This window comes from Balaenoptera borealis (assembly GCF_965194805.1).
Source record: "Balaenoptera borealis genome assembly, chromosome: 16".
Classification (NCBI taxonomy): Eukaryota; Metazoa; Chordata; class Mammalia; order Artiodactyla; family Balaenopteridae; genus Balaenoptera; species Balaenoptera borealis.
The window spans coordinates 1,414,808-1,552,762 of NC_138872.1; the positions used below are offsets into that span (position 1 = coordinate 1,414,808).

At 60.9% G+C, this 137,955-nt stretch overlaps 3 protein-coding genes and 5 long non-coding RNA genes across 16 annotated transcripts; 3 read left to right on the plus strand and 5 right to left on the minus strand.

The window, feature by feature from the left end:
• Positions 1 to 10,389: 10,389 nt before the first annotated feature.
• On the minus strand, positions 10,390 to 34,894 carry SLCO4A1 (solute carrier organic anion transporter family member 4A1). 6 transcript variants are annotated; one of them, XR_014235491.1, is made up of 14 exons: positions 34,759 to 34,893; positions 22,485 to 23,314; positions 21,414 to 21,504; positions 20,268 to 20,389; positions 19,759 to 19,870; positions 16,638 to 16,792; positions 15,107 to 15,302; positions 13,989 to 14,154; positions 13,715 to 13,887; positions 13,404 to 13,468; positions 12,868 to 13,016; positions 11,875 to 11,953; positions 10,767 to 11,558; positions 10,390 to 10,678 (listed from the first exon to the last, which is right to left on the minus strand). XR_014235491.1 is itself a non-coding variant. In XM_082359442.1 (13 exons), exons 1-13 carry the CDS (start codon positions 34,827 to 34,829, stop codon positions 11,248 to 11,250), a joined length of 2,520 nt encoding a protein of 839 aa, XP_082215568.1. In that variant the 5' UTR covers positions 34,830 to 34,893; the 3' UTR covers positions 10,390 to 11,247. The 6 variants fall into 6 exon arrangements, 5 of the variants coding, with proteins under 5 accessions (XP_082215568.1, XP_082215569.1, XP_082215571.1 ...); XM_082359442.1 differs by having other exon boundaries at positions 10,390 to 11,558; XM_082359443.1 differs by lacking the exon at positions 34,759 to 34,893 and adding an exon at positions 33,780 to 34,383 and having other exon boundaries at positions 10,390 to 11,558.
• Positions 34,895 to 36,647: 1,753 nt separating this feature from the next.
• Positions 36,648 to 48,093, minus strand: LOC309614252 (uncharacterized protein; the record flags this gene model as incomplete). Its single annotated transcript, XM_082362335.1, has 6 exons — positions 36,648 to 38,998; positions 39,133 to 39,238; positions 40,468 to 40,602; positions 44,312 to 44,433; positions 44,840 to 46,394; positions 48,029 to 48,093. The coding sequence occupies 2 exons, from the start codon at positions 48,091 to 48,093 to the stop codon at positions 45,653 to 45,655; spliced, it is 807 nt and encodes a 268-aa protein (XP_082218461.1). The 3' UTR covers positions 36,648 to 38,998; positions 39,133 to 39,238; positions 40,468 to 40,602; positions 44,312 to 44,433; positions 44,840 to 45,652.
• Positions 48,094 to 48,871: 778 nt separating this feature from the next.
• On the plus strand, positions 48,872 to 58,387 carry LOC309613048. The gene is made up of 2 exons (XR_014235496.1): positions 48,872 to 50,647; positions 53,001 to 58,387. It is a non-coding gene; the product is annotated as an uncharacterized lncRNA (long non-coding RNA).
• LOC309613047 lies at positions 51,039 to 53,037 on the minus strand. The gene is made up of 2 exons (XR_014235495.1): positions 52,964 to 53,037; positions 51,039 to 52,287 (listed from the first exon to the last, which is right to left on the minus strand). It is a non-coding gene; the product is annotated as an uncharacterized lncRNA (long non-coding RNA).
• Positions 58,388 to 61,995: 3,608 nt separating the features above from the next.
• Positions 61,996 to 95,817, minus strand: LOC309613389 (uncharacterized protein; the record flags this gene model as incomplete). The annotated part of the gene is made up of 3 exons (XM_082360152.1): positions 61,996 to 64,627; positions 95,082 to 95,594; positions 95,748 to 95,817. 3 exons carry the CDS (start codon positions 95,815 to 95,817, stop codon positions 64,068 to 64,070), a joined length of 1,143 nt encoding a protein of 380 aa, XP_082216278.1. The 3' UTR covers positions 61,996 to 64,067.
• A 131-nt stretch (positions 95,818 to 95,948) lies between these two features.
• On the plus strand, positions 95,949 to 103,178 carry LOC309613046. Of its 3 annotated transcripts, none has more exons than XR_014235492.1 (4): positions 95,949 to 97,198; positions 100,138 to 100,204; positions 100,400 to 101,435; positions 102,373 to 103,178. It is a non-coding gene; the product is annotated as an uncharacterized lncRNA (long non-coding RNA). The 3 variants fall into 3 exon arrangements; XR_014235493.1 differs by lacking the exon at positions 100,400 to 101,435 and adding an exon at positions 101,808 to 101,990; XR_014235494.1 differs by lacking the exon at positions 100,400 to 101,435.
• A 1,363-nt stretch (positions 103,179 to 104,541) lies between these two features.
• Positions 104,542 to 113,044, plus strand: LOC309613390. 2 transcript variants are annotated; one of them, XR_014235698.1, is made up of 4 exons: positions 104,542 to 104,714; positions 110,105 to 110,325; positions 111,476 to 111,779; positions 112,905 to 113,044. It is a non-coding gene; the product is annotated as an uncharacterized lncRNA (long non-coding RNA). The 2 variants fall into 2 exon arrangements; XR_014235699.1 differs by lacking the exon at positions 112,905 to 113,044 and having other exon boundaries at positions 111,476 to 112,023.
• A 131-nt stretch (positions 113,045 to 113,175) lies between these two features.
• On the minus strand, positions 113,176 to 114,395 carry LOC309613391. Its single transcript, XR_014235700.1, has 2 exons — positions 113,977 to 114,395; positions 113,176 to 113,380 (listed from the first exon to the last, which is right to left on the minus strand). It is a non-coding gene; the product is annotated as an uncharacterized lncRNA (long non-coding RNA).
• Positions 114,396 to 137,955: the final 23,560 nt, after the last annotated feature.

A 137,955-nucleotide genomic window follows, 5' to 3' on the forward strand; every position in this document is an offset into this window, starting at 1 on the left:
TCAGCTCTCAAGGACCCAGGACGGGACAGGCCCACCCATAATCCAGGATGAGCTCTCTTCCATAACCACATCTGCAAAGGCCCCTTTGCCAGGTCTCATTACAAACTCACGGTTCGGGGACCAGGGTCAGAACTTTAGAATTTCGGCTGAGACCTTCAAAGTTCTGTCCCTGGAGGTGCCCCAAGCCCAGAGCACCAGCCGGAAATGTCTCGGGTTTTCACTCCCGGGGGCAGATTTCATCCCGTGACCCACTGGTGCCGTGGCCCTTCAGACAGGATACGCTCTGAGTTGTAAGAGACACTCCGGGCTCCCTGTGGGACCGGGGTGCCCCGCTTACACGGGCTCTGCTTCTGGAGCTCAGGCAGCAGCCCTGCAGAGACCACTAGGCAGCCTTCCTCAGGGCGGGCGGGGCGCACCCTGGACGTTGGGGTGACAGTAGGGTGGTGAGGGTGATGCTGTTCTGTTGAAATGAATCAAACCTCTGAAGAGGTGGAAGACTTGAAGGGCCCCTGGGCTGAGACAGACCGAAATGCAGACACTTCCCAGATACACCCACCAGCGGAGGGGTGTGGAGGGCAGAGCTGGCCAGCACCCGGCCCAGGGGGCTCAGAGGGGCTTCCTCCGGACCTGCTGATCGTGGGTGGCTGAGGAGTCCCTCTTTGGGCCCCGTCAGGGTCCAGGGCTGCCGTAACCGAGAACCACAGCCTGGGGGGCTGCAATCTCTCAGTGGGTGAACACAGGGTGTGCACGAACCCCCCTTCTCCAGGGGCAGCAGCGATACACCGTCACTCTGCTCACGGGCGTCCCTGTGGGCACTCGGAGCACGACCCAGCCAGCGAGGGCGAGGGCGGACCTCCTCTGGGGCCCAGTCCTGGGAGAGCCCTTTCCTGGGGCAGGGCTGAAGGCTCTGCAGACACACAGTCTGTCCCCCACGTGTGTAATTCTGGGGGAGCGCAATGCCCGCGCACGGAGGGCTGCTTGTTCTCCCCTCGGAAATCTCTTTCAGTGGGGCAGTACCGCGCTGCAATCTGGTTTTTAAAAATATCATCATTGGGGGAAAAAAGAGCATTAACATGTTTGAGGGAAATGTGTTCTAGTGTAAATGAGCAATTAAAATATAATCAGATTATGCATGCAGAACCAACGCAACCTGCTGAAATCACACCCTCTGTCGGGTCCATAAATACACGCGTGCTCGCCTGTGCACATACGCTGCCTCGTGGCCGTCATCGGAGCTGGGATCTGCTGCCTGCATTGTTCTTTCCATGCACCGTCTCCTTGAATCTGCTCCCTCCCTCCCCTCCCCCTACACACACACACACACACACACACACACACACACACACAGCCGTAGATCGTATATTAAACACACACCCGTATATCATGGTTTTGATGGCTAAGAGAGATGACATGTTATTCTATTTTTCCTTTAAAAAGGGCCGAGGCTGCTGGAAGCCGCCGAGTGAATAATCTTGCAGTCGGCAACCATCCCAGCCCTTGAATCTCAGAGTCTGGTTTCTATAATCTTTTTTTCAAATGCCATTTTGGTTGAAGAGGCTCGTCCTCTGAACGGGAAATCTGTTGCTCCTTTGTTAGTCTCCCAACAGGCCAAACAGCACTGCTTTGCTGGTGACAGCTGGCGCTGACTCAGGAGGGGACATCTGTTGGTTTTGCTTGTCCAGACCCACAGTGCCCCCCGCCCCAGGCCGGCCCCCCTGCTGGGCCCCAGGGGTCTCTGTTCCTGAGAGCCCACCCTGCATGGCCTTATGTGCGGGCTGGTCCTCTCCTCCCCACGCCTGGGAATCAGAGTCGCCATTCCCACTGCCCCAGGGACACTAGGTGGACGCCCAGAATCCTTCCTGCTTGTTGGGAAGGGCAGGCCCCTGTCACTGGTTGCTAGGCTGGTTCCAGCAGAGCTGGGGATGGAAAGAGGCCCAGAGCCCTGATGACATTGCTCTAACCCTTGATCCTGCCGTACCTGAAGCTTGCCCTGCCCACCCCCGCTTTTTCTCAAGCTGGTTTGACTTGCGTTTCCATCTCCTGCACTCGAGCGTCATGACTGTGGGTGCTTGAGCAAAAATGGACACGCCGAGCCCTCCACGGGCCCTTCAGACATCACTCGCTGGTTCCAGATCCACTTGACTGCCGAATCCTTCATGTGTGAGGATGGAGAAAGGGCAGCAAAGCATTGAGAGAAAGCCCAAGCTCTCATTTTTCTGTAATCAGTTGGAGAATGATGACGGTGCCACGCATGAATAGATTCCCGTCTTCTCTGTAAATTTCAAGGCTGGGTAATGAAGACATTAGTTCCTGGGATGCTTCGGTCTGATGGGAGCCGAGTGAAGATAATTTGCTCCTTCCCGTGACAGCTAATGATTAGCTTTGTGACAGCATGTCGCTGTCTCAGACTGATTGGCCTACACAGTCAGCTACTTACAAAAAACAAGTTTTTGAGAAAACATAGTTCTAGGGCCCTAGCGATGCTTCTTTCAAAATATTCCAGAAGCTCCACCTGGCATCTTCCTAGTCTGAACATTCCCAAGCAGCTGGAGTCCGCTTCCTTCCCGCATTGTCGGCAGTGGGTTCCCAGCTTTATCATCCAGGTTTAGGGGGGCCGCGAGGGGGCCGTCGGCTTCTCTGCAGATCTCCTTTGCCTTTTTTAAAAAAAATTTATTTATTTATATTTGGCTGCGTTGGGTCTTCTTGCTGCATGCGGGCTTTCTCTAGTTGCGGCAGGCGGAGGCTACTCTTCATTGCGGTGGCTTCTCTCGTTGTGGAGCACGGGCTCTAGGCGCGCGGGCTTCAGTAGTTGTGGCGTGTAGGCTCAGTAGTTGTGGCACACGGGCTTAGTTGCTCTGCGGCATATGGGATCTTCCCGGACCAGGGCTTGACCTGTGTCCCCTGCATTGGCAGGCGGATTCTTAACCACTGCGTCATCAGGGAAGTCCCTCCTTTGCCTTTAAAATAAGAGCCATCAGGGAAATTACCCTGATGCCAACATTTCACTCCATCCTTCACCCTCCGATGGATGGATGAGGGGTCTTTGACTTTGTCAAATCATGTTAAAATAATAATAATTTAGTGGAGACGCCAGGTTGACAGTGGACGAAACCGGATTGTCTGTGAGCCCGGATGGTGGAAGCGGGGGATGACCACACCATTCTCTCTCCATTTCTGTACGTTTGGCAGTTTCACAACAAAGTTAACAAAACCAAGTCTGGATTAAATAAAAATGTGTGTATTGAGTCGCAAGTCTCTGCTTGCAAAGTCTCTGAGCTGGAAATCAGTAGGCTGAGAATAAATCTCAGAGTTAGTCCATTGAGGTATCTTGCCGCCCTTCCCGTTCCTCTCGCTGGGAAACGAGTGGAAGCGTTTATATTACAGACGCGGAGCCAAGTGCGCTAAGGCACACTGTCCTGTGTGGCTGTCTGGCCTTTAGCTGTCTCTATAACCTCTGGAGCATCGTGAGGCTGAGCCACGCCCGGCCCAGATTAGGACGTGAAATGAAGACATTTTTCTTCAGAGGTCCCGAGGTCCTGTTTGGGGGACGTTTCTTGCAGGTGGCACCCTCTCCATCTGCCTTTTCTCTGGGGCTCTGTGTGCCCTGCCTCCCTCTCGCCTCCTCCTGCATCACCCAAATCTGCCCTTGGGGAAGTAGCTGATGCTAATTCAGACTAAAGGGCAAATGACTGCTAAGGCTTCATGTACCCTCTTTTCCTTTATATCATATCACAGTAGATTTTATTTTTTACAGAGAAAACAACAAAGATCTGACTGCGGTGTGACGGCAGCTGAGGGGGCGTGTGCGGGGTCTGAGCTGCGGGGCTCAGGAGTGGGGCTTGGCTTTCAGGCCGCGCTCTGTCCCCTCCCCGAGGCTGGTGGGTCAGGCGCCACGCCCCCACCTCCGCCCGCAGAGACGGCAGTTTTCTTCATTCTGCAGCTTCACGACATTCAGTCACAACCTGGTTGTTAGACGAGCCCACGGTGGTCCTCGGTAACCAGAGGGCGGTGTCCGCTGCAGGGGGAGAAGGCTCGTTAAGCCAGTGCTTGGAGATGACGTGTCCTGGTGAAGAGCTGTTTGGATGTCACCTGTCACCTGAGCCTGGGAGGGCTCCTCGCGGGGCCAGATTCCTACTGAGACACTGAGGGCCTTTCCCAAGAAACAGCTCGGAGGGGAAGGCCGCTCCGGGGAACATGACCCCTGGGGCAGCCCACCCCCACGCAGCTCTGATCTGAATTCAGTAGCTCTCGCTCTGGGCAGGTTCTGTCATCAGAGATCAAAGGTGGCCGGAAAGAGAAGGCCCAGCTGCTGCATTGACTGGTCCCACCACCGTGGCGTGGAGGAGGGAGGGGGAAGAGGGGGAGGGGGAGGGGGGGCGGGGCTTTCTTGGAGGAAGCTTGAGCTCTGTTACTTCCGTAGAACGCGGCAGGCTTATCCGCAAGTTCGTTGTAAAGCCTTCAGCGTAAGCGATCGCACCTGGGGTTTCCCGGGACGAGAACCCCAGTTTCCTCCACAGAAGGAATTGTCTGCATCTTACTCCTCTGTCTCTGGGCATCAGAAACCAGTGCATTTCCTTCCCAAGGGGAAGGCAAGCAGGCAGTTCACCCTCCAGAGAAAAGCCGGGCGTCGGCGTGTGGATGGGACCTTCCCCGTGGCCTTGGTGAAGCCCCCGCTGGAGGCGAGCGACGCCTAAGGCCCACGATGGGTCTGGCAGCTTCCCGAGTTCACTCCTCCTCAAGACAAAGCAAGACTTCCTGCCCTGCCACGCAGACAGAGAGCAGAAAGGGCTGCGTACAAAGTGGCCCCCGTGGACCATCCCTGGGGAACCAGGCTGGGGAGGCCCCCACCCACCTGCACGGCACCCCTGTTCCCACCCCTCCCCCAGCCCCCACGCCCCCTTCCCCTCCCTCCTCATCCCTCAGCAGCTCCTCCCTCCTCCAACCATCCCATCCTTGCTAACACAGGAGGATGGTCACCCGAAACCCGACCTCGTGTTCCGTGCTCTGACCTCCTGCTAGCCCTGTCCTGGCTGGTGCTGCGGGGCTGCAGGTGGCTTAGGCATGCTGCCCTCAGAGCTTTCCCGGCGAAGCTGGGAGATAAATACTCGAGGAAATTGCCGTTCTTGTGGTGCCTGCCGTGAGGACGCGGTCATGAGGTGCAAACCAGACCCACGATGGGGCCTTTGGGGCGAGAAACGGAGGCCGTGGGACTAATGAGGCTCCTAAGCAGGGACTCCAGGCATGGTGATGGCCTGGGTAGCCGTGACGAATGGCGGAGGGCTCGGCACTGCTCTCGGGGAGGCGAGTGACTCCCGAGGGTGCCGACAATATGGCCTCGGGCTTGCCTGCGTGCTCGGGGGTTGTGTGGGCGGGGCTGGGGGGTGGACAGAGCAAACACCGGTGGCCTGAACTTGATGACGGCCCCCCCCCGCCTGCGGTGCTCTTTAAATGCTGGGGGCAAAGACCCTCCCCAGCGATTCTAAACCAGCGCGTGTGCGGGCAGTGCTTTCTGCCTTTAAAAGCAGGTTCCTACACGGTTCTGGTGGAGGTGGGCTCCCAAAGCCCGAGAAAGGCCGGCACAGTGGACAGACGTCCTGGGGATACCTGAGTTCCTGGAATAGGCAGCGAGTCCTGGCAGGTGTGTGTGTGATGATTTATGTCCTGTGTCAACCCGACTGGCCACGGGGCGCCCACGTCGTGTGACTGGGGCTCACACCGTCAGCTCCCCTGGTCCTCAGGCCTTCGACTCAGACTGAACTCGACCACCGGCTCTGGCCTCCAGCCTGCAGACGGCGGACATGGGACTTCGCGGCCTCTGTGGCCGAGAGCCAGCTCCTCGGAACGCCTTCGTATTCGTGCGTTTATACGCACCCTCTGGGCTCCGTTTCTCGGGGGAACCCGGGCTGGTCGGCTCTCCCTGCCTCAGTGTCCCTGCCTGAGCAGCAAGGACGATGATTACTGTAATTATTTAAAAAACACTTTTACTGCATTTACTATAATCTGGGAACTCGAGTCCTCGTGGGCCCCGGTGAAATTGATACCGTGGTCTCATCCCCGTTTCGGAAGTGGGGAAACCGAGGCACGGAAAGGTCAAGTCAAACTCCCAGGACCAACAGAACTGAACCCACAGGTCCGCCCAGGCCCGTTAAACTCATGCTGAGCGGCCAGCCCCGCCTCGCGGGGGTGGAGGGCGGGGTGAGGTGTGCACACGTCACATGCAGCTACTCAGTTAAGTAGGAAATTGTTGGCTTCATCATCACCACTCTCCGCCGGCCCCCGTCCTGGCCCAGAGTCAAGCCGCCCACTGGGAGCCTCCGTGGGAACCAGGGGGACATTGGAGGCCTCGCCTCTTCCCTGCATGGCCAGGGTGGAGGCCGGGCTCCTCCAGCGGCACCTCCCTCGAGCCTATGGCCCAACCCAACGTGACTTGGAATAAATGATCGAGTTCTGAATTAAACACCGCAGAATGTAATTACCGTGGCAGCCAGCTGAGAATAAAATGGATTATACATATAACAGTCATCAAACAGTTATTGCCTGTGCCCGGCTAATGTGCTGCCGATTAAAATAAGTCTAAGTGCAAACTATCATTCAGAGCAATTGCTCTCCAGCTCATCTTTGTGCCCCCAGGAGCTGGCATGGGGAGAAAGTGCCTCAAAGTGCCCCCCAGCACGACTGGTCCTTCCAGGACCACCGGCCCCCAGCCTCAGTCCACAAGGGACACAAAGGGTCCTGGACCGACCAGGATGATGGCAGTCGAGTACATTGTGTCCAGGAACGTCCTCGGGGCTCTGCACAGAATTGATCCATCCTCACCTCGCCTTATGAGGTGGGTCCCCGTATGGGCCCCACTTACAGCTGAGAACACTGAGGCAGGGGTTCGCCATAACTCTCCCAAGGTCAAACCACTTGTACGTGCCAGAGCCCGGGTGCGAACCCAACTCCAGGACCAGGTTTGGAACTCACTTCATGGGACAGCACTTTAGAAGTGAGCGAGTGTCTGTGTGTACATGGTCACGCTTGCACACGCCCACGTGTGTGCCTGCACACTGGCATTCGATGGGGTGAGGCCCCAGATTTCAGCAGATGCCCCAGAGCCCTGCAAACCCATGTAGCATCCCACCAGCCCCCTGAGGGGGGATCCTCCCCAAACTGGAGGTGGGGAATTATGGGAAGGATGGGCTGGGACCTGGGTCTCAGAAGACCCCACCCCACCCCCAGGGGAGGTGTCCTGTGAAAGGTCTCCTTGCCCGGGGGCTCCGGCAACATGGCCACAACCTGCGAGAACATGGCCCCCCAGGCGCCCCCAGGCCTAACCTGGCTGCTCAGCTGGAGGAATCTCGGGGGGAGGGGGACGGGGCTGCTCCAGCCCCTGGATCCGGGTGTTTCTGGTTCTCCTGGGGCTCGACCCCAGGATGAGACCGCACCCCAACCTGCAATTTGCTCACTTGTATCTGGGCTAATTTCTGGGTCAATTCACACCTGTACCTTGTAGGTTCAACTGTTGTAGCGATGACTCCCCCACGGTTCCCTGTGGAAGGACACTGGGTGATTTCCACCTTTTCAATGAGTCTTGCTTCTTCCTCTGGTGGCATTTCAGGAACTGGCATCTGATATCTGTGCCGTATCCCTCCTGGGGAGCTGCCACATCTACCTCCTGCACGGGCGGGACTCAGGCCACCTGGCCGGCCGGTGGGGTGTGCGGTGCCGCCGCCCCATTGGGAGAGCCACCAATGCCGGCCTGTCCCCCTGCAGCTGCTTCTCCAGAGTCCTGGCCATCGGGCAGCGATAGCCACTGCCTCCTGGGTCCCACTCTTTGTCCTACAGACACTGCTGAGCACCGGCTGTATGCAGGCACAGCTGCAGGGGAGCAAACGAGATCCCAGCCTTTAGGGCACTCACATCCTGGCAACAGACGGCACAGCTACTGATGACACCGTGGTTGGAAGGTGTCGGGCACCTTGGAAACTGTTATGGTCGGGGAGCAGGGGTGCCAGAGCGGGGTGTGGGCTGCCATTTCCCCGAGGCCATCAGGTTGGGCCTCATGGCGAAGGAGATGTTTGATCCAAGACTGAGGGGGAGCCGTGGGGATGGCTGGGAAGGTGGAGCTGCCCGTGCGAAGGTGCTGGGGCAGCAATGGGCCTGGCGCGTGTGGAGCTGCAAGGAGCCTGTCTGACAAGGACCAGGAGTCGGGTGTGGCCGGAGGGTGGGGCCTGGACCTCAGCGCCCCCGTCTTGGAGGGAGTGTGTGACCTGACCTGCCTTTGTCGTAAAAGGATCCTCTGGCTACTGGTTTTCGCTCCAGATGGAGGCGCTGGAGACGTGGATCCTCCTTCCCCCCTGAAAATCCGCCTGTCCCTCCTCGGTGTTCACTTCCTCCTCCCGGCCCTGGCCCACAGGAGGAGGTGGGCTTGGAAAGCCTCCCAGCTGGGCTTCTGTCTCGGGCAGTGGTCTCCCCTTCAGAGAGGTCCCCGCGGAGAGCCGAATCTTTGTTCCCAGAGGCTCTGCGGCTCCGAGGGCCTGGCTCCCTGTCTGCCTGTGCCCCTCCCCCCATCCCCCAGGCTGCATCTCCCCCCCCCGCCCATCCCCCAGGCTGCATCTCCCCCCCCCCGCCCATCCCCCAGGCTGCATCTCCCCTCCCCTGCCCATCCCCCAGGCTGCATCTCACTCCCCCCGCCCATCCCCCAGGCTGCATCTTCCCCTCCCCACCCATCCCCCAGGCTGCATCTTCCCCCCCACCCCACCCATCCCCCAGGCTGCATCTCCCCCCCCTGCCCATCCCCCAGGCTGCATCTCCCCCCCCACCCCGCCCATCCCCCAGGCTGCATCTCCCCCCTCATCCCTGCTCCCCAGCCCACCAGCCTGACATGTGATGCTTAATTACTGCAGGACTCAGTGAGAGCCCAGAGCTCCCTGGGTGTGTTTGATGTTCTGATGCTTTAATATCTGATTCCGGTTCTTCGGGGTTTCTCTGCCTTTCATTTCAAATTCTGCTTGTTTGTGTCACTTAAACATTGATGCATGCTGTCAACAAGGAGGGGCTGTTTTGTATGCTCTTTGAAACATCCCAACCTGCCCACTAAGCTGTTCACCTCAAATGGGTGAATTACACGCATGTCATTTATATTTCACTAAAGCTGTTTTTTCTTAAATGTCATTTTTAATAAGTTCCCACCCAGCTCAGTGGATGTACACACCACAGGCACACCCCTTCCAGGGCAAAGACAGGAGTAAAGGAATCCAGAAGCCTTGGCTCTGCCAGGTGTCCGGGGTCCCGCCCCCCGAGGGGGTGCACCCCAGGCCTGGCTGGTGGGGCTCTCGGGCCTGGTGCAGGGTAGGTGCGTGGGGCAGATGCTCAGTTAATGCTCGGGTGTCATCTGTAAGGCCGCGAGCCTGTCTGTTCCTTGCTTCCTTGCAAATAGAGGGTCAGGATTTGAGGAAGGATTGGTGTCCAGATCACGTCTCAGAAACGTCTCCCAGAGGAGTGGAAGGGAGAGACCCCCATTTTGTTTCGGCCTGCATTTGCGGGGCAGGGGACGCTGGCTGGGGAAGGGACTGGGGTCCACGTGGGCAGGTGGGCCGGTGGGCCTGGATTCCTGTGCCCAGGACGCGTCTGTGCTGCCCCCGGTGCCTGCGGCCACAACTGCGGATCCTCTAGGCTCCCTGGTACCCATCTGGGCGGCGCGGGGCTGGGGGCTGGCTCGGAGCTCACAGCCAGAGCTGGTGCTGGGGGACCCCCACCCAGATCCAATTAAGCAGCCCATTCCGTCCACACCCCTGGACTCCGGGGACTTCACAGACCCTCCCAGAGTGGGAGGCAGAGGTGCCTGACGCGCCCTGTGCCATGAGGCCCCAGAACGGGGGAGCCACCTTCTGATATCAGACACGAGCCAGATCCCTTCTCTTCTGCTTCTTCCAAGAACCGCAGTCGCTATCCTCCGGCCCTCAGGAGATGAAGCAGACAGGGTCACGGCCCAGCCGGGTCACGGCTCTGTCACATTTGGACATTTAGGGAAAGAGTAACCCTGTGCCGGGTCTCACCTGCGTGCATACACGTGTTCACACACATGCATGCTGACCGCAGCGCCGGCCACCCTGACCGAATCCCAGCGCTCCATGACGGTGGCAGGAAGTGGGACACTGGCTGAGGACCCAGCCCCCCACCCCCACCAACCTGGGCGCTGGGCCCTGAAGGGAGGAGACTCTTGGGTCACAACTGCGGAGGGGTCATTTCGAGGGGTGGGGGGTCGCCCACCGGGGGAACCCAGCCAAGTGAGTGCTCACCCCGGGCAGCCCACGGAGAAACAAACTCACAAAAGCCCACTTGGAGGATTTGCAAAACTGCCGAACTTTGCAGATTTGTAGAAATAAAACACGCGGGGCAGGAACATATGCTTTAAATATTAAAATATATTTACATACCCACAGTTTTAACTGAGGACACCAACAATAAACGTTCCACGCCAGTCCCGACGCCCTCCGGGTAGAATTCACAAGTGCTTAGCACACCATCAGGTAAAAAACAAATTCTATAAATAAGTGTTTCCTTATGCAAGTTGCTGCCGTCCTGCTGCAGGGCTGTGCGACCCCAAGGAAAGGAGGTGACAGCAGGTTTAGAACACACGCAGGAGAGGGGTCCACGCGGATGTGCCCCGGGGACGGCAGCCCACTGGCCTCCTCTGCATCAGGAGAAACACAGGAAGTCAGGGCCAGGCCGCGCGCAGGATGGGGTGGACCCGCGCAGAAGCACCGCCAGCGCCAGCTCACCCGCGGGGGCGGGTGCTTTGTCCCTTCTGTGGAGCAGCTCCAACAGCGCCAGCATCACCGGCCTTAACGTCTCCAGAGAGAAGAGAGTAAACCGCCGGGCGGCCACCGCTCCAAACATCCGCCGTTCAAAGGAGAGATGAAGGGATGCCGGAAGTGTCTCCCCGAAGTCCACAGGTGGTTTCGCGCTTTTCGTAACTACTGACGGAGTTACGTAGGAATCGCGCAGGTTGCTTTAGAAGCACCGCTGTTCGTGTTTCCGAGGGATCCTGAGGCCCCAGGGGATGCTATTTGGCTAAGTCCGTGGGAGAGGGCCAGAGTGTGAGCGGACCAGAGGGAGGCAGCCCTGCATCCGGCCGGGAAATGGGCCACTCCTTCCGAGCCAAGAGCTGGTCACCCCACTCCCTCTGGCGAGGTCTGGGGGGCTGGGGCAGGGGTGTCCATTCGGACGTCTTGCATTCTTTCTCCTCGGTGCCTTTGAGGCTCAGTCCCCCCAGACCCAGTGGCAGATTTTTGCAGGGTCCTCAGTGCTGGGTATCAATTGGGGAGGGGTCACCCCTTCCGGGGAGAAATTAGTGTTCCTGGGACGTGCCGTGGCAGGCCCGTGCCCCTGGGCAGGCAGGTGGGCTGTCAGATGTCGCTCTGGATCTGGAGGGCTGAGGGGGCTTCCTGAAGGTCCGTGGGGTTGTCGGAGGCTGAGGACTGGCTGGGCAGAGAAGCCTCCAGGCCGTCTGAAGACCCCGACAGGGGCTTGTACAGGAAGCAGGCAGTGGTGAAGAAGACGAAGGCCAGGACCTGGGGAGAAGGGAGCCGCTGGACCTCTCCTGAGCCCCCCGCCCAGAGGCCCTGGGCGAGCCCCTGGGAATCACGCACAGCCTGGAAGATGACAGTGTGGGCACGCGTGCTGGCCTCTGTACACGGGTGCATGCGTTCAGCGTGTGAACCCTGGGTTTCCTGGAGCACCGCCCAGGCCGATGGGCCTGAAGCCACAGGAACGAGAGGCTGTTTCCACTCTGTGGCCCCGTGAGCGAGTGGGACAGCACTTAAGGGGGTGCACCCGGCTGCCCCCACCCCCGCTAACATTAGCACTGGCTCTGGGAGCCGATCCTACCCCTGTGCCGAGGCCGCGGGGGGACTATCTGGGCAGACAGCCGTCCCGGGGTCCAGCCTGGTGCTCTGGCCGAGGGACCCTACAACACAGGGAGAAAGAAAAGCAAGGGCCGGCTCTCTGCGCGGGGCACGTCTATTTGAACTGACCCGTTTGTCCAGAGCCGCGCAAATCCCTTCTCACACTTGGCTATTTTTAAGCTCATCTTCGGGGAGATAAACGCAAGGGTCGCTGAGAATCCTCTGTCTCTGAGGCCCCTCCCGAAAAGGCTCTGCCAGTGGGACATTCCTCCTGGAGGACTGGAGTCCACCCTCCACCCAAAGAAGAAATCCGAGACATTCTTATATACCAGCCCTAGGATTTCATTTTATTTGGGAAGTTGTGTGCCTTTTTCTCCAATGGGGGGAAACTCAAAATATAAATACTATGCTTCTCCCCACGTAGCATACGCCAAGAGATACAGCAGGAAGTTTCCATTAACAGCTTGAAAGCAGAGGGTCAGGCTAAGAAGCAGGACGTAACTCAAGACCCACTAAGGATGGAGAAGGAGAAGCGCTGCTTGTGGACCCAGCCAGGCGACCCGGCCCAGAGCAAGCAGGCCTGCCCGGGCTCTTGCAGGGGGAGCAGTTTTGATTTCTCCAAAGCCTTAGCTGACCAGAGCCCAGGGGCAAACCACCAAGCCGGGACGGTGAGGGCCCTGGAGGGCAGGGGGCCTGGAGAGTGAGCCCCTGTGACCTGGGCCTGCTGTCCCACTGTTCCCGCCACTGGCATCACATCATCACGGTCCCCAACAACAACAGCTCGAAATGGGGAAGGATCCCACTTCTGGAAACCGGGCTGTAGGATGACGCCCAGTGGGGGGTTTAAGCTGTTGGAAGATCCCAGTGGCACGCCCGGACGCCCGAGCTAGTTGGAAAAGACCCTTGGTCCTTTGGAGTAGACTCTGGGACTCCCTCCCCCCGCCAGCGCACCTGGGGGCGAGGCCACCCTGCTCACCTTGTACGCCAGCCCTGCGATAAGCAGGTACTGGCTCATGGCCGAGTTCTGGTACACGAAGCAGGAGCCCTGCTGGCCGCACTGGTTCTGCCAGAGCAGGCATGCCTTGTCGATCACCCAGCCGAAGGCGATGGGGCCCGGGATGCCCCCTGTGGAGAGAGGCACACTCAGTACCCGGACACCCCTGGGGGGCCGTCCAGAGACCCAGAGCAGGCGGGCTCTAAGGAACGTGACTTCGGCCACTGGTGTTCACAGCGGGTGCAAAGGGGACTTAATGTTCCTTTCTCTGGGGGCTCGCCTCCATGCCGGGAGAGTCCCCACGGTCTTCGACTCTGGTGGAGCCTGCGTGTTAATGAAGAAATGGGGGCCTCTGGGCAAAAACATGGCCATGGGTCCCTCTAGCGGACTGTTAGGGAATGGAGCCCTTCCCCGAGGTGGGCACAGCCTCGTGCTGGGAGGCACAGCAGCCTGGCGCGTGCCCTTGTGCGGTGAACGCACACCACAGCTTTGCATGGCTTCCTCACACAGCACAGTACCTAGAGTTCTAACCACGATCCACTGGATCCCTAGTGCGAAGGATCGCTGCCGGTCACAGACACACCTGCAATGGAAAACCGGCCCATCAACGCCCGGGAAGCGTGGCCAAGTCACACCCCACGCCAGCGGCCGAGTCCTGGCCGAGCCCCGGGCCGCATCCCCAGGTGGCAAGCACCTCACAGAGGCAGTTAGCTCTCTCCTGCCACAGCTTTCCGGGGGCCCGGCACGTACCCCGCAGGGGTCTGCAGAGCTCCGCCTTGGCTGCAAAGGGAAAGGTTCTGGGCCAGAGTGAACCCAGGCCGGGGCTTACCGTAAAGTTGCCGTTAGTGCAGGAATGCTGCTGAGGAAGGTAAAGATAATTACAACGAATATGAAAACCAGAAGGAGGGGCTTTCTCTGACAAGTTGAAGTGCATTTCCCTGCGGTAGCATGGCCAAAACCAGAGGAAAAATTCTGAGGGACACAGCTACAGTCTCGGTACACCTGGGGAGCGCAACAAGAGCGCTGATTACAGGAGGAAGGGCCGGGGGCCCCCCAGCGTCCGGGCGCCACCGACCGCCTGGGCGGCAGCCCCCCACACTCACCTTCTGGCCACCGGGGCCAGGCGAGGCCGCCTCCGGGCACCCCGCGTGGCAGGGCGAGTAGTACGTGAGGCCGTCGGGGCCACACACGGGGCTGTAGTGCTCCGGCTGGCAGCCGCAGGCGGCGTTGCAGGCAGCTGTCAGCCCCAGGTGGCCTTCGGGCAGGAGGCTGCAGGGGGGAGAGAGCGACGGTGGGGTGCAGGCCAGCGTGGGGTCTGGTCCCTGAGGGCCCACGTCTGCAGGTCTCCAAACTCGCTGGGTTTGCTGCACCGAGGACCGGGGCTTCCCGCGTCGCCTTGGCTCCTAGCATCGCTGGATGTGCTCAGAGCGAAGCAAAGCAACCCTGCGCAGCGCACTGCCTGCCTGGCTTGGTTTCGGGTCGGCAGTGCGTCCACAGGGCTCGAAACGCAAACACCGCTTGAGTGCCAGGTACGAGGCGCCCCGCGGCACCGGTCCCTGCTCTGCAGCGCAGGCGGGCGGACGTTCCACACATCGTTTGTCCGCGCCCGCACAGACACACACTCTCCCGCTCTGCGCTCAAGCGGAGCACGCTGTGCACGCCGTTGTGCTCCCTCCTTTTCCCGCTCGACACTACCTTGGAGGCGCCCAAGGACTAGACTCCTCCCCCCTCCACGGTACTAAGCCCTCCGCTCGGCACCAACTCTTGGCTAGTTTGGCTGTTTCCGACCCGGCTGTCCCGACAGTGGTACGATGGCATCCTTGCCCTCGGCGCTCACACTGTCATCTCTGCGGGGAATTCCCGGCCAGCAGTCGCTAGCCTGCGTCTACTTCAGTTATTCCCAAATCACCCCCAGCGGGCTGTTCCCCTCACGTCCCCAACGCAGTGACGCACGGGAGCCGAGGCTGGGCCACTTGCCAAGACAACACGCAGAGAGGAGATGGGGCCGGGACTGTCCCGTTTTACAGACAGGACTGGGGCTCAGGTGCCGCGTGTGAGTGACTGGCCATTGGTCCCCGCTGAGGACACCATCCTTACTGTTATGACCATCTCCGATGACCTCACCCCAAGCGCCCGACCCCCTCCTCCTCCCCAGGGACCACTGGTGCCCCCAACAGGTGTGCAGAGGTCTCCCCTCGCCCAGGTGCCACCTGGCCCTTACCTCCCGTTGTAGCTGGCGGTCACGCCCGCCATGGGCACGTTGGGGCAGGGCATGAAGAAGACGAAGAAGGCCAGCAGGCTGACCAGTGTGCAGAGCAGGCAGAACTTGATGACGTCTGAGCCTCGGAGCTTGCACTTGTTCACAAAGAAGCCGCCCAGGAACGTGCCTCCGCCACCTGCCAGCACCACCAGGTACCCTGTGGAGAGAGAGGGGCTCGGTGCCGTCCCCGGAGCCACGGGGGTGGGGCCAGCAACCCCCTGGGCCTCGTCTCCGCTTTAGAGATGGGAGACAGAGGCCCACAGCCATCGGCCCCAATCTGCGTGGCAGCACCGGGCTCTGCACTCAATGTGAGGACCCTGACCGGTGCTCACAGGGGGCCTCGGAGCCTGGGGACGCCACCCGGCCGGCTGCTCAGAGGCCCAGGGGTGCAGGGGCAGAGCAGGAGAGGGAAGAGGAGAGGCCCCTGGGCCCTGCCCCTCCCACTGGGGAGACCCAAGGACAATCGCGCGCCCCTGGCCCACACGGCCTCTGCGGAGTCCGACCACAAGGGGGTGTTTGGAGAAGCTGGTGGCCGCCGTTCGGTAGGAAGTTGGGCTTCATCGGCACGTGGCTTCCAGGCCCGCCCTGGGATGGGGTGCCGATGGGAGGGGGGCTCTCCAAGGGTGGAGGAGACCTCAAAGACCCTGGGTGCGGTGAGCCCGTCTCCCCAGATGGAGACCGGCTCTGGGGGCAGAGGAGGGGACCCAGAGGACACGGCTGTCCCAGGAGGGGTGTCGGCCGCTGTGGGGCAGGGAAGCAGCTGGCGGGGGTGGGGCTCTGGCAGGTGGGGTCACAGCCAAGAGGCCGGCAAGGAGGGGAGCCTGGGGCACTAGTCACTGGGGACCCCCAGTCTGACACCGTCCTCCCTCGGGGGAGGCGCCCGGCCAGGATCGACCCACGCACACCTCCTGCCCGGCAGGTTCTCGGTGAGGCTGTGGCTGTCCCCCCAGCCCAGCGCTACCCGTGGACAGGGCCAGAAGGAGGTGTCTGAGGAGGACCTTCACTCTGGCCACAGACGCCTCCGGTCGGGCAGGCCCAGGGCTCCAGCCTCAGGGAGACCCCAGGACACCCACCGCCTGGCTCACGGGGACTGCCAGGCCCGAGGGAGCGCGGTGGGATCTGCCACCCAAACCCTCTCCGCCACAAGCCAGGGACAACGCAAAGGCCCAGGCTCTGGGTGGCAAGGGGGGCGGCAGGGAGAACGGGTCAGCAGGCTGTGTTCAGCACTTCCCAAACTGCCCTCAGGAAGGACCATCCTGCCCAGCGCGGCGGCAGCCTGTGTAAGTGTGATTAGAGCTGTTGTGTAAAAGCCCAGACACCTGCTCCAGGGTCCCTGCCTGGGGGGACCACATGCCCAGGACGTGCGCCCCGTGTGGGGAGCACTTGCTGCCTGGGGTTTTCTAGAAGAGACTCTCAAAGGCCCCTCAGTCTCTGAGAACCAGTGAAAAAATGGAGGACCCCCACCACCACAAGATTCAGGGAGCGTTCTCACCAAACAAGGTGGCAGCTTCTGAGGCACTGAGGCTGAACTGGGACTCGAGGAACTTGGGGCCAAACGTGGACATGCCAGCGATGAGCGTGGCCTCTGTGGCCCCGGCCAGGCAGAGCAGGATGAACGTGGGGTTCTTCAGGAGGAACCAGATGGAACTGGATGGGGGAGGGGAATGGAGACCAGAGAGAAGAGACAGAGGGTCAGAGTGGGCCAGAGCCCTGGCCCTTCCCAACCGAGCACAAAAAGCCTGGTTCTGAGAGGGGGGTGGAGTGGGGTGTGGGAGGGCCGGGGCACCCCAATTTACTCCAGAGAAACCGAGAGTGGGTGTGGGGCTGGGCTGGGGCAGGGGAAGAGCTGGCGCCAGGATCCGGAGCCTGTGGCTTGTTGTGAAAGCCGCTGTCACAGAGGTCGGCTGCAGTGGGGAAAGAGACCCTGAGTGACCGTGACACTGTTGAATCTGCCCCAGGGGCAGCCGGGGGGACCAGCAGAGGGGCCTGAGCCAGGAGCGGGAGGCTGGGGGGGAGGCGGCTGTCACCAAGTCCAGGACTGGGTGGCCCCCAGGAGAGGGGAACGGGGCCTGAGGGGTGGGACCACTTCTCAATCGCCAGCTGGTGAAAAGGAGGGACAGAAATCCCTGAGGGTTTGGACCGAGAGGCCCCTCCAAGGAGACCCTGCGTGGGCTTGGCTGGCTCTCCGACTTCTCTTGGTGTGCACCTGGGGGGCAGTGGCCGGTGTAGTGATGCCAGGGGCCTGAGAAATGGCCCTTGGACCTGGCCTGAGAGTTCCCCCTCGAACCCAGTGCACACGGCTCTACACCCCGCCTGCCTTTCCCGGGCCTGGCCCCTCTCAGCCACTGGATGGCAGGTCCAGGACTCGTGAGTGATGTGGGCTGGGGACAGTTTCCCCTGGAGCCCTGGGTCCATCTCGGGCACCCAAGAGCAGGCAAAGACTGGTGACAAACGACTGTGGTCCGACCCCTATCACAGCGGCTCCGACAACGGCTGCCTTTGCTCACATTCTCTGTGTCTGCAGCTAAGGCCTCCCACCCAGAGAACCGGCTCCCACCGACCCTACGGGTCATCTTCCACCAGGAGGGAGACGCCCACCCGGCCCAGCCGTCAATGCCGACGCCTCCCTGCGCGTGTCAAAGAAGCACAGACACCTTGACGCTCCAGTGTTCTTCGCTTTGAGAACACAGGCCAACAATAAATTGGATTTTGCCAAGTAGGAGCATGCAGGGTGGCTCCAGTTAGCCTTTGCGCCCTGGGAGGGAACTGATGCTAATGGAGTCGCCCCCCACCCCCCGCCCCTGCGGCTTCTCAGGGTAACCGCAGAGCGGCCTCCTTCCCCATCCTGCTTCAGACAGGGACTCAATTCCTTCGAAACTGACTTTCAAACTCAAGGACTGAAAAGGTTTCTTTCTGGTCAACAGCCCAAGTCCCACATCCATGAAGGAAACAAGATGCGGAGGAAATGCCATCCTGGTGGGGCTCTCCGGGACCAGAGTGTGTGTGTGTGTGTGTGTGTGTGTGTGTGTGTGTGTGTGTGTGTGTGTGTGTGTGTGTGTGTGTGTGCGCGCGTGCATGTGTGTGAGCGTGCGTGTGCGCGTGCGTCTGCGTGCGTGTGTGTGTGTGTGTGTTGGGGGGGAGCCCAGGGTGTGGCCAGTCCCTTCCTGGTCCTGCCCAGATGTGCCAGGCTTTGGAGATGCTCGCCTGGGCTCAGGGGCAGGTGACTCTCCCCAGAAGTATGTGAACTTCCTTATTTCTTAATCTCAGCCTGCAGGTTTCTTGGCTGAAACTCCCATGTTGAATTTGCTCAGAGAGCTAGTCATGACCTTGACAGAGGGCCCATGTTCCGGTATTTATTTTACTATCAGCAACCGGTTTGGGGAACCGAGCCTGGGCATAAACCTCCTTATCTCGGGCTTTGTCCCCGGGTCCACTGGGGACCAAGCTGTTGACGCCCTCGGTGCCAGTGCGGCTCAGAGGGCGCAGGTGGCCCTGCCCCGGCTGGATGGGGCGAGCCCGCCCTTGCCTGGATGATCCCGCCTCCCCGGCCAGCGTGGCCCTGGGCCCGCTCTGCCGGCCTTGGTGGCAGCCTCCTGGGTGGGCGGCTCTTCTGGGGGGTCTAAGCAGGCAACAGGTAGCCGGGGGGGGGGTTCCCTGACCCCACGTCACCCTCCCCGTGTTGAAGACAGACGGCGGGGGCTCATTCCCGCCACTAACAGCCTCCACCTGCCACGTGGACATTCGTGGGCTCAGGAAGCTGCGGGGCAGGCGGGCGCTCAGTGAGGCCGAGGACTCGGGTGGGTGACCATCCGAGGGCCGCCTCCCCCTGCCCAGGAGAGCCCCCCGTGGAATGCCTTGATGAGGGGCGCTGGCCGGCCAGGAGCCCCAGCCCCACGCTGTCCCTCTGAGGCCCCGGCAGCCCAGGCTCTGTTTGTCCCAACAGTGTGTGAAGACAGCAAAGTAAGACCAGGTCAAGTACAAGATAAACAAGCAGTCGCTGCCCGAGAGGAGTGGCGGCCGCAGGGCAGAGGACGGGGAGCTGGATGGTCCCCTCCTTGGAGCCCTGTGGGCACGTGCAGGTGACTCCCCATGAAATGGTCAGAGAACGGGGTGGAGGGGTGACTCCTGGGGAATGATCTTGTGGGAGGCGGTCAGTTGCTTCCCTGGGGACCGTGGACAAGCTCGCTGTGGGGCAACTCGCCGAGCGTCAGGGATTCACTCCGTGACCATGAGGCGTCAGGCACAGCCCCCAGAGCCTGCCGTGTGGGAGCGCAGACGGGTCCCTGCGTGCATGTCCCTGGGTCCCCACAGGCCCGGGAATTGGGGGGTGGGCACCATGAGGCTGAGGCCCCGGCCCTTCCGTCGGAACCGGCCCTTGGTGCCTCCAAGACAGCAGGCTCTGTCCGCTGCTCCTTCATCTCTTAGCCCAAGTTTTGGAGCTAAGCCCCGAAGATTGTTGGGTCAGAAGGAGGTTTAGGGGCTGTGGGCTCCCCATGTGGCCCTGGAGGGGTCACAGGACTCTCCTAGCTTAGGGTCAAGACCCAGCATGTGTAGGACCCTAAAGGGTCTTCAGGACACACAGACACAGACGAGAGGCCCCCCAAGGTCCTTACAGAGGCAGGTCTCTGATGGTTTTCCCGAAGTCAGGGTTGCTGGTCACCCTGTGGCTGCTGTCCTTTAACTGGTGTGTTTCAGATGCTCTCATGACCACGTAGCGCTGGGAGCCTGGAAGGATGTGAACATCTGTGAGGGGCAGAGACCAAAGGCCCCTATGCCCCTGCTCCTGGGTGTGGGACCAGCCGGTGGATGAGGGCGCCCAGACAGACATCTCGTACGGATGCACCATGGTGACGGGTGGCAGGGATGGGGAGGTGGGAGAGAGCCCACGGGCCCAATCTGGGACCAGAGGGAGACGGAAGGTATTGAAAGGAGTGCCCATCCCCCGTTGAAACAAGCCTCTTCCGTGGTCCCCCAGCGGGCAGAGGCCGCAGGGGTGGAGGCAGCACACAGGCCGGGCCGCCCTGCCGGATGGCAGCACCCACCCAGAGGATGACGATCCGGCCCCACCGCTCCTGGCGAGGAGGAGCAGGGCATGGGGTATCCTTCTGCAGGAAGCACCCACCTGGCAGCTGCCGCGGGTAGCCGAGGATGGGCACGGCGATGAGGAAGGCGGCAGCTCCAGTGCCCAGGAAGCCCACCCACCAGGCGCCGACCCACAGCGGGCTCTCGGTGGTCAGCTCCGTCCTGCGGGAAGAGACACGTGGGGTCAGCGTTGTGCTCACAGCGTCTAGGGCACACACGCTGGGCGATCTCCTGCTTGCTGGTCAGTGAGAGGCGGAGACCAAAGGCTCTGCTTGAGGCCCCCGCCCTGATGCCTCACCACCCCCGGTCTGGGACCAGCAGTGGACGGAGGGCATCGGGATGGACAGGAGGTGGGCATGCACCAGGGGACCCTGCCCAGGTCCACCCCTTCCTCTGGGGCCTGCGAGCCTGCCTCCCGACGAGGCCACAGGGGCTGGGGGCCCAGGAGGGGCAGGGCAGAGGGTGGGTGGCTGGTGCCCTGGCCTCGTGAAGCTCAGGGGGCTTGCCTGCGACCCCCATCTGCACACAAGTGCACCTTTAAATTCAAAGGTACATGGGAAAGAACCCTGGGCTGGGCAGCCAGGTGGACAGGAGACAAGGGGCTGGCAGAGGCCAGCCGGCTGCCCCCGAGTTGTATTCTGGGGAATAAACTGGTGACTGAGCCAGTGCTGTGCTTTCCTGAGTTCTGTGAGCCATTCTAGCAAATTACTAGAAGGAGGGGTCCTGGGACCCTCCGATTTGCAGCCAAGTTGGACAGAAGCGTGGGTAACCGGGAGCCACCACCGCGGCTGGCGTCTGAAGCGTGGGTGCTCTCGCTCACCTGTGGGGTCTGAACTGACTCCGGGAAGTCAGTGTCAGATTGAGGTGAACTGGGGACACCCAGCTGGTGTCCGGAGAGCACTGGAGAATTGTTTGGTGTAGACCACCCCCCACAAAAAAAGAACCTCCCAGTGGCGGCAGGAAATCCCCTCTTGGTTCCGCAAAGGGCATTGGAGCAATTGCGGCCTGGTCCCTTCCAGCTTCGGGAGGCCGTCCATCCATGCTGTCCCCTCCCTCAGGCCACACTCTCCAAGCTGCCCAGACTCCCAGGTCCACCAGAGCAAGGTCGGCCTGGACCTCCCCCACCTGGGCCACCATCCTCCTGCACCAAGAGTGGGCGTCTTCTCTGTGGGCCCAGGTCACTCACCGGTGGCCTATTTCGGTGTAAATATTCAGCAGGGCACCTCCGACCAGGTAGCCGGCTGCGGGGCCGAGGATGGCCGCGGTGTAGAAGATGGCTGGAAGGGAAGCAGAGGCGTCAGGGACCTGCTGCACCCTCTGTGCCACCCCTCCGGCCCACCTAAGACAAGCCCCCTTGCATTTCTGCACCTCCACCCCTACCCCCAGGCATGAACTCCTTTAAACTGGGGGTTTCGTTGCACAGTCTCCACTGTGTCTGGTATCGGCTGGTGTCAACCTTTCAAGGTGTTTTTAAAATATTTCCCTCAAAGCCCCTATAGACACCATTTGGACTCTTTCCCCCTCGAAAAAGCAAAGATCCTAAGACTCATTTTGCAGAATGACGGCGGCACCCATGCAGCGCTGCAGGCTCACCCGGGTCCCAAATGCCCCCCGTCCCCGGAATGGCAACCGCTACGTGACTCGGATGAGCAGAGCCCAAGGTGGACGTAATGAAGCAGAGCAGCGAGCAAATCTGGCTGGGCCGGGGCGTCGGCCGCGGGCTCTCCACTGACCCCGACCCCTTCCCTGGGAGAGCTGACCTCGCGGGAGGGACTCGGAGAGGCGGCTGGCCTGAGGCTGGGAACACGGAAATCTCACCCCAGATGAACGAGAGGGTCTCGGGGGCAGCTCGAGGCTCGGGCCCAGTCCCCGGGGGCGGCGTGGCAGCACACAGCTCTGCAGCCCAGCCACCATCCGAGCCCGGCTCGCGGGATCTGAGTTCCCCGACCAGGGATCAAACCTGGGCCCCCTGCAGCGGAAGCGCAGAGTCCTAACCACGGGACCACGAGGGTCCGCGCGCTCCAGACCCTGTGGGACGTGCCAGGGATCGGGCTGAGGCCGGCGAGCACCACCTCCATCACCTGTGGTGTCAGGTGAGACGCAGGCCTGTGCCGACCTGCCACCTCACCTAGGAGCACCTGGGGCCATTTGGAGCCACGTGTGGCCAACAGGGACATGCATGTAGGGGGCTTGGACGGGGCAGGGCTCTGAGCAGACGGCCGGCTGGCGTCACCACCATCACACCCGCCCCACTCACCGATGTAGACAGGCGAGTAGCTGGACTTGACATTCTCGTCCAGGTAGGTGACGCCCAGCGTGTAGAGCGGGGTGGCGCCCATGCCGTGCAGGAACTGGCCCAGCATGAAGACCAGCTGGTAGCTGGACAGGCCAGAGGTGCGGCCCCCGCAGGTCACGCTGCGGTTGGCCCGGCATGTTCCGACGGCCTCGTCCACCTGCGCCTCGTAGGGGCCGGTGGTGAAGTGGGGCAGTGAGAAGACCAGCGAGCCGGCGCCCATGACCAGCACGCCCCAGCCCAGCCAGCGAGGCTTGTGGCCGTGGCCTCCGAAGTAGCTAACGAAGGTGAGGCAGAGGCAGGCGGCCACGTCGTAGGAGCTGGCGATGAGGCCGCTCTGGTAGCTGTGCAGGTCGTAGCGCCGCTCGATGGATGTGATGACAGTGTTGATGAAGCCGTTCACCGTCATGCCCTGCAGGAAGGAGGCCGCGCACAGGAACAGCAGGAAGCCCCGGGGCGTGTTGAAGGCCTGCAGGCACGTGGGCGCGAAGGCCCGCCAGCCGCAGGCCTGGTCTGGCCGCCCCGTGGCCACGTAGCGCACCTCCCGGGCCGCCCGGGGCCCGCGCTTCTCGGGCAGCGGCTGGCACAGCGGCTGGCTCAGGGGCGAGCCCAGGGACGCCCGCCTGCTGGGGGGCGTGCAGTCACACTCGCTGTTGGTGGCCAACGGGGGGCCGGGGAAGACCAGCTGCGGCATCGAGACGAAGTGCTTGTCCCCCATCGAGTGCTGCGGCATCTCCGAGGGCGTGACAGCGACGGCAGTGGGAGTGGGTGCGGAATTCCAGCGGCGGTCCAATCTGCGGGAAGAATCCATCTCCAGGAGAACCCTCCCCCCGCCTGTCCCCGGGGGCACCGACGGCTCTGCCTGTTCGCTACCCAGCCTGGTGAGGGCAGCCTTTCTGACCAGCCCCCTCCCCGAATCCAGACCCGCACCCTCAGGGCAGCCCCCGGCCTGAATGAGGCCACAGAGCTGAGAGTGGAGCTGAGACACAGCAGGACTGAGTCAGACGCCATGTGAGCCCCTGGACCATCCCGACCCGCACCTGCCCCACGGCCTTGGCTCGCCGGCCTGAGCTGTGCGCTCCGCCAGGGGCAGCTGACCGCTCCCGCCCTCAACTCCAAGCCCAGCCTCCATTCTTCCCTGAGCTCACACCCGGCTGGCCTTGTGCTCTTTAGCATGAAAGGGAAATCCAACTTCGTCCAGCGTGTGGAGAGTGTGGGAAATGAGGAAGGGGGTACAGGCAGGCCCACCCGGGTCCCCGGGATGGCACCGGGCGGGAGGGTCGGCTGGTGCTGGGCCTCGCCCGTGGCTGGTCTCTCGAGATGCTGAAACCGCTGCAGGTCGCAGCCCCGCAGACAGGTTCAAGGGCCACTGTGCCAGCACTCCACCTTTCTGCAAACTCCCAGCCTGGCCTGTTCCCGTTGCCCTCTCTGGGCCCTCACTTTGACTCCCAGCCCACGGACCAAACGGAGCTCAGTCGGGCCTGAGAAATGGCTGCATCTCGAGGTTCCCGGGGCTCCCACACACCCCCAACACCCCCAAGCTTTGAGAAAAGGCGGGACCTATTGCCAGGTAAACAGATCCTTCTGGACCCCCCAGGCGGCGACAACCACTCTGCATCTTAAGAGGAAAAATGCTGATTTTCCCAACAGAAGTAAACCGGCCAGCACAGGTACAGTCGCTGTGATAGGAAACACCTGATCTTGGTTGTACCCACAGCCCCTGGGCCCCTGTGCGAGGGTCTTCTGCCGAACTCAACACACTTCCATCGGGTTACCTCTCGCTATGGGCTGAACCGTGTCCCCAAAAGAAGATACGCTGGAACCCTAAGCTCTAGTTCCCTGAAATGTGAGTGATTTGGAGGGGGGGGCCTCTAAGGAGGTGACAGGTAAAATGAGATCACGGCGGCGGGGGGACCTGGTCCACTACGACTACTGTCCTTTAAAGGAAGGACTCTGGACCCAGACAGGCACACAGGGAGAACCCGCTGTCGGCCACTCAGGGCCCCGAGGCGGCCTCAGACCCCCCGCTGCGCACGGTGTCAGTGATGTCGGGAGAGGCCGCTGCCCAGAGGGCTGACGCTTCCCCCAGACGTGTCTCAGATTAGACTTGGTGGACCGAGTCCTTCAGGCAGCTAGTCACAGAGCCCCACTCTGCTGGGCCCCGAGCTGGGGACGCGGAGGGGCAGGATGGTGGTTCCCCACCCCCGGCCCGAAAAGATACATCCTCCCGACCCTGAGCATGACCTTATTTGGAAAAAGTGTCTTTGCAGATGTGATCGGTGATTTGAGATGAGGTCCTCCTGGCTTGGGGAGGCCCCAAATCCAGCGACAGTGTCCTTATTAGAGAAGCCACGCGATGGCGGAAGCAGAAACTGCAGTGATGAGACCACAAGCCAAGGACGCCTGGGGGAAGCTGGAAGGGGCGGGAAGGACCCTCCCCCGGAGCCTCCAGAGGAAGGGCAGCCCTGCCCCCACCCTGCCTTCAGACTCTTGGCCTCCAGAACTGGGCGGGGAATAGAGTTCTGTTCTTTTAAGCCCCCGGTTTGTGGTTCTTCATTACAGGACACTCACGCAGCCCCCGAGGAGGCCCGGTTTTCAGGAGACCGCAGGCCTGGAGGGAGGTGGAGTCTCACAGACACTCAGAACAGGACGTGAGCCCAGCGGTGAGCGCAGAGGGCGGTACCACCGAGTCTCCTGGGCGGCGGGGCGGGGCAGGAACATCGGGAGTGCCTCTGGGGGAGATGCGCCTGGCATGGGCCCTGCTGGCAGAGAGCAAAGAGGACTTTCCAGCCATCCTGGCCACAGACAGAGCCTTCAGCCCTTGCGACGGCAGGTTTTTGGCTTCTGAGGGCTGGTTTTCGTTTGTTTGCTTGTTTTGTTTTGTCTTGTTTTTTGTTTTTCGGCCGCGCCACGCGGCATGCGGGATCTTAGTTCCCGACCAAGGATCGAATCTGTGCCCCCTGCAAGGGAGCTCAGAGTCCTAACCACTGGACCGCCAGGTTAGGCCTGTTTTTAAACAAAAGATTGGCTTTATCTTGTGTTAACCTTGCAAACTGGGAAGCAGTCCAGGGTGAGGGGAGTGGGCCGTGGTGGGACCACACCCGGGTCTGGGAGGCAGTTTTGCGTTGGGGGGTCTGGGAGCACCGCCTCTCCCGGTCCCCTCGCACCCAGTGCGTTGAGGCTGGGGCGCCAGGTCTTTCTGCCAGACCTCTGCCTGCTCCTCAGCCGCGCCGTCTTAGCTAATTGTAGCCTCACCCCCGCCTCCTCTCCGGCCTTCCCTGGGGCCAGGCCGTGGGCGCAAATGCCGTAAGACACTGCAGCATCCCACTTCCCGGCGGAGTCTGAGCTCCACGCACAGCCCATCTTACAGGAAAGGGAAGTGGGCCCAGAGGAGTCAGCAGTTTCCCCAAGGCCACACAGCCATCCAGGGCCGGTTAGGACGAGACCACGTGGCCCGGCTTCAGAGCCCACGAGCGCGTTGGCTGTCCTCGCCAACGTCTTATTCAAAGAACCACGACCAACTGTGCGGCATTGACACACGGGGCCAGCTCTTTGCTCTGGAAACTGGCACTGCCAGGTGATCAGCAGCCAGATCTCGAGGCCGAGTGTGGGCAGGAGTCACTCCCCAGGGCCCGCGACCACGTCCAGGGCTGTACCTACAGAGCCACCGCCTCCTCCGTGCACCCTGGCACGCCAGGCTCGCTCACGCGGGCTAGGAGGGTGCTCACGCAGGCTAGGAGGGTGCCCACGGAAGGAGCAAAGTTCCCGCCGCGTGAAGGATCGCCAAGCCTCCTGGAGGGACAGAAAGCCACGCACCTGCTCCCAGAGCAGGTACTGTAGGCACTTGGGCCGCCGTGGAACAGCGTAGACGGTGACAAGCGTGAGCCCCGAGACGGCACAGCGCTGCTTCCCACCAGCCCCGCGGCTCAGACGGGCTCCCGAAACAGAAACGCGGAAAAAGCTCGGCCTTGCCCAGAGGCGGCTGCGTGTTTGTGCTGTGGGGGTGCATTCCTCCACAATGTGCACACACACACACACCCATCTGTGCACACACCTTCCACACGGAAACACATGAACGCACGCACATAACCAGCAGGGCCCTGGACCCCTTCCCAGCTGGGATGGACCCGAAGGGAAGGCGTCCAAGCGGGCCGAGGGGCAGCGGCTGCTCTGAGAGGTTGGTCCGGCGGCCTGTGGGGGTGGACGGTCAGCACTGGGCTGGGGAATTATTATTGGTGGGTGGGCCTTCCTAGGAGGGACCTGCAGAACCGCCTCCCCCCAGCTCTGAGCTTGTTCAACCGTCCCGCCGATCCCCCGCAAAGAGGAATGCAGGGGCCGGAACGGGAAGGATCGGGCCCCCAGCAGGGCTCAGGAGGCGGCCAGATCGCGGAGCTATCGCGACTAGGAACGGTCATGAAGAAACAGAGTCCTTTCTATTTGAAAATAAAGCCCTTAACAAGACTCCAATGCCAGTGGTGTGTGGCCCAGACAGCTCCACGTCAGCGTAAAGTTTCCCTGAGCTAAGAGCTCTGATCTCTGACATAAACACGTAAAGTCAACCTGCAATCATGCACATCGCTTGCTTGTTGAGTCACAGACTGAAAATCCCATTTTAGACATCAGCCAGGCGACCGGTGGTGGTCACCACCCGCACGGGATGGGAAGTAAACGGCGCCACTCGGGTGGGCAGCCCCGGGGTCTCCTCCCCGGGTCCGTCAAGAGCGGCTGTGGTGGCCAGGACACAGCAGGCTGAGTGCAGACCGCGCGCCCCCGCCCCCCTTCGAGGCAGCGCGATGACGGCGTCTATCCAATCTCTGACTAAGCCCAGACTCTGCTCCCCCTGCTGTGTTCCCGTCGGAAGGCGTTCACCCTTATCAGCAGCGTCTTGATCAGAAAGGAGGCCGGGCCCTCCCATGACGCAGGCGCTAAGGTGTGAGGTGCGGGGGCGGAGAGGGCAGACAGAAACACCTGCGACGTGGAGCCAGCGTGTCTGGAATGTCCCCTCCGTCGGCAGGCAGCGCCGGATCCTGGGTCCGGGGCTGTGTGACACCTGGAATCTCACAGCCACGAGGACGGTCCCACGTTCTCGGGTCTTCAGGGGGAGATTCCTGAGTTCGTACCCAGATCTCACGCGGCTGTGTCCGGGCGACACATGCTGGGCGTGCACGGTGTCAGGAGACAGCTCCAGAAATGGACACAGACGGTCATGTTGACGCCTGCCCCGGACTTAAAGGACACTTTGCTGTATGTGCAGCTCGAGGGCTGAATCTCACGGCAAAGGTCTGCTGCATAAACAGGCCTGCAGGAGCCGCCAGCTCCAGCACGAGGGCGTCTCAGCCAGCGTGGTTGAGCCCAGGACGCAGACTCAGCTGTGGGCTGTGTGGGCACGGCCAGCTGCTCCGTCTCGGTCTCCCGCTCATCAGCGCCCTCACGACAGCGCTGCTGTGGCCTGGGGGTGCGACCCAGGCCACTCAGGGTGATTTCTTTCCTGGACATGCTTGTGAGATGGCCAGAGTTGACCCCCCGCGGGGCTCAGCCAGGAGACGGTGACTTCACGGCTGGTGACTCCCTGCAGGTGGCCAACCCCCATTAAGGCCAGGCTGGTGGCCCCGAGGCCGTTGCCTTTTGTTTCTCTGTCTCAGGTCCCTGTGGTCAAGCTGGTGGGAGGGTGACAGGGGCTGCAGAGTCCAGTGGCAGCACCACTTAGAGGCCAGCTGGCTCCCCCAAGGAGTGGACACCACAGCTGGGCTTGGGGAGGAAGTCAGGCCTCCCCACCGATTCCTCTTCTGGGCACTGTGAGTGTGTGCACGTGGCCTACGGTTTCTCTCCGCTTGGAAACTGTTTTAGCAAAAAAGTGTATCTGCTTCCCACCTGCTGCTGAGGCCTGATCCAAGGTGTGGCGCCTCTTCCGGGACCTGAATTCTCAGGCTTGGCTGATGGTTGAGCGGGGCCCTGGTGACTGCAGCCAAGCTGGGTGGAGACTGCACCACAGGAAGGACGGGCCAGCTCCCACCAGCATCCCAGGTCCAGTGCACAGGTATCCTCACCTGAGAGACCCCGACGCCACCTAAATGCCAGCCTCTCCTCCCTCCCCTCCGCGGAGCCCGTGCCTCAGCGTCTGGAGCCCGGTCCATGATCTCAGAGCCAAGAACAGAATGATTGTAGATTCTACCTGTCAGTTTGGTGGGTCCCAGGGTGCCCAGACATTGGGTAAACATTCCAGGTGCAGCTGTGAGGGCATTTCTGGAATCAATTAGCATTTTTTTAAAAAATTAATTTTATTTATTTTTGTCTGCGTTGCATCTTCGTTGCTGCGCGCGGGATTTTCTCTAGTTGTGAGCGGGGGCTACTCTTGGTTACGGTGCGCAGGCTTCTCATTGCCGTGGCTTCTCTCGTTGCGGAGCACGGGCTCTAGGCGCACAGGCTTCAGTAGTTGTGGCACGTGGGCTCAGTAGTTGTGGCACGTGGGTTCAGTAGTTGTGGTGCACGTGGGTTCAGTAGTTGTGGTGCACGGGCTTAGTTGCTCCGCGGCATGTGGGATCTTCCCGGACCAGGGCTCGAACCCGTGTCCCCTGCATTGGCAGGCGGATTCTCAACCACTGCGCCACCGGGGAAGCCCTCAATTAGCATTTGAATCGGTATATGTAGAGCCCGTGGGCCTCATCCAATCAGTTGAAGGACTGAATAGAACGGAAAGGCTGATCCTTCCCTGAATTGCCCTGCAGGGCTGCCTTTGAACTGGGACACGGCTTTTCCCTGCCTTCACTCACACGGAAACATCATGGCTCTTTCTGGGTCTTGAGGCTGCCGACTTTCAGACGCCAAACACGACTTCACCTCTGCTGGGTCTGCAGCTTGCCGACCACGTATCTTACCAAGTCACGTGGGCTGAGTGCCTATAATTAGTCTCTTTTTATAGCGACCTGTCTGCTATTGGCTGGGTTTCTCCGGAGACCCCTGACTCATGCAGCAGGTAGTCCTGTGCCGACACCTGCTTGTGCGAGGCCTGTGCTGGGCGGCGGGTTTGGGGACCGCGGGACACCGTCCTGTCCACAGGAGCTCACAGCCACCACACCCAAGGCTGTCCCGAGCCAGCAGCAAACTGTCCCAGCGGCAAATCCAAACAGCACAAGCTGCCGAGAGCCGGTGGCAGCAAGACACACACAGCTTGGAGCCGACAACGGCCCAGGAGCCGGTCTGCAGGGCAGGGCACCTGACGGGGCGCTGCCACCATCACGTCGACACGCGTCCCACGGGCCTGGCTCAGCGGAGCCCCCTCCTGCGCACGGCACACCCGTGAAATCCCCCACCACGGGCGCACCCACGTTAGGGATGTAACTTTCACCCCCGAGCCGGGCCCCTCCCCCCGGCCCTGTGCTGGACCGCTGCCCTAGGACAAAGTCTCCGGGGTGCTCCGGCCACGTGACCCCCAAACTGGGGCAGCAGGGGGCTGGCGGCCCTGGAGCACCCGCTCAACCCTCAGGCAGGCCCTCCCTGCTGTTCTGCTGCCTTCACTCTCATGGAAAGACGTCTGAGGCCGGGAACAGCTCTGATGAAGCCTTTGACAGCTCTCCTGGCCTTGGAGAATCCCCTCCTTGTACAGGGAAGAGGCTGTCCTCCTCGGCTACGCAGGGGGCGCGCAGCTCTCCCCAGGGAGCCCCCTCTCAAGGGGGAATCTTGTCCCACCCTCCCGGCCTGTCCCTGGCCAGGCGGCAGCAGGCCAGATGCAGATGGAGGGGACCGTGGGAGTATGCCCCACTGCCAGAGGCCTTCCTTCCCTGTCCCCTGGGGCGAGTCAGAGCCTGCGGGACTAGGCAGGCTGATCGGCAGGGAGAATAATGTGTACCCGGGGGCCTCAGGCCAGCAGCTCTGCACCTGGGGCTTCAGCTGGGCGAGTGAGGGTGTGTACGTGTGTGCACACATGTGAGCGTACTTTTGTGTGTGTGCACGGCGATCTTAGCAGGAAACCACAGGTTTCTTCTGACTCCCAAGCTGGCCTGGCCCATCAGCTGAGCCCAGAGGTGTCTGTGCCGAGGAACTCCAGGCCCCCTCCCCCACTTTGCCTCCCCCTCCTCCTCGCAGCCTCACGAGCTCCCCCCGACAGCTGTACTGTAGGAGGTCAGTGGCGCCCACTTGGGTGGCTCGCCGTAGCTCCATCTGTGAGAACTGAGATCCTGGTGTCAGTCAAGGACTGAGATGGTTTTCATATTCACATGCTTGGCTCTGCCTGCTTCTTTCCTCGGGTCTGATGCAGCCATTTACTTCTCTCCTAGTTGAAGGCTGTCCACAAAGCGTAGCGGGTGGGAAGGGCGCAGGACTACCCAGAGTAACATGTTAAGCCTCAGGTGGCGGCCCCTGGGCCCCTGGGCCTCCTCGGCCTGGGTTCTCGCGGGACAGTCTGGCTACAGCTGGAGCAAATGCCCCAGGGGGGCCTGAGGCTGAGGGTGAGCCAGGTGGGGCCCGTCCCCACGCCAGGGGTGCTCCCGGGCTCTGTCCTGGCCACGCTGGGAGCTTGGCAGCCAGGGAAGAGCCACAGGTTTCATTTCTCCTCTGCCTCACGCTCCAGCCAGCAGATGCCTCGACCTGATCGCCCCGAGGCCGCCAGCCACAGTCACACGGCCCCCTCGGCCGTGCTCCTGCCTCCCCGCCTCCCATCCCTGCACCTTCAGTACCCCACGACCCCTGGGACCCTGCAGGCAGCTGTCTCCCTCGCCTCCCAAACTCAACCTGCTCTCTCGTCCTCCGAGTGGGTGAGTGGAGGGGGTCTTCAATTCCTGAAGATGAGACTCAAAGCTATTTATGGAGCAAGCACCGGATGGCAGGACCTGGGCGGCCACTGCAGGGCTGGCGCACCCTAATTTGCATACCTGATGGCCACACACAGTTGAGTGGGCAGGAAGCTGGCTGCTTTGCATGGAGGCCACAATGCAGGACTGTCTGAGGGAGACCAGGAAAGACCCGTCCCTCAGGGAGTGTCCTGCTGTCTCAGCGTGGGTGTCCCTACTTCCACCCTGCCTCCACGGCCCGAGCCCGGCGTGTGGGAGCGTGGGGTGAGCAGACCTGCAGAGGCCCTCACGGGTTTGGGGGTGCCGGGGAAGGTTCCGTCCACATGAGGGGCCTGCCCTGGCGCAGGCTGGACTCTGCCACTCCCAGGTGGCCTCTTAGGCCCTTGGGTCCAAGTACCAGGCCCACGGCATCTGCCGAGAGGCAGGGCCCCGAGCAAGCTGGGGTGGGAAGGGGGCGTTGCCCTCAGCCCAGCGATCCTGAGCCTTCTGTGTTTTGGGTGGAGGGGCAATGCCTCCGGTACTCCCAAGGCTTGCTGGATAAAAAAGCCACAGAGGAAAGGCGGCCCCCGTGGTGAGGGTGCTTGTGTGGTGCCCGGCAGCGTGGGCGGAGAGGGCCTGCTGCAAACCCCCAGCCTGGGAGCCCGCGACTCTGAACCCAGATAAGCGGACCCAGCCGGCCTGGTGCTTGGACCTCAGTGGCCGCACCGGCCGCACCGTGAGTGAGCAGCTCTCGTAAGGGACACGTGGTTTGTGAATGCACCTCCCCACCCCTGGAAATGTGGTCCAAGAGGCTAATTCTGGGTAATGCTGCGGGAAGGGGGCTGCGCCGTGGCCAAGGGCAACAGGGATGTCTGAGGGCAGCGGGCTGAAGGCTGAGCCGGGGCAGCGGCAGGAAGAGTCCCCATAAGCAGCCGCAGGAGACACAGCCCGGGCCCCGCGGGCGGCACTCAGGCTGGTCCCCGTCCCCCGCGGCAGGGCCTGGCTAGCCCTGAGGCCTGAGCTGGGGCCCCCCCTCCCGCTGCTGGGGCAGGATCCCGGCAGGCCTGTCCGATTACCTGCCGTGGTGAAGACGGGGGTCCTGCCCTGATGTGGACGCCCATGCCCACCACGACCACACCGAGGCCACACAGCAGCTGAATGTCCAGGAACAAAAGCGGCCAAGAGTCCTGAGGATTATTGCATATGTCCCCCCATAAGCGGGCAGTGGGCTCTTTGCCACGCCCGAGGATGGGAGGCTCGGGAGGGAATATCGGCGTGGTCTCTGTCCACTCCCCAGTTGGAGGAGACAACGGAGGAAGCGGGAGTGTGGCCAGGGTGAGTCCTCCGGGTCCCCTGCCGGGCCCTCTGCACTGGCACAGCTCCATCCAGACCGAGAGTACCAGGCTCTGTCCCACTACCTGCTGGCTCTCCAAGTCGAGGTGCTCGGAATCGGGCACTCAAACAGGACCAGATGCCAGCCCCAAGACCTCATTCACGCGGCCCTCATCCTCGTTCACACGGCCCTCATCCTCGTTCACACGGCCCTCATCCTGACCTCCAGGCTCCCAGCCACCTCACCACGGCTGCGGGGAAGGGCGTGGTTGGGATCTGCCCAGCACCTGCTGCAGGGACTACACCCAAGGAACCAGGATTAGGTCATAGCCACCCGGGAGGGAAGCAGCCCTGCGAAGAATTTCCAGGCAATATCTGCCAGCCCTGCCCAGCAGGACGGGTCCTGATTCAGGGCAGTCAGGGGTGCGGGGGTCCAACCAAGAGGCCTCTCCCTTCCCTCCCTCCAGCAGCACGTGGGAAAGCTGGGCTGTGGAGGCCCAGAGGCATCCTCCCTGCATCCCACAGGCCTGGACTATCCTGGCCAAATGCTCTTGTCCCCTTAGGTGCCGTTCATCTTTTGGTGGGCAGCAAAAGACACCCTGCTCTGTGTCAGGACCGGCCCTCCTGGGCTTCCTTCTCCCCCAGGAACAGAGCTGTAAAACGTCTGGAATCACACAAATGTGATTCAAACCTCTCCACCACGTTCTGCCTGTGTGACTTTGGACAAGTGCCTCAGTTTACTCATCTGTGGAATGGGAGCGATAGTAGCTCCCTCGTGGGTGGTGGTAAGGATTCAATGAGCTGATGCTCAAAGCACGCAGCACAGGGCCTGCACATTCTAAGTGACCAACAAAGACGCCTGAGGTCATTGTGATTACTGCCGGTGTTAGATTCACCCTCCAACCCGGCTAAAACCAAGTGCTTTCTCTCCTCTGAAGTCCATCTGCCCCAGGCTGCACAGAGAAAACCTCACAGCACCACCATGCTCACGGTTCACCGCCCCACCAGCTCCCTGGAGCCAGTTTCTGATTAGACAGAGGAAACCCAAGTTCCCCAAAGCACCGCGAAAAGCGGCCACTAGGAAGCTGGTTCCTTCACTGTGGAAAACTACTGCAGCTCCTAGCGGCTCCAGACAGAAACAGGCCCCATCACCAAGTCTGACCTTGGCAGCAGGAGCCTCCAGGCACCCACATGGGGGATGGGGCCTGGACCCCACTGCCTGATGGGCTTCTCCCCACCGGATTCCACACCACCCAGGCTTGCTCCTCCGGTTTGGAAATCTCAGCACCTGCCTAGGTTTTCCCGTCCGGAGCCAAGCGTGCCCACTGGGTGCGGAGGGTGGGCCCCTCGTTTCCATCCTCCCTCAGCCTCGGCCTGCACCCAGGGGCGCCCGGTCTTCCAGTGCCGGCTCTGCGCCGGACGCGGGGACCTCGCGTAGCGGGGCGGGGACAGGGGCGTGGCCCGTATCGCCCAGGCTGGGACCAGTCCCTCGCGCCCACCCAGTAGCTCGGCCCGCGGGGCCGGCTCCGCCCGCGCTCCCCTCCCCGAGGTGTCTGGAGCGCGGCTGGCGCGAACAAAGCCCTGCCGCCCGCGAGAAACTTCTGTTCAAGACGATTTCCTCCTTGACTCAGCGGCAGCGGCACCCGCCGCAGGTGGGGGCCCCGCCGCAAGCCTGCAGCTCCGGGAGGCTCATCTGTCCCTGGTGCGACTCTCGTGGCCTGCGCCCGCGTGCGCGCCCGGCCACCTGCCCCGGCCACTAGCCCTGGCCGCTCCCTCCATCCCCGCCTAACCCCAACCACCATCCATCCCCTCCCCCTCGGCCCGCCTCCTCGGAAGCTCCCCGCCTGGGGAGCCGGCAGCTAGAGGGGGCGCATTGTGCAGCCGATTCCCTGGAGGCAGGCGGGCTGTGGGGTGCGGGTCCGCGCTCGGTCCCGCCCTCCCGGCCGCGGAGGGGCTTGGGGCGCACTGCCGGCGCCCCGAGTCCCGCCCCGCGCGGCCTCCCCGATCCCCTGGTCCCCACCCAACGTCTGAGGGCACCTGCCGCGCTCCTGACATCAGCAGGTCTGGGCCCGGCGCACCTGGGCGGCGCGCCCACGAAGGTGCCCTGACCCTCCGCGGCCCACGCTGCCGCAAGCACTCACCGTCCAGAGGGCCCAGCCGCCGCGCTGCGAACCAAGCTCTGGCTGCCGCTCAGCGCCCACTCCGGCTTCATTCATCCCCTCCCGGGCCCGCCCCGCCGAGGGGAGGAGGCTGCCCGGCCTCACCTACTCCGGCCAATGGCTGTGCCGAGCGGGCTGGGGCCGCCCCCACCCCCCCACCGCGCCCCCGGGCCCGCCCACCGAGAGGTGACAGAGGCCTGAGTGCGCGGCTGGGGAGGGAGCTGGCGAGGGGCGGGGCCCGGCCCGGGGCTGGAGCAGGGAGGAGGGGGCGCGAGACCGGACGGGGCGAAGGGAGGAGGGGCGGGGGCTGGGACGCCCCTCCATCCCCCAGGACGCCGCCGCACGGGCGCCGGCGCGCGCCTTCGCTGAGTAATCCCTCCCAACCCCAAGAGACCCCGATCTCCGAGCTACAGGCTGGGAAACCGAGAGCCGAGCGGTGAAGTGTGCTCCCCAGGCCGCGCGACTACTCAGTTTCGAAATGACTCGGAATTGAAGCAGGGCGTGTAGGGCCGAGACCTTGGGAGAGGACGTGGGAGGGAGAGAGTTTCCCGCACTACCCCTTCGGCAAGGCCACCTGTGGCCAGGTGGGGGCCGGGGCAGAGGCGCAGGAGTGGTCTGGACCCAGGTCCGGGCTGGGACGCCCACCTGGGAGCAGCCCCTCTGGTGGGCCCCGGCGCCCGTGGGGGTTGGGAATGCGGGTTTGGGGACGTGCCCTGGGCGCATGGTGAGGCCAGCACCTTTCCCTGGGGAATCCACTGTTTTCCGTCTGTTGCCTTTTCAGTAAAACGATCCTCTTTTGACGTCAGCGCTGATGTCAGGAGAGGGGGAGGCACCAGACACACTGCCCTCAACAGGGGGGCCTGTTTGAATCCTCCCAATATTCCTGCTGTGTGACCTTGAACACAGTGCTTAATTCCTCTGAGCCTCAGTTTCCTCATCTGTGAAAGAGGAGTGATGATGGAGCTTCCTTAAAGGGCTGTTGAAAACATTGAATGAAATAAAACAGGGCCAGAGGTTGGCCCATGTAAGGGCTCATAAGAGCTGCCAAGAAGTGAAATATTAATAGCTGACCACAATAACACTCCACAATTTTTCCTTTTTACTTTCCTTAAAATCAATTTATTTTAAAAAGCCTACAAAAGTCAACCGTGTGTGTGTGTGTGTTTGTGTATTTGAATCCTGAGATAAGTTGGGTAAGGGAGTAATGACCAGTGTGACCTTAGCCTGGTAAAGCCCATGGAACCACAAAGGAGATACAAGAGGCTGGCCTCTTCCTGTGCGGGGGTGGGGAGCCAGAGCCAGAGAAGGAGGTGCTGGGGCTTATGGGAGAATGTCCCGTTCACACAGTTATTTGTGAAATGCTCTTCCTTCGGTGCTGGGCTTTTGCCCACTCACATCTGGTCCTGGGAGTCCCTGGTGATGTCTGCAGGGCTCCCGGCCGCCTCCATGCCTCCACTCCTGGAAGCTGGGGCGAGGTCCAGTTACTCCTAGAAGACTGGTCCCCGCTCCTGGCACTACCCTTTAAGAGTAGAAAACCAGCAACTGTTGTTCCTGGTTGGAGAAGTTCCCTCCAAGGGGATGAAGAACTTCTGGGGAGTCGGCCGTTCTGCCTGGCAGAGGAGGCTGCTGGGAGTGGACGGGTGCCCGCTCCATGAAGATTTCCCATGAGGACAGGGAATTGAGCTGCCCTGCAGACCTGGGCTCAGTGTGGAAACTGCTGGGAGCAGCATTTCCCAGGAGAGCCGAATGGAGATGCCTTTTGTAGGTAGTGAGCTCCCCGTCACGGGAGGTGTGTGAGCAGAACTAGCCGATCTTCTGGTGGTGATGCTGTGAAAGCATTTCACATGTCAGAAGCAGGATCAGACTTGGTGTTTCCAAACTTCATTTTGGATTTTATTCCTTGAAATCATTATTTACACATTTTGTTCCTCTGAACAATTTATGTATTTTACTAAAAGAGTGAGTTTAGTTTTTAAAAGGTAAATCTGTGTCATTACCATAGAGAGGTTACCATAAAAAATAGGTAAAAGAGAAAGTGGTATTTGATTTTAGCCAAATACTGCTGCCTGCGAAGGGCCCCTGAGCCTTAGACCTGCTCTTTCCTTGTTTGTAAAGGGACACTGGCGAGTGTCAGACAGGTGCTGGAGATGGGCTGTCACTAAGAAGACGTTTTCTTGGATGTGACTGGCACAGAGGAACGAGAGGGTGGAAGGAGCCAGCTCCCTTTGGGGCATTGCCTCCATTGCCCACAGGCCACAGAGGCCCTCATCCGCAGTGCGGGGAAACACCGGCCCCGAGGCCCCCAAGGAATCTTGTCTTGTTGGACCGTGTCTGCACCAGGGATCCTCCCACAGGACTCTGCTACAGGCACAATCTGAAAGGTAAATCGGGAACAAACATTTCAGGTGTATTAATGCAAAACGCAGATCTCTGGTGCTCAAGGCTAACCCTGAGCTCAGGCACCTTGAGGGGCGCCGGGAACACCTGTGCGCCCTGGGACCACATGCTGTGTAGCCTGCCACGGGGGCAGCCCCGGATGTCAAGGGGTCCAAGATCTAGCTCAGACCCTGGCCACCAGCACTGTGGGGTCGGGAGACTCTCTCCTCGCCTTGGAGGAGCTAGGAGGCGTGGGAGGAGGCCCAAGAGGTCACCCGCAGAGCGCAGCAGCCTTTGAGAACCAGGGCAGCCTGATAAAGTGTCCTGGAACATTCTGAACTCGGTAAGTTCTATCCCGGTGGGGTTTTGTCTGCAGAGGAAGTCATTAAAAGGGAAGGAAAGCACGAACCCAGGTCCCTCTGGCTCCCCTCTGCTGCCTGTCCCGGCAGCTCGAGGGGGCTCAGAACAGGTGCTTCACGTTTTTATGGTCAATCGTTGTCGCCTGGCATAGTGTTTGGCGCCCCTCCCGCCAAGAACTGAAATGGAGGAGCTGGTGCAGACACACCCCCGCTCTCCATGGACTTCAGCAGGCTCTGTGGACATCTCACTTTGGGGAAAGTGTGTCTCCTACTGAGATCAGAAGAGAAGTGAAGAGAGAGAGACAGAATCTTTCTCCATGTCGTTGGAAACAGGAAGCTCCCCCGCTGCCACACGAGACTTGACACCCCAGTCTGGTGGTCTGGCCTGGAAAAGGGACCATCAGACATGGTATCCGAAAACAACATAGCTTAGCTAGCGTGCTTTATTTGAAGAACACTTAAAATCCTATGTTCACTTCTATTTTGGTGAATTTTGCATATGTATCAGTTGTATCATTTGAAACTGCCAATGTTCTTCCTTTTTTGACTTCCCAAGATGTCCATTTCCACCTAATGACAATAGACACCACATCTCAGAAATGATGAAAACATGTTGCAACAAAGTAGGCTGATTTCACTGTTTCGCATGAGAAAGAGGATTTTGCTGAAGGTTAAGGAGGTCAGGCTTGGTTACAGACAGTGGCTGTGTGAGCTGTTGTGACCTGTTAGACGCTATGGCCAGGTGAGGATGATTACTCAGTGCGGTCCAGGTGTGGGCTGACAGCTGGCTTACCAAAGAAGAGAATCTTGAGGTCAGAGTGGTCCCAGGAAGAGACTCAGCCCAGAGATGTCCAAACTTCCTGGAAGGCAGGGCTTCATGGGGGATTAAGCTTGTCAAGTGAGAGGAGGGCATGGGCCACTGGGAGGGTCTCTGGTAACAAGAATCTACGGACGGTCAAACCGTTTTCTGTCCTCAAGGTTGTAATTCCACCCTAGGCGGGGAGAGCCCCTTTGGAGCAGAGCTGATGGCTCTGGACTCTGCATGGCTGCCTGCTGACCTTTCCCTGGGTCACTTTGTCAGCCTCCCTCCCCTCTCACAGTGCTCAGTGCCGCGTTGGGGGCGCGCAGGCCCTCCACTCAAGCTGCCACCGTCATGGCAGGATCTCCGTGTTCCAACCGCACTGCTTTGCTAACCTCTGATGTGAACTGAGATGTCGGCCTCGCTGGGCCGGGACACCGTCCAGCTCGGTGCAAACGCCTGCTGGCTGGTCCAGGCAAACGGTGAAGGGCTGACTCGGGGCCACGAACCTCCCCACTGTTCCTCACTCTTTGTGTCTCCCCAGCAAGGTGACTCTCGGGAGTTTCAGTTCCATCTTTGTCTTTTTTAGAGTGTCTGCGGCCTTTGAAGGCAGCTGCTGGGGAATCTGATTCCCCTGCACAGGTCTCGGGCATTCTCCCAAAACGCTGGTGGACGGGGAAGGCTCTCCCTGGGGTTACAGATTCACAGATAAATCACATGGAGTAACACGCGTTTACCGTCCCAGCCCAGGCTGCCCTTCTGGCGGAGGTGATGGGAGCTTTGGGCCCAGGAGAACAGAGACCCTCGTTCACAAGCACTTACTTGGATGTGGCTTATTCCGCCGGTGATAACTCAGCGTCTGGGCAGGCAGATGCGGGTGGTGTCATGTTCTCTTTAGAAGCCACCAGCTGGAAATTGCTCAGAGAGCCTGGAGTTAGGCATTAGGTTTTGAGTAGAAAAAGATGGAGTCTGGACTTCCCTGCCCTCCCTTAGAGCCCTGAGCCCTAAGGACACCATCTGAGGACACCCGGGGCACCCTAAGTTCCAGGAAAGGCAGACAGCAGAGTGGGGAGAAGCCCCCCTCCGTGCTGGGGGCACCACGGCACACGCGTTGCCGAAACTGCGGGAAGGGATGTGCCAGGCCCCCCGGCGCCCGCAGAGCCCGACACTGTCCAGACCCAGGGCCTTGGCTGTCTAGCATTTCCCTATAAAACTCATTTGAATTTCACTGTGGACCCACTTGTGCGGTCGTCCTGCACCCGCTTCCATAAAGAGGCAAGTGTCTTTGCCAGGCGGAGGGCATGGGAACTGCCCAGGCCTTCCCAGCGCCCGCCCTGCCAGTATGAGGGTGGAGGTGGGGTCAGCAGGTCCACCTGGTGGAGACTTCACATTCCGGAAGGACCCCACTTCAGGTGAGTTGCTACATTAGCTTCAAACACAGCTATATATGCATCGCGGGGTCCATCATGGCAGAGAGACGCCCACCAAGCCTCCCACCTGTAATGCACAGTGTTATTCATCAATCCTATAATTGCCTTGTGACTAGGAAGATTATATTGCATCGAGGGTGTTTTTGTGTTAGAGACAATAAACGCAGACCTTCAAATTATCAACAACTATTTGCAGTGCTGCTTGGGCCTTTCTTCATGTTTTATCTGGGTGGGAATCTCAGCAACCGTGCTACTGAGACCCCGCCCTTGGCATCTTCACCCCCAAGCTGCTACCTCCCCAGGAGCAAATGCCCTGCGACTCATGACAACCAGCAGAAAAGAACGTCAGACCGTGGAAGGGAGGGACAGACCCAGGCCGCCGAGAGGCAGGGGCCTCTGCTTCTCCAGTGGAGCCGGGGTGGACCGTCCTGCTCTCGGCCTCCGGATTCCCCTGCGCCCCTCCTGCCCCGTCCTTCCCTCGTTCAGTGGCCTTGTCCCGTGTCCCCCACTGGCCTGGTGCTGGAGCTCACACCGCCCTGCCTGGCTCCTGGCTCCCAGCCCGGCCTGCCCCACCGCCCCCCCTAACCCTGACCCTAACCCTGACCCTAACCCTGACCCTAACCCTCACCCTCCCAGTGCTCCGCTTGCCGTGTCCACTCCAGCTAGGACCTTCCTCTCGCCACGGCACCCTGCAGGTCGTCCCCCACCCCCGTGCCTTGGCACTTACAGTGTTCTTGAAAGTTTCCTCCTTTGTTGACTATGCAAATCTCTACCCCGCCTCCTCCAGGAAGTCCTCCAGAACCACTTGTCCTCTCTTCCCTCTTCACTCCTGGAAACCAATGTATTGCTGGGCTCTGTAGTTCTGTAAAGAGGCCCCCAGTGTCCCCTCTGCTCAGGATGGCTTTATCAGGGTCCCAGAACTGTGACCTGGGATGGCCCCTTCCTGCCGACCACACTCACTGAGTCACCAGGACTGGCCGAGCCAGGGCGGAGTGGCCTGAGCCCTTGACCCACCTTCCTCCCCCACCCAGGACCTTTCTGACCTCCAGAGGGGCAGCCACGGCCAGATATCCTGGTCGGCCCTGCCCCATCCGGCTGACAGGTGCCCAGGCCTGAGAGCCCCTCCCTGGAAAATGAGAGACAAATTCCCATCTGAGAAGCCGAGCTCCAGGGGCTGCAACGACGAGGCTGTAGCTGCTGCTGCCCTGGGGCAGTTCCCGATGTGAGGTGGGGGGCTGGGAGTTTGCTGGGACGGAGATGCCACCTCTGGGGGCGCTGCCACCCAGGTCCTGACAAGTGCGTGTGTTGTGGCCTTGATGCTGGTGTTGACATGGCTCTGGGGCAGCTGGAAAGGAGGGCCAAGTGTGGCTCCAGGCTGGCAGGGGTGGCAAGGCTGCAGGCGGAGCCGGGAGAGCCAGGCGGGCGCTGTGGACACAGGCAGGGGCCCTGCCAGCCCCGGGCGGGCGGGGTCTGACTCCTCAGAGGGCCCGGGGTGTGCGAGGAGACAGAGCCGCTGCGTCTGGACGAGAGATGGGGCTGGTCAGGCCTGCGGCCGGGAGAAGATCCTCGGGCTGGGCTGACCCTCCTGGGGACCAGCTGAGGCTCTGGGGCTTTGCCTGAGGGTGTGTGGGTCCCCGACTGGCCCTCTCCAAGCCCCTGGGGCCTGGCCAAGGCCACTGGAAGGGCTACCGGGGGCGTCAGGAGAGAGCGCCCAGGGGCATAAAAGACGGGTGGCTCCTGGTCCCCGAGATTCCTTCCGGGGAGGTGTCTGCTGTCTTTGGGGCCCCGGAAGCCTGGCGGCCACCCGGACCCCATCCAGCTTGTACCAGCTTGCTCTGACCTGAACAGGCCAGTCAGTGGGCGAGGCGGGTTCAAGTGAGTTCTCAGCGAGGGTGAACGACATCTAAACCCACTTAGTGGTGAGGAAATCTTTCCAAAACTCTCCATGATTGTGTGGCCCGTGGCCAGCGCCCTGCAGAGGAACTGGGCCCTTTCCCACTTGGGTGAATTCTCATTTTCTCATTCCAGGGTAGAAATGCGATTTTCTGGCTCACTGAGAGGCCTGAATGTTCTATTAAACCCCAGGAACACGCAGACCCAGAGGGGATTTGAAGAGCCGGCTCAATTTCCGGATCCCAGATGACTTGATCACCGCAGGAAGTGGGGTGGCTCGTGGCTCTGCAGGGCCCGAGGGTGCCCGTGTGTGCAGGCCCCGCCGGGTGCCCGTGTGTGCAGGCCCCGCCAGGCGCCTCTGGGGCTCTGCGAGGCCTGCACAGGCACCCCTGCGTCCCGCCGGCTTCCCCGCCCTGTGGCTCCTCCCTCGCCCGGGCTGGGGCCGGGCCTGTCGGATGCCCTCTGCAGCCACACCTCTCATTCCCCCGGAAATGCTTCCCACAGACCCTTCCAGACGCCCCTGGCTGGGCCAGCAGCCCCCCCTGAGGTCACCTCTGAACCTGGGCACCTTGGTGACCATGGCCGGGTCCCCACGTCCTCCTCCTGTGCAGACCCCACCCCCATGCTGCCCCTGCTGCCCTCGGCTCCATCCAGCCCCGAAGCCCCCGACAGGCCCCGCCCATCAGCCGCCATCCCCCAAACCACTCAGGTAGTTTCCCCTGGAGGCCCCCCTCCAGCGGCACCTCCTGGGAACTCATTCCCCCAACCCCCAAGGCCTCACAAGCCTGGTGTCCTTTGTCACTGCCTCTCTGTGCCCTTGGCCTCAGAGCTGGCGCTGCTGTGGCTCAGGCCAGCGTTTTTCCTCTGTCCATGTGCCCCAAACCCGTGTCCCCACCAGGTGTCCTCCCACTTCTCCTTGCGGAGGCCTGTGGTCCTGGGAGGTGTCCACATGGGTCTCTTCAGTGGCCCCCCAGACATGGTCATGGCCCAGGACCCCCTCCTCGGACCCCGACTGGCTCAGTGAATCTGCTCAAGAGAGAGCCCTAGTCCCCTCTTCCCACACCCAGGCTTTGTTCGCTTTTCTTGTTCCCCATTCTGTACCTGGCCCATCACCTCTGCCGCTGTCCCCATGGGTCCCCTGGCCAGATCTGTGTGCCTTTGTGCGGCGCTTGCATCCGGGATTCCAGCTCAGGGGCTGTGCTGGCCACCAGTGCAGACAGGCCTCTGCATTTCATCAAGAATATCGACCAGCCTCTCTTCTGCCCGCTGTCTGCACCCCGTGCATTGTCCCAGCCCTGCCCTCCCCAGTGTCCAACTGCCAAGGCTCCCCAGAGACCCCAGACCCCTGGGCCAGGACGTCCCACACCCCTCATCAGGCCAGTTCCATTTGCTCCCGCCCCGGCCCTGCTGATCTTCCGCCCCCACCAGGCTTTATTCTCCCCTTGGCTCTCTGTGTGTCTCTCTGTCTCTATCCCTCTTATTTGTCTCGCTCTCTGCCTCCTGTTTGTCCCAGGCATCTTATTTATTGCAAGATCGACATTATAACAACGCTAAAGGATATTTTTAAAGGAGAACAATTCGCTCATGGTTCCGCACGCACACAGCGGCTGCGTTCCTGTGTCCACGTTCTCTCCAGTCCTGGCTGGTGACGGCCACTTTCGCATCACACAGCTTGAGAGACACCCTCTCCTAACACTGTGTCCACATTTCCCCACTGCTCCATCCCTGTCACCAGTGTGGTCCCGTCCTTGTGCTGATGGCCACGCCCTGGCGTGGACACGGGGCTGGGGCCCTTCTCCCTGCTTGGCCGCCATGGGGGCCACTTGTGCTCTGTGTGTTGCTTTGTTCCTCGTCTCGGGGACGTCTCTGAGGTCCCTGAGGAGCTGGCACAGGTGACTCCAGAGAGGACTGGTGGTTGTGGTTACCTGACTCCACTTTGCGGGGAATGACCCGGCAGAGCTGCTAAAACACAGACTGCACGTAACCCCGCCAAGCTCGTGCAGACAGCCCAGTGCCCGTCGGCAGGGGAGCACAGGGTACGTGATGGGAGAGCAAGGTCCTTGCTACTGCAGGACATCTGTGCTGCGCTGATGCCTCAGAGCGAGGTACCCGGGAGCTGCACCCCTGCGGCCTGGCACCTGTTTTAGCAAAAGGTGGGGGAGGGCAGCCACTCTCCACCCTGGGGGTGTGGGCGGGGGTGCTGACTTCCTAGACACCCCTAACCTGGTCCACTGGGGGTGCAGGGCTGGGTCCTCAGTGGGCTCCAGGCACCCCCAGCCCAGCGCACGGGAAGCAGCGAGAGAAGGGACCTTGGTGGAGAGCCGGGCCCAGGACACCACATTCTCGAGGCCAGGGCTATTTCCCCAACGCAGCACCGGCTTCCTGGGTGGCCTCCTGCACCCAGCAGTTACCACTCAGCACCTCCCACTCACGCACCTCCCACTGAGCCGGTCCAGCAGCAGGCGGCTGGGCATCTCCCAGCGGGTCCCCCGTCCACACACCACCCACCGAGGGAGGGGGCTGGGCTCCCACCTTCGAGCCCTTGGTCCTCAAACCTGCAGCTCCTCTCCCCCTCCTCCCTCCTCCCTCCCTTGCCCAGCGGTGTCACCGTCCAGCACATCACTAGGCTCTGCCCAGGTGTGATCTTGCCCCTCTGCTTCCCCCTTTCCCACCCCTACCTTGTTCCTGTTCCGGCCGCTGCATCTCCTACAGCCAATACGCGTTCTGCCGTCTCTCCGGCTGCGATCCAGGCTCCACTGGTGCCCCTTTAAATCCCCTTCCAGAATCCCAGGCCTGGAATCTGCAGAGAAGGTGCCCCCAGCCCACTCTACCCCCTGTGGGGGACCCTTACTGCTTTTGGGTGGGTGGCGGTGCAACTCCCAGGAGAGGGGGCTGTCCCAGCAGCCTGGCAGCCCAGACCAAGTAACCCAGAGAATGGTTTTGGGGAGAAGATCAAGCTGATGGGCTGGGAGCTGCAGCTTTCAGGGTCAAAGACCAGAAAGGCTGGCCGCCTGCCCCCAGGTGTGCTGGGCCCGGGCTGGACACCCTCCTGGGCTCAGCCGTTCATGGGGAAGGTCCCTCCTCCTGGCTGCTCCCCATGTGCCTGGCCCCACTGAGGACCCAGCCCTGAGGAGGACCCGCCCCTCCCTGGCCAAGCCATTCTCTTCCCCTGGAAGCCCCCTCTGCCGCCCGCACCAGCCTTGCACCTCCTCAGAGTTGTAGCTGCTCTGATTCAGTCTTTGTTTCCTGCTCTCATCCCTTCCGTGTTTGCAAGTGACACGGGAGCCCGGCTCCTGCGTGGGCTGGGGCCACTGGGGGAGGCCAGGGGTAGCTAGGACCTCAATTTCCAGGGAATTTATGTCAGCATTTCTCAAGAGCACACCCACCCCATCCTCTACCCACTGGGGGCTTTTCAAAAAGTCCGCCTGCATGCGTTGCTGGTGGGAATGTAAAATGGTGCAGCCACTGTGGAAAACAGTCTGGCAATTCTGCAAAAAAACCCCCTAAAAACAGAATTACCGTATGATCCTGCAATTCTACGTCTGGGTATATTATCCCCAAGAGAACTGAAAGCAGGGACTTGAAAAGATGTTTGCACACCCATGTTCAAAGCAGCATTATTCACAACTGCCAAGAGATGGAAGCGAACTAAGTGCATTGATGGGTGAAGGATAAACAAAATGTGCCTATCCGCACAATGGAATAGAATTCAGGCTTCAGGAGCCCGTGTGGGGCAGTGGTGCTGGGTGGGGTTCCAGATGGCATGCTCCACACTTGGCTGAGCAAGGTGGGGGCTGCCCAGCCTGCTTAACTCAGCTGCAAGTGACAAGTGACTCATAGCCGGTTGCCTCAGGTCAGGGAAGTGGAAAAATCCCGAGTGTTTAATAAATATTTTCCTCATCACCTTCATTAATTATGTCTCTACATGGCCTGGGAGGTGTTAATTTCCTTCTGTCCAGGCCTCACTCACAGTGACAGAAGCACTGTCTGGGGGTGTCCTTGCCTCCTGGGTTCCACTTCTAGGGAGATTCTCCCTTGCTTTGTAGGCAAACTATGGTGATGACAATGGTGGTGATGATGATGATGATGATGGTGTTGATGGTGGTGATGATGATGATGGCGATGATGAAGACGGTGATGATGGTGATGGTGATGGTGATGATAGTGGTGATGGTGATTATGATGGTGATGATGGTGATGGTGATGATGATGATGATGGTGATGGTTATGATGGTGATGGTGATGGTGATGATAGTGGTGATGGTGATGATGATGGTGATAGTGGTGATGGTGATGATGGTGATGATGGTGATGATGAAGATGGTAGTGATGGTGATGATGGTGATGATGGTGATGATGGTGATGATGAAGATGGTGATGATGGTGATGGTGATAGTGGTGATGGTGATGATGATGGTGATGGTGATGATGGTGATGGTGATGAAGATGGTGATGATGGTGATGATGCTGATGGTGATGATGATGGTAATGATGGTGATGGTGATGATGAAGATGGTGATGATGGTGATGGTGATGATAGTGGTGATGGTGATGATGATGGTGATGGTGATGATGGTGATGATGGTGATGATGGTGGTGATGGTGATGATAGTGGTGATGGTGATGGTGATGGTGATGATGATGGTGATGATGGTGATGATGAAGATGGTGATGATGGTGGTGATGGTGGTGGTGAGGACAGTGATGTATGGAGGTCCTCCTATGCCAGCCCTCCCCCCAGCACATGGTAAAGAGCTTGGACTTTATCTGGAGAATGATGGTGAGCCATTGAGATGTTTTCACTGCTTTGTGACATGATTCTAAGTGTGTTCTTGGGGGATGTCACGGTATGGAGTCAGACTAGTGGGTGCAGGGGACCAGAAGGAACACAAGGAGGTCAGGCAAGAGGTGAGGGGGCAGGAGGGGCGACGAGAAGGCAGCAGATTCGAGAGATGTATTGGAGGTAGAGCCCAGGACTAGCTCTTGGAGCAGATGTGACGGGTAAGGGAGAGAGTCAACCATGAGATGTGGAGGTGGGGAGAGCAGATCTGGACCAAAGTTTCTGAATTCAGCCGCTCAGAGATGCCTGTTGGACACCCAGGGTCAGCAGCTGGACACACTGCTCTGGGTTTCAGGGACAGCCAGGCCTGGATGCAAGAAATGGGATTTCATCTGCGGAAATTAGGTGGTACTTATGTGGGGCTTGGGGCCCCCGGGGTGGAGGTTGGCAGGGAGGAGCCTGGGAAGGAGCCGCCAACAGAGGAGAGGGGCCTGGAGAGGAGGAGGGGGCATCAGCGCCTCCCCCGTGACCCTGACAGCTGCCAGCAGCGCCCAAGAAGCCCAAGTGAAGGCTGCTGACCTCTCCCCAGGTGTCCTTCTACCCGGAGATCCCTGCTCCCCGGTCTGAGGTCTCGGTGAGCCCGAGTTATCTGGAGCAAGGAGGGGAGGGCACACAGCAAAGGCCAGGCTGCAGGGAGGAGGGCGGCCTCCTGCTCACAGAGTCACCGTCACCCCATCCTCCCCTGGGCTCCTCTCCCTGGGCCCCTTGCCCTGGACTCAGGTCTGAGCAGCCCCCCCACCCCGGCACATCCCAAACTGGGCTCAGCTGTTTCATTGTGCAAAGCCCTGGGGGCATGGGGCATGGGGACCAGGCCTGGGGGCAGCAAGGGTCCTGTCCACAAAGCTCCGCCCACCTCCCGCAGGTGAGTTCGTGCTGGGGCCTGTGGTCGCTCCCATTTCATGGAGACCCACCTGTCTGCCTTCTGATTTCTGGGGTCTCCTGCCTGGATCGCCCACGGCTGCGCCCTTCCCGTCCTTGGCACTGCTTTCCCGGGCCGACCACACCCTTGGCAGGATAGGCCCAACAAGGAAATTGATCCTGGCAGCTGTCGTCCTGGCGCCGCGGGGGCAGGAAGGCGGCCACAGGGAGGGCTTTTCCGTGTGCTGCTTTGTTCTGTCTTATTCGGAGCAACATTAAGTTACAAACCAAAGGGTGGAAAATAGTGGGAATTTCACTGTGCTTGGCAGCGGAGCGGACTTCTTATGAGGGTGACGGTCAAGGAAAGTGCTCTCGGGGCCCAGTTGCTGCCACAGACGAGGCTCTCAGTGGCCACCCTGATGATGCCCCACTCTGCCTGCTGCATGGGGCTGCGGGTTCCAACACTTACAGCACTTTCTCGGCTTCTGTTCTACTTCACAGGCAGTTGCCTGGAAGTGGGGAGACGGTTTATAATGAAAACCAAACTCATAAAACGGGGATTTGCATTTAAGTTTTCTTTGCCCTCATTTCTGGGGAGGAAAGCAAAGGCGGGGGTTCTCCACACAGGTGATTCCAGAAGCACGTGCCAGGGCTCCAGCAACCTGTGTGGACTCCATGGGATTCTATTCAGACCAACCTGTAACTTTCAGTGGCCAACAGGGACTCGGGGACGTGGGGACGTGGGGACACAGTCTGTGCCATCCCCACTTGTCCCTGGCAGACACTCGAGGGTGGAGACAGTGTGGCCCCTCTGGAAGCAAGAGGATGTGATGCCCGCTTCCTCTGTCTGGATGAAGGCCTCGCTCTGTCCCTTCATGCAAGTTCCGGCTTTATCTGGTCTTTCTGGTGAAACTGGCAGAAGTGTGGTTTGGACAGGCATTTCTCTTTTTTTTTTCTCCCCCCCTTTTTTGATAGTGACATATTTAGATAATAATAAATAACTTCCCTTAAAGATATCCAAGTACAGAATTGCAGAAGTTGCTTAGTAGAGGGGGCTCGGTTAGCGGCACTTCTGGGGCTGAGCCCGGTTCAGAGGTGCATCAGTCAACAGACCCTGTTCTGCCGCCGCAATGAGCAGGCCCAAGGTCCAGGGGCTCTGTCCCAGGTGGCCCCAGAGGGGCCAGTGCAGGGACCCAGGTTGTCAGGGGAGGAGGGGCAGGTGAGCCTCACACCTGCTGAGTCCTGAGGGCTCCCACCTGAACCTCACTTTCCACGGGCGCCTCCACCCCCGGTGCGGGGAGGTGACCTGCCACGTGCCCTGAGGCCAGAGAAGGACTTCTGGACAGAGGCGCGGCCTGACACTTGACTTCTTTTCTGTTTGGGTCTGATCCAGGGGTCATCTCGGGGGAGCTGGCAGAGCTCAGGCACACGGGCCCACCATCTGCACGGTGAGGGGGAGGAACCTGAGTCCGCGGACCCTCCCTTCTCCCCCAGGTGCTCCCACCAAACGGGAACAGGAGCCAGGTACTTCTGTGGCCTCTCTCCCACCTTCGGCCCAGTCCTGAAGCTCCTCCCCCGGACCGATCTGTACCCGTCAAGGCTGCTCACGTGAGGCCAGAGATGCACGTGATTTGAAAAGCGGGGGGTGGCCAGACCATCCCGCCCGCACCCCACACGGCAGTCCCCAGGCTGCCTCCGCCACCCACCCTGCCCCGCCCCTTTCCCTGCTGAGTCACGTCCCGCTCCCGCTCAGGGCGGTTGTGACTTCTGGTCGGTCAGAAATGTTTCTGGTTGAGCTGTCAGTGGCTGAATGTCCTTCCTGTCCCTTGAGAGGAAAGTTTCAGCTCTGGAAAATTACCAGGCCAGGAAGCTAGGGAGGTTTCTGCCCTGGGGCAGTTTGAGAGAGAAATTTCCCGACCGGTCTCAGACTGCGAGAAGAGACACTGGCTCCTGGCAACCTTTATTAGAACCACTTTCCTGATCCTCTGGCAGCAGGAAAGCTGTGTCCCAGACTGTCCTCGTGGACACAAGCCAGTTTGTGTCAGAGAAGCGGCTCAGCCGTTTGGAACAGGTGCAAACCCTAAGTTGTGAGTTCAGACACATGGACTCCTTCTGGAAAGCATGGCAAACCACAGCGACTGCCTGAAATGATTCCTATGTGCACAGGAGTCCGGGCCCTCCCCCACCCTCCCTGGGCAAACTCCTTTTCAAAGCACCTAGAGGTCAGGTAAATATGGAAAGTGGGTTAAGTACCAGCTAAATCATTAGAGCAGAAAACATAATTGCCAACCAGCCTACTTAAGGCTGGAAGTCCTGGGGTGGGGGGCAGGTCTAGAGCCCACAGAGCTCCCCAACCTGCACAGGTGATGCCGTTCAGGTCTGTAGATGCCACTGATCTGAATATTTGTGTCACCCCTCTCCCTCCTCTCTGATCGAGGTGGGAACGTGACCCCCTCTGATCTCCCTCTGTCCCTGGTTGGGGCACCTGTCCCCCCTGCGTGGGTGTCACACCAGCACACACAGGTAAACCCCGTCAGTCCCAGGGAAGGTTCCTAAACGCTCCAGGGGAGAAGCCACTGGGAAGTTACACACAGCTCCGCTCGGGTCCATCCGGGGCCACATAAAACTTGACGGATGGAAACAAGGGCAAACCTGAGCAGCCGACCCTAACCCTAGGCACATGATATGCCCGCAAGACGACATCAACCCTTCCGGGTTCCTCCGCGATCCTGTGCCCACGAGGCCGGCGCACAGGCGGCATTGCAGGCCTCAGTCTGTCCGTCTGTGCAGTGGGGGAGCCAGCAGGGCTGTAGGAGCTCCGGAGACAAGGCCACAAGCTGCCCAGAGCGGTGTGAGCATCGATCGGGCTGGCCCTGGGGTGGCCAACCCATCACGAGCCCATATTTCAGAAGCACAGATTAGACTGTCCCTTTCCTGCCTAAAGCGTCCACGGCTCCCGGCACCCAGCTCCTCCCCGGGAGGTGGTGAGTCTCGGCTGCTGTGACAGATCACCGAGCCGGACTGGAGCAGCACGCAGACAGCACCTTGCAGCTCTGGGGCCAGAGTCCCGGGTCCCCCGGGTGCGGTGTCCGCGGGATGGAGCTCCTGGAGGCTTTCTCTCCCGTTCCAGCCCTCAGAGGCGCCATGCCCTGTGGCTCGTGGCCCTTTCCTCGCATCACCCCAACCTCTGCTTCTATCGCTGCGTCTCCTCTGGCTCTGACCCTCCGGCCTCCCTCCTCTTGGGACGCTGGAGACCAGTGGGCCACCCAGACCACCAGGCTCATCTTCCATCTCACGGTTCATACCCCTTTGCCAGGTAAGGTAACATATTCGCAGATTCGGGGGTTAGGACGCGGGTGCTGTTGGGGCCAAGAGGCACCCTCCCTCCACTGGTCACCTTGCTGTCCTTCCTCCCTCTTTGTGCCTGCTCCCAGGGGCTTTCAAGACCTCAGCCTGGCTGTCCTTCTCACTCTGGGGTCTCGGCTGGTGTCCCTTCTGCCAGGGTGGGGCTGGCCCCCCAGGGTCACCCTGCTAGTGCCTGGTCCCTGTGGTTTTTCTGCTGTCGGTGCTGTGCTGGCAGGGGACGCGTCTGCTACAATGCCACCTTGTTCGTCCCTCAGAACACCGATAACATCATCTCATGGCTGCTAACCCCGCTGGGCTGCCTGAAGGTGGGGGCTGGAGACACGGTCTCTGAAACACACGCAGCAGCCACGGAGCACTTTATTCTGATTTTAAGTTAAATTTAAAAATTTAAACTGATACCCATGCAGTTTCTGAAAACTTTTATGTTTGAAACAACTTAAGTAAATGAGTGTCCTTTTCTGACCATAAATTTTATGAAATTTAAGTATAAGCAACGATTTCTGATAAAGATTTAGGTTCTGAATTTAGATGTACTGTAAACATAAAACGTACACGGGATTTTGAAGACTCACCAGAAAAAAGGGAAAGTAAAATATCTCATTAATAATTCCTTATGTTGATCATATGTTGAAATGATAATTTGGGGGCTATTTAGGGTTAAATTAAAAGATATTATTAAAATTAATTTTACCTGTTTCCTGGAAAATTACATATATGGCTCTATTATATTTTTATTGAACTGTGATGGTCTAGATGCACAAAAGTTTAAAAAACAAAACCTGAAAGTTTAAGGCACCACCTAGTGGCAACTTTGAAAGGGCAGCTGGGGGCTGTGAGCATCTCTGCAGGGTGGCGGGAACGTGTGTGTGTGTGTGTGTGTGTGTGCGCCTCCGTGTGTGCCTGTGTCTCTGTGTGTCTGTGTGGTGTAGGGCACAGTGCCGGCCACACAGGGATGTGAAGCCTGTGGTCTCTGCCTCCAGAGGGCCAGTCTGGGCCACAGTCCCCAGCACAGTGGGCAGAGTGGACGCCCCACTGACCCCTCCTTTGCGGAGCGTGGCCCAGCTCACCGGCTGGGGCCCAGGCGAGCGGTTGGTCTCCCTCCAGAAACAGGGCTCAGCACTGGACTCCCGGGAGGGTGGTCCAGGCTGGAAGCTTCCTCTTCTGAGAGCCGCACAGCTGGATCACACAGAGGCTCCTGGGACCCGAGGGGCGTCCCAGCCCCCAGCCCCTGCGTGTCAGGGGAGGCAGGTCCCTGGGGGGGGTTGTCAGGAGGACAAATCTGGGTGACAGGTGGTTCCCCTGCAAGGTGGCAGACCTCGCATGGGGCGTTTCCGGGGAGGGGCTGGGCTTTGCTGGTTGCTGGCTGCTCCAGGGCTGCGGTCTTGTCACCCTCCCATCAAGGCCACTTCCTGGGGCTCTGCGGTCCCAGAATTGCTCAGCGCCTGCTCCCCTGCACCCCCACCCCCATGCTCAGGAAGTGGAGGTCACTTGCAATCGGCAGCCGCAGTGGAGACGTTGACAAGTCGGAACTCTTTCTGTGGGAAACTCTCCAGTCTCCCGCACGCAGGACCACGAGTTCCCCGGGCGGGCCTGGGGGAGGTGTCAGTGGGGAGCTGACCTGAGCCCGGACCGGGAAGGGGGCCACCAACCCCTCGGGCTCCAGGGTGGCTCCAGGCTGGACCCCAGGTCGGGGGAGGGGCCTGGCAGCCCTGGCCGTGAAAGGGATGGGGGTCGGATGGGGAGGGGGGCACGGTGGCCTGACCCATCGGGCTCCAGCAGGGAGTCTGCCTAGCCCAGGCCCTGTTTTCTCAGTGTCCCCGCCAGGGCTGGTGGCAAAGCCAGGCTGAGGCAAGAAGCAGAGGAGCTCGGTGGCGAGCGGGCTGGGGCCGTGGGACCCCCCCTAGAGCCGGGCCGTGGTGAGGGCGGGGCCACACCCACTGCGGGACGTCCATCCTCCTGGCCTGGGTCTGCCGGGGTGGCCGTGGCCTTTTCCCTGGGATGCTCAGCCCGCTGTCCTGTGTCCCCCTCGAGGTCACCTGCCTTGCAAAAGCCGGGAGGTGCCTGTCGGCCTTTCCCACGGCCACTGAGGGTGAGTGGCGGTGCCAGGAGGCAGATAAGAAGGAAAGCTCTCTGACACCCGCTTCTCCTGGTGCCTCCCTGGGGTGGCAGGCACGATGACAGCCCGGTGGGCCTGGACGGTAGCTGCTTACGAGGCCGCAGAGAGCTGGACGCCGCCCAGCTGGCCCCCCGCACCTGTGTTTCCTACCTGTGTCCTTCCTTCGTGTTTCGATCTTGTCCGTCAGGCAGCGCCTCCCTGGGACACGGGTCTGAGAAGGCCGATGGTGCAGGAAGGTGATAAGTCAGCCGGCTGCCGTCGGGGGACCCTGGAGCCACCGAGAACACAGGCAGGCCAGCCGGGCATGTCTTGTCACCACCCCCTCCTCCCCTCCTTCCTGGCCCTGAGAGGGGTACAGCCACGAGGAAGCCTGCCCTTGGAGGAAGGGGCTCTGTGAGGAAGGAACAGGTGAACGTGAGGGATGGCAGCCGGCTTCTCCGCACTCACGGCTCAGAGCACACCGGCCGCCCCGGGCCTCGGAGCCAGGTGAGAAAGACCGCCCAGGCCCCCCAGTCCCGCCCCGGCCTCCCTGGCTGTGGCAGCCACAGGACAGGGGGTGTCTTTGCTGGTGTCTGTGGGCTGGAGGGGAGGGGCGGCCGCTGGTCCTGCTGAGTGAGAACCTGGGGCTGCCGTCCCAGGAGGGGAGTGAATCAGCATCACCTGGGAAGGTGACCTTGCTGGGTGACCTTGGGAGCACCGGCGCCTGAGCCGGATTCCCGCCCGTGGCCGTGTGTCCAGCAGGCATGGCTCTTCCGTGCCCAACGGTCCCTGCCTTTGCTGCAGCAGGAAAGGAAGCTACAAAATCCCCCAGGAGGCTTCGTTCTCCCGTTCCCACGTCTGCCCGGCACCCGCAGGGCCTCCGGTGTCCACTCGGATCCCCTCAGGAGGGGGCATCCTTGACCGAGTCCTCTGGACTCAGATACTGAGTGAACTGATCTGAGCCTCGTCTTGAATCATCAAGGCCACGGCTCCTCCAGGGCAGGCCTGGGCTCGACGTTCCCCCAAACAGGAGAAGCAGGGTGACAGGAAGGTGGGTGTGGGGGGCCTAGGGGACTCCACCTCTTCCAGAGCCCTCCCTGGTGCTCACACCTGGCTGCCATCGGACGCTACGCGCAGGGGGCTGTCTGGAGGTGGGGTCTGTCGAGGAAGGCCCTGTGCACGGGTGAGGGGAGGGCGCACCGTGCACAGGTGGGGATTCACCTGCAGGAAGTGCTTGTGTCTGGTCCTCAGCTGGGCGATGGGGGGCAGGGTGTCTGCTGGTCCTTTGGCCTCTGCCTCTTTGTTCTGTCTGCCCAGGTGATGAGAGCCCAGTGGGCTCTGCTTGAATGGAGTCCACTTTCAACTCTTCTTTTGCGAGCGGCTTCTCCTTGGCGTTTTCCCTGAGGTTTGAATCCACAGAGAGTAGATTCAGGAAAACAAAACCTCCACACTCTTACCAGCTGGCCAGGAGGGAGGCCGCCCCACCCAGAGCCCTGCCTGTCTAGGGGTTGGGCAGGACCATGGAAAATAACAGTAACAGCCATATGTGGGAGCCACGGGCCAGGCACTGAGCATGGCCTTTCACATCAAGCCTATGGAACACAGACTGTCTTATCCCCACTTTATAGATGGGATAACTGAGTCTCCCAGGTAAGAAATTTGGTCCAGAGCCCACCACCAGCTAGTGGCAGAGAGAGCTGGCTTTGAATCAGGCCCTGTAGGCTCCAGGGCTCAGGTCCTGAGTCCCTTCCAGCCTGGGGGAAGGCATCCTCAGGATACACTCTGCCCTTGGGTCCACGACCAGGGGCTGGACTATCCTCACCTCCAACTCCGTGTGTCCTGCAGGTCCCTCTAACTCTTGGGCCCAGCTCTGGGGTTCTGCTTCTCGACCTTGACCTGCGGCTGTGGTGTCCTTCACATCCCCAGACTGGTCTCCCCTTTGTCTGTAACCCGTGCAATCCCATTTTCTGATTCTTCCAGGTGAGACAGCCCTGGTAGGAGCCTCCCTTTTCCCTCCAGCGGGCTTCCCTGCTGTCTGGGTCTGCATCACAAAGCATCCCACTGAGGGAGCCGCCCAGCCAGCACGGGAGCTGCATGCCTTGGTGTCAGCCCTGGGCCTGGCATCCCTGGGGGCTCTGCCATCCCTTCCTCAGCTCCGCCCTCCCTCCCTCCTCTCCGCCTCTCCATGGCTGCTTCCCAGAGTTTTCTTCACCTTTGGTTTTTGGCAGTTTGATTATGATGTGTCTGGGCTTGGTGTTGTTTGAATTAATCCTGGTTGGGGTCCACTGAACTTCTTGAATCTGCAAAGTTATGTCTTTCACCAAATTGGGGGAGTTTTCAGCCACTACTTCTTTAAATGTTTTTTCCTCTCGACACTCTTTCTCCTCTCCTCTGGGGTCTCCAAGGATGCGACTGTCAGGACTGTTCCTCCCTCCCCCCACTTCTCTGCCTCCCTCCCTGAAGGATTCCTGAATGTTCTCTCCTCTGCGCTGGTCTCCCGGCCACACAGCAGAGATGGAGGCGGAGCTTGGCTTTCTGCACTTGGGGGCTGCTCTTTGGGGAGGGCAGAGGCCGGTCTCCCAAATCCCTGTGCTGGATCAGACGTCAGGGTGCTGGGTGCAAAGCAGAGATTCCTTTCCTTCCTTCCGGCCTGGAGAAAAGGAGAAATGCCCTCTGGTGCTGTGGAGACAGCCAGCCTGGCCTCTGCGTTGCTGGGACGGAGACTGACTACACGCTAAACACCAACCCCTCCCTCCCCCCTGCCCCAGCCCCTGGCACCCATCACTGTACTTTCTGTCTATGGATTCGACTCCTCTGGGGACCTCCTATAAGTGGCTTATTTCACTTAGCATCATGCCCTCAAGGTTCATCCGTGTTGAAGCTGGTGTCAGAATTCCCTTCCTTTTTAAGGCTGAATAATATTCCATTGCATGGACCACATTTTGTTTGTCCATTCATCCATCAATGGACATCCAGGTTGTTTCGTCTTTTGGTGATTGTGAATAATGCTGTTACGAAGATGGGTGTGCAAATATCTTTTCAAGACCCTGCTTTCATTCCTTCAGGTAAATACCCAGAAGCAGAGTTGCTGGATAAGATGGTAATTCTTTTTTGTTTATTTATTTGTTTGTTCGGTTGGTTGGTTGGTTGCGCCAGCTCCTTAGTTACAGCTCGCCGGCTCCCCAGTTGTGGAATGTGAACTCTTAGCATGCATGTGGGATCTAGTTCCCTGACCAGGGATCGAACCCGGGCCCCCTGCGCTGGGAGCTCGGAGTCCTAACCACTGCGCCACCAGGGAAGTCCCATCAGACAGTAATTCTATGCTTACTTTTTTGAGGAACTACCATCCTGTTTTCCAGCTTTCCTGTCTTTTACCTTAAGTGGCATCGTTCAGTACGTGTGTGTGTATAGCTTCTTTCATGTGACATTATATTCATAAGATTCATCCTGGTTGTCACATACAGTGGCAGACTGTTTCTTTGCACTGCTTTATTGTGTGCCATTGTACAAACACACAACAATTTATCCATTAAATGGCTCATGGGCACTAGGCTGTCTCCAGTTTGGGGCTGTTATGAATGGCACCACCTGCACATCATAGCCCGTGCCTGGGGAGACCTGTGCAGAGCTGATGGGTCCAGGGTATGCATGTGCCTTAACTGGATTTTTTTAAAATAAATTTATTTATTTTATTTATTTATTTTTGGCTGCGTTGGGTCTTTGCTGCTGCGCGTGGGCTTTCTCTAGTTGCGGCAAGAGGGGGCTACTCTTCGTCGCAGTGCGTGGGCTTCTCATTGCGGTGGCTTCTCTTGTCGGGGAGCACGGGCTGTAGGCATGTGGGCTTCAGTAGTTGCAGCATGTGGGCTCAGTAGTTGCAGTACTTGGGCCCTAAAGCGTGCGGGCTTCTGTAGTTGCAGTGCGTGGGCTCAATAGTTGCGGCGCACGGGCTTCAGTAGTTGTGGCATGGGGGCTCAGCAGTTGTGGCGCACGGGCTCAGCTGCTCCGCGGCACGTGGGATCTTCCCGGGCCGGGGCTCGAACCCGTGTCCCCTGCATTGGCAGGCGGATTCTCAACCCCTGAGCCACCAGGGAAGCCCTTAACTGGCTTTTCACAAGCCTTATCCATGCAAAATTCCCTGGGAAGGAGTTGTGTCGTGCTTAAATACAGTAACATACCAAGGTTGACAGTCGCCACACGTAATTCTCAAATACTTCCGAAGAGGATTCTAATCCTGTGACAGCCCCTCTGTGGGGCAGACGCGATCGTTCCCCAGCGTCTCGGGTCAGGATAAACCCTGAGGTGAGGTGGCTTGTCCAGATCCCCCTGCGGGTGAGCGGGCAGCTGGAATGCAGATCTGGCGGCACCGGTCCCCACGGCTCACACGGCCTTTATTCACCTCTGAAAGGCAGGCGCTCCTTTTCCTCTCCACCACTCACGTTACCTTTTAGAAATTCAGTTTTAATTGCAAGGAAAATATTATGACAGTGGGCCTGCCCCGGCCGCCTGCTGCTTCCCCCGCTGTTATTACAGTAATTGACTTGCTGGATCCGGCTGACCGGAAGGTGCCCGTCTTCCTTGTCTGTGTTTGCCGGTCTCGGGCAAGTGCGTGCCTCTTGGCATTATGATTCCAAATAACTCAATTGGAAGTGATTTCTAGAACAAAATCACTGGGAACAGAAAGATGATTAGTCAGCAGGGTAGCTAGGAAACTAATCCACTTGTCTTGTAATTTCTTCTGATTTGTAGCAAGAAAGTTTATGAAGGTCCCGTGGTCACGTGAGAGCAATGACCAGTATCCACATGCCCTTGACCATCTATTTATTTACTCACTCCTTTCTTATAAAATAGCACACACGTGATGCCTGCCGTTTTTTGTAACCCTCTTTACTCCACTTAGCAGTATATAATGGATAACATTCTGTGCCCATAAATATTCTTCTACAGCTTTCTCGGGGACTACATCCTGTTCTACCGTAATTTATCTAATTTATGTAGATTGTTTCCAGCTTTGGGGATTATGTGTAATGACTATTCTTGCCTGCGAATCTTCAGGCAGGAACTTATTTCCTTAGGACATAGTTCCACGAATTTTACTGGGATTTTAGTCCATCTCTGCACCCTCCAAAAACGACATGCCAGTTTATACTTCTACTGGCAGGGCATGAGGATGTCCTTCCTCTGTTCTTTGGCCAGTGTCAGCTTTAAAATTTAAACCATTATTTGCCAGTTTGACAGAAGGCAAATAGACTATCATCAGTGCTTTCATTGCATTTCTTTGATTCAGGCGAAGTCAAGTATTCGCCATGAGCTGATCAGAGCAGTTTGTGAGATGCCTGTTCAGGTCTTTTGCCCATTTTCTGTGCATGTGCTTGTCCTTCAGAAACGTACTGCTTTTTCAGAACATTATTAACCATTTGTCTGTAACATGGATTGAAATGCTTACTCCTGGTTTGCCATTTGCTTTTAATTTTGGTTTATGGTATCTTTAACCATACAGACATTTTAAATTTTCACGTAGTCAAATATATCACTCTTTTCCTTTGTGGTGCTTGGGAGGGCCTCACCATCCCAGAATAATAAAATGATTCATCTATATGCCCACTCTTTTATCTGTCTGGTGGGCTGGGGTATGTGGTGACGTAAAGCTTCTAAACTATGCTTCAGATGCTTTACTTAAAAATTAGCTGAGGATCTTGCATTAGTGACCGGAGATTGCAGATGGAATATGATTATATAGTTTTTAAATGGGTAGAAGCTGATATTGCCTATAGATCTTCATCAACCCCTCTGAATACAAAGTTTTCCCAGGTCAGTGGACTTGGAGAGAATTGTTTTCCCTTAATCGGTCATCTTCCATCTTCCATCTACTGGACCCTGAAGTCAGGGTCAGTTTCAGAGCCACTGCTGACCCCAGCGAGCACACACAAGGTCTCAGAGAGGAGAGCCCATGAACGCCACAAAAGCACAGAAACAGGGTCCCCCAGATACGGCCAGCGTGGGTGTGGCCGGGTTCCCGCGGGAGACGTGAACGCTTGGGTTGCTTCCGCTGTGTTTGGAGTCAGCGTGCAAGGCACTGGGCCCGGTGGGAGCCCGGGAGGGCCATGGATGTGCCTGTCTGAGCCCCCCCCCCCAACCCCTGCGCCCGATGGGGCCGCCTGGGAGGGCGTCCCTGCTTCTAACGCCGGGCGATGCAGAAAAGAACCAACTTGTGGAACTTCATAAATCAGGACTAGTTTTGTTCCAAGGATTGAAAATTGATTACGGGTCGTGTGGATCCGGGGGGCCTGACGGCCTCAAGCTCTCTCTTTGCCAGAGTCCTGCGCGTCAGCAGTTTTCCCGGAAAGCAATCCTTTTATGTTTAGCATCCTTGCAACCGATGACTGTACCGCTGCTGTCTGGCCAGACGGGGGATGCAGAAGGGGGGCGCGCTGCTCCCAAAACTCCTGGTCCTTTGCTGACCCCTCGGGGGGAGAGCTGAGGCCTCTGGGCTGGACGCCACTCAGCCTTCCTGCTCCTCCACGTGAACAGCCTGGGAGGGTGGCCCCCCCCCTCCGCATTTCTTTGTTCATTTGACCCAGGTTTGCATCGGACATACCCCGGGGGAGTGGCCTTTCAAAACAGTTTACGCGCCTAGTGAACATTGCCCCGTAAAATGACTTGATGCCAGTACCTCCCCCTTTGTGGAGCTTTTCCTCTGACCTGCGATGAAGGTTGCTGGTCACTGCCCCTTGAGTCCTCTGAGATGACCAGGGACGGGAGCGCTGTCCGGGCCAGAGGCCCTTGTTCCCAGGGGCAGTCCTGGGACCCCACACCCCGTAGGGACCCTGTGTACGACCAGCAAAGGCTTGCTCTGCGCGTCGGTGGGTGGGCTGTGCTCTGCTTCGGTGTCTCCGTGGGAAGGACTGGCCCTGGCAGCCTGCTGCTTCCAGAAGAACAAGAAACACAGTGGGTAGAGCTTGTGGTTCCACAGCCGCGACCCAGCTGGGTCAGCCCACCCCCAACCAACCCACAGACCCGGGAGTGAGGGGGACATGCCTGGCGCACCTGCCAAGGGATGCTGGTTACACGGTGACAGCTGACCGATGCGGGAAGGGCCTTGGCTGAGCGTGGCTGGGACTCATCCCTCTGACTTCGCCCCTGAGTGTCCTTGGTGTCTGTGGGCGTCTCTCCTCCCCCCGCCCCCCGCCCCGTACAAACCGTCGTCTTCTGTCACCTGACACATAACACATCCCCCCGCCACCCCGTCATCCCTCACCCTGCCCCCTCCAATCCAGTCACAAGAGCAGTGATCTTTGAAAGACACAAGCTGCTGAATCATATCACGCCCCCCCCCCCGTCGCCCCAGTTTAAAAGCCCATTAGTGGTTCTCTATTGCGTTAGAAACAGACCAAACCCCTCCCAGTGGCCTGGCCCAGCTTCCCTTCAGCCTCTGACCACACCGACTCCCTGGACTGGGCCGTGCTCCTCCCTCCCAGTTAATCACCACCCATCCTGCCATTCGCAACTAAAAGGCTCCCAGGCCCGCCGGCTCGGGCCCCTCGCCCACGTGGACCTGTCCTTGGGGGCTCGGGGACACGCCCACCTGGGGTGTGTGCGCTGGCCCAGCTCCCGCATGCCTGCAGGGGGCTCCCAGTGTCACCTGGCCCAGGCGGTGGGGGGCAGGGCCCTCCCCCCGGTGTTCCAGGGGCCCCCTGGGCGTTTCCAGTGACCTCTTCCCTCTCCTCCCCACTCCACACGCTCCTCTGGGTCCCCTGACAGGGCGGCCACCAGCCGGGACATGGCTTTGGGGGGTGGGGGTCACCCGCCACTGCGGGGAGCCCCTCGGCCCTCGGTGTCTTCTCCCACCCTCCCTGTCCCTGCCGCCCCAGTCTGGCCAACGGTGGGGGGAACCCGACTTCACCCTTTTCCTCCCAGGCTGTTCTCTGCACAACACCTGATTCATTTAAACATTTCACCTTTATCATGGCCAACAGGGCCTTAAATCAGTGATTCTCGGGGCCCCCCTGCACATTCATGAACACGAGATCCACCGTGCCCACACTGCTCTGCCCTTGCAGGCCCATCTTGCCAAAATGGAAGCAGCCCCCAGAAAAGACAGAGGCTGCTCCCCTCATCACTCCTCGTAGAACTGAGTCTCCTTGACATCACCAAGGTCACGGGCCAGCCCTGGACCATGGCCAGCCAGCCAGACCTGGGACACGTGGGCTGGGATGGGGCAGGGATGGGTCCCCCAGGAGAAACCAGGTCCCCCCACCTCAAGAATGGGGTCCTCCTGCAAATGTCCTCTGCAGCGGGGAAGGAAGTCCCAACCGGCCCCATCTCCCTGTGGCCTCGGAGCTGCAGAACTCCGCTGTAAGTGGCCACAGAGCAGGGGGTCAGGGGAGCGTTGTTTTTAGGTTTACGAGACATTTTATTGGCCCATCTCAGATCATCACAGAGCGTGAGATGCAGTGTTTGCACCCCTGCAATAATTTCCAGGCAACAGACAATAAAGCAGAGTGGATTTTAAAATGTGGGCATTGTCGCCTTGGTTTGAAGGTAGGCCCTATATATATATATAAAATTATATATATATATATATATATATATATAATTATATATATATATAAAATTATATATATATAATATTTTTAATTGAAGTGTAGTTGATTTACAATGTTATATTAATTACTGCTGTACAGCAAAATGATTCAATTATACATATATATAGCTTCTCATTTATTTAAATACTCTTTTCCCTTATGGTTTATCACAGGATATTGAATACAGTTCCCTGTGCTCTACAGTAGGACCTTGTTGTTTATCCACTCTCTATATAAAAGCTCACAGCTGCTGGCGCCAACCTTCCACTCCATCCCTCCCCCACCCCCCTCCCCCTGGCAACCACCAGTCTGTTCTCTATGTCCATGATTCTGTCTCTGTTTCACAGATATGTTCATTTGTGCCGTATTTTAGATTCCACATATGAGTGATATCATATGATGTTTGTCTTTCTCTGTCTGACGTACTTCACTTAGTATGATCATCTCTAGTCACATCCACGTTGCTGCAAACGGCATTATGTCGTTCTTTTTTAGACCTGAGTCGTGTTGAGCACAGGAAGGGTTTAACTGCAGTCCGGGCGAGCACCGTTTGGGAGCATGCCGCATACGAGGCCCTTTAATCCGTCGGGAACTTGGTTGGGGGGTGAGTTTGCTAGTCCCCTTGAATGCTATTTAAAGAGGAAACCAAATTACCTAAAATGAGTGCGCCCACAGCGGACACATAGCGGGCCCTCGTACTCCTCAGCGGGTGAATATTGAGCTGAAATGAGCTGGAATTCTGGCTGGGCCACAGCTCGGAGAATCCGCTCGTGACAGGCATGCAGTCGAGGGGTTCCCCAGGCCAGGGCCTCAGTCACCCACAGAAAGTGAGAGCTGGCAGCCAGCTTCCTTGGGCAGGGCCTGGGGACGGGTGGTGAGCTCTGGGGGTACAGGTCTTCGGGGACACGCCCCCAGAGCATCAGGAGGAGGGTGCTGTGGTTGGGGGGTGCACCCTGCCTGGCCCCGGGGGACGTTCGCCCGGAGTCCCGCATCCCTCCAGCCATGGAGGCAGCTGGGGCCGTGCTGGGGCCCTGCCAGCCAGCTGAGTAAAACAGCTAATGAATAACACCAGTTAAAACTGGGCCGCTCTCAGCGCTGAGTGCTTCACTGGCCCCCAGCCCAGCACTTCCCAGCTCAGGGTCAACCTGCGGGTCTTCGGAGAGCTGGGGGCCGGAAGAGCCGGCATCGCTCGCCAGGAGTGTGGTCCATTTAGCTGGGCTGCTATTTTTACCCTTTGTTCTCCAGCAAGGGATTTTTCTTGAAGGCAGGGACTTCATCAGCCCCTGGCCCTCCCCGCTTTCCCCCCTCTCTGACCAGCAGTGTCTTTCTCTCCTTTTGGAATTTCAGATGATGCCACCCACTTGCATGAAAGCCAAGTAGGTTAGTCGTTGCATTTAGAGGAAGGTGTCGTCCATAAGTGCTCTATTCGTTATTAATGAGATGGTGGCCAAAAGGCGGGAGTGGCAATTTGGATTTTATAAAGTTGTCCGGACAGGTGTGAGGGAGAACATTCTGGAGATGCGTGCTCCCCTGCAATTCCCGAGTGGGAAAAAGTTTAAACACTCTGGGGCCGCCCAGCTCAACTATTCATCAGGTCATAGAGTGACATCAGAGAAGAGTTAATGACAGGACTTCCCTGGTGGCGCAGTGGTTAAGAACCTGCCTGCCAGTGCAGGGGACACGGGTTCGAGCCCTGGTCTGGGAAGATCCCACATGCTGTGGAGCAACTAAGCCCATGCGCCACAACTACCGAGGCTGCGAGCCACAACTACTGAAGCCCGTGTGCCCAGAGCCCGTGCTCTGCAACAAGAGAAGCCACTGCAATGAGAAGCCCATGCACCGCAAGGAAGAGCAGCCCCCTCTCGCCGCAACTAGAGAAAACCCGCGCGCAGCAAGGAAGACCCAATGCAGCCAAAAAAAAAAAAAAAACTATAAAAAAAAAGAGTTAATGACAAATAACAGTTCACATGATTCCCAACAGCCAGACTGTCTCCACCAGGGGCTCATTCACCTGGAAGAGTGGACACCAACGAGGGGCCACCTGCAGGCCTGCTGGGTCCTGAAGCTCCTGTGAGCTGTCCCTCGGCCCCACGAGGATGGGCCTGCAGGGCACCCCTCCTCCCACTGTCCCTGCGCGTGGGCCGGCCCTGGCGGAGAACGGCCGGCCATTGCTGAGGGCCGCAGGGGTGCTGCAGGGTCAGGGGAAGGTGGCATCGGGCCCCAAAGGGGCCCCAGGTGGGGCTCGACCGTAGCTGCCAGAGGTCTGGGGCTTAGGGCTGGTCCAGGTGGCCCCATCTTCCCACTTGGGGCCCCGCCCGCTCAGCCTCTCCCCCTCCCACCCGGCCGCTCCCCTGCTGCCCCGCACAGCTCGAGGGGAGTGGGCACAGTCTCCTTGGAGGGGGTGTAGGGACCACGTCCTCAGACCCCAGCCAGGCTGAGACCCCCACCTGTCATCACACCCCCCACCCCCCGTCACTGATGCAACAGAAAAGCAGACATCCCAAGGGAGGCCAGTGGATCACTGGGCCGGGCTGGGACGAGACGTCTGTGACCGGTGGAGCCCAGCTGGGTGGTGAAGGGCAGGGGAGGGGACCCACGCTCACAGAGGGTTGAGCACAGCAGGCTGGTGGGCGCCAGGCCACCAGTGTGGTTCCAGTGGCTCCAGACAGGCAAGGAGGCTGGGGCTGGGCCTCTCACCTGGGAGTACGGCTGGGAGGGCAGCCGGGAGTGGGTGTGCTTTCTCCCCCAGGTGCTGAGCAGGGAGGCCCTGACCTGAGTCCTGTCCTGGGCGAGCCCTGGGAGTGTTTAGGTGTGTGGGGGGTGCACCCCTCCCCCCAGGGGTCGCAGTAATCAGAGAAGCAACTCCCGCTGTACCCAGGGCTCCAAGGAAGGAGGGCTGTCTGGCGGAGCAGGACAGTCTGCGGGGTCTGGCAGCGGGGCCTGTGGGTGGCCGCACGTAGCTCTGGGCCTCGCCGGCAGCCACTCAAGAGGCGGATGGACTTTTCCAAAGACGGGTCTCTCCCAGCCCCAGGCTCTCCTCCAGCGTTACTCTGACACCCTTCCGTGGAGGGGTGGGGGTCTCTGTCCCCTCTTCTGGAATCCGGTGGCCTTGTAACCATGGTGGAAATGGCGCCATTCCACTCCAGAGTCTTGGCCATAGAAGGTGACCCAGCCTGCACTGGTCTCTGCTGGCCGCCAGGTGCAGAAGCTGGCGCCATGTTCAGGGCCCCGGGAGGCGTCCCAGCCAAGGTTCCTGCTGACAGAGGCCACGACTGCAGGAGACGCCCCCAGGTGACTGGACCCCCGGGCTCAAGTCTTCCCAGACCTTGAGGAACAAAATCAGGCCATCCCACGGGGCCTGTCCGAATCCTGCCACACAGACTCCGAAAGCAATGGACGGGGTCATCTTACAGCCCAAGTCTGGGCGCCCGTGATGCAGCAGTGACAGGAACCCATGCAGTCAGGCCCTCACTACCCCGGCCTCCCAGCCTCTGCTGGCGGGTCCCGGGAGGGCCCCCAGGGGAGGCAGGCGTCACGGTGAACAGGCAGGGTGGGCCCGGGTCCGGCCCAGATGCGTCCCCATCTAGGTGTGGCCGGGTGGTGCGGGTCCCCAAGATGCAGCCTCTTCCCCAGCCTCCCGCCGCCCCCCCGAGGTCAGCAGGAGGTGCCACCACCCCCTCCCAGCCTGGCCAATGGAGTGGTCTCAGCTCGGAGCCTCCCCAAGCTAGCACATTCAGGGGCTGCTCTAGCCAAAGGCCATTAAGCTGTCACGGCCCATATGTCTCACGTCCCCCTTCCTGCCCGTTACCGCTGGGCCAGTGTGTGTGAGATGCATTTCTTCCCGTCTCCTCCTCCTTACTGAGTCACCGCAGTCCAGCCAGACCACCCCCCCAACACACACACCAGCTCTGAGCTCATCGGCTCTGCCTTCAATTATTCACCCCCAGAGCTGGGGTGTGGGGTGAGAAACTTGGGTCTGACAAGGGCTTTGGGTCCCAGGCAGCTTGAGTGGCTCGGAGAACGGTGGGCAGGGGCCAGTGTGGGCTCCAGCCCCTCTGCTCCTAACCCCACGTGTGGCCGGGTGGCTCCCAGGTCCCAGCTCAGACTCGGAGTCCGGCCCTGCCCCCCTTTCCCCACGGCCGAGGCGGGAGGAGGGGCAGCTGCTGCCCAAGTCCAAGAATGTTGGTCGACTTTGACGCAGAAAAAGAAGATATTGCATCAACGTGCTGACACCACACCCCACCCGACCGGCTGCTGGCCACTCAGCCTCCCCTGCCAGATGCAGGACAGCTGGGCTGGCTGCCCGTGGAGTCCTCACTACCTCCCTGAGCTAACGGCACCGCCCAGGTGTTGTGACTGGAATATCGAGTGTTGAGCCAGCCATGCATCCAGAGATGACTCCGTTTAGTTACGACAGACTCGTTATTTTTGCTGGATTCCATTTCCTAGTATCTGTTGAGGATTTTTGCACATTATGGACTGAACTTTTGGGTGCCCCTAAAACTCCCCTGAAACCCATGTGTTGAAGCCTTATCTCCAATGTGATGGTATTTGGAGAGGGGGCTCTGGGAGGTAATTAGGGTTAGGTTAGGTCATGAGGATGTGGCCCTCATGGTAGGATTAGTGGCCCCATGAGCAGAGCCACTCTATCTGCGTGCACACCGAGGATAGGCCCCGTGAGGACGTAGCAAGAAGGCTGCTGACTGCTGGCACAAAGGAGAGCCCTCACCAAAACCAGATTGTGCCGGCACACTGATCTCAGACTTGCAGCCTCCAGACCTGTGAGAAAATGAGTTTCTGGTGTTCAAACAACCCAGGCTGTGGTATTTTGTTGAGGCAACCTAGCTGGCTAAGGCAGTATTGATGTTCATGTGGCCCGGCCTGCCCTCAGGCTGTCCAGGTGAGGTCCAGCACACACTCCAGCACCCAGGCCTGACCTTCACCAAGGCCTGAGCAGCACCCAGGCCTGACCTTCACCAAGGCCTGACCTGCCCCCAGGCCTGACCAGCACCCAGGCCTGACCAGCACATGGGCCTGACCATCACCCGGGCCTGACCTGCACCCGGACCGACATGGCCAGAGGCCCCAGAGGCTCCGAGCTGACCTGGGCTGAGCACCCCCGCAGCCAGCCCTTCCCCCCGCAGGCCACACGGGGGCTCATGGGGAGCGGTGCTCCCGGGCAGATGCAGCCGGCCTCTCTCCCAGGCTGACCACCTGGCCTGGCGCCGTCTCCCCTCCCGGCTGCTGGAGGGTCACTGTCATTGCCCTATGGAGGTGACTCCATGGGGCTCATCACCACCGATTCAGGTGTTAGGAGCCCGCGGGGCGGGGGTTTTGTCCTACTATGCGCTGGGCCTCCACCTGGCTGGTGCCCTCCTGCCTGTGGGAGCCTCAGTCACCTCACCTGGATGATGGGCTTGAACACCTGCCCTGCAGTCACAGTGAGCGTGGCCCGGGGCGGAGGTCCACGGGAGGCCCTTCCCCCGGCCTCGATGGGAGAGCACACGGGAGGTGCGCGACGACCCGTGTGGGTCCTGGTGCAGCCCTCACACTCGCAGCTTGTGTGACCCCGAGCCTCGGTTTCCCTCCGTGGGAACCACATGGGCGCCCTGCCACGGCGACGGCACCACCGCCAACACCCAACACTGTCCATCTGGACTCAGACAGCTAAGTCCCACTGTCTCTTGACCAGGGAACTTCGTGCCAATAACTTGCTGACTTTGCATTTATTGAGCACTTACTGTGTGCCCGCCCTGACCACACACACTGTCCTCCAACTTCCCCTCCCACTCCCCCCATCCAGGCTCCTCCTCTTCTCTCTGCCTCCCAGGGCCGCAGGGCTCAGGCCTCCTCTCCCCGCTGTCCACACCCCTCATGACCTCAGCCAGTCCCAGGGCTTCGTACGTTTCCCCTGAGCTGTCTTAGCCCTCGAAGGCCTGCCTGTCCACGTGGAGTCCAGTGGGAGCCTCAGGCCCGGCGTGCAGGCAGCACCATCCTGCTGCCCCGTCAGGCCCAGGCCGTCCCAAGGCCCCGCCACCAGTTCCGCCCCCTCGTCCCATCCCTTCTGTGCTTTGTGGCTCCTCCTTCACCATAAGCTCAAGTTTCCCTCTGCCCGCAGGCTTCACCCCTCCATCTCTCTCCCCACAGCAGCCAAAGGGACCTTGTGAAAATACAGATTAGATCCCGCCGTCTCTGCCCCCACCTCATTCAGAACAAAACCTGCTCCCTACTGGGGTCCACAACGCCCCCCAAGACCTGCCGCAGGCCCTCTCTGCCTGGGCTCCAGCCACGTGGGTCTCCCCTCTGGGCGCGGACCGCCCCCCGGCCCGTCTGCCTCAGGGCCGTTGCACCTGCTGTCTGCAATGCTCTCCCACAAGGCTGCGCGGCGGCTCAGGCCTGAATCCGACTCTTCTTCCGGGAGGGGTCCTTCTTGGCCTTCCACGCCCCCATCTGCCTATCTCCCATAAAAACCTGACGCTGTCTCAGCTGCTCTTTTCCAGGCACTGCCCCCTGATACCTCCCGCTAGAATGTGAGCCCCTGGGGGCAGCGACCTCCTCTGTCTGGGTCAGAGGTTTCCTGGATCAGTGCTGCCCATCGTGTGGATGAAGAAATGGAGACACACAGCAGTGAGCAGAGGAGTGGGGCTTGAACCCACCTCGGGGGAACCTCGGCCTCGTCCTGTCTTGGGACGTGCTCACGTGGGCGCTCTTCCATGCTCCATCCGCACCACAGGCAGGTCCTGGAGGGAGGCTGCGGCCGTGGGGTCCGTGCGCCCAGCCCAGAGAGGTTCCAGGCAGCTGCCAGGCTGGGCAGGGCCTCCCCGGGAAAGGGGGCTGGAGCAGGGGAGGCGATGTCCCCACCTGGGACGCCTGAGGAACCCCAGGGCAGACCCCAGGAGGCAGCCCTCCCAGCCCCGCCGATCCGTCTGCGGGGCCACAGCAGAAATCGCTGCTTGCCCGGTCCCGGCGAGTGGCTGGGTGGTCTCCAGATCTCGGGGGCTCAGGACGCCCTCGCTAAGCCAGGGGCCGGTCAGAGGAGCTGGGGCCAGGGCAGAAGGAAGCAGCCGTTGTCTCCTGGCCGGGAAGCCCTGCTGCTCCTCCCGGGAGGTGCGTTCTGCTCCTGGAGGCCCTGGGGCCCTGATGTCACCTCTGCAGCGGAGGCTTCGCTCGGCTTGGCGGGAGCGGGCCTGCTGTGCCGGGGAGCGAGCCCTCCAGGCCTCAGCTTCCCCAGCCCTGAAACAGTCAGCGCTCGCTCTCTCCAGGGGCGTGGGGACGACACGGAACCCACGGAGCACATGCGCCCCCCAACCCTCGTCCTGCCTGCCCTTCACTGGCTGCCAGGAGCCGCCCTGCCCGCCTGTCTCAGCCAGCCTGCTGAATCATTCACTCGGCACAGGGCTGGCCCTGGCAGGACGAGGCCGGTGAGGGGGGCCGGGGGCGCTCTCCTGGACCACGTCCCTTCCCTCTGGCGCTCTCTTAAGTCATCTCTGGCTGCAGCTTGGAGCCTCCGCCCACGCTGTTAATGGACCCGCAGCGGAGGCTGCCGCAGCCAGGCCGGCCCCACGCTGGCCCAAGCTCTCCCTCCGCTGCCTGCGGGGGCCACATTCACTGTGCCAGGCCCAGCGCTGCCAACGGGCTCCAGCCAGTGACCGAGCTGACCTCCACCCTCCACCGCCAGCCAGGCAAGGACTCGGGATGGAAATGGGCTCCAAGACTCCCCAGGCTGGGACTGCGCGTGGTTTGCCTTGTTTTCTCAAAAAGTGCTTCCCAGGGCCATGGAAAGGGCACGCTTTGGGCTGTGCCTGTGTGTGCACATATGCGTGTGCGTGTGCATGTGTATGAAAAGGTTCCTGCATGTCACATGTGCTACACTTTGCACTCAGCACAGCTTCCATTGCCCTCTGACTCCCCTGTGTACACGTGTGGGCACTTGCACACATGCACACACGTGCGAAAGTCCTGGCCGAGCAGGATGTGGAGTTCGGGCCCTGCGTGCCACGGGCCTGGTCAGCCTTAGCTTCCCCAGATTTGGTTTCGGGGCTTATCACTGCCATTTCCTGCTGGTTTATCCAGAACCCCCCCCGAACATGTGGGCCCCTGTAAACCTTTCGCCCCAGCTCTGCTGAGAGAAGGGCCCCATGAATCTCCAGGCCTGTGCCAGCCCTGTCCTGCCCCCAATAAGCAAGGAGATATATGGATGGATGGATGGATGGATGGATAGATAAAGAAATCCCAAGACATGGAAACAATCTAAGGGTCCATCAGTGGATGAATGGATAAAGAAGATGTGGTGTATACACCATGGAATACTACTCAGCCATAAAAAAAGAATGAAATCCTGCCATTTGTGACAACATGGATGGACCTTGAAGGTATTATGCTAAGTGAAATAAGGCAGAGAAAGACAAATGTCATATGATTTCACTCACATATGGTAACTAAAAATACAAAACAAACAACAAACAAAATGAAACAAAAACAAACTCATAGATACAGAGAACGGATTAGTAGTTACCAGAGGGGAGGGGTTTGGGGGTGGGCTACAGCTGGACTTGTGGTGGTGACCACTTTGTAGTGTATGCAGATGTCGAATTATAGTGCTATACAACTGAAACTCATGTAATATTGATAATAAAAGTGCTGGCAGATTAGTAGGAAGTTGGTTATTCATGCCCCAAATGAAAGAGTAATCTCGCCCCCATGTGAATCACTGCTTGCGAAGATGTTACCCTCAGCAGCTGAAGCGCTTTCTGCCTCAGCAGGCGGGGACATAAAGCCCAGGCCCGGAGGCCACTCTCCTCGGTGCTGAAAGCGAGCCTCACAGTGGGAGGTGGGGGGCCATGGACATTCTCGAGGCCACCTTGGACAGTTCCGGCCTCTCCCACCCACCCTGGAACATCTCTGGCCTGAGTGGACGGTGTGCGGGGCAGGTGGAGAGCCTCCAGGAGAGAGACCCCAACCAAAAGGGGCGGGAGTTGGTGGTAGACACTCAGCATCCCCCACTTGGGGGTCCCCCACTCGGGACCGCATCAGAGAGTCCTCGGCGTTCGCGTCTCACCAGCTCCCGCTCACTGCCTTTCCTCCCCTCCTGGTCTCTCCTCCCAGCTCCTCGCGGCATTTGCTGGCATCCCCTCCGTACAAACTGTGTGCCCCAAACCTTCGTCCAGGGCCTGCGTCAGGGACCCAGACGAAGACACCAGCGCTCCCCACTTGTGGCAACCCTGGGGAATGTGTCACACCGAGTTTTTCTTGACAGAGGGTCCCCACGTCTGCCCTCCAGCTTCAACAGTGCCAGCGGGGGCCCAGCCTCACAGTCCCGGGGTGAAGTCGGCTGGAAGCAGCTCTTCCCACAGTGGGTACCCAGGACCCTTGGTCGCATGGACGCTCCACGAGCTGTGGGGCCAGAGCCTCAGCACACGGCTTCCCAGAGGTGGCCCACAGGCCAGCAGGGGGGGCTCTGTGACCTTGGTGCCAGGGGCTCCCCCAGTGAACTCGTCCAGGAAACCCTTCTTTCTGCTGACGGCTGTCAACCCCTGTCCCAGAACCCGTGCTTCCTGGTGGCTCGCAGCTCATGGAGGGACTGATCAGACATGCTCTCAGAGTGGCTTTCCTTAGCGCGTTTAAATAGCGTGAAGCCACCAAATTAGATTTGCACACTCGGCCTCAGGCACACGTAGTTCACGCGTCTGTGAGATCCCGGAGCGGCAGTGACGCATCATCCCTGTTTGTGTTTCCAGAGCCACAGGGCAGAGCCCCAGGCAACGCAGTAAGTGTTGGTGGCAAGGATGAGCCACGTGTAACGCCAGGTCCTGCTTGGGTGGCAGCCTCAGGGGGGGGGGGGGACCTGAGGCACCTCCAGCCTCGGGCATCTCTCCACCCGGGTCTGGACCTGAGTGCCGCCCCCTCCAATGTGCTGCTTCTCTGTCATCGTACTTTACAGATGAGGAAACCGAGGCCCAGACAGAGGCAGCAGCTTGCCCAGGTCACACAGGCCCCAGCCTCCCGACCCACTCTGCCTCGGAGAGACCAGTTGAGCTGCACTGAGGGGCGTGGCCAGCGGGAGACACAGCTCCGTGCAGAGCCATCTGCTGCCACCTTGGGCTGGCAACATTCCAGATCCCCGCCGGCCGTGGTTACGTGTGCACTGCACTAGACGCCAGCCGCCACCTTGTCTGTGCGGCGACCCGTCACCTACAGGGGACATGTGTGAACGGCATGTGTGTTTCAGCGTGTGTGGTGTGTGTTTGTGCGGCCATGTCACACCTGACCCGTGGCGCAGGTGGGCCTCACAGTGCAAGTTGGGTCTGAGGGGGGTTCCGCCCACACATCGTGTGTTCAGCTCTGCTGTGAGTGTCCACGTGAGGCCAGGGAAGGTGGGGCGAGTCCACTGTCATCGCAGAACAAGCCCTCTAGTTGGTGTGGCCAAGACCCGCAGGGGCGTGTTGCTGGTTCTCAGAACATGTTGTACATACCTGTCCCCGGGCTCAGAGGGCACCTCAAATCCGAGGTAGCCAGCAGGTGTGAGGACAACCAGGGAGAATTCACCTGCTCAGAACTCCTACCCGTCATCTGGGTCTCATTTTACACATCCCTTCCTCCAGGAAGTCCTCCCTGACCACTCACCCAAAGCAGGTAATGAGTACCTGCCATGAGCCCCACACCCCACGTGCCCTGCCCCTCACTGGACTCTGCAATGCCTGGCACAGAACCTCCTCAGGTATTTCCTGGGTACATTAAGGTGTGGATGACCGCAGAGCTCGGCAGTACCCAGGCCTGCAGATTCCCTTGGACCAGAACCACAAACCCGTCTGTGACTTGTGCCACTGGATCACTGGCCTCCTTGGGAAAGTGGGCGGAAGATCTGACCTAATTCCCAGGAACACTGGACTTCCGCTCCTCTTGGCAGTGGGGTTCAGAAGACCCCCCCATCACCCTGGGGAAGGCAAAGGTGATTTTATGCGTTGATTGGCTGGGCCTCGGGGCCCAGTTCTTTGGTCAAACACCAGTTCAGATGTTGCATGAAGGTATTTTCAGATGTGATCAACACTTAAACCAGCCGACTTCAAGGAAAGTGGGTGACCCTCTGTGACGTGGGTGGGCCGTCCAAGCAGCTGAGGCTGCAAGAGCGAAGACTGATGTCTCCCCCCCAAGGCCCCCTCCTTCTGTGGGCGCACGGAGGGTAGGCGGCCCTTCAGCCGGAGATGCGAGTGGGTGCGTCCAGCCCAGCTGTGGCCCCGCTGGGGAGGGGTGGGGAGTGGCTACCATTTCCCGGCATCGGTTTCAGCGGTTTTACTGTTTGCGCATCTTTCCTCTCAGCCCAGAGAGGCAGCGACTGGCACGCACCTCTGGAGCAGGGGGGGTTGTCTGCCCCCCCGACCTCCGCACACGCCCAGGTTCCTGGACAGATATTTTACGGGCAGCCTGGGTCTGTAGGTCTGAATCACAGAACACTCATATATCACACCTGCGCTGGGCTGCAAACCCTGGGGGAAGTACTAATGCTCTCTTTCTAAACAGCCCTGACATGCGGAGCTAATAGCAGTTAAGTGCGAGACCTGCAGCGCCCTTGTGAAGTCCTCCTGGGGTGAGCGTGGAGGCTCTGGGACTCCTCCGCCCCACCGGGGGCTTCGCAAAGGAAGGCTGCTGGGGGCTGGGGGGCGCTCAAACCTGGTTTCTCGGGACCTGGGGTCTGCATCTCCCTCCTCGCCTGAATTTCGTGTTCCAAAATTTTTCAAGGCTCATTTTTAAATAAAAGCAGCCGTTGCAGCTAGTTGAACATCCAGACTGTGAGAAAAGTGCCAATCGCCCCTCCCGCCCGCCCCTTGCCCCTCCCCCAAGTCGTCTGCCCAGCAGTTTCTCCAAAGCCTTAGGAGCAGCTCCTTGGTCAAACTCGCTTTAGAGTGAATCCCCTGATGGGACCGCACAGCCTCTCAGCACCACAGGTTCCCTGGCTTTGGGGCTCGGTACCCACAGACCCCCCGCAACCTTTGCAGCTGCTGCCGAGGTCTTGGTGCGGCTGCACCATCGCCATGCAGGCCTGCAGGGCCTCCCGCCGCAGGAGTTTCCTCCTCGAGGGCAGTTCAGGCAGGAAAAGCATCTTCGCAGAGAGGAGGCCAGGCCTGCGAAGGGGGCTGCACCCTAGTGGCACCCACAGCCCTCTGGGTCCAGGGGCCACCAAGGGGTTGGGCTCTCCTGCCCACCTGCCCAGCTCTCCCCACCAGATGCTGAGCAAGGTCTTCCCTCTGACCCTCGGGCAGCCATGAGGACTGACGTCGGGGCATACGGTCACTTGGCCACAGTCGCCCAACAGGTCCCACGTGTCACACCGCCTCTGCACCTTGGCTTCTCCTGGAAGGCCTCCTGCCCTCAAGCCCATGGCCCACCCAGGACCCCAATGGCCCCCTCCCCGTCCCACCGCAAACCCTGCCTGCACGGTCCTAGTTCCCTGCATGGCTGCTGAACCCCGTGGGGAGATGCCACCCAAGAGGGGCTGCGTCAGCCCAGCCTGCGTCCCCGAGGCATCCACGAGGCTCGAGGCTCAAGGGCGCCACGCGGGGGCACAGCCGGCACTGGGGGCGCCGACAGTGCCCAGCGACCCTTCCCTGCACCACTCTGGACACGAGCCCTGCCCCGGTGTGGGCCTGGCAGAGCAAACCCCCATCTCCTGGCTGGGATGAGAGCCAGCCTCCAGGGAGAACTCATCGTGCACACATGAGCCCCATCCTACATCCTCCCACCTCCCGGCGTCCTTGATGACCCTGCCCCTCCCCCAGGAAGCACCAAGGGACAAAGGCTCCCTGGGGCCCTCCAGGAACTTGCCGAGATGCCAAGGGGTGCTTTGCTCAGGAGTGAGAGGCTTATTCTGGGGTAAGTTGCCAAAAGGGCATAAAAGCACGTTCCACAGCTTTTGTTCTTTATGACAGCTCCACTCTGAGTCACGCCGCCCCAGAGGAGCCAGCCTCCAAAGGTCAAGGACACGAGCCTGTGCGGGCAGGTGTGAGGCTGCCAAGGGTCCCCACGTGTGCTTAGGAGGCCCCCATCGGGGACAGGCTTCATATGCTCGGGGCCCCCTCCAGATAATCATCCTGGAGCCATCATTACAGGGGGCAGAGAGAAAAGAGAGAGAGAGAGAGAGAGGCAGAGAGAAAGGGGGAGGGGCTGCAGGCCCGTGCAGCGGAAGGGGCCGTCTGGCGGGCCCGCGGCGCCAGCCTCTCCAACTGTCGGACGGGACGACGGACACCTAGTGGTTACGGTCTCTGGTTCTGGAAACTTCTGCCTGTATTTGAAGCCCAGTCTGGCCTGTCTGTGGCTGTGACCTTGGACAAGGCACTGAACTCGCCAGTCTCCCTTCCAGCCCTGTAAAATGGGGCTAATAACAGTGGTCTGGGTGGACGTGTCGCCATGAAGAGGGACTGAGAACACAGTGTCGGGTGGGCTCGGGCACCGGCCTCCACAGCGTTCTCCAAACACCAGCCCCCCAGACCTTGTTTTTAAAACAAGCCTATGCCCCACCCCTCTCATCCCCTCTCTGGGCCAGGAGGGGCATGACGCGAGGGAACATGGCAGTTTCTAGAATTTACTGCCGTGCTTCCCAAGGAAGGAAATTAGGCAAAGCCCTCAGGGGCATGATAAAGCGAGTCCAAGCTCCTGCCTTTGACAGGTGCTGCACTCCTGCCCGGGGTGAACCCTCCGCAAGGTGATCCAACTGCTGTATCCATTCTGCAGATGGCAAAGCAGAGTCGCGTGGGCCCGGATCTCACGCACCCCACCCCCAGGGGCCTGACGCAGCAGCAGGGAGCTCGCAGCCAACTGTCGGGGACACCTGTGCAAACGGTCAGCTCAGGGACACGCCTGGCTGTGTCCTTGGCCTCCCCCCCCGGGAACACCTGGAGGTGGGCCCGCATCACCATGCCATTTGGCGCCGCTTTTCCAGCACCTGCCTGCAGAGGGGCGGGGGGGGGCACTGTCGGGGGGCGCCCCCACTGCTCTCTGCTGCCCTTCAACCAGGCTCCAGCGCCCTGGGGCTGTACGCTCTTCCTCCCAGGGCGGGCATCACGGGGAGGGCGTGAGCGAGCAACGCGGACTGGCCACGGCCGCAGTTATTAGCATGTCGTTATTAACTATTAATACATCAATACAATTAATACAGTCCCGCCTGAATAATTCACGCATCGGCGCTCCATCCGTGGAGGGTGTAGTAGAAGCTTGTCAGGTCTGTTTTCAGGCCAGGGCATCCCCAAATACAGTGAGTCTCTGTGTTAACACCCTCATTCCAAGTTGTGCCCAGAACCAAGCAAGCATTTTAATTAACTTGCTGAGAGTCTGATTAACGGCGCTCGTCTTCCAGCTCGAGGGTTCGTGTGATAGAGCTGGGCCTGTCCTCCTCTGGACAGAGGATCAGTGCCTGGGGCTCAGGGACACACGGAGGGGAGGGGACGGGACTGGGTGCCGGGTTCCTGCAAGCCCACGTGCGCCCACGGGCGTCCGCAGCTCCCCTGCCCGCCCAGCGTAGGGCTCGCCTGGGGGCCGGCGGTGAGCAGTGCGGCAGGAGCTGTCCGCAGGCAGGTCCTGAAAAGGCTCTGACAACGTGGCATTTTTCTAGTGTTCAATGAAGCGCTGTGCCCACATCCTCTGGCCTGACCCGGCTGGCCTTCTTGGGCAGGTGTCGCTCAGGTGCAGAAGGCAAATTACTACCCAGCGTCCCTCCACGAACCACTGGCCTGTCCTGGAAGTTCGTGTCCCCGAGTCTTCCTCCGTGCCCCGTCCAGTCCCCTGAGCCATCTCTTCCCAAGCAGGGAACTCCTGGTGGGGGCGGAGGACTTCCTGTTTGGGGGTGATGAGGCACATGACGTGCAGATGCTATTTTTATTATTGTGTTAATATTATGACAGAACTGATTGGAAACTGTGCCATCAAGAGCTGACATGTCGTTCACTGAGAGTGGCCGAGGTCACTGCCGTGGATGGGGAGAGACCCACCAGGATGGCTGAAGGTTTGGGGGAGGGCCTCTCGGAGGGGGGACTCTGCGGACCTGGAAGGAGGGGCAGGAGCAAGGCTGGCGTGGAGACCACGGCGCCTTCCCCCTAGTGAGAGACTTAGGGTCCAGGGGAATTTGGATGTTCAAGGGAGCACATCCTGTATCCCAGGGGGCTCCCCAGTTCTCTGTGCCCCCAGATTCCCTGCTTGTCAGACTGCACGAGACAGAGCAGGGCTGGCGGTGGAGGTGTGCCCCTCGTGGGCTGTGAACGCCGGGCACTGCGTCTTTGGCCCCTCACCCTCACCGCAAGGAGGAGCGCAGGGCAGCCCCGGCTTACAGGTGGGACAGGCTTGGGGACCTTCCCCGAGGCCCCAGACCGGGAATTTGCTGAGGCTTCCGCACGCAAGCCCAGGAGGCTTCAGGGCAGCACACGGCCTCCCTCGGGGCTTTGGCCCGTGGGCTCCCGGCGCTGTCCTCCAGTGCGGGGCCGACTCTGCATTTAGGTTCACCTAAGAGGCCTCTCCTGATCTCCCAGGGGGCTTGGCCCCCCCCCCCCTGCTCTGCTGGCTCCCATCTCCCTCCCTGGCTCTCATCTCCCTCGGGATAGCGGCCACATGGCCAGGGGTCCAGCTCGCAGCTACCAGGGTGGGCGAGGCGGGCGGTGGGTGGCAGCCCCGCCCCACACGAGCTCACCCCAGCTCTCAGGCTCCAATTTGTCTGATTCACGACAAAGTAACGAGGACAGGAGAAACCCGCTCCTTGGGGCAATTTCCCTTGTTACCGGTTCCAGGAATTAACTCTCGGAGGGGATGCTGGCCTCTGCTGCCTGAACAGAGAAGCTCCTCTGACAAACCCGAGCCAGGGACCCAGTGCCCTTCAGTTTTGTGACAAAGGTCAGATGTTCGCGGCCCTGGTTTTCCTCAGCAGACGCCAGCTGGCCTGCCGGCCGGCCCTGCCACACCTGCCAACGACTTCAGTCCACCTTTGTGTCTTTGGTCTGCCCAGCAAGGAGAGGGCTGGACCTGGAGTCCCCACTGGGCCCCCTTCCCCTCTGTGCTGACCAGAGACCCCCTCCCCTCCCTGATGGGCTGAAGCATCCAGCCCCACCCTCGGCAGGTCTTCAACCAGAGCTTCGGCCCCCCGTCTTGTTCCCTTGCTCCTGAGCAACCAGCTGGCTGGGGGAACGTGGGCTTCTGCCCACCCCCCATGGCCCTCTGCAGCCGTAAGAGGAAGGGGGAGTGGAAGGGGGCACACCAGGTTGGAACAATTACCCTGGCAATGGTGCTACTCTAAAACCTCCGGAAAACCTGGTCCAAAGGCAGGGGCAACCCCAGACACCCTCAGAAAGAGTTCAGAGCCCCCCAGACCTGCTCTCCAGGCATTTTCCAAGTTCTGGGGAACATGGAACACCCCCCTCTTCAGCCCAGCCCCTGGGGCCCTCCGGAGAGATGCCCGAGCCAGCCCCCAACACCAGCAGGGTGGCAGGTCAGGAGAAGAAAACGGCCCAGCCAGCGAGAAGCAGATCGGGGAAGCTGTCCTTCGGCTCCTTCGGGAAGAGCAAGTGTGTGGCTACTGATCGGATATTTTCATGTAGACGGGGGCACTTAGCCAAAGCGAGGGGCGAGCAGATTCATACACGTCATCATCGGTGTCTCTGCAGCGAGGCTGGGCTTTCATTTAACAGGTGCAAGTGATCCCATCAGTCACTGTGTCCCCTGGTTGGTGTTGGAAGACGCAGAAAGCCTCCACCTAGAAGTTTCCGTAGGGTCTGGCCCTGCTCCCCCGAGAAAGCCCATTTCTGGCGGGTGAGCTGAGAAATACGGTCCAGCTTTGTATGGGTGGGAAACGCCTTGTGATCTGTTGTTTGTCATTTGCTTTTCACTCCGATCTTGACTGGGAGCACACAACCCCACCGTCTCCCAGTGAACTTACTGGCGGACCTCACCCACAAGCCGGAGACAAGCCGCCCACCCCGGGTGCCTGTCAGGGCCCTGCACTGCCACTCACCGCCGGGAAAGCGCCCCGTGTCTTCAGACGCTTGACCCCCTCGTGGGAGGTGCGCCCCCCGGGGGCCAGTCTGTGTCCTTCTGTGGGTCTCTCTCACTGTGGACACAACGCAGGCCTGGAAAGCGTACTAAAATCTACAAAAACGAGCCTCTCGACGGCCCTGATATTGTCCATCCTGGTCTCAATTATGTTAAGTTTACCAAACGTGTGCTTCTTCTTGTTGACGTCCACATTCTAGTATTTCTACTTTTACTTATTTTAGAAATAAAGTCAGGCCAAAGCACAGTAAAGCAGCTTGACGGCCACCCACCACTGCACCAGGACGGCTGAGCTGCGGAAGCGACCCCCGGCCATCGGCCAGCCCTCCCGTGCCCGCAGCTCTCGGCACGGTGGGGTGGGTTCACGTGCGAGGAGCCCGGCTCTGGCGCCCCCGCATCCTTCCTCCCCTGTCGCTAGCAGCTCCCTGGTTTTTCTCTGGAGAGCCTGGGCCATTCTGGTGGGTGACCCCCTACCCTGCCCCCCCCGACCAGCCGTCAAGCGACCCAGGCCTGGCCAACGAGTAGCCGCCGGGGCCTCTGCGGGTTCCCCCTCTGCCCCCCCTCTGCACCCCCCTTTTCTCCCTCAGGTGTTGCTTGCTGCCCTGGTTGGATAGATGAGCCTGGAGCTGTCAGGGGCCACCTGTGCCCCCACCTGGAGAGAGAGGAATGAAGCCCCAGAGGAAAGGGAGCCGAGATGTGGAGAAAGCAGATTTCTGATGACACAGTTTGAGGTTCTGGATCCAGCCCTGTTTTTGGACCCCTGGGCCATGGGAGCCAGTAAATTTTCCTTGGGTTTATATCCCCAGCCAACACAGTTTGGACCATGGGAGAGTGAAGGCAGACGCGTCCCTGTGCCTGCGGTCGGGCCTTTGCCCCCTCCTCCCTGGGGGTCCACGGCTCCCAGGCCTCCTGGAAAGGCAGTGTCCACCCCAGGAAACGAAATGCTGCTCGGCCATGGGAGGAAACAGGCGCGCTATGAGGAGTCACAGGAACAGCACGTCGGGAGGCAGACGCCAAGCGCACCAGCACATAGCGCGCGGTTTCGTCGTTCAAACGTCTGGAAAAGGCAGACCCGATCTCGGGCGACAGAAAGTGGATCAGTGGGGAGGGGAGACAGGACCCCACGGTTCACGGGCTGCAGGGGAGGCCCCTGCCCCCGAGACAGCAGAGCAGAGGGGTAATGAGTGGCCCTGGGCCCGGGGAAGGGGAAGTGGGAGCCGGGAGCTTTCCTGGAAGAGGGCCTGGGTCTTCAGGGAAGCAGGGGGCTCGCCAAGGAAAGCCCACACTGACCCCGGCCTGGCCGCCTCACTCTGAGCCTCTCCCAAGAGCTCGCCGTCCCCACACTCCCCGGCTCCACCACGGGTGCTCTATCCCCTTCGCCTGCAGCCCTCGGGCTGCCCTCGCCCCTCCCCTGAGCCCACCTGCCTGCACCTGCCCACCCTGGGCCGCCTCCTCGCGCTGGGAGTCTGTGTGCGGCGGTGGCAGTGCGCGTCCACGTGAGCGTGTGCGTCGCGTGTGCCCACACGTCTGCCTGAGTGTGCTGGGGTAAATGTGCGCTCCTGCGTCCATGTGGCCCCAGCTGTAAATGCTGGGACTCGGAGCAGAACCAGACCACCGACGTGACAGGAAGCAGCGCACTTCCCCTGGCACTCGGCATGACTGTCGTGTTTGTTTGAAAGTCTGGCAGTGGGAGGGCTTCCCCAGGACAGGTAGGGAGAGGGAGGGTGACAAACCAGGTTGAGCCCCCGCCTCCGTCGGGGCAAACCTGGCAGCCGGTGCGGCAGGCTCCATCTGCAGAGGCGGCTGGAATGACAGGGAGGGGCCTTCCAGCCCGTGGACCCTCAGCGCCGCTCTGACCCCGCGTGTCCTCGTAGGAAGGACCGGCCACCTTTCCCACCATCCCCCGCTGCCCGTCTCACACTGAACCATGGGGCCGCTTACCGCGGGAACATCCGTGTTGTCAAAGAGAGAGAGAAAGATGAATCTCTTTCAGACAAGAATTTCCTTTGCTTTACTAGAACGTAATGGACATTTCAGGGCCACCTTGTAAGAAGGAAATATCCAGGCAGGAGCGAGGACCAGGCTTCCCATCCAAAAGCCACAGGCCCCTCCCCGGCACGGACACCCACCCGCCGGAAGGACTGGACACCAAGGGGAAACAACAGGGAGTCGGGGGGGGGGGGCATTCTCTCTCCCTACGAGCTCAAAATCCAGGATGGAAGAGGAGCCCAGCGATCAAACCCTCGGCCTTTGTAAGGGGTCGGGGTAGCGGCTGTGACGGCTGGCATCCCAGGCTCTGACGTGTGTCATTTTCCTTCTTCGTCAAGAGCTGCCAAAGCTCCTGAGATCACAGGTTCTCCCCAGAAACGTGGAAGGCCAGGTGCCGGGTCCTCCCGTCCCCGACTCCTGGGCAGGTCCCCGGAGGTACCTCTGCCCTCACCTGGAGGACAGCCCTGGCCAGGCACATGGAGCCAAGGGACCCCAAGGCCAAGTGCTGGGGACGAGAGACACCTGAGGACGCTGGCAGGCACCCCGGTCAGCAAGGCCTGGGGAGGGGCAGGGCGCCGGGGCCGGAGATGGACACGGCGTGGGGGGACAGAGTGGAGGGGAGCAAGTCCACGAGCGCTCGCACACGGGGCCGGAGGGAGGCCGGGGGCCGGGGCGAGGGGCCGAGCAGGCAAGCTGGAATATATTGGAGGCAGTGGAATCCCAGGAGGTCCAGCCAGGGTGGGGAACCGTTGCTGGAGGGAGCCCGCGTGGACATGCACAGGACGGCAGAGGCCACGGCGGGGCCGTGCACACCTCCCGTCAGGTATGTTGCTGTGGACACAGCGAAGCCCCCGAACCGCCAGCAGGAAGGTGAGCAGAGGAGATAATGACGTGGGGGAGGGGGAGGGCTGGGTCCCATGGGGGCGGGGTCATCTCCCACCTTCACCCAGGCCTCGGCGTCGGCTGCACCAGGCGTCACCCTCCAGCATGGGCCATTCAGACCCTCTCCCCGGGGATGAGAAAAGATGGAGCCAGAGCCGGCGAAACACAGAGCCTCCACCCCAGCATGGGAGCCCCCGTCCCTGCCTGCCCGCTCTCCCCCGGGGCCTCACCACCGCGCAGCCGAACACCACCCCCCAATGCAGTGAGCGCTCAGCACGGGAGACCACGTGTGGGACCCCAGGGGCGGCCTGGCCGAGGACCCCTGAGAGGAGAGCCAGGCCTGCATGTCGAGCTGGGCAGGGGCTGCTGTGTGACCGTGGGCGAGCCCCTCCCCCTCTCTGATGCCCAGGTGCTCAGCTGGTGGTTGCACCCCACCCGGGCGGACACGGAGCCTGGGGTTATGACAAAAAGACGGGGCGCGAGGCAGGAGGATGTGTGGGTCCTCAGGACGAGCCTGCGTCCCTATGCCGTGCCCCACTTGCTGGGTCCCGGTGCCCTGGAGACCCCTGCTCCAGAGATGGGCACTTGCCTGCCATAGGGGTGGGCTCTGACGGGAGCGGGGCTTCCTGGGGCCTCCTCTTGTTTGCTCACCGAATGTCTACTAGGCAGCGATAACAGCAACAAAACACAGGCCGTTTCTGTGACACGGCGTGGAGCGCGTGTGTCTGTTGCTCACTTATCCATCCAATCTGCCCAGGGTGGCGCCCCCGGCCCAAGGCGGAATCCCAGCCGGCTGCTTTGCCACTGCCTAAAAGCTGAGAGGGGCTTTTACGTTTTTAAAGCTCAAGGAGGGATAAAAATCAAAGGAAGAATAATATTTCACAACCGGTAAAAATGATATGAGATTCAGATTCCGGTGTCCACCCACCCACGCCTGTTTGTCCGCACACTGCCCGCGGCCGCTGGGGGGCTGTCGGCCCTTGGCTGGCCCCTGCTCGGCCTGGCGGAGGCTTGGTGGTGTTTTTGGTCATTTAATCCACAGCACCTGTGTGGTCACCCGCGGTCAATGAAGCAGAAGTTGACCTGGGCCAGGACGGCAGCTCTCGGAGTCCCGACCCCGCGCAGCCTGGGTGGGCGGGCCGGGAACCAGCAGCACCCCGTCTCCAGGGATTCGAGCTGAGGGCCGTGCTATGGGTGGGGGTCGGGGCATCGTTGCATTTACAGGGGAGCTGCAGGCGGGAGCTGGGACGGGCCTGGGGCTCAGGCGCCCGGCCAGTTGGGGCAGTGGCTGGGCTGGACCCTGGGGTGACCCTTGTCTGTTCTGAGGCCCTGCCTGCTGGGGTGGGGACCCTGTGTGGCAGTGATTTTCAGCTGCGGTGCCGTCACCACTGGCAGAGTCAACATGGGTCAGAATCGGAACCACAGGCGCCGCAGGGGAGACGGGCAGCGTGGGCGGGGACAGGAAAGAAGGGACAGGCTGGGCCTGGGGGACCAGGTGTCCCCATCCACGGCCAGCGTCATGTCCCGAGTCAAGCGATGGCTCGTATTCAAAGGGCCTCTGCCAGTTTGTAGGCTTCCTGAACAGGTGCCCGGCCAGCAAATTGGCCCCTGGTCTGGGCGCAGTATCTGCACAAAAGCCTCCCACCGGCAGGGGTCCTCCCTTCCCGGGCTGCTGACAGCTCCGGCCACCACGGGAGATGGATGTGAGCTGTATCTAAATCAATTGAAAGCTAACCGATCAGCTTCTGGGGCGGTAGCCAGCTTTGTGGGGGGCGGCAACCTGCAGGCCCGGGGTTTTCCTTTCCTGAGGACGAGGGGTGGCCCCTGAGTCCCCAGCGGGTGCAGGATTCCACACCCAACTGAGAGCTGCTTCAGCAGGAAGGACACGGGAGGCCAAGAGCCCCAGATCCTCAGTTTGGGGGGGTTTCCAAAGCAGGCTCACCAGCGCGGGCCCAGGCCCTGCTTCTCCCATCCGTCCTGGAACCCCGTCAGGAGCCCGGTGACCAAGCAGCCGGCCGTCCCAGGACATGGGGCGGCTGAAGTGACACCAGGACACGCGGGCGCAGGGACTCAGCGGGCCGCCCCCCCAGCCACCACCCTCTGCATCCCTAAGGTCATCAATGCCCAGCACTTCTCCTAGGCCGAGGTTGCTGTGAAGGAGGAAGCAGAGCAAGGCCGGGATGGGCAGGACGTAGGCGCCAGACCCCAGACAACCCCAGACCCCACGCCGTGCAGGCTCCTGGACACACGCTCTCAGGTGACGCTCTGGTGTGAAAACGGACATTTATTTTCATGGTGAACTGGCGAGGACAGCAGGGGCCGGGCAGCCACAGCTCTGCTGCCACATCGCCCTCGAGGGGACGGCGTCTCCGAGGAACCCACCTCAAGGAGGGGCGTCCTGGTTCCCCGGCCGAGCTGGGCCCGTGTGGTCGCGTGTCCTCCCGCCAGGCCAACGGCGCCATCAATGCGCAGCTACAGCTGGTTGAAGGGGACCAAATCCATTGAACAGTTGATTTGGTTCCATTTTACCAGCTTTAGCAAAGCATTTGGGTCCCGGGTCCACGGGAAACAGCGACGTCGACGACGAAGGCGGCTTCCGTGCGACGTCCGGACGAGATGGGGGCCACGGGGTGTCCAGGCCCCACGCCCCCACCCTTCCCTGAGACCACCTGCGCTGAGGGGCCCCCAGGCTCTGCCGGTCGCAGCTGGAGTGGGAGGGGCGCGCGAGGGCGGGCGTGTGAGGGTCACGCACACGCCCAGACACACACACCCCCCGGACACACAGACACACAGACACACACACACACCAGACACATAGACACACCCCCCAGACACACAGGCAACACACATAAGCCCAGAGAGACACACACACCAGAAACAGACACACCCAGACACACACACACACACAGATACATAAACACACACCCCAAACACACAAAGACACACACCCCAGAAGCACACACGGGGACAGAGAGACACAGACACATGTCCCCAAAACACACACAGCCAGACCCAGCCATGCCCAGACGTAGACACACACACTCACAAACTCATCTTTACAGACCATTCGCACCCACTCTCAGAAACACACGTAAGCTCACATGCTCACAGACACACACGCTCCCGGCCCCCCCTCCTGGCCCACCAGCACTCCCCGGTCGGGACCAGTGGAGGAAGCCGGGGTGGGGGGCAGAAGCCCCTGTTCCTGGCGCTGACGCCCCTGCCCCCCCCCGGCACCTCCCTCCATCCCCTCCCCTCCCTCCACTGTTCACTCACTGATTCTTTAGCAATCCTGCCTTTCGTCCGGCGCCCACGGCACCACCGCTAGTCTTGGTCCTGGGGCCCAGCTACCAGCATCTGGACCTGCCCTCATGGGTGCACATCCTGGGGGCCCGGGATCCCGCAGTCTTGGGCCCTTGTCCCCTGCCCCCCCATCACATCCCCAGCTGCAGCTGAGGCAGGACCGGCCCTTGAGTCCCGCCTTGGGCGCTGGCTGAGCAGGGGCCTCAGTCCAGCCCGGCCCGGAATGGGTGGCTGGGCTCCGCCCCACGGCGGGGGGCTGTGGTTGGACGGGGGCTCGAGCCTTTCAGGGAAGCCAGCCCTGTGTGGAGACGTGAAGGAAGACGGGGACCCACACAGAGGACCCTCACCAGGGCCCGGGCTCCTGGTCTGGGGACCTACAGCCTGTCAGGGTGTGAGGGTGGTCCCCTCAGCTCCCAGGAGCTGCCCCTGGGTCAGTGTGAGGCCAGCACGGGGCCAGCCCAGGCCACATTTGCCTGATGACCCTCAGTGACTTGGAGGGGACAGATTCCTCTTTAGAAAATTAGTTGTCCTGCCAGCGCCCAGTTCATCAGGAGTCAAGCAGGGGCGGGGGGTGCCGGGAACGCGACGCCCTGTGTGTGGACCTCCCTCTGAGCACAGACCAGCCCGGCCGGGCGGGGTGACCGCACTCGCCCCTGCAGCCCCCTCTCCGCCCGCTGCCTCTTCCCTGGGGCCCTTTCTGGCCCTGCCTCCTGACACTGTAGCCGCAGATGCTCGGGCGCTGGCGACGGGCGGCACGGCACGGTGCCCACCCTCCAGGGCCACTCCAGGACGCCCAAGACCTCAGCCCCCGCCACGCAGGCCGCCACCTTCCCCTCCCGTCCCTGCCGCGCTGCCCGCTCCCCAGAGCTGAGCTGGGCTGTGCCGCAGGGTCCCCCTCTGCGCGTGGCCCTGGCCTCTCCCCTCGAGACCCCCTCCCCAGAGCTCGCGGGGAGCCCAGGGGTGGGTGCCAGGCGCTCTCAGCCTCACGTCCCGTGACAGACGGCAGAGCTCAGCCCCAGAGACAGAGGGGCTGGCTGGACCCCGGCTCTGCAAACACCTCTCTTGGTTTGACTCCAGGAGCACAGAGATGGGGGGCAGCCCTGAGGCTCCCCAGAGCGGCCGCCCCCAGCCCCGGTGAAGACACGGCGCAGCCGGAGCCACCCGGCCGCATGTATCGCCGCTGTCGAAGTTCCTAATGAAGCGGAAGATTTGACAAGCAACGGGATCGCCCCGTCGGCCCTGCGCCCTGGCCGCCACGAGGGGAAGAGGAAGAGGGCCGGGCAGCTGCACCCCGTTACCGTCGCCCTGGGTAAGTCCTTCCCAGTCCCACCCAGGCCCCGGCACCAACTTGGGTGCATGACACACACACCCCACCCCGCATCCCCTGCGCCGGCGCGTCCCTACAGCCCACCATTGCTCTTTGATTTCTCTCCATGTGTCACTGCGTCTGGAGGGAGGTCCCCACATGCCAGGCCTTTGCTTCCGCATCAAACTCTCCACTCCCTGGCACTCCCCTTGCACATTTCTCTCCACTTCCGGCCTGGCCGGGTCCCTGCTTGAGGCCGTTGGAAACCAAAGCAGGAGAAGGCAGAACACCAGGCCAGAGACTTGGCCCAGAGCCCCGGTTCTTTTCTACAGGGAGCTGGGAGATTCTGCATCTGCCGAAGAGCACAGCAAACATTTCACCCGTGGGCACCACAGTGAGGGACCCGTGGGCACCACAGTGAGGGTGCTGGCTGCAAAACCCCGAGTGACCTCGGGTGACGGCTGATGGCCCTGGGGCCAGGGCTGTCTCAGCGAGCTCGCCCCAGCCCACCACGTGCCTGCATGGTGTGAGCACCGAGGACGCCGCCTGCGGCCCTGTGCAGTCCCAGCTAGGAGGGCACGGGGGCTCGGGTGGCGTCGCCTGCTACCCGGACTCAGCCCACCCGTCTCCCTGCCCCCAGGCCACTCTCCTGGGGGCAGTGGATGGATGTCCAGCCTCTCCCTCCCCTCGACCCCCATGCCCTTGTCCAGAGAATGTTCCAGCAATACTTTGCTGAATACGTGATTACCACACTTGATTGTGCATTTGAAGGGCACACGGGGCTGTGTCCCAGCACAGTGGGGTCCACTGTGAGACGCGCCTGCAGCCCAGGTGCCTGACTGTCCTGCTTCTCTGACGGGCGCCCTGGTTGGTTGTTTCAAGTCACTTTGGCAGACATTTCTGCGTCCCTTCCCCGCTGCATCCTGGGGTCTCTCACCTACCATTGGGGATCCCAACTTCCTTGCAGTATTTTTTCTTTTCTATCTGGAAAATTCCAAATGCTAATGTCCCACAAGCCCCAAGCTCCCGAGCAGCCCGTGGCTCAGAGACCAGGTGCCCCACGAGCCCAGCCCCCCCCAGGCCCCCACTCCTCCTCCTCAGGCCCTGAACTCACCTCCCCTCACCACGTGGCTGCCCCAGGGCCTCTGACCCTATAGCGCCAGCCACTGCCAAGCCCTCTCGGTGACTTGCAATCACGTCACAAACTCTGCATTCACGTGAGCAACGCCTCTTGCCCAGGGCAGGGCCTGCCCTTGGGCCATGGCTGCAGGGCCTGGCACGGAGACGGCCATGTTCTGGTGAATTCACCACTCGCCGGAGAAGCGGGGCCGCGGCTGGAGCTGGCAGGGGTTTCGTCGACACAGCCCCTCCCACCCCTGCCCTTCTGCCTCTCTTTTTACCAGGGTGTGAAAGAACGAGGCTGCAGCTAATACAGTTTGTGCATTTTATGAACCAAACAATTAAACAGGTTTTAAAACATCTGCTGATGGAATCATTCCACACAGGGAAGTACACTCAGCATTTTCAAGCAGCGACTGATACAAGATGCGGGGAATCACTGCCGAAAACACCAGCAGCCCCGTTAAAATCAATAGAAAATTAGATGCTATGAAAAATGCGATATGTGTCCAATTAGTTCTAATCGGAGCAAACAGCTCCGACAAAGGCCAGCGCTCCTTTCGAGATTTCGCCAAAATTCACTGCCTGCAGGAGGCTCTGGCCTGCGCCGGCCAGCCTTGCCCAGCGGGCCGGTGACACGCCGACACCCCCAGGCCCTGAGCCGTGGCAGCCACCTCATCCAGGAAGTCCTCCTGCATTTGATAAGGCCCCAGACCCAGAATGCAGACTCAACGAGCAGGCACTAAACTCAGCACAGCCTCGCCAAGTGAATTCCACCCCGGGCCACCCCTGCACCCCCAGCGGTCCCCAGGTCTGACCTTGGTGGAGCAGAGGGTGACCTTGGGCTCTGGAGCGCTACACGCCAAGCTGGGAGCCCGTGGGGGCTTCCTTGGCCAGAACCATGCAGCCCCTAGTCGTTGGCACTCCATGCCCTGTCACCACTGTCACAGCTCAGTAGGGTCCCCTGGCCACTTGCCCCTCAAGGGTGGACGGACAGCTTCTCACCCATGCTGCCCCACAAGCCCTGGCCCAGGACCTCAGAGAACAGCGTCCGCTTAGGGCAGAGGATACCCCCCAGAGGAAGGTTCACAGTGGGCACTATGGCCAATATCCTTCGTGAAGAGGTGGCACATAATTCTGCCCAAGGATGACCAACAGCCCAAACACACCTGAGGCCCAAGACGCTGCCCTCAGAAGCCACAGGGCAGGGATGAAGCTCTACCCGCCCCCAACCCCAGTCATCACAGAGACCAGTGTCCCAAGACAACGGTCCCCCTCCCCTCCAGCCCCATTCGCACACCCTCGGGGGCGGGAGCGGCTGCCGGCCACAGCACCTCCCTGCCAGGTTCCCTCCCCTCCTGACCTGGGAGGGTGTCACCGACTCATACCTGGATCTGTTTTGGGTTTTTTACTACGGAGTTTTAAAATTTTAAACATCAACAACCTAATATTTTTCGGTGGCAACATTACCTATTAACACTCAGATTCACCACTAAATTAATTTTTAATTCCAGATTTTGGTTAATTACTGAAATAAACGGCAAAGAATGACGGTTAGTCCTGGGAGTGTGGGCAGCCCCGGCCGAAGGAGCCTTCCCGGGGGTTCTGTTCGGGCTGCTGGGACCGTACAGGGGAGTCTCGAGGGACACCCACAATGAAGAGGCAAAAGGAACCCGCGCCCCCCAAAACCACCCTGTTTCTTATTATCGCCAGCACTGACCCCAGCCAGATGCCGACCAAGACCCAGTCAGCCCAGCTCAATAACTCTTCTGTCTACTCCAAAAAAAAGGTATTATTTCTCAACGCTGATAAAAGTTTAATACAGAGTTGCCCGGGTTTTTAATAAACTTGTCAACAAAAGAGCAGAACAAATCGATGGGCCCCTCCTAGAGATAAATTTCACCTCAAATAGACCCAAAGAGCAGGGGGGACGGGGCGACGGGAGACGGGGGCAGGAGGGGACGCACGATTGTTTTGCTGTCCTTTGCAAAAATGGCAAGATAGATTTTTGTGTCTTGTTATCTCAAAGACAGGGCCGGGGTAAAAGCTGGTGTGATCTGAGGAAAGAGAGCAGCTTGGCTGAGAATCAGATGTGAGAGCCCTGAGGTCAGGGAAGGGGGTGGCAGCTCCGGAGCAAATTGACGGCCGATGTGTCCAGAGGTAAGAAAAAGGCACTCGGCACCACAGGGCCTCGCAGGAGCCCCACTGCATCCCATCTGCCTGCAGAGGTGAACCCGGCACCGCAGGGCTCAGTGTGCAGGGGCGGCCGTGTCACCACACAGATAAACTAGCTGGAGGTCCGGTGCGGTGGCCCACGGGCCTGGGACGAGGTGGAAGGCCCGAGCCGCACACACGAATCGCCTGTGCTATCTGTCCCTAAACTCTGCCCGAGTTCTCTGCCCTCCCCCCCAGCTTGGTGAGATCTTCAGGATGGGGAGACGCGGAAGCGTAGTCTGGGCCACGGGACTGGCACCTATGCTTCGAGGGGGACTCAGCAGGCCCTATATTCCCTCACTCAGGGTCATCTGCTCCACCGGCCTTGGGGGGGCAGTTTGAAATTCCACTGTTAGAGATTCACTTTTTGGATTAAAGATGGAGAGAAAGGAAATTCCCCCGGGGAAGGGAGAGACAAGCTACTGGCTGTGAGTCCTCTGGGGCATGTTGCCACGTCCAGCACAGGAGGGAATGGCCAGAGACAGATGAGGCGGGACCACAGGGAGTGGGGACTCGGGGTACCCTAGCGCCAGCCTTTACCTGCTGCGGGACTGAGCCCCCTCCGCCCCACACAGAAGCCCCAGCCTGGGCTGGGGTCCTGGCCCTCCTCAGCCCTTCAGTGGGCAAAGGCTCTGCCACGGCCTTGGATGCAGACAGCCGGAGTCTCCAGGTGCCACTGGATTTGATGCCCACAGAGGGGGCAGGTGGCGAGGGGAGAACAAAACACGGGCGGGGGCAGAGCTCACAGCCTCACCGCCTGTCCTGTCGTTGCCACCGCAGCTGCGATCCCGGGCACTTCGTTGGCGGGCGGGGTGTGAGGGGGCCGCCCCGGGCCTCCCCCGCCCGGAGTCATCCGAGTTCAGCCTCTGCAACGGGACAGCTGAGAATGTGGACTATTTATACCAGCCACGGCAGACAGGCGGCTGGAGGGACACGCAGCCCGGTCGCCATATGTGGGCATGACCAACGGTGCGCAGGCCTGCCAGGGGGATGGGACCCAGAACCGCATGTCTGTCCTGGGTGTCCTTCAACCTCCAAAAGTCCCCACGAGTACCGGTGACAGGATCCGGGGACAGCTGTCCTCTCCCCGCCCTATTGTTAAAAATACCCGGGTCACCGTCCCTCCGTCCCACAGAGTCCTCCCGCACTGGCTCGCGCACACACCTGCCTCTGGCCCCAGCCGTCCTCACTGGCACCCATCCCACGCTAGAGGGTTGACCCCATGGTGGGGGGCCCCCAGACTCACAACCACCAGGTCCTTTGGGAGTCGCCCTGGATGGGGAGAAGCCAGTGACCCTCCCAGCAGCACTTGTGTAGTGGGCCTTCTCTCCTTTGTTCTCTGGCTGGGCTGGACACGGGGGCCTGGGAGGTGCCCCTGTGCCCAGCATCGCTGGCCCTCACTGGCACCCAGTCGGACCACCCCCCTTAGCCCGGGAAGCAGAGCTCTCCTGAGAGTCAGTGGGGCCTCTGAAGACCTGGGTGGGTGGGCCCAGGGAGCTGGTGCCTTTGCCAGAGCCGCTGCCTGAGTCTCTCCCGCTAAGGAGCAGCCGCGGGGCTGTCAGAGGCGGCCCTCTCATCCCTGCCCTTGAGATGCACAGCCCTGCACGCTGCCCGCAGCTGCACCTCCACACTGCAGCACCCTGGGCAGCAGCTCTGCAGCAGCCTGCACTGCTCCGCCCCCCAAGCCCCCACTGCCGGCGGGCCGGGCCTTCCCGGGGTCAGAGAGGCCTGGAACTCAGAGCACTAAAGCAGTCCCCACTGCGCAGCCAGAAAAACACGGCCCAGGGCAGCCCAGGCGCCGCCCGGCCAGGCCCTGGCCTTGCAGGGCCAGTTGAGAGAGGCCCGGAGCGGAATACGGGCCAGAGCGAACAGCACTAGCTTCTGGGAGCTGCTGATGCTGTGCTGGGGGCCCCTTCCCTTCCCGAAAGTCACACCCGCCTCTTCTCATCCGGGAGGCCGGCTGCTGATAGGACAGTGGGCAAGGCCAGGGTCCCTCAGAAAGCCCCGGGAGCCCCAGGCATGGCCACCCCGAGAAGCAGTGGACGTCAAAGGCAGGAGCAGAGCTGCAGTGGGTAGGAGGCCCTCTGCAACGGGACGTGCAGCCAGCCGCGCGAGGCTGAGTCAGCACAACGCTCACACAGGACCACGGTTAACCTTTATGCTAAGGTGGCAGCAATTAATGCAACATGCCGGCCCCGCCCTCTGGCCCCGCCCACTGGCCCCACCCACTCCCCCGCCTCCCCAGCCTGCAAACAGCTCCAAGCCCATCTCTCCCGCCTAGTCCTGGCCCCCAAATTACTCAGGTTCCCTCATTTTTCATTTAGGACATTTTGGGGGTGAGAAATTTGCCATTCAAGCAGTGTCCACTCTGATGGGCTGGGGCTACGGCAGCTCAAGCATCCGTCCTGCAGGTCAATCTAATCATCTCACTCGCAGTTTGCTCTTCATAACATTTTTCACGTGGGGCCGACGGCTGTAAAAGAGATCGCTAATACCCCTTCACAGATGCTTCCACCAAGGCCTCCCCCTCTGAAAGCCTCCTGCCATCTAGTGCTTTCTTGCATTTGACGAACCATCAAACCAGAGCCACAAGGTGTTCTTTGGAAGCCGCGCCTCGAGGGACGAGGTACGTGGCCACCTGGCTCCAGAAAAAAAAAGACCCTGCTCTCCGTGCACACCACAGACGAGCTCACCCGAGCACACACGCGCACGCATGCAGCATGACGGGGCTGGCCCTCCCTCCTGGCCCTCACCCCGGACTCAGACCCGCTCTCCCTCCGGTGTGGAAGCGTCACCTGGAGCATGGCTAGAGCTTGCGAGCCATAGCGTACACACATTTGACTAATTTGGCCCTGAACTGATGAGCTCCACAATTCTCGGACCTACTGTTTGCACCAGTGGAACCTGGGGCGGCCATAGGACTGCCGTGGGCCAGTCCTGGAGTGTGTCCGGGAAACCCGGGAGGCTCCCTGAGGACCTACCCCTCTGCAAGCTCAGAGAAAGGGGCACCGGCCACCTCGCCCAACCTGGGTGTCTCCCCGCAGCCACACAAAGCCACCCGGGGCCCCAGGTTGGCGGGCGAGCCCCATGAGTGTGGGGCTGTCCTGCTTTCACCCATCCAGCTCACCCCAGGCTCCCCTCCCTCCGCTGGAGTCCCAGAGCCCCCGCGGCAGTGTGTCTGGGGGGGTGCCCTGTCCAGCAAAAGCCCCTCTGGGTGGCGCACAGACACCGTTCCCGCCGGCCTCTCCCCTCCCTCACACAGAAAGGCCCAAAGACCCCACTCAGAAGAATGCCATCCTTGCCTGGGGGACCGTCCCTAGCTCCTCCCCCGGAAAGCCGAGAGTCGGAGCTTCGAATACAGAAAACACAGCCCCGTCAGTGTCGCCGCAAGGCAGCAGGGCCACTGGGCGAGGGGCGCACGCCGGGGAGGGGGCCTGGCAGGGAGGCCTCCCAGTGGCGTCCCTTTTTAATTCGGCAGATGAGAGACCTGACGTGATTTACAGCTGAGAAGGCCGCGGCTCTCTCCCTGCAAACTCTCTAGTTTTACTGCTCAGTGAAACCTAATTCCAAAACACTAATGCTTTTATTTAAACACCACATCCTGCAATAAAGCCTGAATGTGCAGCGGGATGTGCGCAGGGGAAGCAAGTGCGTGTCTGCGGCCGGCCTCAGTGGCCGTGGCCGGCTACTTCCCTCCCTGTGGCCGGAGCTGGAAGCAAGCAGGGCAGAGGTGACCTTCCTGGGGTTACCGGGCGCTGACCCCTCTGGGCCTGGTGGCCGGGAGGAGAGCAGTGCCCAAGGACAGTCCCACTTCCCTGCTGTGGGGTCATCGGGGCCAGAGGCGGGGAGACTTGAAAGCGGGGTCAGACCCTCAACTACAGTCAACTCCCCAGGAGGTGGCGGCCACATGAGAGCTTGGAAGTGCCCACGCCTCCTTGTCCCCAGCTCCGAGGAAGGGCCTGAGTGGCTCAGGGAATGTGGCTGCTCCCAGACCTTTCCAGCAGCTGGAGGAGGAGGCCTGCTCACTCCCTCCTCCCTGTTCCCCCCCCCCCCAAGAGCCAAAGTCCTGCCAAAGGTCGGGGTGCAGGAGGGGCTGGGGCACCTGCCGTGGGCCCGGGCGGCAGTGCCAGGGATGGCAGGGAAGGCGGGATGACACACACTTTGGAAAAATGGCCCCGAGGCCCGTGGAGAGCGTGCCCTGGGCGCGGACGCCGGCCTCATCCCGGCTGCAGACGCCGCCACTCCAGAAGCCAGAAACTGACAGGGCCACCCCGTCCCACAGCCCCCCAGCCCTTGCCAGCTGCCCCCAGGGCCCCCTGCCCTTTGCCTTGCCAGGAAAGGACTCAGACTGCAGAGACAGGCTTCGAGGGCCGGCCACAGCAACTGTCCCCAGTGCCTGGGTGGGCACGGTCCAGCCACGGGACCCACAGGACGTCACCCCAGCCCCTGTCCTGACTGCGACCTGGCTGGCGGCAGGCTAGGTGAGATGGGTCCTGGTCTGCATGATGCCAACCAGCGTGACCCCACCATCCTTCACAGAGCAAAGCGCTTTCAGCTGGAGTTGCTAAAATCAGAGAGCAGTGTGAGGCCTGGCGGGGTGTGGGGGGCAGGAGGCAGGCCCAGGTGGGAGCCGCACAGGCGCCCGAGGTGTCCTCGAAATGCCGGGTCGGGGTATCTCAGAGGAGGGAGAGGGGCCTGGGGCCGAGGGGCTGATCCACAGGGTGCTCTGCCTCGCAGGCGGCCCGAGAGCCAAGACCGAGTGTCTTTCCCTCAAAGATCCTCTCGCACGTGGCCGCACAAGCCCCTTCCCTCAGGGCAGCTGGCCCGTCCTTTGGGGAACAGGCTACTTTGCTTGGCCTCTGAGCAGTTTTCTGCCCCCATCACACAAACAGCCCTTTCTTCTGCCAAATGACCCTTCCAGGTGGCAACAAGTGATGCCCAGAGCCCCGCTGCCCTGCCCCCCTGCCCCTGCACGCCCCCCGGGGACCCCACGCCTGCCACGGGCCACGTCCCCTCTGCTGCAGTCAGCACGCTGAATATTTAATGTCTGGCGAACGCTTCCACCTGCTGACACAGGCAAAGTGACAGAACAATACCGGCAGGGGACAGGCTGGCCACCGACGCCCAGGCAGCTTGCCACCGAGGCCCGGCCCGGCCACAGCTGCCGGCCTGTCTGTCCCCCGGGCGACCCCACAGGCGCGCGCTGCCCCCTTCCTCCAGTGAGAGAGTTCCTGACCTGAAATACATACTTCTTTACATTCCATAGCTTAGCAGGTCCATATGGGCACATAAAGAAGTATGTTTCCCAAGCAGGCAGTTCAACGGCACAGCTGTGGCGCTTGGGGAAGGGTCCCCCTGAGAAGGCTGCACAGAGGCCGTGGGTCTTCCCCCCGACCCAGTCCCTGGAGCCAGCCCACCCCGCCCCGCGGCCCCCAGCCCCGTCTGACCTCGGCCCTCCCCTCTCTCTCTCTCCCTCTCCCTCTCACACGCACACACACACACGCACACGCACACGTACGTGCACGGTCAGGAAGGGCAGAAGCAGACAATGAACTCCAGAAAGTCTCAAGAATCCCTCCGATCGCCCCTGCAGTTGTTTGGTTTTGCGTCAACGACACAAGAAAGGACCCAGGCGGCCACCTGCCACCCTCACCCCAGGAAGGATGTGTCATTCCCTCCCAGAGACCGTGCCCGAGGCCCCGCCGGCACCCTCCCTCTCCACCTGGGCGTCCCCATCCTGACCAAGTGCACAGAGACAGCCGCTCAGGAGGACCCCTCCACGAGTGGCCAGGGAGCAGGGTGGCCAGAGCCAACAGGGAGCTCAGCACTGCTGGCCATAAGCGCAGACGACCGAGAAGCAGACAGGCCTTACCTGGGCAGCTGGGCGGCTTCCTGGGCAGGTCCCTGGTGATTCGGCCTCCCAAGAGCCAGCGCCCCTGAGAGCCGGGCTCACGCCCCTGTCTTTGAAGATGTGCATGAGAAGCGCGGTTGCAGGTGGACCTTGCGTCCTCGCAGGGCGGCTGGGAGCTGCCGGGAAGTGGCCCGGGCCGCGGCCAGCTCCCTCGGCGCCTCGGCCTGGCCACAGTGCAGACGCCCAGCCCGGTGAGGGACTGGTGCCGGCTTGGCCTCCCGCCTCCGGCCGCCTGCTCCTCTGCCTCCCTCCCTCCGTCCCTCTCTCTCTCCTCCACCCTTCCTCTCCCCTCCACTCCTGGTGCATCACCACCTAAAGCGATGCTTGCGCCAGTGGACGGCTCACACGGGCGCCCAGGGCGACTGGTCCTCACCTGGCTCTTTGTGGCCTGTGCCCAGCCTCCGCCAGGCCTGATCAATACCAATTTACAGTCAAACGCAGGGGCTGCCTTCCTGTTAATGAATTTCCCCAGTGCTCACCGCTTCTAATGAACCTGTTAAACAGGGTTTAAGTAAACTTAGCAAGCGGCCAACTAAGCACTTTGGAATACGTAATTGTATCGATACTGTTTTCCACAGCATTTCAAAATTTCCCTGTGATGGAGACGTGGAGAACCCTCCTCCCCACCACCTTCTACGTCCACCACGAAGCCAGGAGTTTGAACACCACGAGAGTCTGTAGCAGAGTAGCGGGTCATTGGGGTCCGGTCCCCATGCAGGAAGGGAAGCCACCCCAGCCCCAGCCTGCGCTGGGAGGACAGAGGAGCCCACAAGGTGTCAGGAGCAGCGTGGGACAGAGGCCTTGCCGTGGTCCAGGTGAGACCCACAGGTGAGGAGGTAGGACATGGAAGGAGGACGTCACTGACTGCCGGACGCTCGCTGGGGGCGGGCAGCCGACCGGGTGCAGACACAGAGGGTCTGCCTGCTGGGCCCAGGTCCTGTGTGGCTGGGAGCTGACCCCGGCCTGAGGAGGAGGCCCTGGACCCAAGTGGACTTGTAATTCTCCCTCCGTCAGCAAGACGAAGTGTGGAGTGACCCTGCCCGCCCCTCCGCACCGGGCAGCCCAGCCATCCCTGCGAGGGTGGGCCCAGAGAGGGTGTCCAGCGCTGCTGCCACCCGGGGCAGGGCAGTGTCTGCAGAGCCTGCCTCGTGCAGAAGCAGCTGGGCGATTTCTCAAGTCCCTGGGCTTGGCAGCAGCCCTGGGCACAGCTGGGCTGGAGTTTATATGGGGGGGGCTGGGGGGGGGAGGCATGATCAGGGCTTCAAGGGGCACCCCCACTAAAAGGAAAGAGCCACCCGGCAGGAAGACACGGAGGAGTGATGTCCCACTTCCGTGGGGCTGCTGCCATTTGTCATCTTCACGGAGCCAAGGATAAATAAAGGGCAACCGAGACAGCTGCTTGGGCCCCCCGGCTTCTCCTCAAGCCCCCCAAGGGTGGAGAGCGCCTCGAGAGAACCGTGCATGATAACTGGAGTCTGAAGTCTAAGTTTCCTGGCCGCCCTCTGGCCAGTGAGGCCTCAGAGGATGGGAGGCATGGCCAAGGCTCAGGCCCAGGACCCCCCCATCCCCACCCCCAGGCGTTCGTATGGGTGGTGCCTGGAGGTCAGGGGAAAGTTGGGAGCCCCAAAGGGCAGGAGAGTCACCCCAGGTCCAGCCAGAGCCCCAGCGAGCTTCTATCCACTCAGAAATGGACCGCAGCCACTTTTCAAAAAGTTTCCCACCTTGATAGAAAAGGAGCACCCAGCCACCTCCAAGGGGACCCCACAGGGGCAGTGAGCTGGCACCGGGCCCGTGTGCCAAGCCCAGGCCCTTCAGCTGTGAATGCTCCCAGCCCCCAGCCGGGTGGAGGTCAGGGTCTCTCGCAAGAGACCCCCAGGCTGCCCCCCCTGCAGCCCCAAGTCTCCGCCCACGTGCGCCCCTGCTCTGCCCGTCGGGCACAGGGACCCTCCCCACTCTGACCCGGGCTGTGAGAGCCGCAAACGCCCGGAGTCCCCACCTGGGGCAGGCTCACCGCAGCCCCTGCTCCGGGCGGGACCCCTGCCCCCAGCGCTTCCACGGTTATTGCTGCAAGTTCCAAGGTAAGTTTCGCCTCGTTCCCACCCGAGCTGCGCTTGGCTGCGGGTTAATCGCACCTTCCGCCCAGCCCCCGCGGCCCCCACCCCAGCACCTCGACCCCCGCGCACCCCATCTGGAGGCGCCGCTTCCTTGCAAAATGCCCGCATGTCAAAGTTCTTGCCTCCCGGTTGGACGCGCCCTCCCCGCCCTGCTGGCTGCTGGCTCTGCAGTTTTCCAAATGCGGACGATGCCACGAGCCAAGAGAAAACTCCAGAGCACCCCCGGCTGGAGCCACGCGGCGCCGGCACCACAGCTCCCACCTCGCCGGCGGGCACACCCCCACCGCGGCGGCCGGCAAGTTTGCGGGGGGCCGTCCGGGCGGGCTGAGCGGGACTCACCGCGGAGCCCCTCCAGCCGGGCTGTCGACCGCGGCCGCGGGCTCAGGGTCGCGGCTCCCGGGTACGATGCGCCCCGTGCGGCTCCCGGAGAGACGCTGCTGCAGCCGCGGCCGCGCCATCCACCTTCTCCCGGAGCCAATCGCGAACGCAGGGGTGGGGGAGGCCGGCGCTCCCGATGCGTCCGCACTTGGGGGGCGGGGTGGGGGGGGCAGAAAGAAAGAAGACACCAGGCACCCCCCTCTCCGCACCCTTGCCCTTCCCCCAGCCCTCCTCAGCAGCGAAGACTTAGCAGGGAGGGAGATCTTGAGAGAGAGAGAGAGAGAGGGAGAGAGAAGGAGAGGGAGGGAGGGAGGGAAGGAGGGAGGGAGGCTCTGCGGAGTTACCGAGAGCGACCTCGCGGCCCGCACACCTTGAGCCCTCCCTGCCTGGGCTGTGTCTGCAGGACGCTCCTGCACCCCTGCACCCCGGCCGGGGTCAGCACAAGGTAGAGGTCAGGTGAACAAAAGGGGAAGGTCCCAGGGGTGTGCAGGCTCACACAGGCAAACGGCCGGCCCGCACTCGAGACCCACACAGGCGGGGGAGGGGAGGGGAGGGGAGGGCTGACCCGAGGGGCCAGAGCAGGCGTGGCCCCCTCCTCGGATCAGGAGCCGGCCTCACCTTTGCAGTCCTTATATACCCGGCCAAGCATCCCAAACACGCGCCCTGGCCAAGTGGCCCCTCGGGCTGTGCTCTCTGACCATATTTAGTCAAGCAGGGGAAAAAATAGCCTGTCAGCTGGGCCGCGGCTGGCCGGCCACCGGGAACAGGGTGGGAGCGCCAACGCCATTGACGGCCGGTCCTGGGCCCAGGCTGCCGGCCTCTTCCCCTCCCGGCCCCTCCCCACGGGCCTCCCACCGGCCGTCCCTGCCCTGCCATCCCCCTGCTATTTTTAGCCCAGCCCAGTACAGAGGCGCCTCGCGGCGGCCCAGCAGACACCTCTCGAGCCACACAGCCCGGTCCTAGGGGTGCCCTGGGGAGACTCGGCCGCTCCCGAGGCCCGCTGCCTCTTCCCCATCCTTGGCCTCCAGCGGGCTGGGCGCCACCGGTGCCCCCTCCGCTTGGCCCTTTAGCCCAGAATTGGGGCCCAAATCAGGTGGTGAGGGAACAGCCAGTTTTCCCGAGGCTCCCGAGCCAGGCCCGCGATGACGACAGGTCCCCTTGGACAGGGAGCCCGGGGACGAGCTGGCCCACCCCACCCTGCCTGCAGCCGGGGCCACGTGTGAGCGGGACGCCGCGCGGGTCCGAGTGCTGCTTACGCCTGGACACCCCCCGGCTCACGCCTGCGTGATGTCGTGGCTGTGTGGCGGCACAGCCCACAGGGACCGTTCTCATGGGGCCAGGACACAGAGGCCGGCCGGCCCCCGCCATGTGTGGGCCGGGCAGGTCTCCTCGCCCCCCTGGAGTCCCCCAGGGCCAGGGCAGGGGACGGCAATAACGGGGTGGACCCACTTCCCCGAAGGCTAGGTGCAGGGTTCACGTGGGGAGGGGGAGGGGTAGTTAGTATCTCTGTTCCCGGAGTGCCCGCCCGGAGTGTGGGCAGCCATTTCACAGCCCTCTGTCCCCTGTGCCGCCTCGCAGGCCTGGCCCAGCCAGGGACGTGGGGTGTCTGTGCCTCTCAGAGCCGGCTCCCCTGTGCCCAGCCCCCCATGACAACCCAGGCCAGGCCCCGGAGCGCAGGGGCCCAGCCCTGGGACCAGGTGCGGTGGGGATGCTCTTTGTGGATCACCCCCTGGGATCCAGCCTCTCCCCCCAGAGCGGCCCAGGCTGGGGAAGGGACGGCAGCGCATCCCAGCAGTGCCATGCGGGCCAGGCCGGGAGCGCAGGGGCGGGGGGTGGGGTGCCGCGGAGGGGCCCTGGAGCAGAGCAGGGCTGGCAGGAGTGGGGGGACGGAGGAGGCGGGCCCAGCGCTCTTGGGAAGCTCTAAGCGGCTGGGAGGCCCAGGCAGGCCCTGCTCCCAGGGCCACCAGCCCAGCCAAGGGGCCCTCGGCTCACTCTGGGTGCGGGGCGTGGACCCTGGGAGGTTGCAAGCTGCCCCCATCTGAGTGCATTTCTGGGAACCCAAAAGCCACTTGTCCTCCAGCTGACAGTGGGAGAGCAGCCAGTGTGAGGGGCAGCAGCGGAGCTGGCGCTGCACGTGCCCCCTGTACCCGCCGTTCCCCTCGCCACCCCACCTTCTCTCTCCGGGCATGGGGTGGGCGGGGGAGGGGGACTCACAGAGGTTGAGCAGGGAGGGTCAGGGAGTCCAGGGACCCTTGGCTGGGCCTGAGGTGGGGGCCGGCCTGTCCCTGAGGCCACCCTGTGAGTGACGCTCTAGGCCATGAGGGCAGGGAGAGGGTGTGGAGCAGGTGCTGCCGTAAATCACCTCCATAATCACCTCCTAGTGGCAGCCCAGCCCTTCCAGACCAGGACGGGGCACGGGGCTCCCTTCCCCGGAGAAGGGGTGGTGTGTGTGGACCGACCCAGGGGTCCCCAAGGTCCCAGGACCAAGCCAGATGACAGAGTACTCTGTTCATTTATCCACACAGCCAGCATCTACAGCTATTCCAGAAGCTTCTCTGTGGGTTACCTCTATCTTCAAAGCATCCCTGAGAGGTAGGTATCCTGCTGTGCCCACTTTACTGGGGAGGAGCGGGGCTCAGAGGGGGAGCTGACTTGCCCGAGGTCACACAGTGGGGGCGGAGCTGGGCAGTGTCCTGCGGTCTGGCCACTGCTCCAGCCCCCTCACTGGGGCAGGAAAGACAGGCCCAGTGTCGCCTGCCTTGGGTGCCGAGCTTTGGATGTCCTCAGGAAAGTGGCAGGTGACGTGACGGCGTTTCCCGCGCGAGGATGGATAAGGCAACCCTCCCTCATTCATTCACCAGCAAGGATGTGCAGCTCGCCCGCCGAGACCACGTGGGGCTGGCCGTGCACGTCCGGTGGAACATTCCACCGTGGCCGGATGTGCTGTGCTTCCCACACGGGCCACCGCGCTGCACGTGGCTGCTGAGCTCTCACGGTGCGGCTGGCGTGGCTGCAGACCTGAACCTTCGATTTGATGTCAGTCAATTAATCTTAGTTTCAGTGGTCACATGTGAGCAGCGGCTACTGTGCTGGGCGGTAGGAGAGAGAGAGGATGGGGAGAGAAGCAGGAGGTCCTGGGCCCACAGAGAGAGCAGTTTGGGGAAGGGATGGGCTTGTAGGTCAGAGGTCAGGGGACGCCTCCGTCGGGGATGAACAGGGGCCCAAAGGACGTCTGAGGTGCAGCGGCTGAATGTCTGGGGAGGAGCACCCAGGCAGAGGGCGCTGGGAGGACAGAGGGCAGGAGGGAGGGCGGACGGACCTACGGTGGGGCTGGGCAGAGGTGTGCTGCTCAGGTGGGAATGCTGCTCGGGTGGGAATGCTGCCGGGGGCAGGGTCGAGCCGCCGAGCCCCAGGCCACCAGGGCTGACGCTTCTCAGCGAGGCTGCGGTCCAGCGGGGAGGGGCACTCAGGTCCTGGCCAGACCTTGAGAGTTTGTCCACAAGATTTGCTGACCCAGGGGAGATGGTTACAGAGAAAGAGGGGTGTCAGGTGAGCGGTCCCACGGGAAATAGGGTGCCTCTCCTGCGAAGGTGGGAGGGGAGGAAAGGGCAGGCGGGGACTTCGCTTCGTGGGAGGGGCCTCTGCCCGTGGGCTGGAAAAAGCCGGCCCCACCCCCCACGGAGCAGGAGGTACCCGAGCGGCTGTGAGGGGTGGAGGTGCTCCCTTCTCAGAGCCCCTTGCGGGGCTCGGAGGGGCCCCCGCGACCGGCCTGGGGGACCGTCTCCCGGTGAGGAGCCCCTGGAACTCGGGTAACCGGAGGCAGGTGTGGTTTCTGGGTCCCTCGCCCAGTGGACCCCTCGCCCCTCACCCCTTGAGCCGAGGTAGGGGAGCCGGGAGCAGCTGCTGGAGAGCAGCGATTTCCTGGAAGCGCTGAGGACAGTAATGGAGCCTGAGCGGCCCCCTGGGGGAAGTGGCTTCTGCCTGAGAGCATTTCCTGAAGCTCTGTCCCTGGCGGCACAGGGCGGGGGGCTAGGGCTGGGCAGGCAGCCCTCCCGTGCATCCCACCCCATGTGCCAGCCTGGGAAGAGAGGGGGTGCAGAGCCCAGGAGGCCCCACAGAGCCCGGCTCCAGCCTCACTGAGAGACCCTCGGGGGCCTGGGTGGGACGGGGCAGTGAGAGGCCACTCTGACCTCAGAGCCTCAGCTTCCTCGTCTGTGAAGTGGGGCCACAGCCCCTCCCGGGTGGTGAGGAGGCTGAGGTGTGGACAGAGCCCCTGGCCGAGGCTCCAGCCACGGAAGCCCCCAGATAGGATCACTGTCTCACCCACCAGAGGAGCTACTGGATGGATGGATGGATGGATGGATGACCTCATCAATGGGTCAGTCAATCCCTTGGCCACTGGGCAGCCGGGGCGGTGGGCAGCACATGGGGGGCAGGGGGAATATGGCTGGACCCATGTCAATGTACGTTCAGCTTTGGGGGTGGAGGTGAGGCTGGGGTCTTATTTGGAGTGGGGAAGGGTAAGGCTGGGCCAGTGCCCTGGGAGCCACAGTCAGAGGGTGGAAGCCCCTTCACCCCAGTCTGGGCACCCACCACCCCAGGAGACATCCAGAGCCATTCGAAGCATCAGTCCCCGGTCAGCGCTGTCCCCTCTGGCGAGACCCTGTTCCTGCTCACTTTGCTCTATCCTGAGTCTTTAAATAAAACAAAATTAGTCCTAGGTTTTATTTTAATATTTCACTTGTACTTTCCGGCAACAGCCAACACAGTCTCTGCAATGGCCTCTCTCTGCTAAGAGGAGCCCAGCTTACCCATCAGAGCACCTGAGCAGTCAGACGCCTCTCCAGCGAGTCCACGGAAGATGCTTATCGTCACTGGTCACCAGAGCAATGACCGCAGTGGGACACCGCCTCATACCACCGGGACGGCTGGAAATAACAAGAGCCCCAAACCAGAACATAACAAGTGATATTGTTATCAGCGAGGACGTGGCAAAATTTGAACGTCAGGTGTTGCTGGTGAGAATGTAACACGGCACAGCCACTGTGGAGAATCGTCTGGCAGCTCCTCAAAAAGTCAAACCATCACAACCAGCAATTCTGCTCCTCGGTACGTGCCCCCAGATGAAACAAGGACCCAAACAGATACTCACACGCGAGGGCTCACAGCAGCCAAATGGGGAAACCCAACGCCGGCTGCCAGTGGGCTGACAAACCGCACAGTGAAGGGATTCAGCCACGCTGGCCACAATGTGGACACATCTAGGAGACACGGTGCTGAGTGAACAGGCCCAGACGCAGAAGGCCGTGTGTCGTGCGATCCCATTACACGAGCCACCGGGGCAGGAGAAGCCACCGAGACCAAGCAGACGGAGGGAGGGGGAGACCAACCACCTTATGGGAACCGGGCCCCCTTTGCGGGGAGGAGAACGTCCTGGAACCAGAGAGAGGTGGTGCTTGCACGGCGCTGTGACTGTGCTAAAATGCCCCGGAACTGTTTGCTTTTAAATAGCTAATTTTATGTTGTGTGCATTTCACTTCGATTAAAAAACAACAGAAAAAGATAAGTGAGCTCAGGGTCCAGCCCCACCCTGTCTCCCCACTGACCCCCACCACCTGGACGCAGGACCACCCAGACCCGAGCACGGCCCCTGGGCTGTGAAGGCTGAGCTCCTGCTCTCTTAGGGACCTGAATGATGAACTCCAACCTTATCTGTCCCAACACCCTGACACCCGGCTCCACTCAGGCCGGGGAGGGGGCAGCAGGAGTGGGGGGAGGGGAGGGGAGGAAGAGGCAGGAGCAGGGAGGAGGGGGGTGGAGGCAGCTGCTGCCCCTCTGGGCTAAGGATGGCCACAGGCACAGACTTCGGGAGGGTGTCACATTGCCCAGTCCCGTGGCTGCAATATTCCCTGTGGGATGGACAGAATAATGCCCCTCCCCAAAGAGGTCCACATCCTGATCCCCGGAACCTGTGAATGCATCACCTTCTGTGAATGCAGCTTCTCTCCTGCCTGGATGGCGAGACCACAAACCTGGAGGCACAGAGGGGCTCCTATAGCAACTCGGGGGTGTCTGCACTCAGCCGGTCGAGAAGACGTCCGCCCGCAGGACTTCTCAGGGCCTTTCTGAGGCCAGTGCCCGTGTGCACGTCGAGTGCCCAGCAGCCCAGCCTCAGCCGACCACGCCCTGCTCTGCTCGCCCGTACCCTCACCAGCCAGCACACACAGGCACACGGCATCTGGGGGCGCTCAGAGGGAGCTGTGCACGGCAGGGAGGCCCATGGAGCAGAGCCCAGGGTGCAGTGCCCGTGGGATGAGGCAGGAGGACTATGAGGTCACCTGCTGCCAGACGCCAGTGCCCAGACCCTCAAATACACACATACACAGAGGAGCACGTGCACACACACATGCACGCACGCACGGGCATACAGCAAAACAAACGTGCATACATAACCGTAATGGCAGTGGGAAAACCTCCCTGACAGCTCGTAAAGAAAGTTATATTTCATTGCCATGATGTCAGCAGAGAGCAATTTGTTTCCAGAGACGTCCCATCCAGAATGGTGACAACTTCGCCATCATGGAGACTCAGTATACTTCGGGGACCTGGCCATGTGGCACCACCGGAGCCCCTGTGAGGGTTAGTGCAGCTTCGGGTCAGGAGGGTGGCCTTGGCCCTGCCCCACAATGAGCCCCCACCAACCCAGAGCTCCGGGGGGAGGTAAAGGAAGGCCCCGAGAGCAAGGGGCACTGGAGGGGAGGAGTGCTGGGGGTCCAGGCTGAGCTCCGAGCCCTCAGGGGTCACCCTCCTGCTCTGAGGGCAAAGACTGTCTGGCTTCTTCCTCGGCCTCCCTCTCCTCTCTGCCCCCTCCTGCCGTGTGTGCAGGGGGTGACAAGGACTTCTCCACCTGCAGAAGCCTCCCCCATGGGGAAGACTCACACGGACTCATCTTAGAAGAAAATGAACTCAAGCCAGGGAACACGGGCCAGGCTGGGTTGCTCTGAGCCCCACCGCCGGTGCCCCGCCCCCTCCTCACAGACATGCCCACAGAGGGACCCTCACCACCCGGCTGACCTCGACATCACCCCTGAGGACAGGGCAGGTACTCCCACTTCTGCCCGTGGCTGGTCCTACAGGGAATGAGAGGCGGGAAGGCGAGGAAGGGGGCTGGCCAGGTCCCCTCACCCCACTGGGTCCAGTGGCCCCTTGGGGAAGTATTTTTCTGGGTCAGTCAACAGACTCCTATTTCCAGGGAGAAAGAAGCCCCTGATCATAAAGCCCGGGCAGGGGTGGGGAGGTTCGGGGGCCATTTCTGGTGGCATTTTAAGAAATCCTGCCTTAAATGTAGAAACTCATCACGGCAGAAAGCTTTCCCAGCTCCTGCAGAGATGCAACCGTCAGAACAAGCTGTAAAACAGAGGGGCTCACAGCTCTGCAGGCAGGTCCTGATGCCCAGCACCGCTGGGGGACCGGGCAGCTGGTGGCCTCACTTCCATGGGCTGCCTTCCCTTTCTGGGGGCTCCTGCCCCATCATGGTCATCACGTGGTTGTCCCAGTCACCGCAGCCACTGCTGAGTGCTGTGGGAAGCCTGGCAGAGGCCTGCTCTGCTCTCCCAGGAGTTTGGGGAGCAGCTCAGAGTGGGAAAGACATGGCCTTGGTGGCCAAGGGACCCAGGGAGTTGGGAGACAGGCCGTGCACAGGAGGGCTCTGGGGGGAGAAGGGGAAGGACCCCAGATGACCACGACCACCGTTCATCCTGCATCTGCAAGCAGAGCCAACTGTTTCCAACCCTGCCCCCAACTCTGCAGCGCACCTCTGAGGGGCCTGAGCCGGTGTGGACACACAGAGCGGACCGGGCGGGAGAGCCCCGTCTGGCTCTCTGGCGGGAAAGCCCTTCTGACTACAGTTCACACGTCCCTCTTCCTTCTGAGCCGAGCAAAGCTCCCGTCCTCCACGTGACACGGGAGCTGGCTTCTGACCTACGGGGTGAGGGGAATTGACAGAAACACAGGCATTTAGACCATTGACCTGCAAACCCATTTAGCGCCCAAAACGTTTCCCCTCCATATTGTTGGACGTGGGGACAGAATGTCCACCAGGTGGGCAAGCGGCACTTTACCTGGGCACAGGCTCCGGCGCATTTGGCTAAGTGGACTCTTTGTGTCCAATGCCTGGACACTCCCTGTGCGCCATCCCTTCCCACCCGCTCTGGGCAAACGCAGGGGCGATGGCTGAGGGGCACCTGTTCCCTGCCCCCTCCCCTCCCTGGGGCTCAGACAACTTCTCTCCCCAGGTAGACCTCAGGGCTCTGGGGCTGCCCTGTTGGACGCCCCGGGCCCAGTGGGGCCCAGAGCCCTGGTCATCGCCCAGCGGTGCGGGCAGGGCCCCAGAGCCCCTAATGCCCCGTTCACGCCAGGTTGCTATCTGCTTGCTAAGGCTAGCGGTGGGGGGCATGGGGGTGGGTGAGGGGGGCTCCCACCGCTGGGAGCCCAGCCCGGAGCCCTGAGACAAAGGGGGCCTGGAGTGTTGATCCAGCGAGAGCTCAGCCACCGCTAGCTGCGTCCCTCATCTCTGCCCCATAAATATTCATTCTGCCATTGCTATAAAGGTGCTTTAAAGAAAAAAAGCCAAACTCATGTGGAGTCAGGGACTGCCCAGCTGCCAACACGCAGGCCGCCACGCCAAATCCCCCGTGGATGAGCCACACAGCCGCCACCGGGATGGCTTCTCAGGGCCCCCGTTGGCGCTCTCTGGGGTTTTGCTTAATTTGGGACAGTTTTTTTTGTTCCCTGCATGTAACATTTATAAATGTCACAGTGTGCCCAGGATGCTCTGTGCCTGTGGGCGGGGCCTCCCAAGGGGGCGGGGCCTCCCAAGGGGGCGGGCCCTGCCGCCACGTGGAAGGTGTGCTGTCGCCCTCCCGTCGGGGGTCCCGCCTGCCTCCGCTGGGGGCTGGCCTCCTGCACCTCGGCTTCCACACCCCGAGGCCGGAACCCCGCCCACTCTGCCGGGTTGTTACAGCCCATCTTGACCCCCCCGAAAGAGCATGAGCACGTCTGCGCCGGACTGGATCTCGGATAGAGCCGGAGGTCGCCTCGCCTGGCCCTCCTGTCACCAGTAGCTGGATGCTTTGCTTAAATGCTTCCGGCGATGGGGTGCTCACTGCTTCAGAGGTGCCCTCCCCGCCTCAAGGGAGCCGGTGACGGCAGGTCACACGACAACGACGCTGACCATCGGTCAGGTTATCGAAGCCCGGCGGGGTAGCAGGCGCAGGGGGAGCTCCTGAACCTGCACACCTGTAGATGCCGCCGTCCCCAACAGCCGGCCTGCAGGTGGAATGCTCACTCCCTCTGCGCCCTGCGCGTCAGAGGCCAGACCCGCATCTGGCTGTGGCCGTCCCCCCTTCCCCTGGAGCCCCCCACTGGCCTCTGCCCTGGTGAAGTTTCTAAGCACCTGGAGCAACAGAAGTTCCCAGGTTAGGGCGGGTGCGGCCACGCTCCGGGGCCCCTGAGGGAGCTTTTGCTTCTTGACTGTGCGGGTTCCCTGAGAGCAGGTGTTCAGACAGTGAGAACCGGGGCCCTGAAGAGAGGGTCCCACTTAACAAATGGAACCCTGCTCAGTCCTGATGGATGACTTAGCCGGATCGTAAAACTCCGGAGGAAGTCAAATTCAGGTTCTCAAAACCTTGGAGATATTCCTTGAATTTATTATGTGACCTGATAAATTATTGAACCCGAGTCCTCGGGGATCTGGAACAGGCCTGGCAGGCGGGCTGTAACACTCCGAGTCCTGAGGGTCGCGGCGCTCGCCTGCTGTGGGCTAAGGTTCCCCGAGAAATGTTCTTCCGGGAACTTGGGCTGGAAATCCAGAATCCCCGGGAAACTTTCCCGAGGTCAGAGGGCAGCAAAGCCTGAGAGGCCCCCAGCGTGGTCTTCGGGACCCTCTGTCCCCCTCGGCCTAGGGTCTCGGCTGTTTCTCTGACAACCCCTCCCTGGGGAGCTCCCCCAATTTCCTTTGAAAACAAACCTGTGGGAGGCGGAGTCCCTGCACCATGCCCCCCAGCCCCGCCTGGCGCAAGGAGGGCAGGACCAGGAACGGAACGTGGTGGGGAATCACTCCCAGGCTTAGGGCGTCAATCTACCAACTGCGAGTTCATCAGAAGGAATGTTCTGCCGGGTGAGCCCGCCCTAATCAGGCGAGCCCTTCACAGGGAACAGCACCAGAAACACGTTGTCCTACTGGTCTCAGGGAAGGAACCGACAGCCAGGTTGTGACCGGCCCATGGGGCCACGTGGCAGCCCCCAGCCCCCAGCCACAGACAACGCGGAGTTGCAGGAATGAATCCCACCAATAACCTCACCGAGGCTGGAAGTGTCCTCAGCCCCGGCCGCACCTGATTTCAGCCCAGGGAGACCCTGAGCAGAGGAGCCACGCCGGGCTCCTGAGCCACGGGGACTGTCGGAGAACAACTGGGTGGTCAGCTGTCCTGCAGAGCAGAAAACGAACAAAACACCGAATCTCAAACTCAGGACACGGCTCAAGTCACGTCCATTGGCTCCCCTAGGGAACCTGGGCAGGTGGTCTCCGCGTCCTCGGCCCCTTCCGTCTCCCTGGGGCAGCTGGGCCATGTTGAGAAGAATGCTGACGTACGCCTAGGCTCCGTGGGAAGGGCACCACGGGGCACCGATGCCCCGTGGGCGGTAGCACGTGGGCCATATATGCAGGTTCAGCTCCACTGAAGGCTCACAGTTTGAGGGGCCCTATGAGAGCCTGCTATGCCCCGACAGGTGCTTCCTCCCCACACCCAGCCCCCACCCCCTGGACGAGAAGAGAATAACAGATCCTCTGCGTCACAGGCCCGGCTTTTTTCACTGAGATGCCAGATAGTCAGTCCTGCTTTCTGGTCCGGGCAGCAGTGAGCGTCTTGCTCCAGGACAGCAAAACTGGGAACCACAGCTGCTGGGGGGTCCCATCCACGGCGACGTGAGGAGCCCCTGTTACCCTCCCCTCCCCCCATTCATGACTTGGTGCAGGTCTCCCTGGTCCAAGGGGGACCTCTCCTCCGCCCAGATCCTTCATGACCCCCAACTCCTCCCCCAGCCGGCCCTCCACTGAGCTAATCTCACCTAGATCTTTGAGATTGTCAATCAACTAACTCGTGCTGGTGTTGGGGTCATTGCCCGATGGGGCAGAATCCCTGCAGCCACAGGGGGTGAGGCAGGGTCAGCCCAAAGGGGCACCCACGTGCGCGCCCTCTGGGGTTTTGCGGTGGGGGGATCTCTGCAGTGTGCTAGGCCCAGGACTAACTGCAGCCCCCCTCTGGGGCCAGCCTGTCTAGGGGGGATCAGCTCCCGGAGGCCTCCACCCCAGAGGCAGCCTCTCCGAGCCCCAGGAGTGACCTTCGCCAAGGCTGCGAAGCCTGCAGCCAGTTCTGCTGAAGCACCGCGCATTCACGGTTATGAGCTATTTTATTGCCCAGTCAGTAAAAAACCTTCTGATTAGGTCATTGCAGAGGCAGGCGGATGCCAAAAATTATAAATTTCCTTTTGTCCACCACTGACCCCTCCACCTCCACGCCGGCCTCCGTTCTGGTTCCTTCCCCGTGTTTTCATTAATTACTGAGACATGGCAGCCGTGCCAGGCTGCTTCCAGGCCCCAGGGCTCCTTTCTAGAGGCCGGGTGGTGCTGGAGGACATGGGGGTAGTCTCGGTTCTGGGATGGGGAAGCCCCCTGCAGGCCGTACCTCTGAGTCTGGCCCTTCCAACCAAGGGCGCAGGCACAGGGGAGGGCCCCGGCTGAAGGCTGTGCCCACGGGGGCCGGGGCCCCTCTCCGGGAACCGGGGTCTCCCAGAAGCAGCACCAGCCCCCTTGAAGCAGGTCCTCTGTGCACCTTTACACAGACTGCACTGAGGTGGGGGCCTGTCCATTCACGCGGTCATTCAGGAGACGTTGGCTGGGCCCACACCACGTGCCCTGTCTGCTGAGCGCTGGGGCTCTGACCCTCCTCTGTGAATCGGGTGGGCTCGGCACCCCGCCCCTGGAGAGGGGGCCTGGCATAGGGAATGGTGTAGATTCAGACCCAAGTGCCAGCTCAGACACAGCCCAGGCCTCCCCACCAGAGAGCCCAGCTTAGAATCAGTAGTGACGTGGTACAAGGATGGGGACAGGGCAGGGAGGACTTCCTGGAAGGGGTGGCATCCATCCCCAGGTCAGGGCTCAGGCCCTCCCTCTAGCTCCTGGGTGAGGCCTGGAGACCTCCCTGCAGAGCCAGCCCAGGGGCACTTGTCCAGTCAGGGGCAGAGGCGCCCAAGCGGGACACTCTGGGAGGCGGACACCACCACGGACTCCAGCTCCACCTCGGCACCTGTTGGGCAGACTCAGAATAGCCTTTCCCAAGAGGTCAGGTTGGGCTGGGCGATCGGAGGGCTGGACGGGTTGGAGGGCTCTGGGGAGGGCTGGAGGGCAGCTGCTGCAGTCACTTTCCCTTTTAGGCCGAGGGGGCCATCCCGCCCGGCCTAGTCACGCCCCCCACAGCTGAGCAGCGAGCGTCCAGCAGACAAGCAGGACAGCACTTTGAAAGTCACATGACATGGGGCACCCTCCACCACCTCCATCACAGCGGTCCGCTGGGGGGCTGTCCCCCCGGAGCCCAGAGTGCCCTGGCTCCTTCCTGGCATGTTCCAGACCTGCCCGAGAATGGGACTGGCACGTGGTAGGTGCTCAATAAATCTTCGCAGGCCCCGTGACGGACGCTGGGGCAGCCCAGTCAGCGATGCCCCCGACACCAGCTCGGCCCCGCTCCCCTGCAGGGGTTTCCCCTGCCCCCCGCCGTCTTCCCCAGACGCCCTCCCCAGTCTGGCCCCACCAGCTTCCTCAGGGCCCCTCCCTGGGCTGGAGACAAAGATGAGCAAAGAGCCTTCCGGGGCTGGAGGCCGCTGGGCGGCTGTGAGGGACCGGGGATTCACCCAGCAGCCCTGCCCGGAGCCCCCGCCCAGGTCCCCGCCACCCCAGGCAGCACCACTTCTCTAGTAAGTTCTAACGGCGAGCTCGGCTTTCCAGAAGCGTAATTAAGTGTGACGACCTCACTGCTGCCCCCGCCCCACGAGATCAGGTCGGGCTTTTTAATTAGCCCCACCAATAAATATGTCAAAGTCCCCTTAAAAATATATCTGTCTCCCAAGGCCAAGCTGAGTGACGGTGTGAACAGGGGCTTAGAGACCAGGCACCGGTGCCTCAAGCTCCTCGTGTCAGTGGCACTGCCTGAGAACGGAGGAGCCCACTGCCCGCCCAGGGTCTAAACGCTCAGCCCCGCCAGGCCCCTGACCATGGCGGGGCAGCCCGGGGGCCCCAGCTTCGCCCGGGACGGTGGGGAAACAGGGGGCCGTGGCCAGCAGGCTGGAAGCGCCCGTTTCTACAGCATCTCAGGCCCAGACCCCGTCTTGGCCCAGAAGATGGGGGGCAAGGCAGCAGACCCCCACTCCGGCAGGGCGGCAGGCGTTTGCTTCGTTTGGGCCCCTCGTCCTCCACTCATGTCTTAGGGGACTTCCTGGTGTCCTAGGGGTTTTCTCTCCAAAGAGAATTGCCCCGGGGGCTGTCACGGGGGGCGCCCACCCTCTCGGGACTTGTAACCGGCTTTGCACATCTCCCCAGCCACCCCCCCACTGTCAGTGGGCACCGCAAGGGTCAGAGAGAGACGCGACGCAGAAGTTCCAGAAGTTCACATTCAGAAAGCGACCTGTTAGTCCTGGTTTTCCAGCCCCTGCTGCCTGGGTGGGTGGGGGTGGGATCGGCAGGGAGCCTCTTTAACTTGGAGTCGCCCCTGCGTGGGAGGGATAATTTCAAGAACCCCCTCTACCTCCTAGGAAGATTCCAGAACCTCCCCTGTGCTTCCCACTGCCTCGCCTGGGTCCGAGCCCAAGTCCAGCGAGTGCCCCCCTGCCCTCTCCAAGGGGCACTGTCCAGGGGTGGCTGCTCGAAGCCCAGGTCCCCTGAGTGCAGGGTTGCCAGGGGCTCAGCCTGGCGTGAGCATGGCCCTGGGAAGGGAAGGCCGGGGGTGGAGGTCATGACCCGCCCTGGAGGGGTGCCCAGTTCCTGCGGGACCTTCTCCACCTGCCCTTGGTTCCCTGCGAGCACCCCCAGACCAGGAAGAGAAAGAGGCCGAGGAAGGTAAGTGCCCTGAGCGGGGCTGAGGGACCGGGGCGGGGGGTGGGGAATCAGGAAAGCCCCCTCCCCACCCCCTGCACAGCCCTGGGGAGGGCCCGGGCCCAGAGCCACCAGGGCACCCACACCGCACTCCCCTCTGAGCCCCAGCCAAGACCACAGAACACGGAACACGGGCGATGTGGAGGAAGGCGGAGGCTCTCACCATCGGTGCAGCCAACATTCATTGAGTGCTTGCTGCATACCTGCCTTTTGTATTCATCACACAACATCTTCACGACAAACCCGTGACCGGTTCTGGTTTCAGGTCAGGAGGGCGGCAAGCTGACTTCCAATGAGAACTGAGGGCACCCCCCGCAGGGCCCCCAGGGCTCGCCGACCCTGCCAACCCCCAGACACACCCTGCCGCCCCCTCCCGGAGCCCCCAGGTGGACCCTCCGGCTGGCTTCCTGAACACTAGAGAGCCTGGTATTGACCGCACGCAGACGGGGCATTGATTGGCTGAAAGGCGAAACCTGAAATAGTCCCCGCTGCCGGTAAACGGGATTTTTAGTTGTTTAGGCAGCTGATCTCTGGTGCCTCCCAGGAAGCTGGGCAGCAGGGGATGGGAACGGGAGCTTTGATGTCCACAGCCGCAGGGCAGGCCTGCTGGGGGCCCGCACCGCCCACTCTGTGCAGGGTCCAGCAGGAGGTCTGTGCTCCCGGGAGCCCCGGCCCGGGGCCCCGGTCAGGGTGGCAGGCCTGGGACACGCTGCAGGAAATGGCACCAGCTCTGAATCCCAGGGTTGGTCCTGGCTCAGCCGTGTTCTCCGACCCCCTGGGCGAGACACGTCGGTGCCCCCACTTCCTCATCCGTAAAATAAAATAGCAGCCACGCAGGATGCTTGCCTGGCCAAGGTGACATGTGCACCGCCTGGAGGAGCGTCTGGCTCGGGGTGTTTGTTCAGTTAAAGGCGGCCGTTACTTTGAGCCTAACCCCTAACAAAACTCATTAAAGTCATTAAGGATGTTCTATTAAGAACTGTGTGGCTAGATGCATTGAGAGGCCTTGACAGGTGCTGTTACAGAAACAAGTGCACTTCGGGGGCTTCCCTGGTGGCGCAGTGGTTAAGAACCCACCTGCCAATGCAGGGGACACAGGTTCGAGCCCTGGTCCGGGAAGATCCCACATGCCACAGAGCAACTAAGCCCGTGCGCCACAACTACTGAGCCCATGCGCCACAACTACTGAAGCCTGCAGGCCTAGAGCTCGTGCTCCGTAACAAGAGAAGCCACCACAATGAGAAGCCCGCGCGCGGCAACGAAGAGTAGCCCCCACTCACCGCAACTAGAGAAAGCCCGCGCACAGCAACGGAAGACACAATGCAGCCAAAAATAAATAAATAAATAAATTTATTTTAAAAAAAAAAAAAGGAAAAAAGAAACACGTGCACTTCGGAAGCGTGGGGTCATTGCGATGGTGCGCCCCGACACTCCTAATAGGTCAGAGTGTGCATCTTCTGCAACTCTACGTAATTCCGAATGTGCTGAGTGCTCCCAGGGGTGAGGTGGGCCGGGCTCAGGAACAGCCCCCATCCCGGACATGCAGCCCTGGGGGCTACAAAGACCTATATGAACAACAAAACAATGCAAAGTCGCCAGAGGCTGAGAGAGCAAAGATGGGAGGGGGTCATGTGGGGTTGTAGGCCAGGATGAGAGCTTTGATTTTATTCTAAGGGTACAGGAAGCCCCTGGGAGTATCAGGAAGGGAGAACGATGGGTCCAGGAGGGGAGCCAATGGGAGGCCAGAGCAGGGGCCATGCTGGAGCTGGGAGGGAGGGAGGTGGGCACCGGCTGGGAAGCCTTCACAGCACCTCACTTCCCTACTTGTCCCCACTCACCAAGGCCACCAAGGCCTGGAGCAGGGGCTTCAAACCCCCACGTGCCCACAGAGGTGCCAGGTCTGAACACGGGCGCCTCCCCCTGCCCTGCCCCCAGCACCCTCCCGGTGCCCCCCTGGTGCCACCCCCCCGTGTGCCAGGGAGCAGATCTGCCTGCACATCTCCAACCCATTAGGGCCCGGCTGACATTTCTCCCAGAAATAATTAACTTGGACATCACAAAGGGCATTTCCAGCAGCCAAGGTCATCCCAGGGCTGGCCGTGGCCTCTCTCTCTGCGGTCCCTCCTCAGCCCACAGCTCGGACGAATGGGGTTTCAGAGACCTGGCTGCCGGCTCGCAGGAGTGAAGAGAAGCTAACGCTGCTTTTCTTGCAGGAATAACTGCTGCTGCCTCGTCAGCTGCAAACCGCCTGGCGGGGGAGGCTAGCAGAGCTGCCTCGGACTCCGAATCCCAAAGGGCCCACGGGGCTGCAGGCTTGGGGGCCGCCCAGGGCGCCCTCGCTCGCTGTCAAGGGCTAGTGTCAGCCTCCTGCTCTGTGAGCACAAACTTCTCTGGCTCCCCCGTAATCTGAGTGTGGGCCGCGGGGAGCCGGCGGGGAGGGGGTCACCGGGGCCACCTGCCCCCACCTGCAAACGAGTGATAGGGCCTCGCCTTCACAGGCGTCCGAGGTCAGGGACGTAGCGTGCAGGCTGCCTGCCACACGCGTGTGCTCACTGGGCACGCAACCGTCCTGGGGCCACACGCGTGCGCTCACCGGGCACGCAACCGTCCTGGGGCCACACGCGTGCGCTCACCGGGCACGCAACCGTCCTGGGGCCACACGCGTGCGCTCACCGGGCACGCAACCGTCCTGGGGCCACACGCGTGCGCTCACCGGGCGCGCAATCGTCCTGGGGCCACACGCGTGCGCTCACCGGGCGCGCAACCGTCCTGGGGCCACACGCGTGCGCTCACCGGGCGCGCAACCGTCCTGGGGCCACACGCGTGCGCTCACCGGGCGCGCAACCGTCCTGGGGCCACACGCGTGCGCTCACCGGGCGCGCAACTGTCCTGGGGCCACACACGTGTGCTCACTGGGCACGTAACTGTCCTGGGGCCACCGCAACAAAGCCCCACAGACCAGCTCTGTTCCCGAGGCTGCTTCCTTCCGAGGCAGGATCTGCCCCAGGCCTCTCTCCAGCTCCTGCTGACATCTTGGCGTCCCTTGGCTTGTAGAAGCATCGCCCTGACCTCTACCTTCATCTTCACATGGTGTCTCCCTGTGAGCGTGTCTGTCCCAATGTGCCCTTTTTATAAGGACACCAGTCATTTGGATTAGGAGACACGCTTCCTCAGGGTGACCTCATCTTAGCTAATTACATCTGCAACAACCCTATTTCCAAATAAGGTCACATTCTGAGGTCCTGAGGGTGAGGACTTCAACATACAGGTTTTTAGGAGATGCAATTCACCCCGCAGCACTAGGCCTGAGAGGCTGCTGGGAAAGAAAATCCCCTTCTACACAAAAGCCTGCACACGGGTATTTATAGCAGCTGTATTCATAGTTGCCAAAACTTGGAAGCAACCGAGATGTCCTTCAGCAGGTGATGGACAAATAAACTGTGGTCCATCCAGACAGTGGAACATTATTCAGCCCTGAAAAGAAATGAGCTGTCAAACCATGAAAAGACATGGAGGAAACTTAAATGCATTTAACTAAGTGAAAGAAGCCAATATGGGGGCTTCCCTGGTGGCACAGTGGTTAAGAATCCGCCTGCCAATGCAGGGGACACGGTTCGAGCCCTGGTCTGGGAAGATTCCACATGCCGTGGAGCAACTAAGCCCATGCGCCACAACTACTGAGCCTGCATGCTACAACTACTGAAGCCCGCACACCTAGAGTCGGTGCTCCACAACAAGAGAAGCCACTGCAATGAGAAGCCCACGCACCACAATGAAAAGTAGCCCCCGCTCGCCACAACTAGAGAAAAGCCTGTGAGCAATAGCGAAGACCCAACACAGCCAAAAATAAATAAATGAATTTATTAAAAAATAAAAAAAAAAGAAGCCAATCTGAAAAAGCTACAGACTGTATGATTCCAACTGTATGACATTCTGGAAAAGACAAAACTATGGAGACAGTAAAAAACAAAACAAAAAAACAACAACACAACAGGGGTTGGTGTGTGCAGGGGATGAACACAGAGGCAGAGCACAGAGGATTTTCAGGGCAGCGAAAGTACTCTGTATGATACTGTAGTGGTGGACACATGTTATACGTTTGTGCAGACCCGTAGAATGTACAACACAAGAGTGAGCCCTGATGTAACCTCTGGACCCTGGGTGGCGATGAGGTGTCAGTGCAGGTTCGTCAGTTGTAACAAACGCACCATCCGGTGGGCATGTTAGTGGTGTGGGCTGTGCATGCGGGGCTGGGGGTATACGGGAAATCTCCGTACTTTCTGCATGCTTCTCCTGGAGAACTAAAACTGCTGTTTAAAAAAATAATCTATTACTTTTTTTAAAAGTTCACCAGAGGGACCCTGGAAATAGGACCACATTTCCATGAGGGTCATAACTAACTGTGCCCTCCCTCCCTCTAATCTGTAACCGGGATGACGGTGTCTGTCCCCCCGCCCCAGGAGCCATGCTCCTCTGACCTGGTGGGGCCGGCAGTGAGCTGAGCCGGAGCTCCGAGCCACCAAGAGGCAGAATGGGACGCGGACACAGGCGTGGCCAGGGGTGGCCCCAAGGAAAGGAACTCAGGACCCAGCCACCGCTGGAAGCCTCTGGAGGGGTGGGGAGGAGGGTGAAGGCCGGCTGGGCCTCTGAGGGTGGATGTTCATGAGACTCGGGCCTGCAGCGGCTGTCCCTACAGCCCCTTCACCTGCAACTTCTCTCCAGCCTACTGGGCAGGGGGGCTGAGCCTGCAGACTTGGCCGCAGGTCCCAGGGCAGGCCCACTCACTCCGTCACCCTCGGCAGCTCCCTTCCTGTCTGGCTTCCCCATCCAGCCCAGCAGTGACCTTTGGCCCAAGCAAAGTGATCTGATTAGAAGGCATTCAGAGGGGACACAGCTGTTCCACTGTCCTCTGGGAGGGTTGACACAGAGACCTGTCGAGGTTTGACAGAAGCCAGGCGGAGGCTCAGGGAATCACCTCGTGGTGTGGTGAGGACAGCGCTCTGGCGGGGCTGGTCCACCTGCACGTCACAGGTCCCTGCGTCCTGAGTGGGAGGCAGAATCACAGCCCCCAAAGACACCCACGTCCTGACCCCCAGAACCTGTGAGCATGGCACCTCCCAGGACGGCAGGGACTCTGCAGGCGTGATGCAGTCAAGGACCGTGATGGGGAGGTTCTCCTGGGTTCCCCAGGTGGTCTGAATACGGGATCACAGAGGTCTTAGAGCAGCCGGAGAAGGACGCGTGATGTGGAAAAGAGAGGGACAGGGAGGTGCCAGCTGCCGGCTGTGCAGACGGAGGGAGGGGCCTCCGGACACTGGAACCGACTCTCCCCGGAGCCTCCAGAAGGACCAGCCCCACGGACCCCTCGATTTTAGCCCAGGACACCCGTGTTGGACTTCTGACCCCGAGGACCGTGAGACGACAAATCTGTGTTGTTTTAAGCCGCTGGATTTATGGGGATCTGTTCCGGGCAGCAACAGCACTCTGGTGTACCCTGTAAATTAACCATTGCTTTTGGTGCCAGCAAGTGTTGTTCTGCCTCAGCAGTCACCACAAGGACCACAGTCCACTCCCCAGGGGATGGAGGGACGCCGGGAATGCCCCAGTGACTGCCCCACGGGAGTGATGTTTCTGCTTCCACAGAAGCCGTCTTCCCATCACAGATCAGCGCCCGGGGAGGCGTCCCGGGCCCTCTTTCATCGCGTCAGAGGCAGCACAGGTGCTGAGATGGGGGCCCCGGCTGGGTGACCAGCTCGTCACCCAGGTGATGGGGTGCAGGGGCCCACGGACCCACCCTGTCTCCATCACCCCCCATTCATCTCTGCCTGAGCCTGCTGGTCCTCACTACCCCACATGGCGTCCCTGGCTCCGTCCACTCAGGCTGCTGTAACAAAGGCCACAGACTTGGGGGGGGCTTAATCACAACTGATGTTTATTTCTCACAGCCCTGGAGGCTGGAGGCATGAGATCAGGGTGCCAGCACGGTCGGGTCTTTGTGAGGCCTCTTCCCGGTTGTAAACGGTGGTCTTCTCCCTGGGTCCTCACATGGTGAGCAGGGTGAGGGGGCTCTCTGGGGCCCCTTTTACAAGGGCACTAATCCCATTCATTGGGGCTTCACCCTCACGACCTCATCACCTCCCAAAGGCCCCACCTCCTGACACCATTGCCTTGGGGATTAGGGTTTCAACATAGGAATTTGGTGGGGGGACACATACCTTTGGTCCATAACAGTCCCCTTGAGCTGAGTGAGACTGGCCCACCGGACAGGTAAGAGACCCCTCTGGCAAGCACAATGGCCCATCTGCCCATTGCTGGCAGCCCCTGAGGCTACTCCAGGCAAGCGTAGCCCCGTCTAGCTGCCAGCCCCTTCCCAAGCCAGCCTGGGTTGCATTCTCTCTGCTTTCATCAGTCTGTGCCTTAATCAGCCCCCGTCTCTGAGGCCCCTTCTTTATAGGTGTGCCCACCAGCCCCAACCCCAGCGGGGTTGTGAACTCGCCACCATGGCACAAGCAAAGAGCACCGTCTTGCTGAAGGAGACCTCCCTCTCGTGTCCCAGCACAATTTGGGTTGGAAGTTGCCAGACAGAAACTTCATTTTTACTCAACATTTCTTACCCAGTTCAGTGTGTAATTGGCTTTCCCTTGGCGATTTAGCAGAGCGCACTGCAGTTTATAAAAAAAAAAATCTATCTAAAACCAGGAGAGAAAGACTGCAAACCATTCAGCCCTTCTGCCTCTTAAAGGAAAACCATCTCCAACTAAGGGAACGTAGTTTTGGTGATGACTCTTTAGATATGACACCAACCAAAGGCATGGTCCATGAAATAAAAGATTGGTGAATTGGACCTCCTTGAAATTTTAAATTCTGCTCTGCAAAAGACACAGTTAAGAGAATGAAAAGGCGAGCCGCAGTCAGTAGAAAATATTTTCAAAACACACAACTGGTAAAGGATAAACACATCTGTTATTTACAAAGAACTCTTTACACTCAGTAAGAAAACAAACAAACATTTACAAGTGGGTTGATGACCTTACGAGACCCCTCACCCAAGAAGATACACAGGTGGAAATAAGCACATGAAAAGATGCTCGCATCATATGTCATCAGGGACATTAGAACAATGAGAAGCCACTACCTGCCTCTTAGGACAACCCAAATCCAGGACACACACACACCAGATGCTGGTGGGGATGCGAAATGGTGCAGCCACTTTGGAAGACAGTTCGATGATTTCTTACAAAACTAAACATACTCTTACCATGTGAACCAGCAATTGTGCTCCTTGATATTGACCCAAAGGAGGTGAAAACTTAGGTCTACACAAAAACCGGCACATGGATGTTTATAGCCACTCTATTCATAGTTGCCAAAACTCAGAAGCAACCAAGATGTCCTTCAGCAGGTGACGGATAAATAAACTGTGGTGCATCCGGACAGTGGAATATTATTCAGCCCTGAAAAGAAATGAGCTATCAAGCCATGGAAAGACATGGAGGAACCCATTTGACTGTTGGTAAAAAATGTATATTTTACTCTTTTCCACAAAGTCTGAATCCTGTTTTATCTCTGATTATAATTAACACTTGTTTCTGCAAGATTAGCAAAATGATGACAATTGATGAAGTTCTGTAATGGGCACGTGGATGTGTATTGCATTATTCTACTTTGTGTTTGAAAATTATCATAATAAAAAGTTAAAAATTAAAAAAAAGAAAAGACATGGAGGAACGTTAAATACATTTAACTAAGTGAAAGAAGCCAATTTGAAAAGGCTACAGACTGTATGATCCCAACTCTATGACACTCTGGAAAAGACAAAACTATGGAGACAGTAAAAAGATCAGGGGTTGCCAGGGGTTGGGGGGAGGGAGGGATGAACAGGCAGAGCACAGGGGGTTTTGAGGGCAGTGAGACTACTCTGTATGACACTATAATGGTGGATACAGGTCATCATACATTTGTCCAAACCCATAGAATGTACAACACCAAGAGTGAACCCTGATATAAACTGTGGACTTTAGTTAATAATAATCTATGCATACTGGTTCATCATTATAACAAATATATCACACCAGTGCCAGATTTTAATAATAGGGGAGGGATATATGGGAATTTTCTGTACTTTGCACTCAACTTTTTTGTAAACCTAAAACTGCTCCCCCAAAATTGTCTATTAATTTTATTTAAAAGTTAAAAAAAAATTAACTACCGTAGCGATTCACGTTATCTTCTGTATTGAAAATACTGTACATATTTGAGGTCATCATGCATACACGGTTTGGAATCCAGAAAGCCATGGTTTCAATAAAAAACTTAAATGTGATGGAGGAGAAACTAATAACAGCCTTGAAGCCCAGCACTGTTCCCAACCCTCCAAGAAAGCCCTGCTTCCTGCCTCAGGCTTGGCTGGCAGCTCTCGACTCTTGCTGAGCATTTAGGTGATCTGGAAGGAGACCCGCCGACAGGGCTGCTTCAGGGAGGGGGGATCGCTGCGTGCTGGTTCCCCCGACATTCCTGAACCGGGCGCGCCTGGCCTGTGCGGGCGCCTCTGGGGGAGGGGAGCCTGGGGGGCCGGGGGAGACAGCGTAATTCCAGGGGGCCTCCAAAGAGACCCCCCCCAGTGTGGGGGGCAGCGGCTCCCAAGAGGCCAGTCGTAGAGTAACTATGCCCCTCCCGCTCCCCTTCAAGCTCCAGGTCCGAGGACTCCTCCCCCAGGAAGGCTCCGTCACCCCCGCCCGGCTGCCTCCCCTGCTGTGCGTCACCAGCACCCCGTCCTTCCCTTGAGAGTTCCCAGGGCCTTGTCATGCTGCGTTAGCCGTGTGGTCACGTGTCCTGCATGGCCTCCTTCCCGGGCCCTGTGCCCCAGGAGGACAGCGAGGGTCCGGCGTTTTCCCACCACTATCCCCCTCGCACCCGGGGGGCCGGCCTGTCATAGGTTCCCAGCGAACAAACGGATGGGGGCCTGCGGTCGGGGAGGCCCTGAGGGCAGGGGCTGCTCTAGGCCAGAGGCGGCACGGCCAGCTGCCCTCCCACTGGGTGACCAGGTGACTCTCAGGTGCTTGCAGGTGCAGGAAGGCCACACTCCAGGGAAGAGGAGGGAGCTTCCCAGCGCCGCCAGGGCGTCCCGCTGGGATCGGCCAGCACAGCCATCCTAGGATCCTTGATCCCCAAAGCGTTTGAGCTGCCACGACAGGTGGGCCCACATGCGGCCCCGCGCTTCCCACGCACCCCCGGGACGTGGCCAGAGCGGCCCCCGTGTCCCACAGGGCGGCCTGTCCTGGAGCAGTCGTTCGACATGCCCAGGAGGCTCTGGGAATGCCTCAGCGGCCTCACGTGAGCCCCCAGAATCTCATCCCCGGTGAGGGTGCACGTCCACCCCCGGGGTGGGGGAGACCTGGTGCACAGGGTGCCCCTTCATCCCGAGAACCCCTGGGCACAGCCCCAGCTCTAACTGGAGTCTTGGGCTCCACGGAGGGCCTCAGAGTCTTCAGACAGAACCGCGTGTCCCTGGCCGGACCTGGCGGCCACGTGGCCCAGCCTGTCTCCCCAGGTCCTCTGACCGCACCCCCCAGGGCCTCACTGGTGACACCTGCGGGCTTTCATTTGCTCTACGCATGTTTTGGGGATGCTCGATCTCTGCCAGGACCACCACGTGCCCCCCCCTCCCAACATACACACAAGGGGCCACACTCTCCTGTGAGGAATGCTCCCGTGGGCCACTGTGGGCCCAGCCCTGGGCATGGCAGCCCGTTCCTGCTCGTCTGTGCCCCAGTCTGGGGTGAGGAGGCACGCAATTACACCCCGGGGCAGGAAAACCCTGGGGCTAAATGCAAGCAGGGATCCAAGGCACCCTCCCCCTCTTCGTCTGTGATTCTCTCAGTCACTCAACAAACGTGTTTGAGCAGCTGCTCTGTGCCCGGCCCTGTGCAGGGTGGGCCGCTCCTGTCCACAGGCAAGTCCAGTCTGACAGGTTCCCGTACCAGAGGCCCGTGGCCAAAGCTGGTCTGTAGACGTGCCCGCTCTGGCTGGCACAGGCCTGAGCTCTCAGGGCCCCCCAACGGGCACCACTGTGCAGGAACGAGGGGTCATGTCCCCCAGGTGGGCAGATGCCCCCATTTCTCCACAAGCCCCAGTGCTCCCTTATGCCTCACACCAGCCGGCTCACTTGTTCATGCCCCACCGGCCTCTTTGGACTTTGGCGTCTGCAGTGTCTGCTTCAGGGCCCAGCCCAGGGCCTGGGGTGTGGTGGAGGTCAGGGGGACCTGGTTTAGGGCATGACAGGCCCCATGGTCTGGCCTGGGAGTTGGAGCAGGTTCCCATGCATTAGTGCCGGGGGCCCAGACCTGTGAAGGAAGGGGTCATTATGGACACCCAACTCCCTGAATGGTCAGCGGCCATGCTTGACCCTGCCTGGTGGGGCGTCACTTACATGGGGTTCACAGGCCCAGGCTGGGAAGGTGGCAGTGTCCCCGCCTGACAGTCAGCAGAGGGCTGACTCCAGGATGGGGCAAATTTGGGGTTATTGTTTAAATCACGTGGAGAGGTTTTTTCCCTTTGCAGGGATGAGGTAAATATTTAGATTTACTCTTAACTTCAGGGACTAGAGGAGTTCTCAATTTATGGCTGTAATTATATCATTGGCTCAATTAATGCCCACTAAAAATTTTATGCCACATGTGACATTAACATAGCACCTCTGAAATAAATGGCCAGGCCCGCAGCATAAGAAATTCTGGCATTTACGAGGTTTACTGTTTAATAGATCGTTCTAAACTGCCTTTTATTCTCATCTGACTCTGCCTGGGGAAGCAGTACTGCAGGCTCCGAGACCCCAGGTCCTGGGACCTGAGTGGGGCCCCTCAGGTCCGCTGGGCCGGCGCCTACTCACCCAGCTGCCCCCAGCGCAGCCCCCAGCATCAGCCCGCGCCCACACTGCCCCAGGCCCACTCCGGGGCTGCCCTTCGGGCTTGTACAAGGGGAGTGTTTTCTGAGGCCCTGCAGACTTTTGCTCTTTCCCACCAACTCACACTGGTTTGTTTCCTCCCTCTTCCTCTCTCTTCTGAACGGAGCTGAAATGAACAGTGTGACTTGGAGGAGAGGTGGCCTCGTGGACACGATGCTTCTGGAAGACCAGGTCCCACCAGCCCACCTGGGGGATGTGGCCTTGGGGCCAGGAGGGTGTCCCCTCTGAACAAACATCTCCCTCAGGGACACAGTCCCAGGACAGTGGCTCATAGTACCGTTTGAGAATCAGCAGGCCTGGTCAAGCCCCAACTCTGCCACCTCCGTTGGGGCGACTGTGGACACGTGGCTGACCTTCTCTGAGCCTTTAAGATTTGGGGACGGTGACACCAGGTCACGGCTGCAGCGAGGCGGCCTGCCACAGGTAAAGCCCATCACACCTGAAACATTTTGTACCCACCTCCCCTCTGAGGCCTGCTGCCTGTCTCCCCAGGTAGGGGGCGAATGTCTGTAGCTCCCCCCAACCCCAGGCAAGGCAGCTGGGCTCGAGAGTCCCTGCCCAGGGCTCAGGACCCTGGGCGGGGGCAGTAGAAGCGCTCCTGCCCTCCCCACTCCCAGGGAAGCTCTCTCTGCTCTCCACGGCCTGAGGCCTCCAAGCAGAGGCCCAAGTGGGAGGGGTCACGATGCCGGGGCAGCCCAAGGCCCCCCAGTGAAGGGAGAGCTGGAGTGGGGGGGGGTGTCTGGATGGGAGGAGCCTGGTAACAGCGGGGGCACCAGGAGAGAGGCCTGGGGAGAGGCTGGCCTCCAGTAGGGATGGGCCGCGTCCCTCCGCCGGCGCCCAGAGCTGTGTCACTATTATTATTAAGGCCATCATTGATCTTATTAGGTTTTTATTTTAATTTTCTTCGAAGACAATATATACATATGTTTTGTTTTGTTTTAAATCTGACAGTCCAGAGGCTACACTGCAAAAATGAGTCTCCCTTTCACCCACAGAGGCCCTCGGCCCGCACCAAGACCAGCCTCCCGCAGAGCCTGTAGGTGTGCACCCACGGCAGACGGGTCCCTTCCTCTGTGCTGTCCGTTCCACGAGCCACACCCATTGCTGCTCAGGAAGCCGGGCCTTGGGGTGGCTTGGGGTCTGTTCAAAACGTGACGTCACAAAATGACAGGTCTTCCCGGAACCAGATCAGAACATATCTGCCTTCCCAGCAAAATTAGTTGCATCAGAGCCTTTGGGGTTCTGAAGAAAGCTCTAATCCGATCCCTAAAGTCACCCAGGGGCTCAGAAGGCTGGAGGGAATCGTGGTCCCCCGACAAGCCCAGCGCGAGCCTGCACCCTCTCCCGCAGCCTCGTGGGGCCAGAGACAGGGCGGGCCCTCACCTGGGAGGGGCCAGTCCTGGGTTCCACGCTCCAGGAAGCAGGTCCTCTCGGGCCACCACCACTGCCCCAGGCTCTGGGGGACCCAGGCCCTGAGCCGTCCGCCCCAGCCGTGGCCCCGGCACCAGGCACGATTTCAGAGTTATATTAAGGAGTGACAGCGGCGTGGGGATGGGTGTCTGTAACCAGATAAGACCAGCAGGACACAGTTGTCAGAGAAGCCGGATTTATCCTGCCCCGGTCAGCTGATGGGTTCCAGTTACAGCCCCGGCGGCGGCCGGTGCGTGAGCTCGCGGTCCACACCCGGCAGCTGCAGGGGTTGATCGGGAGCGCGATTTTCCTGGAGAAAGGCACTTACCACGCGCAGGTTGAAAATAGCCACGAGCAGAGCACCGAGGGGCCGGGGCCGGAGAGCAGCCCTTACGGTCCCCCCCGACAGGACAGGCCCTGGCCCGGCCACTCCCAGACCCGGGGTGGGAGGGACGCACGCACTCCTGCTGACCGGGGCTGTGTGGCCACATCACCACCGGCCGGTGCACAAAAGAGGCTCAAATGGCCGCAGCCTTTGGGAGAAGGCAGCGCCAGAGCGGGGAGGGGAAGGGGTGGCCGCCCAGGGCCCCCTCCCAGGGTCGCACGCCGGCCACCCCCCTGCTTCGGGAGCTGCCACCCCGCACCCGCCTCTCTGCTCTCCGCCTCAAGCTCCCAGCAAGCGGGAACCCGGGCATCCCCGCTCTCCAGCAGACCAGCCCCGCGTGTCCTCTGGCTACTTCCCGGCTCTGCTCCAGGGCTGGCCAGCCTGCCCATGGGCAGTGGGAAGGGGCGGCTTTTTTGGGAAGTCTGTGCTGTGGGTGCTGGCCCTGGTGGGGAGGGAGGAGCATGGCGCCCGGTCACAGCTATTTAAAGGCCAGGAATGGACAGGTGCGGAGGCCGGGGCAGGAGGGGGGATGTCTGTGTCAGGTGTGAGGGAGGGGCTGGCGTGCAAGGCCCCCCCAGGGGCTCCTGGGCACCCCCTGCACACTCCCCACTGGGGCCAGGGTGGTCCCGCTGCGTGCTGTGGCAGGAAGGGAGAAACCTCAGCGCCCACCGGTGAGGAGGCCCCGGGGTTGGGGGGCAGCAGCCAGGACGGCCTGTCCCCTCCCGGGTCAGCACCCGCGCGGGAAGCCAAGTCAGGCCTGCAGCGCAAGCTGGCCCAGGCTGGCCTGGAGGCCCAGGGGCAGTCTTCAGGCCCCCGAAAAGGCCAGAAACACTTGCCCCCAGGGTCGGGAATGCAAGCCTTTTATGTCGTTCCTAGTTGGGCTTCAGCCTTCCCGCTAAATCATCATCATCCTCGTGACGGTCAGAGGTCCACTCAGACCCTCCTGGGTCAGGCCATGTTCCCGCCACACTCGCTGTAAGACCCTGGGCAAGTTCGTTTATCTGAACCTCAGTTTCCTCATCTTTAAAATGGGAGGATGGTGGCAGCCCTGCCCAACAGGTACACCGTAAACAGTGGCCGCTGTAGAGCCCCTGGGAAGACAGAGCAGCCTGGCCTAAGTCTCACTAATATGTAAACGACTGCCACAATCCCCCACTCTCCGGAAAGGGCCCCGGGGAGGCAGGCGAGGGAGGGAGGACAGAAAGGCTAAAGGGAGGGACTCTGCCCCGGGCACTGTGGGTCTCACCCCTGCCCCACCACAACTCCATCGGGCTCCCCAGACCCACTCTAGCCTGACTCGGGCCTGGTTGGGCTGGGGCAGCGGAAGAGGCTGAGGGTCCCACCCCAGGACCCCCACCCAGGTGCTCAGCGCCTAGGCTCTGCGGTGGTGACAGAGCACAGCTGGGCTCCACCAGGGTCCGCTAACGGGGGTTTCATCCTGCAGTGGAGGGGAGGCGGCTCCGAAAGCTCCCTCGGCCGGTGGGGCTCCTCTGGGGGTGGGGAGCAGAGCAGAGCCAGCCAGCCAGCCAGCAGGGCAGTGTCTCCACCCAGCTCCACACTGGACAGTTCGGGACTCGCTTGCGTTTGCAGTTGGCTCCTTCTGCAAAGAGGAAGTTGCCTTGTGCCTCTTGCCCATCGACTCCATTTCTGAGCTGATTAAATGCAGAGCCCAAGCTGGCGTCCAGAAGCCACCGGGCCATTGGGCCCCCGGGTGTGTAACGGGCAGTGGGCGGAGCTTAGCCTCCACATCTCACCCAAAGGCTGGCCCCACTGAGATGGGGCCCCGCCTCCCCCTCCTGTCCCCAGAAACCACAGCCACTAAGTCACATCCACACCCCTCACTAGGCAGGGCCCACCCTGGGAGCCCCCATGGCCCTGGCCGAGAGGGCAGGGCAGGGGTCCTGGCAGCCCCCCGACTCCCTCCTCAGTGCCGTGTTCCCAGCCGTTTGTGGGGTGGCCCGGAGAGCCCTGAGGACCTGCTGTCCCCATCGTCCCGAGGGGCGGCCGCTGCAGCATCCACGTGCCCTCCAGGAGCCCTGAGCGCTTCCGCAGCCCCTGCACCTCCCATTCTGCTGCCATTGGTCTAAGGCTGCCCGGACGGGGATGGGCTGGGGCTGGACCTGCAGGCCAGCTGGCCAAGGGGCCCAGGATGGGGGGAGGAGCGGAGGGCCCCTGACCCCTGTGAGCACCAGGAAGCCGTCCCCAGCACCTCCGAGCTCTGAGGGGCACGGCCCAGCCGGTCCCCCAAGGAGGTGGCTCGTTCACCGGGGAGCGGGGACCCCTGACAGAGGCGAGGGCTCACCTTATCCACCGAGGGGGGTCAGGAGGCTGTGTTTGGAGGAAGGAGCAAGGGTCTGGGTGAAGAGAGGAGAAGGGGGGACACAGAGAGCGGGGGGCGGGAGGGCATGGAAGGGGAGATAGAGCAAGAAAGCGAGCTCGGAAAAGAAGAAAGGATGACAGGAGACTAGACGTCAGCACCTCGGAGGCAGGAGCGAGTGAGGAGGATGCGGGGGACGACAAAGGACGACAAGGGTGGGCACCCCGGGGGGCGGGCGTGGCGGGGGCTTGTTGCTCCTCCTTGGTGCAGTTAAATCGCCCGACTCCCGGGACAGACACTCGGCTCGGCCAGCATCACCAGGCCACGTGGCCATGTGCCCACCCGCGGCCCCCGGAAACAGAGCCCAGAGCAGCTGGGGCGGGCGGTGGAGCCCCACATTTCACAGGAGGCACGGCCCAGCCAGGGGCGGGGTGTGGAAAGTGTGCCCAAGGTCACCGGGCAGAGGGGTCCCAGATCCTGGGAGGCCACTGGCCTCATGGCTGGGGGGGTGGGGGAGAAACAGGGGAGGGGGCTGACCAGACATTAGCCAGCTCTGCCTCGTCGCACAGAGCCGCTCAGCCGGCTGCTATGGCACAGCCAGCAGCGCACAACCCTGGGGAGAGCCCAGGGCCGGGCCCACTCCCCACCTGCTGGGGGCAGGGCCCGTGGTCACTCCCTCCAGGAGAGCAGGCGAGCCTACACCTGTGCACCCCTGTCCCCCAGCATCTCCTCAAAGACGGGGCACACGTGCACACACGGGGACTTTGCAGCAGCCTGTCACAGCCGTGCAAGCTGCACGCTGCTCCGTAAAGGACGGGCCAGCAGGAGTACGGGGGGAGCTCGAGCCAGGAGGTGGGGGCGGGCAGCCCGGAGGGGCCCAGCACCACTGGTGGCTGGAGAGGAGAGGACCAGGGGGACACGCGGGGGGTCTGGGCTGTGGTGGAGCTCGAGACGGCCAGAGCAACCACGATGCAAAGAGGGAGCAGATACGTGTCCAGTGTCCCCGTCACCTGTCACCACCTGGCCGGCCTGAGAAGCCACCCTCTGCCTACACCCCCAAAGCCTTGGTAGAAATGGGCTGCCACCCACGGTCCACTGAGGAAGGGTCCACGTCCACCTCTGGGGGGTTCAGTAGGGGAAGGGGAGGGGGCTCGGGCTGTGAGCTAAGCTGGGAAGTCTGATCAGAGAGACATGGGGCTGGCGGGCCCCCCACTGCACCTGCTCTGCCCCAGCCTGTACCACCTGCCTGAGGCCCTCAGATCAGCATACAACCTGGCAAGTCAGAGACAAGCCCCCAGGGCCCTTCCAGAAAGAGCGGATGAAAACGCCAGCAGGAACGGAACTCCTGCTGGACACATCGTCGGAAAGTGGAAATGAGGAACCTCCCAAAAGGAGAGGCAAAGTCATGGCTGGAAATTAGGGGGGAAGGTGAGGGAGCCAGAGTCTCGACGCAGCCAGCAGGGGTGTGAGGCTGGGGGGAGGGCAATGCCCCTTTACAGGCCACAGGTCCCGGAGGCCGCCCCGGCCACGCAGCGCCCGCTCGCCCAGCTCTGGGAGGAACACGTCCAGCCTGCGGGCCCAGCCAGGCGGGCCCCGCCTCCAACCCTACCCGACCCGAACCCGCAGGGCCAGCTCTGGTCTCGGTTCAGCCTCTCTCTTCTTACCAGGCCCCTGCAAGTCCTCCCACAAGGCCAGGAGCAGGGAGGCCCAGTGATGGGAGGCCCCAGGCCGAGGGCACACCTCAGTGTCCCCAGACTTGGTTCTGGGACCCATGGGTGGAAACGCAGCACTGAGGGGCCAGTGGAGGGAGTCAGGGTGGGCCTGTCCTTAGCAGTCGTTAGAGTCCCCCCAGGAGCTTTTCGCCAATGGAGGGCTCACCTGGCATGCCCGCTCTGGCCTCCCCTAGTGGCTTGCTGGACGACTGTGTCCAGAACGATTCTGAGGCTGCATCTGGGCTCAGCAGTAGAGAGTGGAGATTGATTGGTGATGTCTGACGAGGGCATAGGAAGAGCACGGGGGCGTGAGTGCTGGCATCCGCCATCTCCGCACTAACAGGTGTCTCATCATTCCCAAACTGAGCTGAGCAAGCGTTAGGAGGGCATGGGAGCAGAGCCCTCTTCCTCTGACAGGCGGCGTCCTCGGCCTGCAGTAGCTCTGCCTTCATTCCGTTGGGGTCACACACTCCCAAGGACCCGTTCCTCTTCTTCCATTTAGACAACGGCTTCTCCATTGACTGGCTGAGAACCAGGCCATCAGCAGAACGCTTTCCCATCAAAGCTGTCCCCTCCCACCATCAGATCCCAGCGCTTCTAATAGAACATCAGAATGCGCCGTCCAAGAGCACGCCCTTGACCCCCACCTTCCATGGCTCAGGAGACTTTTTGGGGCATTTTTATAAAAATAACACGTGTGTAAATACAAATAAAATGGACTTTGGCTGTTGAAGCTGGCGTGGAGGAGGAGAGGACCAGGGCCCTCACCTGCGTGGTCTTACCCCCACCTTCCCCACGGTTCAAAGCTCCCAAGTGAGGGCCATGCAGAGTGACCCGCACTTACCTCCCACTGGACAGATGGGGAAACTGAGGCCTGGACAGGAGCAGGGATGGGGACGGGGGAGGAGACAGAGGGATGGAGGGAGGAAGGGCAAGGACGCCCATGCCCCCTCCCCCCACCCCTCCCCCCGCCCCTCCCCCTCACTGCCTGGTGGACCACAGAGATTCACGGCCCTTCTTGTTCTACGAGCCGCGTTCCGCAGTCAGCATGGCTCATCAGACAACTTTCAAAAATCACCACTCATAGGACTTCCCTGGAGGGCCAGTGGTTAAGACTCCGCGCTTCCAATGCAAGGGGCGTGGGTTTGATCCCTCGTCGGGGAACTAAGATCCCACATGCTGCACAGTGCAGCCAAAAAAACAAAAAAAAAATCACCACTCATAAATTTCCAGGTAAACTACATTGCTTTTAAAAAAATAGTATTAATGTAGGGGGGAAGAAAAGACATACATGTAATTTCTCCCGATTTATTCTTTCCGGTCATGCTAGCGGTCCAATCTCACCTCCAAGTCTAAACCCAATCCTGGCCTCTCTCAGCCATTTGTGGGACCAGAGCCTCCCGGGGCAGCACCCTCCCGGCCGGTGGCCGCACGGGGTCCGCGCTGGGGCAAGGAGCCGGGGCCAGCCGGCCTCAAGGCCACAGAAACGGACTCGAACGCAGCCCCGCTGCCCCAGGCTGGGCTCCTGTCCCAATCACAGAGGCGGCAGCAGGTTTGTTCCCTGGTGGGCGGTCGGAGGATGTGGGCAGTTGGGGGTGCAGGCGGTTATTGGACTCAGGCCGGAAGACCAGACCCAACACTGAGACCCACACAGCACCTGGGGCCAAGGGAGAGGTGGTCAGTCTGCACGAGTCCAGGCACTTCCCCGGGCCACTCTGGGACCCTGGACCCACCCCCCCAGGGTGCTATTCGGGGAAACTTTGAGACCCTTGGAATCGGCCCCTGCTGGGCAGTGTTCTCTGAAGACAGAGTGTCTCACCTGAGATGAAACCCACATGAAATGGGCAAACTGGGAGGAACTGTCAGAGCGGCTTGGGGACCAGGGCTGTCTCCCTGCCAGGTGGCCCCACGGGCCAGGTCAGGTGGAGGGACAGGCCAGCAGCTGGGCCCCTCGTCCTGCGTCTGCCCCGGGATGAGTCCAGGCCTCGTGTCCAGGCCGGTCCAGGGCACGTGAGGGCACAGAGAGCCCTTCACAACTGGTCCACGTAAAGCCCGTTTCCTCACGGCCTGGGCATCCAGCCCCTGCTCTCAGGCACATCTGCTTTCCAGGGGCTGGAGGAGGGGACGCGCGCTGCGGAGGTGACCCTCCCCGGCTGCGCCTCCGCCCTCCAGGACTTTGCTGGTGACCGGAGCTGCGGCCGGGCTGTGTGGAGCTTGGCCCGGGAATCGCTGTGTCAAGAAGTTCTCGTCCAGCCTGGCAGGGCCGTGCCTGGAGCTGCTGCCAGCCTGCCCCACAGCCAGGCGTTCCCTCGAGGTGCAGCGGGGACATGGGCTGGCCCAGCGCCCTGAGGGGCCTCGCCTGCTCTTTGGGGAGGTTTGGGGGCGCTCAGGCCGAGACCCTGCCTCCGAGACTCCAGGAACCCCCTGCCGAGGGCAGCCTCTGGGCCTTTACTGGATCCCGGGCGGGCTTGCTGTCTCCCCCGGACTGCTCTTCCTGACCCAGCGCTGCCCCCGGGGCCCTCTGAGAAGGCCCTGGTGACAGAGGGTGCCGTCAGCGTCCTGCAGCTCAGCGGGAATGATGCCTGTCTGATGAGGAAGCCATGCCCCCACCTCTCTGCTCAATATTCACAGGGGAGACAAGCCCTCCTCTCTGGGTTCCAGGAAACATAGACTAATGGGGGGCACGTGGTCCCGACACTGCCGTAACACCATCCCCAGACCTGCTCTGTCTCCAGGTGGATGGAGCTAGCAGAGGGCATATTCGGGGTGTGCCCAGCGCCCGTTGGAAAGGCCTTGAGGGACCAGGGCAGATCCCTTCTCTCCAGCCTGTCTGCCCTCTGTTGTATGAGCCGGACTGGACCACTCGGGGGTCCTCCCAGGCCCAGTGCTCTGAGGCTGACCTGGAGGAAGAGCCCACCATCACCCCACGCCCAGTGGACACCCCAAGGCAGGTGGGTGGGCTGGTGGGCAGCTGGGCAGCTCCCAGACTTCCAAAGGTCAGGAGGAGACAGAGGCCGGTGGAGAGAAGTGCAGGCGTCCTCTCTCCCTTCACATGACTCGGGCAGCAAGTCTCACAGGGCCAGGGAAGGGCCCCTTTAGCCCCTGTGACACAAACCTGATTGGGATGCCCAGGGAGCCAGTGGCTCCTGCACCCATGCCCACCTTAACGCCGCCAGCCCCCGCCTGGCATCCAGGATCTGCCCCAGGCCCCTGTAGGTGGGTGCATGCCCAGGCCACCCAGGAGGGAGGGCGGTCACCACAGGCCCCTTTCCCACACGGCTCCCACCTCCCCAGAGAGGACACTCAGCCCGCTGGCAGCTCCTGCATCTGTGTCTCCTGTCTGACACTTTTGTTATCAGAGGAGCCAGGGGCCGAGGGCCCGAGCCTGCTGATGGAGGGCGCTGCCCCCATAGCGCCCTGAGGTCACAGCCCTGTCCAGAGCTCTGGAGGCCTCTGAGGAGGTGACAGCAAGGGCAGGACCAGGCCGCTGGGGATCAAGCCTTCCAGACGGCGGGAATTGCAGGTCCAAGGCCCGCGGACCAAGGCAGGAATGAGCTTGGGAGCGGTCCCATGGAGCCTGCCCCGGGGGGGCCCAGGATGCGGTCCTCCCCTGTCTGGTGAGGGGGTTACCCACCCAGGCTAGGTGGCCCTCGGGGTTGTCGGGAGCTGGGGGAGGCGGCTGGGGCACCGCATCCTACAGGGTGGGGGCAGCACCAGCAGGTAAATGTGCACTTCACCCTCTGCAGCTTGGAGAGCCCGGTTTCAATGTTTTTAGCTTAAAAATATTCCTATCAGGGCTTCCCTGGTGGCGCAGTGATTAAGAACCCGCCTGCCAGTGCAGGGGACACAGGTTCGAGCCCTGGTCCGGGAAGATCCCACATGCCACGGAGCAACTAAGCCCATGCACCACAACTACTGAGCCTGCGCTCTAGAGCCCACGAGCCACAACTACTGAGCCTGCATGCCACAACTACTGAAGCCCATGAGCCACAACTACTGAATCCCACGTCCCACAACTACTGAAGCCCGTGTGCCACAACTACTGAGCCCACATGCCACAACTACAGAAGCTCGTGCGCCTAGATCCCATGCTCCGCAACAAAAGAAGCCACGACAATGAGAAGCCTGCGCACCACAATGAAGAGTAGCCCCCGCTCGCCACAACTAGAGAAAGTCCACATGCAGCAACGAAGACTCAAGGCAGTCATAAATAAATAAATAAATAAATTTATTTATTTTTAAAAAAATATTCCCATCAGAAAGTCCTTTAAGACATGCATCAGTGACAGGGCCTTGTCATGTCACTCGCCCGGGGTCTGTCCTGGGATCCACCAGGGGCTGAGCAGGGTGAGGGAGGAGTTCTGTGGGATCAGAGGTCCCTGGCCCCCCCTACCTGGTCTCCCGCCCTTCCCTGGAGCTATTGTTACCCCCACTGCACACACCGGGATGTGGAGGTGATGCCCAGGGGCAGCCTGGCCCCTAAACGCTAGGTCACAAGGCCACAGAGCCTGGAGGGGCCAACCAGGTGACCTGGCACAAGTCACAGCCCCCACCCCCAGAGGGGCTCGCCCCTGTCCCGCAGCCATGCAGGAAGCATTTACTGAGCGCTCACTGTAAGCTCAGCTCTGAGCACACAACCTTCTTCTGCACACAGCACTGAGGCTCATGGGGGCCAGGCAGGTGGCCCCTCTGTGTGCCTCCAGCGGAGCGGGGACACGTCCCCGCCGAGGGGCAGGTGCTCTCAGAGCAGCCCTTCTCTGCTGGCTGCACCACATTCAACAGTTTCCCCTCCTCCACCTGCGCTCAGACCCCAGATGTGCAGCCCCAAGCGCATTCCAGGACGTCAAGGGGCTGTGGGCAGAGACCCCTGGGGTCCTGACAACCAGTCAGGGTGGGCACGCCAGGGCAAGACCGTGAGACAGGGGTAGGAGTAGTCTCAGAGGGGACCCAGCACGTGCGGACTTACAGTCCCTTCCCATCGGCGAGGCTCTTCTAAATGGGAAGGCAGAGGGGCGCTGAGCCACAGCCTGGCTGGAGCCCCAGCTGAGCCCCATTGGCCAGGGACCCTCCTCCCCAGGAGTGCGGGGCTCCCACCCCGGCAGACCCTGCATTCTGCCTCGCCAGCCAGCTACTGAGGGTCCCGGCACCCCAGCCCAGGAGGGCACACCCTGGGGGCTCCTCCTGGTCAGGCCACCCCATGCTCAGCAAGTGCCCTCAGGCTCTGCCTCAGGGGTGCTCGGCCAGGGCTGGGGGCACTAACTGTGCCCCTCTGAGACCCCACCCAGGTTGCTGCTCGCAAACCCCTGGGAAGCATCCAAAGGGTGCTGGGGTCACACAGAGTCAGAGAGAAGATTCTGGTTCTGGGCCAGCAGCTGGCAGGTGGGCAGCCGTGTCCACTGCTCAAGGCTGGTTTCCACCCAGGTCAGGGGTGGGGGTCCCCGCTTTACAGCCGAGGAAACCGAGATGCCACGTGACACCCCAGCTACTCGGAGAACCGGGGCTTCTGGGTTTGCATGGGACTCGTGACTCCCATCCCACAGCCGTGCACTCAAATGCTCACTCAAACACACACTCACACGCACAGACACACCCCCATGCACAGATGCACGCTCATTTCTACACTGATACTGTAGGACACACACATTCACACAGAGACACACACAACTCACACTCACCCACCTTGCAGGGTAAGACGTTCCTGCACACGCATGAACACAGGATCAACACTCAGACGCACGCTCACACTCACACAGACACACACAGACACGTGTGCACACTCACGCTCGCACGCACTCTCGCACCCCCATCAGAAACAAGACCTTGGGGCGCCCCCTAGTGGTGACACCCACAACACACACCACCCCAAGGAGAAAAGTCCCACCTTCCCAGGGCGTTTTCTCAACCAGAGGGCAGGGCACAGGACACCTCCTTGATCCGAGATCAGATGTGGGGGCACGCTGTGACCCAACCCTGAGCTTGACCTGCTTCCAGAGCTCCTGACACCGCCAGATGACATTTGCGTGAATAAAATGATGTTTTCTCCCATAAAACATTCTTAAATCGTGTTAATATGTGAATAATGGAAGTACTTAAATTTATTTTCCCAAGAATGTCCTTGTAAAGAGGAGACACTGCCCCACCCAGCGACCCTCAATGTCTGGGCCTCGGGGGTGGGGGACATATGTGCGGAGGCAGGACCGTCCCCATTGACTGTCAGCCAGGGTCCCCACGTCCATTCCTGCCTCCACCTCTGTGACCTGGACCCCCTCCCTTGTCTCCCCCTCCCCACTCATGTCCCCTGGGCCAGCTCGAGCCAACAGTAATTGATAATTCATAACCGCAGTCTCCTTGCCTTAAACAAAGATCAAGTGTATTTCAAAGCAAACTTGGGCTTCCAGACAAGTGGCGGAAAGGCAAGCTGCTCCCTGAAAAACACCTCCGTCACTCCCTCCAAACCCTGGTAGAAGCCCACGCCACTGCTTCCCCCTCCCTGAGTGATGGCTCTTATTAAATGTCAGAGAGATGGCACCTTCTCCAGGCTCGGGAAGGGGCACGCGTCTCCCTGCCACCCGCCCCCCCCACCCCCGTTCTCACGCCGTATCTTCCCCTGACTCTCATCGTAGATAAATTTACTTCTTGCATACAGATGTTTTGCTGGAAGAAATGATTCCTCCCCCAGTGTCCCCTGAGTGTGTCTTGGAAGGAAGGGCGAGAGGAACACGAGGAAAGCTCAGGCCAGGCAGGGAAGGGCTGACCCTCCTGGCAAGGAAGCCAGTGAGTGGCACTCATAGTGGGACGGGCCCCGGGCCAGGGAGGGGAGGCCTCTGGGGTCCCTTCCCTCGCTCCTGGACCCCACCCTCCGCAGAGCCCTGTGTGGGCTGCTCTGAGCTGCTCGCATGCTGTTCCCTCCGCCCCGATGCTGTTCCTCCTCTCCCCACTCACTCCTGCTCAGCCATCCTCCGTCCGCCCGGAGACCCCGTCTCCTGCCTTCAGAGCTCGTCACGGTGTGAGACGGACGGACGTGTGTGTCTCATGAATGTCGCCCTGCCCCTGGCGGGCAGCCACAGTGGCCCTGAGCCCTCACCTTTATCAGATGAAGCTGCCCCGTGGACCCGTGACCGGGCACGTCACCAGGCCCTGGAGCCCTGAGCAACGCCCGGTGACTTTTCTCGACGGGTTGGGGTGGGGCTCTTGCCCAGGTCCCCAGAGCCCGGCTCTCCAGCACCTGGCTCAGTCTTGGGAATCCTGCTTTGAGGCCCAGGGCGGGGGTGACGCCTCAGGGACTGCCTTCCCTCCCTGGTCCAGGAGGGGCTGAGACGACAAAGCTGCAGGGAAGGAGAAGGCTCAGCAGCGGCCAGGCCGGATGGCGGGGAAGGAGGTGGGCGTGACGACCCCAGTGGCTCCAGGGAGACCTTTGTGGCCATGGCCAGTTCTGGATCCTGAGCACCGAGCCTGGAGGCCCTAAAGCCCCGGGGCCTACCTGTGTCTCGTCCGGTCTCTCCGCAACGCCCCTGCCCCAAGTGGCCACTAGGGGGCGCCCACCGCCCGACCGCCAGACCCTTGGCTCCAGGCAGACACCCCCAGCCAGGACAGAGGGGCCATGGGAAGGGGGCCTCCCACCCAAGACCCTGCGGGGTCCCCTGCGGGGTCGGCAGGAACAAGGGTGGGGTCTCCTTGACCTTGAACCTGAGGGGTCGGCCCGCTCAGCCAGGCCCTCCCCATGGTGCCTCTGTCATGGTGACCACCAGAGCGCAGGTATAGCAAGCGACTCGCCCCGGCCAGAGGAAGGCCCGCTCCCGGAGGTGGGTGCCAACCTCGGGCCAAGAACCACCCTTCAGATGCTGCAGGCGTCTGTGCACAGAAATCATCCCTGCTGACCTGAGTCACCCTCACTACCCCCGGGACAAGCCCTCCTGCAGGGGAAAGGGGGAGGGGAGGCGGGGCAGGGCCAGCATCCAGGGTGCCCACCTGCCCTGGACCTTGGACGGCCTGGGAGGGAGAGCACCGGGCTCGACCTTCCCGGGGCCCAGGCAACAGTCAGCCCCAAGGGGCCAGGTGACCCCCCGGGACAGGAAGCGTCCCTGGTCGGCTGTCAGCGGTCCCTGCTTGGGCGCCCCTCAGGCTCCCGGCTGCCTGTCATCCGTCATGTTGTCAGCACACATCCTGGGCCTTTCCAGGGCAGGCAGCAAGGGAGACCGAGTGGAGCCTGCCCTTGGTGGTCCACACTCTGCCCCGGAAGTGGGAAAGACCGAATGGCTGGGGCTGGGGAAGGGTCTATGGGGGCCAGCCCCAGCAAGGAGGGCTTCTCAGAGGAGGCGACACCTGCAGCTCGTCCTGCCGGCACAGGAGGCTTCCCTGGGGCCCTGATGTGTCTCCTTGCACTCCACGCAGGAGTCACAGAAGATTCCGGAAGACGAGGGTGCCATCATCTACCCTCAGCTTCAGCCACAGTCTGGCCACCCCAGGGGGCTGAAGACAAGCTCGCTGGTGTCTGTACTCCACAGGCCCCCCGGGCCTCTCCTGGGCAGGGGGTGTCACTGAGCCCTTGGAGGTGGGCAGTGACCCTCCTGCCCCTCCCCCCGTGGCACATGCAGGGTGGGCTTGGCTTTCTCGGCAGACACTGTGCGCTGTGGAGCGTTCACTACTGGACACTCAGAATACTGTGTTCCGGGAAGTTCCACAGCTATATTTAGCCCGGTAGCTTCTATGCCCAAGGCTGCTCAAAGGAGAAGAACCAGGCCCCACACCCTGACCCCAAAGGCCCCATCTGCACCCAAGAGCCAGGGCCAGGGCCCCAGGGCAGAGCTCCCTCACTGGAGACCTGCTGTGTCTTTGGTCTGGAAAGTGGACACCAACACGCCCATTCCAACTGCAGCCCGTCCGCCCCCCAACAAGTCCTCGGTACCAGATCGAGGGGCGCCATGTGTCTGCGGTGGCCCCAGGAGCATCTTAATTCTGCCGTCTGGACGGCACCCCATGGGCGAAGGCACAGGAAACCCAGAGCCGAGGGAGGCGGGAACTCAGGGGCGCAGCTGTAGGAAGTAGGCTGTGGGGTGGCAGGCTTGGGGTCGGGGGGTGGGGATCTGCGGAGCCTGGTGAGGGACCGTCCCTCTCCCCCCTCCCCAGGCCAAGAGGGCTGTGGGCTTCAGGAGTCTCTTAAGGAGCCAGACTCTCCGCTGGGCCCCTGGCCCCAGGCCAGGCACCCCACAACTGTTCTGCCGAAAAGGCAGGGGCTCAGCACTGCCCCCCTCCATTGCCCCCACGCTCCAAGGCCTCTCTCAATGCTCTGGACCCTCCAGCTCTCAACCCTCCCTCAGGAAGCTGTAACGTGTGCCTGGCTGGGCCTGCTGGGG

Bases quoted from the DNA above. Each gene is read 5' to 3' on its own strand.
- SLCO4A1 (XM_082359442.1), bottom strand. From the start codon at position 34,829: ATGAAGCCGGAGTGGGCGCTGAGCGGCAGCCAGAGCTTGGTTCGCAGC. The intron at 20,390-21,413 runs GTGAGTGACCTG...CTCTTCCCGCAG, and splicing joins TACACCGAAATAGGCCACCG to GACGGAGCTGACCACCGAGA. The intron at 13,888-13,988 runs GTGAGTGTGGGG...TGCGCTCCCCAG, and splicing joins CTGGCCCCGGTGGCCAGAAG to GTGTACCGAGACTGTAGCTG.